We start from the raw sequence: 144,179 nt of genomic DNA, 5'->3' as shown, positions 1-144,179 counted from the left end.
AAATATTGTTGCTACGTATTTGTCGCCTATAACCCGCTCCATCACTGACTAGAGAGAGGGATATTAAAGGATTAGTTTGAAAAATGACAATTCTGTCATCATATACTCACACTCAAATTGTTCCAAACCTGCATGAATTTCTTTCTTCTGCTGAACACAAAAAAATATATTTTGAAGAATGTCAGTAACCAAACAGTTGATGAGCCCCATTGACTTCCATAGTATTTTTTCCCCCCAACTGTTTGGTAACTCATATTATTCACAATATCTTCTCTTGTGCTCAGCAGAAGAAAAACATTTCTACAGTTTGGAACAACTTGAGGGTGAGTAAATGATGACAGATTTTTCATTTTTGGGTGAACTATCCCTTTAACGTAGGCATGAAACAGAAGTTGTGATAGTCTTTTCTTACCTATTGTGACGTATGTCTGAGTGAAATGTCTTCTTGAACAAGAAAAAATGTAGTGTGGGACTTTTTGTCCATCAGGAGTTGATTGTTGAATCATTGTGGTTTGCTATTGGTCGATCTCATTTGAGTGACGGGATGTCCCACCCTGATGCCAGTAAAACACATAATCAGAGAAAATAGGTGTGTTGGACATAGGCTACGTCTGGATGTAACTGATCGGAGAGAGTTGCGGAGTGCAGGAAACGGAGAAAACGGAGACGTGAAGTCGGACACTTTCTGCTTCCCGTAGTGACCGCTCACGTGGTGTTTGCATACTTTACAACAGCTGAAGTGAAATAAATGCAATATTTGTCTAATACACAGACGTTTCAGATACGTTCCTGTTTAATACTTGATGACCTACTGCTAAATACAGCATATGTTTGAACAAGAATAAAGTTCAACATAAGCCTATACTATTTAAATACCAAAGTAGTGGGGTCTACGTTTTTCATCAGTTTTATTTTGATAAACATGACACGATATAACACCGTGATTAGGCCTACATGAAAAGCGCTTTTACTGTTATAAAAAACAGATTTGTGAATATTAGTGGAACTGAAGGTGTAAGAATAAACACGAAACAAGCGTGATCATTGTCATGTTTTTCTAAAGTTTTTATAACTGCTAAGAGGAGGATTCCGAGTGAAGAATCCTCAAATAACCTGTTAAACAACTGCTGTTTTCAACACATGTGAAGAGAGACCACATTACCACTGATTTTTAGGACTGAGATGAAAGAAGGGGCCTGAAGCCCCCTAATTAGCGTCTACCACTGCCTATGTATTTTTTATGTGCCTATAAAGGCGTCAAATGAGGACATAGTTAGCAACTTAGTATCAAAAACAGCAAATTGCCATGTGAGCATTTGATTGGCAGGTTCTGTGATAAACTGTCCTTAAATGCTGGGCTCAGACCAATGCAAAGGTCATTATGTGATATGCATCTGTCACAACCGCTGCCATTCCCTTGAAAACAAGAACATCAGAGATTAATTATCAAATAGCCAGAGCTTTAATGAGGAGAACAAAAAGGTCACTGAAGCTCCATAACACATGCAAAATGGGGCATTGCTAAGCTGGGCTCCCTTGAATATGACATCTTAGACAATTAGGCAATCCGACAGGGACGGACATGTTAAGGGAAAAGCTATGAACACTTACATCAGAGAGCCTGCCCTCCTGTAGAGGCAGAGAAGAGTGAAGTGGTCACAGATGCATGTGTTTACCTCTGAAAAGCCTCTACAATGTAGAGTGCTGATATAATTTGAAATGAGTCATAGCTGAGCCTGAGACTGATAGGGTGAAATAACAAGCCTAGCCAAACGCATTCGAGATTTACTTAAAGTCAGCATTGAATGTAAAATGACCAGTCACAGTTTGCTTTTTGCCGTGACATTTAGGATCAAGTAAATATATATAAATATACAGAAGTCAACATTTGAAGTGGATCAAAACCATTCATCAAAGTTATACATGAATTTTGAAAAATACCCATTCTTTTATAGGACAACTTTGATTAACTTTTTTGATCCACTTCAAATGTTGATATATATATAAGAATAGAAGGTAGAAGAATAAAGTTCCAATGAAGTTTAATACTCAAAATCCACATGCAAACAGGCATTAGCAAAACACCACTAAATGTGACAAAGAGAGAAGACAGGGGTACAACTATATAGCGAACTAAACAAGGTAATTAATAGAACTAATAATGGTGTGACCATGGTAACTAAAGAGTGGCGGGAAATCAAACAAAGACAGACATGAACTGAAGAAATACAAACTAAAAGTCCTTCAACTGAATAAAACGGAACATAATGGTGACACATAGCTCACAGTAAGGCTGTCTTTAAAGGTTTATGTTTTCAATTTCCCTATGGAGAAAATGAATGGGATTTTTACTTCCAGAACCTGACTGTTGCGCTCTATTATAATACCAACACACCAAACGCTCATATTTCACCATTTTAAAAATGGACATTTCATAGATTTTCATTCTTCTGTTTGGTGTTCATAAAGTAGAGATGATCATTTGCTCTTATTAAGGCTGTAGTTAAATCTCTTGCTACAACATACAAAACAGTTGTTTCTCAGATATCTCTAAGTGCTGTTAGACAGCGAGAAGTGTGAGAAGAGCAGGACCCATTGGTCCAGTTATCTCTAACAAGCCTTTGGAGAAATGCCAGACATCAAACATGTGCTCTAAGTCATTACATGCGTGGGTGAAATGCATCATGCCTTGAATAAAATGCAGTGTATGCAGACTATAGCCTGTTTATTTTTGTTTATTTATTACCATTTTGAATTCAGTGAATTTATAATTTCAGTGGTTCTGTAAAGGTGAATCTCAGAATCTGTCCAGAACATGTCAGAAACGTAAGGTGTTTCACCACAAAATGTAAAGAAAGAAATTATATTTTAATAAAGATTATTTTAGGATTATTATTGTACATCATGAATTATTTGTTGTAAAACATTTCATTTTGGCTCATTTAGATTTAGAATAATGGCAAGGGAAAATAAATGAAAAAATAACATGTTTCAATGCATGGCAATGAGAATTATGGGGGGAAATGTGTCATGAAAATAATGTCACAATGCAAATAATCTTGATGGTCCTAAAATAAGCCCAATTTTCTTTATGCAAATATTATTTAAAGGTACAATTTTGGTCCTCTAGCGGTTATAAAACAAAACTGCATGCATTTTGTGGCAGAACGTTGTTTTGGTTGTGCTTCGGCTTCGAATGAATTGACACAGTGCTTCCTTGAAAATAAATTCCAGCACAGCGCTACAATAATGAAATGACCCTTCACAATATACAATGCTTAAAATGAACTCTGTTAGAGAGCTACATATGGCAATTTATCTGTTTAATAAAACACTTTACTCATATACTTGACAGGTGACGTATGTAGGCCTACACAATTTCCTACGAAAACCATCCAGACAGGTCTAAAATGTACACACTTATAGGCTTACAGTGAATCAGGATAAGTCAAAACACATTTTGGAAGAAGGATTGATGATGTATTGACTCATTATACTCATCATATTTATTTAATTTTGATGCTAATGTTTTGTTCCCCAAAGCATTTTTGTTAATAAAGATAAATATAATAGGTTTCAAATAGTGAGTGTATATATTCTAGGAAATTGAAAATGAAGACTTAGTTTGCTTATGGGAGCAACTCAACATCTCTGATTAGTTCTGGATCTCAGCCAGATAAACAGACGTCTCTGAGGACTCACCTCAACTCGACAAACAAATCTCCCTCTCTTTCATACATTTAAGCTCACAATTCATAACTCTGCATCTGTACAACCTGCATTATTATGTAAATCTATCTTCACATTTTTATGTGCCTGTCTGTGTTGTTCACTGTAGGACCACATGTTCTGGGTATCTGACGTGGTGAGGCATGACACCAGCTGGTTTTACAAATGTGTTAGCCTCCCTGGCTTACAACGCTAGCTCATTAGCTAGAATCAGATGTTGTTCTGCAGGGCAAGAACAAATGTCATCAGGGTATTCTGCACTGAAAGACTGAACAAGCACCTTGGCTCTGTCTCAGTTCACATACAATTATACAACATACTATGTTGTAGCTAGAGCTGGGAACTGGACTAAATGGCCTCCACTGCTAGAAGAAATTTCTGGGTCATATTTCACCCTAAAATCAGCTTAAAATGAGAGAAAAGTACTTATGACATTATTTTCATTATGATTGAGTACATTCCTGTGCACACACACATTAATAATTATATTTAATCATTTTTTTTATTAAAATCTTAATTTAAATAAATGATATTCAGTATATCAATTACTATAACTGTACTTTGCAATTTAAATAATCATATCATACTTTCTGCAGTACAGTAATTATAGTGATATGATACTTTTCCATATTTCAGGGGTACTCATTTATCATAAAAATGTCACTGTGTATTACATACAATATATTCACAGTGTTATAGGCCTATTAGACAACTTGTATTTAGAAAATCATATTTCATGTCTTCTTCCACCTCAGAAACATCGCTAGGATACGGAACATGTTATGTGTTTCTGAAGCAGAAAAGCTAGTTCATGCATTTATGATCTCTAGACTGGATTACTGTAATGCATTACTAGCTGTTCTCCTACTTCCTCAATAAACAAGCTACAATTAGTCCAAAATGCAGCTGCTCTCACCAGTTATGATCAAGAAAATATGATCATATAACACCCATTTTATCATCTCTACACTGGTTACCTATTAAGTTCCATATCAATTACAAAGTATTGCTACTGACCTATAAGGGCCTAAATGGTTTAGTTCCTGTGTATTTAACTGATCTATCTCCCTACAATCCATCATGCTCTTTAAGGTCACAAAACTCTAGGCTTCTGGTAGTACCTAGGATATCTAAGTCCAGGGAGAGCGTTTTCACATTTGGCTCTAGAATAGCCTTCCTGATAATGTTTGGGGCTCAGACTCACTCTCCCATTTTAAATCTCTTTAGCCATGCATTCACATTATGCATCTCATAACCTTGTACTCCAGTTATATCAGATGCATTGCACAATTATCATTTGCTTGAAATGTTATGAACAGCTGCTATGCAAATAATTTTAGATTTCTCCTTTTCTGATTCTCCTGATATGCACATACCGAGGTAACTAGAGATTACACCAGCCACAGTTTGGATCCAAACTAAACCTGTTATGAAGACTTCAGATGACCTAACACCTGTGAAGAGACGTCTCCAACTCCTGTGAGGACTTCAGGTGACACCAACTCTGAATTAACTGCCAAATTTTCTATGTATCATTGTGATCACAACTTGTAATGATTTTTTTCTGCCTAAAATGAATACATGATGTTAGCTAAATGCATGATTTGTATTATCTTGTAGAATATTGACATTAATTTGACACAGTCACCTCTGATCACAGACCACTCTAATTTGTAATATAGAAACATGCATTTTCTGTATATGTATTGTGAAATGCACTATATTTATAAATGTATAAACATAAATATATGAAATGTATAAACATAAATATATGAAATGTTTATATGGGATATGAGATTTGCATAAATGAATGAATGAATGAATGAATGAATGAATGAATATAATTGACAAAAATAAACAACAATCAGCCTACTCAATATATAATATTCTGTCTGAAATAAGCAAACAAATAAATAAATACATTTCTTAATTTGAAAAATAATTTGATTTTAAAAGGTATAATTTTGCCATTATAATTAGTAGTTCCTCCTGTCTCATTATGCAAAAAATAATATACCTGAAATGGTTGTTGTTGTTGTTGTTTTACCTTTCAGTCGGAGCAAAATACACAGGTAGAGAGGTCAACTTCCTGGCATAATCCCGTTTCTCCCCAGACTGTTGTTGTCCAGCAGCTCGATCTATACCGGGTAATGATGTGTCTTATAGCATTGTGGGTCAGAGGGTGGATTGCAGATTTCCTGAGGGGATGAAAAGAGAACTTGAACTTTAAAAAGAGCTGTGAGACTTTAGAATGCTACAAAAAGTTAAGTCTATGCAAAAAGTACTTACTAAAGGTTTAAGGTACACCCGCATTAGGCTACTTCTGTATCTGCATATTGAGCTGAGATACGAGAAAGTGCTTTATCATTCAAAAATGCAGCCTTCTGGTTCTGGTTCATAAAAAAGATGTGTACCGAGGTCAATATATGTGTGCTAACAGTAAGTGCATTGATCTTGGACAGTGCTTATGAACTGAAGGGTGGTCTCCTTCCCAAAAGGGACTTTGTAAGCAGTTTGATTGAGGTCCACCTGGTGGTAAGGCCTCTGGAGGTCACCTTACTCAACCCTACGCTGCAGGAAGCCAAACAGGTTCTGACAGGCATTTAGCGGCGGATAGGATTGCTGAGATGAATGCCACTCTTCCATTTGTCCAACGACCCCTGTGGAGACCGAGCCGTGTATCCATCAACCAGCTCAAGGAAAGGTGAAAGAGCAAAAGAGAAGACAACTGATGAACTGCTCTTCAGAATCCAATAATTAAGTTGTTGTCAGCTGTAAATACCCTGAGGGAAATAAAAACGGGCTGTTGCATGGGAGGAAAAAGGAGGATAAAGGGACCTTGTGGAAAGAGAAGTGCTGATGGAGTGAGCTGGCCTGAAACAGGTAAAGGAGAGATGGCACGTGTGGAAGGATTGTTTTAGGGAGGAAGTCAGGCGTGGCCAGCAAGATAATGAGAAGATCAGATAATTAAAAGTGATGACAGAGAGCCTGAATTTGACTGTCCTATGTGAATTTCAATATGAATAGTGGTGCGGATGGACGGACAGACGGACAGATAGATAGACAGAGAGAGGCAGACAGACAGACAGACAGACAGACAGACAGACAGACAGACAGACAGACAGACAGACAGACAGACAGACAGACAGACAGACAGACAGATAGATAGATAGATAGATAGATAGATAGATAGAGAGATAGATAGATAGATAGATAGATAGATAGATATAATCTAGTTTAGAACAACTTTGTAGTACATAATAGTACATATAAACATACATATCAATTTAAAACAAAGAATTCATTAAGATGTTCATTTTTATTATGACAAAGAAATGTTTTTTTGCAGGTCTACTTCATCAAAATATTAAGATTACCTGAAGAAAGTTAACAATTATGTTCAGATTGGCAGGTGAGTTGGAACCAGGTGCAAGTCGAATGTCTGTGACGGACAAAGTTGTCCTCTGGCTAGAGTGCATTAAATTCACAGCCAGTAGTAATCAAACATGACATCTGATCATTAAATTCGTCCTACAAAGTTGGCTAGAGCTGAAGTATAATAATGAGAGGGGAAGTTTTATAGAAATAGGTTTTATAGCCTCGAAAGAGCACATAGTTCAAGAGTAATATGTTATAGTCGGTGGTTAATTTCTCACTGCAAAACGAGCTAACACCATCTTCTTAAAACGATAGTTCACCCAAAATGTATAAATAAATAAATAATTATGCTTTATTTTGATGGTTCCCTTCATGGTTCAGACATTCTGTTGACAATAAGAATTTCTGTGGTCGTGGTTCCGTACTGACAAGCCAATTAAAATGCAACATGAAATGGTAAGTAACATGGTGTAACCATGGTGTAACATAAGTAACATAACAATAAGTCATGGTGCTAAAACTTAAAACTATTTACCTCGAGCTCCAAGTTGGTGTCTTTACCCTAGCCATGACAGTGTCCATATTCTCCTCTTTTTTCAGCCAAATTAAAAACCACAATTGTGATTCATCTTGCTCTATTTGTTTACCACTGGCACTTTCTGATGACGTTTTATTCTTCTATACTAACTTGTGTCATAGCCTAAGATTTAATAGGTGTCATCATCGTACAGTCTACTACATACATAACATGTCGTTCCCAAGTTTATTAGATCCATGTTGTACGTGTGATTTGTAATGATCTTATAGAATTACCAAAATAGGATTGTCTGTGGCAGGCTTTAGTTGACGTGTAGGTGCATTGTTACTTATAATAATAATAATAAGCATGTCTAAAAAGGGCCATCAAAATAAAGTATTATCAAAAAACAAAACAAAAAAAACTGTCAGTTTACTCACCGTCATGCTGTTCAAAATCCGTATAACTTTCTCTAGTTCTTTCTCTAGAAAATTAAAAAAAAAAAATAAATAAAATAAAATAAAATAAAATAAAACTGGACAGTACATTTGTTACAGGTTTGAAACAGCATGATGATGAGTAAATGATGCAGAATTTCTACTTTTGGGTGAACTAACCTTTTACGTTTATGACCAACCGAAACAGTTCTCAACTGGATTATGACAACTGCAACAGAGACTAACTTTGAAATAGTACAGATGCTTTGCACCTTCTGCATGTCAGTTTCATGCAAAACTCAAACAAGTGAGCCCTGGAGCGACCTCTATAATTATCAACCTCCACAGCTGAGAAAATTGCAGGATTTGCGATTCTCTATGATTCTCTTGAAGGTGAATCCTTGAAGTTTTTATCCAAGCAAGGTGTCATCCTTTTCCCCAAACAGAGGACAGAAGATGATCATAGATAATTGCAGTCACGTGGGATAAATACAGTACAACATTTTTTGCTGCACTCCAGGTCCACATCATGTGATCTGATCTTCCCCAGCCCACACAGGAAGTAATGCGTTTCCATGCAGATAATTGCAAGGTGCTAATAAAATAATTGCTGATGAACTACCATTTAAATTGGTGCTGGTGTCTATGTGTGTGTGACGAAGAGGAAACTACCTGCTGTTTTCCGCATGGAAGTTTTATTGTTGAAGAATAGGGTGTAAGAAAAGGCTGTAGCCGTGACAGTGCAATCTCTAGGGTCTGCTGTAATGATGGCCGCTGACATAGATTCATGCTTATCATTACTCTGTGCGGTTTACAATAACACCTTGGCCGGCTTGTGAGTGTCAGCGGAGAAACGGTATTAAGAAAAATGCCTAGCATTACATTTTAGCCTGCAGTGAAAAAATGCCTATCCATCTCTCATTCTGGGTGGCTAACTGATGGATGTCAGACTATTGCAATAACACACGCAGCCTGGCAAATTTTCAGAACACTCCTCACCTTGTTGGACAGGGTCTTGCGTTTGTCTGTGCGAGACTAAAGACTGCCTAACCTTGGTCACATGTATTAAGACAATCTTGTCTTTTACACCAGATGTTCTCAACTGCTGGGTCATGGCCCCAAAAATGGGTTGGAGGTTGCAGGACAGAGAGGAAAAAAAAAGTTGAATGTAGATAACAGAATACAACTAACCATATAATCATACCAAACAAATAGGCTTGTCAATTTTTAGTCAGAAAAACGCCTTTTGCTGTTGTTGTTGGCATCAATGGCTGTGGATCCAATAGCATCAAACTGATATTTCACTGCAAATACATCCCTCAGGTGGTAGAAACTTGCAGAATATAGAGAGACAACAAAATGGACAGATTGCTTGACATCCCTTCAACCCGAAAAACGACGTCAAACCAACGTAAAGTAAAAGAAACTTAGACTGCATTAAAAATGGGTTCAAAAATGGTTTGTGTTGGCCACAGTGTGTTTTAAGTGATTAGTACAGAAGCACTAAGAGATCATGCTGTCTTGTTTTATGGTACGTTTACATGACAACGGAGCGGTATCCTAAAAATGGAAAGGTTTTTCCTTCGCTTTCAGATGACAACGTTGTCAAAACTCTGATCACAAGGACTAAAAACTATATATTATGCTGCCAGGCCAGTAGTGGGCGATGTGACTTTGTAAGGAAACACTACACGCCTATAGACGGAACACATAATATATGTATGCGCTTTCACAAATTCCCATTTTTGTAGTTTACACTGAGACGATAACAGTATCGTTTTCAAAAACTTGCACTTTGAAACCCGTTTTCCAAAAGTTTGCATTTTCAGGCACCCAAAACGCTGTTGTCATGTAAATGAACGGTTAAAAAGTTTCCTGTTTTTAGTTGAAAACGGTGTTGTGTTAAAGGTCCCTTAGCGTGATCAGGAGAAAAGTGACAAAACAAAAGTTGTGTTCTCAAGATCTCAACCTAAAAGCTGCTTTCTTGGTTACTGTCTGGCTGGAACAAGAGATTCTAATGAAATAGATGTACTGTTAGCAAGCGAAAAATTGGATTTTGCTTTTTAACCAGGGACTCAATCAAGCTGATATACGGTCATGTCTTTCTGTGATGGAGCACTTCCTAATCAATGTCTGACACTTGAGAATGAGCCTAGCTTTATCATCATATGAACTAGTGACCCTCACCTCAACATGGACAGACTATTTAGCACCCAAACTCTGGAACAGTCTTCCTAGCCTTGTTCAGAAAGCAGACACACTCTGTCAGTTTAAATCTAGACTAAAAAAAACACACCTCTTTAACCTGGCATACACATAGAGCATTATCAATTTCTGTTATTCAAATCAGTGATTGCTAGGCTGCATAAATTAGGTCAACCGGAACCAGAAACACTTCCTATAACACCCAATGTACTAGTTACATTGTACAAAGAATAGCATATGGTGATATTAGTTAGTCACTATCTCATCTTTATACCAAGGTTACCGCTTTATAGATGGTTACATGCTTTATAGATTAATTGAACTAAGTGAATAATTGAATAATTGAACTTTTGTTGAGTAGAGATCATGATGTCAAGACAAATCATGCACAAGAAAACAAGAAAAATTCCAGTCTCATACTCAATACACACTTCTGTATTGAAGCTTGTTTTTGCCACAGAATAAATAAAAATATAAAAGATAATTGCAACATTTTATCTCGCAATTCTGTTTTTTTTTTAATTTTATTTTTTTTTATTGCGTGCCCCAAGAGCAGGATCTCTACCAAGGGGGACCGAGAAAGTGTATATATATATATGTAACATCAAGGGATATTAAATGTGACAACAACTGCCTAGAGATTCACTTTTAGTTCCTCTTTGCATATTTGTCTGGACAGTGGGCACATAAAAAAAAATCTCTATTTGCTACCCCTCATTTCCCTTTATAGACCTTAATGGGTCTGTGAGCCACATTAATCCACCATTGATGCCTTAAAGAAAAAAAAGAAGGAAAAAAAAAACATTTTCCACCAGATATGTCTCTCTATCTCTTAAATTTAGACATTTTTCCCTTTCTCCATCAAAAGACACAGTCCATAAACTAGCTAACATCTGTGCTGCAGTTAAATTATCACCTGCAAGACTAACCAGGAGGTGGTTTCAAACTTGACTTTCTGTCCGACTAAAGAGCATATTGACACAGATGCGGTGGTCAAATATACACAGTGATGCTATTTTGGTGACAGTTTCATTAGCTCATGACAGTCCCATCAACACCTCCGTTAGCACATTCAACACATGTGGGGATTCTGTATGGCCAAGTCCCCGATGCGTGTAGAAATGACGAGCATATGTTAAAACGGCCAAATTAAGCATCTGTTTGGAAATTACTGAAGTGCAGCGACAGTAATGAATACATCTCATATGCAGAGGCGAATCCACAACCCAAACTTGGGGCCTGACAAATGGATGTGGTGATTAAATTCACTGACTTGATTGGGGAAACACAGGACATCTGTGATGGTAGAAAACATTAGCAGCTTAGAGTCGGCTCTTTGCAATCAGGGTGGAGAGCGAGCACGTATTTTACATATCTTTTCAATCAAAAGCAATCAGTACTGTTAACAGCAATTAACCTGTTAAGAAACCTGCTTACCTGCATCTCATGCAAATCTACATTGGACATGTGAACAGCGGGACTGTTCAAATTTCTGAATTGTAGAATTATTTCCCTGAGTGTGAATTGGCCAAAGCACACAGGAAGATTAATTGGAATTTGAAAAGAAATTCAAAATAAGTAATGCATTCTGGGAAATGAAGTCTGTCTCTATCTTTGGTCACTGTGATTTTGCCAAGTAAGATATTTTTCCCTTGATCAACATATTTTGTTGAAACTGGAACAACATTTCTGACCAAAAATGTAGTCCTAAACATATCCCTACCCCTAAACTTACTTAACCCTATATCTTATCCCTAAAATCAGAGGGAAATGATGGTTAATAATACTGATGTAGAAGCACCTAACCCTGGTTGTAAACCTAAACTTGACATAAACTGTAAACTTGTCCCTCAAATCTGATTGGAATGTTGTTCCAGGATCAACAAAGATGTTGATCAGGAACATGTCTTACTTGGCAAAATCAAGGTGAATGAATGAATGAATGAATGAATGAATGAATGAATGAATGAATGAATGAATCCATCCATCCATCCAGAAAAGTTTAAACATTTTCCAGAACTTTTAAACAACTCTTTTTCAAGCCAGATTTTTCACTGCATTTAAATTAATTTGAATTTTACTTTCTTTCAAACTGAAATTGTAATTCTGAAAAAAATCTGTTTGCTTCCTCAACTCAAATTCAGAAACTGAATTGGAATTTAAAAGGAATTTTTTGGCATAAAAACTGTCACTGTTTTAGAGGTTTCATGAAAGAAAGTCTTTCATCTGCGGAGCACAAAAGAAGAAGTTTTAAAGAAATGTAATGTGTTGCTCCTTTTCCCACACAATTACAATGTAAGGCATTAACCATGTTTTTTAAAAGTGTATAACCACGTTTCTTTCTTTGTTTCCGTCGAATTTTCGTGAGGGTGTTGTGGCGAATTTCGACCCCCTGCAAAATGATTACCCCCCTCATTGAAGTCAGTACCTGATTGCCTAATCCTAATCCTAACCCCACCCCTAATCCTAAACCTACCAATGCTAAGGGGGTAATAATTTGGCAGGTCGAAATTTGGCACAACAAGGGCAATCAATCAAAAAACTTGTGAACTTCCTTGGGTTAGAGTTGAGTTACTTTATCTTAGCCTTTAAATGAACAAACTCTCATCTGCATCACCTCTGGGTAAATGGACCTGAATAAACTGAGGCAGGAGTGATTGATTTATTAGTCTGATCTTGAGCACCTTGGTTCAGGGACAGTTAATGTTTAATGAGGTGGTTTAGACCAATGGCCTAACCTAGATTTAAAGTTCACGCTTGATTGATTCCATTACTCATGATTACCTGTGAAGAGACCACCCAAGTAGGTCAATAATACCTGGAGAAAGTTCTCTGTTAGCATTCCGTCATCTCAGTTGTACTTAATGGTGCAGGACCCTGGAGGTACGTGAAAATATATAAAATACAAAGTATAATATATAATTGTATACAATTGTGTATATGATATCTATGTCTTGTTTGTTGCTTGCAAAAAAAAAAAAAAAAAAAAACTGTCAATGCATAGCATGCATATATGATAAAAGATGCTATTTGCAGCCAGAATGTGTAGTGAAGTTAATACATCTATCAGCAGGATCTTACTGGATGGTGCAAACCAGCAAAACCAAGACCCTGTGAGACAACCTGGAGCAAAACAACACCATTTTTCAAGCCATAACAGTTTTCTATTGCCATTTTGAATGGGAGGAACTGAGCTGTGTTTGATCCACAGCCATGTGAACCCCTCTGAGAGTTGATTGTTTGTTCTGTGCTATAACAAGCTAAAAGGAGAATTGAGCCTTGTTGTTTTATTCAGGGATATATTTGGGTCAGTGGAACATGAGTCCAGACGCTGCTGAGATGGTAGATCCAGCAGTTCTCAGCCAATCTATGATATCATCTCATGATTTCAGATGTGAGTATGGGACATATTGCACAATTAGCAATGAAATCAATTAAAAAAAAGGTCAAATATAATGAAAAGTTATCGACACTGACAAAGAGGGTCAAAGAGAGTGGCTGTCTTGTATGCCACATGAATCAAACATGCACTCTTCTCACCACTGATGCATGAGAGCACAGTTCGGATATCAGATGCATGCGCACGTCCTTCAATAGCGGATATTATAGCATCTCACCACCACACTGTGATATCACTGATGACATGGTTGATAGACATGAGGGCACAGGTTAATGACCTTTGGAACCATGCCATATTGCCTGCCCATTTCTTATGCAACCAAGTGCTGAGGACATGGTACGTCCCCTTCACCACGATTAGGCCGGAGTTAAGAGGCGTTACTTTACACAGACTATTAATGAATAATAGGCTGGAGATTTCGTTACGTTGCCACACGACCTCCTGTTACGGGTATGTTTAAACATTCCATTCAGGCATACATTAACGCTCAGCTGGATGACCAGTCTGACAGGTGTTGATCAGATAAAAAGCAAACAATGCTATTTAATAAATAAATTATGCCAGGACAAGACAAACATTATACGCTAACTGTAAAATGATTCCAGTGTAGTTGAACTTAGATGTGTTTGGTGACATTATTTATAAATTCCACATACTGTAGAATTAACAGAATGCCAGTGGATTATTTACTGACTGTGTAAAGTATTGTGTAATTCTTAGGGATAGGGGTTTGCTCAAAAGTGAATTTTCCTTTGGTACCCTTAAAACCCACAACACACATTCACCAAACCTAAAATGCACACAGCGGACTTTTCCCTCGACAGACGCACGTCGGTAAATTAGGGAATGAACTTGCGCTCCCGGGGGTGGTGCAGCGAAAAGAGGAGGTGTGTTTCGACGCAAACGTTCCCTGATGATATTTTGCAGGTTTAGAAAACAATTTTTCAGCAGTTTTCATTTTTGCAAATCATACATTATTACAAGGACAAATATTAACACACGAGGGAAATCATTGTTGTGTCCATGAAGATGTGAAAAAATAGACATGAATCTAGCTTACACATTTACCCAAATTATCATACTCCTGTTTAACCGAAGCTAATTTGGGTGGGTTTCTCCCATCCCCAATGTCACTTCTTTGTCTTTTACGGCCCTGACGAGAACGTCGGTCTCCTCGGCTGTGAACCGCTCCTGGTGTGAGTCTGGCAAATCCGCCGTTATAATAGCAATCCGCCATGGAACAAGCGCGCCTGCTCTTAAAGGGAATGTGAGATGTCGCTCTGATTGGTTTATTTCACGTTACGCCCAAACCACACCTATGAATAATGAAGCTACTTCAGACCAACCCATATTAGATTTGCGTCGGGCGTGAGAGTCATTTATCCCGCCGGTATAATAGCAACAGTGCCCAAGACCCGCCCACAAAGTTACTTGCGTTTCGCGTTTGCGTTTCAGATCGTTAAAATAGGGCCCTCTATATTAAATTGACTCTACTCTACTAAAAAAGGCATATGCATGTTGTGGTATATTGGTGTAACTGTGTTAAACGTATTACGTACTTTCACCGTAGTGTTGTATCAGTGTCAGACTGAGGAAGTTAGAAAACAGTAAAGACATAAACGTTATACCTTCATGTCTCTCTCTTCTTTTTCCTGTATAAGTATGCATACTGTATATAAATCTATATAAATGTGTACACACACACACAAACACACACACACACACACACACACATATAATATATATAAATATAATAATACACACACACACACACACACACACACACACATATATTATTTATATATGTTTAATATATGTTAGTATGATTAATTGCGATTAATTGATTTGACAGCACTAAAATAAACAAATAAATAATCTTTTTGTTTTGTTTTAAGTTGCAATGAAAGCGAGGCTGCAGGAATAGACTTACCGTGTCTGGCATCCGCTGTAAAAAGCTGTAGAAAGCTCCTAGATAACTTATAACTGACATTTATTGTAAAGATATTTTTTTCTGTGTTTCGTCAGAACAATCCTAAAATACATTAAATAACAGTACAACCCACTGAAGAGATGCATTTCTATCCCTCACAGTTTCTCTTTCACTTGCATTAAAAATCAAAGATGGCCCAGTAATTAACCTAGCAACCACCTATACCAGCAAGGCAATAGAAACTTCCAGAACACCTAGCATCCACTTAGCAATGGCATAGCAGCTAAAACACTTTGGCAACACCATAGAAACCACCCAGAACACCCTAACATTGTTGCAGTTTTGGATGGGGAAAAAAAATACATATTCAGGAAATTTTAATTTTGTGTACTATTATTATCACTTATACTGTACATACGCATGAAGACAAAATTTAACTGAATCGCATGACTAAAATGGCACTAATGCTCTTTGAAACATGCTAATTAGGTTTTACAGCGCACTGAGAATCACTATAACATAATACAGTTTAAGGGTTCTTATCACATTTCAGCTTAAACTGACTACAGTAACATGGTGTGATCTGATTAGACTAACGCAGAATGAGTTAATCCATCACAATCAGACCGAATCCCAGCCACGTCCCGAATGTGGACCCCTGAGCCCTTCAGTCATCACACGGATCGTTTTCTGCGATACATTTCAACCCAAAACCTGATTCCTGTTGGCCACTGAAATATTCAGTCCAGCCGGTATGTCTGTGACCCATAGATTCTTATCCTTTCACCGTTATACTGGCATGACGAGGCTTTCGATGAATATTTTATTTGGCACAGAGTGAATGGGCAACCAAGAAATGACTTAAAGGTAACACTGAGTGGTCAATGAGCGTTACACCTTCCGTAGTGTCATCTCCACGTTTCTCAGCTTTCCATTGATAGCTCAAGTGCTATAATCTGAGCTACCAAAACATGTCTGATACATCTGAGAGAACAGAAAACCTCTCCTTAAATGAACGTGAACAGAATTACACATTTATTTAAGCAATAGATGGTCTATATTGCATGAACGCCCTTCAGCCATGATTATATTCACAAATGACTGCCTCAATTGCTATTATAAAACAGTCTAGGGACATTGCAATCAATATAATGGAGGCACATGTTTCTCTCTTGAGAGACTTTAAGCCAATAATCATTTTCTTTAAACACAGTGTGCGAAAAAAATAATCGTAAATGGCCATGTACTGTATAATGGCAGCTCTACCAACTGGTTGGATAGAATTAGAGTATAATACTAGAGTAAAGTATATAGAGTAAAGTATATAATATAGAGTAAATACTAGACCGAAACAGCAAAAAATAACAATAATTCTGGCCAAAATAAATTTCAAATATAGTCTTTGTAAACAGGAAATTAAGGTAATTTGGAACTTAAGGAATTTACTTTTCATATTTTACATATGTACGTATGTATGTACATATATCACAACCCAGCTGTTACTATATTGTGTATTTTAGCAGAAAAGGTAAACGCTGAATCAGCATCCAGGAATTGCTTTGACCCTTGAGAAAAATGCTACATTTGTGCGTTTAAACTGTGCACTTTTGTACAAACTTCACAGTGAAAAGATCGAAGCATGCACTCGTGATTCAGCACCCAATGCTCACGCGGGTAAACGATGCTCCTCATTACACTTGGCAAATAAAAGGTACACATGCCGCCTTTTGCCTTCAAATGACAGCTTGGCAGAGGAACAAAGAAGGGGAGGAAAAGGAAAAAAATGAAAGAAAACTAGGTTAAGAAAAACCCTGATTTTGTAATCCTGCACACCTCATCTGTTACCATATGACGCACTGACGGCACAGTGCATTGGAATACTGTTTGTGTACATATGTGTATGTGTAATTACTAGAATGCATTATTAGTATTGCTTATATACTTAGAATTAGGGGGTGGTTTAACTTTAAATTGATAACCAATAATGCTATTGCCGATATTACCTTAGTAGTCTAGAGTGTAAAATAGCTGTTTGTGACTGTAAAAGGTCTACAATGTTTTAAAGATCAAAGTGCACGACAAATGGAGTTATTGTCCTCTAAAAGAAAGAGTTGATTCCGATCTGCCTGAAACAAGTCGTCAGTAACTCCAGTCGTACTTCCTGAACCTACATAGGTTTGTAACAAATTTGCATAATTTCATCCTATGGTCTTCATTGGCTGCCCGCGAACAACATCTACTTTGACCCTCAAACACTGTAGTTGTAGCTGAGGCTGGAAGATTTTGGTTTGTGTTGCGGGCATGTTGAGAAGACACTGTTTGCTGAACTGCGAAAGGACTCAGGCTCAAAATGATACAGTAAAACCGACACCATCGTTACTGTTCTTATCACTGTGTACTGAGAAAGCCTCCGGAGCTGAAATTCAGATATAGTAATGGACAATGCTAGCCTGACGTTGTCATACTCAGATTCTAGTCAGAAAATGAGTCTGATACTGCTCCATTGGGCTGTGATTATGTGGCGTGTTTCAACCGAACCAGGAAAGAAAATGCCTCTGCACTCAATTGGATAGACCTACAACCAATCAGAGCAATGGAGAAACCACAATGAACGCAGGGTTTTCATTGTGCCCCAGCTTCTTAGCGACCATAGGGGCCATCTGATAAATTAATAGGGGTGGGGGAAAAAATCGATTCTTAGATGAATCGCGATTCGGGACGTGGACGATTCTGAATCGATTCACAAATGTCAAAAATCGATTTTCTAAAAAAAAAAAAAATTCTTATAACGTAACATTGACGGAACGCAAAAGGCGGAACTCTGAAGCTGACGTGCACGTGCGCGGACAGTCTGTGGCGTGCACATAACAGAGACGCGCACATAACGGACGCATGATGGCTGAGCGCCAAATGTGCAATGCCAGTCACAACACAAAAAGTTACATTTTGACTGTAAGTTACTCTCTGCAGATGTTCATTCACTTTCTTTGTATAAGCTGTTTTTGATTGTGGTATACAGCAAACATTTTAAGTCATAACTCTTTATTATTTAGTTGTGTACTATAAGTCAAGAGCGACTTTGTATGTTACTAATTATTCAGAATATGAATAAGTCCACAAGCATTATACGTTATGATAGCTTGGTACATAATTCTATATTTTTGAACGAAAACTGTTTGTGAATTTGCTACAGCAAAATGTTTTTTTTTTGTATGAAGGATTATATTGCTCATTGGAAATAACAAGAGGATGTTGGTTAGAAGTCTATTATTAAATGCTGCTACTATGCTAGAGATTCAGAATATGTTGAAGTTTGTATTAATTTACTACAAGTATGCTGCTAGTACAAGCACACATTTATTTTCCTGTTAGTTCTCAGCAATGTTGGGACATATGCTGGCAAATGTAACCTTACAGTTGACTTGCCAAATCACTTCCATTTGTTTTATTAATAAAATTAATATAGGAAGTATTGGAAGTAAGTTCGTTATGGGTCATCATAAATACTTTGCTTTAAAAGTACCAAGTAAAAACATTTTTTCAATGTTTTTGATAAAAGGCACTTCCCTGAGAATTGAACTTAATAAATGTGAAAAAGACACTTTAATGTCTGTCATTATGTTTGTCATTCTGTATAGCAAAGCAGATGAGAGTAGATCATGATCAGAAACCTGATTAGAAATCATTATGAATAAAATCGAATTGTTTTGAATCGAAAATCTTTTTGAATCGAAAATCGATTTTGAATCGAATCGTGGCCTCAAGAATCGGAATCGAATCGAATCGTGAGATGGTAAAAGATTCCCACCCCTATAAATTAAACGTAGGAAGGACGGCGAAAACAATGAAGGACGACACACACTGTAAGTTGTAGACCAATCACAAAAGACTGCGTCATCTGACCAATCAGAGCAGAGTAGGCTCGCAGAAAGGAGGGGTTTAGAGAGACCAAATCTTCGAACGAACCGTTTCAGACCCTTTGAGAAATGAGGTGATATGAAATGTATATTATGAGAAAATGAAAGTTGTTTTTGAACTTGGATGCATGTAAACCTACTGTAGAAGACCTCCAAAAGAAAATTAGGAGCCTTTAAAATAACATAATAGGGGCACTTTAATTATTAAACTTTTGTGCATAACTCACTCTTTACTCGACCTTCAAATTGCTAGCATGTAATACATTGCTTGACTGAACTTACGATTTTCACCTGGCTGATTGCAAAAACTTTAGTTAAATGTTTGTGGCGCAAATATACTCATGCAAACGGCATGTATTTTGAGACACATGTTAATCTTAAAAGACATTATATTTTCATCCTAAAGAATGTGCTAATTATAGTAAGAAAACAACATTTATTTTGTGTGTGAATTATGTAGTTTAGTACACACTGCGTCTATAGTATTGCATTATAACTCCACTTCCACTGTCCTTTTCCGGTCCAGTTGGCATCCCTATCTTTCTATCCTCTCCCCTTATGTTGTATGGAGATGATGGATCAGCCTCCACACCTGGATAACCCTGCTCTCCTCTCCTCCCTGCAGCCCTGCTGTCTCTCCCTTCCCATCAGCCATTCCCTTTCATCTGCCTCTTCTCATGACTCACGTATGAAGAACACTGGTCAGTAAAAGAGTTTTTTTTTTTTTTTTTTTTTTGCTGAACTATCATCTCAGTGTTCAGCCCTGTAACCTCACTGGAAGTGCAGAGAGATGATCCAAGCACGGGGAGGTTGGGAGAATTACACTGTGTGTACTGGAAAAAACAATTACTATTGTAATTGCTGTAATCAATAATATCTTGGTTAGATTTTTTTTTTCTCTCTCCCTCATGCAAACAAATGCAGACAAACTTGAGTGTTTCTTCAGCTACAGTTGATTTTATACATTTTTGTTTTTGTCAATTATCTTTTTGTCATATGATGGTCACTTTAAAATTGTCTAGGAAACTTTTTGTCATGCTTCCATAATTTATTTTTGAAAAATCTTGTTTATGGACCTAGACCTTTTTAGAATAGACCATCTTAGAATATATCTATTCCTCTTTCCATTTCTAAATCTTTCTATATCTGGTCTTCTTTTAGACTAGTGGAAAGAAAACATCCAAAACACACATTTGAGTGTTTATTATTTTACTGCACATTATCTGTGTTTGTGTATTTAAATTATAATATCTTTAAAGGTGGTTTTCTCAAAATGAGTCAGAAATCCCCACTTCAGTGTCACAGTTTTATTCTATATTTTGAACGTTTTTACATAGGGGTTTGTTTGTTCATGTATCATTCACCTGATATAAAAAAAATGACAGATTATTTTTTTCTGGCCATTGATGGTATTTTCTGATTCATTGAGGGATAAAAAGACATATTCAGAACCATAATATGTCAAAACGAACAAAACAAAAATAAACAATAATTTTAAATCTGCGGCTTCATCCAATGTTCAGATTTGAACACTCACTTTAACGTTAAAAAACAACGTCTGTTGCAGGGCTCCAGACTGCGACCAAATGGTCGCATTTTGCGACCAAAATTTGAGAGTGTGCGACTGAATTTTACACCCAGTCGCACATGTGCGACCAGTAATTTATTTTTTTATTTTTTCACGTTAAACGTGGAAGGGGCGCGTCAATGAATCTGGAATGTGTGGCAGGCCAATGAGTGTGAGAAGAATAGGGAATGGCCACTGTAACTGGCTAATGTGTGGAGGGGGAGGGTCCTAGAGATAATCGAGCGCGCGTAAACGTCCGTGGGAAGGAGACGGAGACAAATATCAATGTCACGGACAGACAGGATGATGATGATTCAGAGTCAGAGGTTTGTAAGGTGATAAAGGCCTGAACCCACTATTTTCGGGAAGACTGGCTACGAGAATTCAGCTGGTTGAGGTACTGTAAGGAGATGAACTCCATGAGCTGCGAATGTGGCAGTCGCTACCCCAGAACTGCGGGGAAAACGAAGTTTGCAGACAGTGCAGGCACTTCGCAGTTTAAACACTCAATCTCAGCCTCAAGCTTAGAGTATGCCGTGACATGTTAATAAATAAAAACAAAATGAAAGTGGAAAAAACTGCGCTACTCAGCACTCATTCTGCTTCACAGACCGTTTAATAGTTCGACCCAATAATAGACAGCGCAGAGCTCCTCTCGCCAGTCGCGGGCCGATCGCGATCACGCGAAACAGTTACATCGTGGAGATCCAGTGAAGAAATCCATTGAGTTCGCGACAGAATTAATAACATTGCTGCGAGATCCAGTGAGAAACATTCAGATTTGACGCAGAATTCTCTGTTATAAACCATATCAGATCAAACAGCGCTGACGTGGAAACCAGGAGAAACATGTGCAATGAGCGAACAAGTTATTGAAGGCTTTAGGTCCACAGATTAGCAACAATCACCTTGGATTTACTGTAGTAACACTAACTGTAACTATGGTATACTGTGGTTATAACAGTAGCCTACACATATTTTTCCAGCACTTCAAAACTATATTATCATATTTAAATGTTATTTTTAATAATGTGTTGACCAAACATTTTTTGTTCATCCTTTAAAGACCTATTTATAAAACTAAAAGTTTCAAGAAGTAGGGAAACTCACACTTATTTAAAAAAAAAAAAAAGATAAAGATTAAATTCCTATTGTAAACATAGCTGCAGAGGACGCTTACTGGCTATTTTCACTCCCTAATATATATTTTGTCACTCATTTTGCTTTTGAATTAATATTAAGACATTATGAATGATAATAATAAAAGTTAACTTTATCTATACACCTCAAATTAAGCTCAGTGCTTTGTCATCCCACAGTGCTACCAAATACTTTCTGTAGAACTTAGTGCCACTGCCCTCAAATGTTAGTCTGGAGCCCTGTGAACTTAAAATAAAACTGCACATTGTAATTTCTGTACGTTAAGGCTATTTATTATCAAAGCATTTGTCAGTAATACAGTTATTTTGGGGGAAAATGTGAATAATTGCATTGCAAGGTGATTTAAGGTGTGCCCCTAAATTTTCTGCTTGCGCTCCTAAAATTTTAAGTCAGGGGCTACAGCGCTCCTAATAAAAAAAGTTAGTCTGGAGCCCTGTGTTGTATAGGTTTTTGATGAATTCCAGAAAAGTGAGCAAACATCTGTAAAATTGCCCTTACAGTGGGCGATTATTAAAACATTCATCATGCACGTCCCCACAGGTTTCAGCAATAAATAAGAATTCACCCTCACAATGCACTCATTTACCACCCAGCCTGTCTGAATAGGCACACAGATTTAAGTAGATGGTAGGAAAATGAGACTATTGTTTTGAAGACATAAGTGCATAGTTCGAATTACAGGGGGTACTGGGGGGTACTATACCCCCCAATGAAGACCAAGTACCCCCCAAAGGGACAGAAATATCAGTTTTGGGGGGGTCAGATATATTTTCTGATATTGTGAAAAAATGTAATTACAGTTACAATACAAGTCAACTCACTGTAGGATAGTTTTAATGTACAGCGATTTCAGACACCCCTATTGTGGACCGTACCATTTTTAACCACCGTGGCGCTAGAAGCAACGGAGATAGAGAACGACTTCAACTTCTCACGCAAGTGTCAGTTGAATGACAAAACGCTAGTTTCATAAAGTATCATTCTTTTCAACATTCCTTATTTCTATATACAGAAATATTTAAAATAATCTAATACAGTTATAATTTTCAATGTAAATTATTTAATTTTATTGGTAACAGCCTAGTGTCTAATTATTTTAATTGAATATATTTATCAAATATAAGAATTTGAAATGAAAGATGGAGCATTCATTTAATAAAATTAGGGGAAAATGCCCTTTATATAAAGGTACAGAAAATTATTCTGAGTGTTTTCAAACAGTGACGTAATGAAACATTGACAATTTAAGTTTGAAGGGAGTAAAGCCTCTGTTTAGGCTATTAAGGAAATGTAATTTTGCCAAAAGAAGAACTTTTATTTTAAATAAATGTTCATTTTAAATCAGCCTACTTCAGTGTGATATGTTACCATATTATCATGCTTAACACTAAGAATTTGAATAATTGTAATGTGATGATCAGATGCAGATATCTAAATCAAAGAATATAGACGGTTTGCGGGCGGATTATTTATTTTTAATAGTGGATTCGGGTGACTCAAAGTGCACCAGATTAATTAATTTATCTTTAAAATGTACAAAATTTTCTCCCGGGGGGGCATGCCCCCGGACCCCCCTAGAGATACCAAGCTCCTCCAACAAAAAAAAAAATGTGGGAAACATATTAGGCTATATATGATGATCTACAAAAAATACACAGTTAATTATCTTATTTTAGACCATGTTTACACCTATAAAACATGTATATGTGTGTTGCATAACACATGTTACACTTGGCGATCACGGTAGAGATTGATATGGTAGTAGTGGACCATGATGGTCATAGAAGAAGTGAAGGAGCAGTACCCCCCAATTATGGTGGGGTAATTCGCACTCTGCATAAGTGGCATACTGGCAACAACAATATATTTTATTCTAGAGATCAAAACAACTTAACAATCATTTAAATTGCAACATTAGCTACAGAAGAGAAAATAAACCTTATGCAATTGCAGATGCAGAGCTAAAAAGAAATCTGTTCCTCGTTACATGAATACTCAGAGGCTTAAAGGTGGATCTCATTTTGCGTCTCAAAGACTGTGAGACAGGACGAGCATATTAAGATACTTAGTGTGCATATTCTATTCTGTGCTATTCTCTTCTCAATATTAGTTACATATATTTTCACTGCTGTCTCTGAACAAAACTTGTCTAATTCATTGTTTTTCAAGGTCCACTGAGATCTATTAAAATTTCACTTTGCGCCTCCAGCTCTAACAATGGTAAAATATTAAAATCAGTTTTGAGAAAAAATTGTTTTTATCACACCCTTATTTCACAGTCAGAGCTGCAGGAAAATAACAAATAATAACCACAGCAAATAAAATAAGATGTTAATGAGGTTTGTTCGTTTGAGGTGAATTCCTGTTGTGTTTGTCATCAGTCCACACATAACTAAGTTAAACAGATCAACCAGCATATCTGATTTGTATGATGAGGCTTTTGGTTGCTATGAATATTCCATATGTATTCTACTCCACAAGGACATCCAGGTTGTTCTGCCCCTCTGCATTTTTTTTCCTATTTTTACATTAAATGTATAATGAAGCCTGATCCACTCACTTGTGTACGTGTGCTCGGGCGTGTGTACATAAGACTTCATATTTAAGCGTCCACTGTATCTGCTAATGAGAGGCGCGACAGGGAACATCCTGATTTTCTCACATATTCAGCCTCCTATCTCTGCTGAGACAGCAAGGCCTGGCCCCAGGGGTCCAGAGAGAGAGAGAAAGAGAGAGAGAGCATGAGAAAGGTGAAAGGAAATGAGGACGAGAGGAAAGGAAGTAGAGAAAAGCAAAGAGGTGAGATGAAACATATAAAGGAAATGTTTTGGAAACAATGCATGTCCTCATTACATACTGAGTCTTGTTATATAAAATAAACACATGTCTCTTTATGTAAAAGGTAACGTTAAGTGTATTTCCCATAAGAGTTTTGGAAGAGTGGAAAAATACATTAGATTAATCTGGATTTGCCTTTAAATCATCATATTTAAAGGGATGGTTCGGAGTAATTTCAACCTAGGGTCCTTTGCATCATGACCTCGAGCCAACCCCCCCCCCCCCCTTTTTTTTCCCTTGGTCGAACTGAACATTATTAAAGTTAGAGCTTAGAGAAATCAGCTGGATGGCTTAGTGCAGGCGCTAATGGATCCTATGATGTATCTGGTAAATTACCCCACTAATAATGCCCAGAATGGTACCAAACTTCTACTGTAGTACAAATAGGTTCTGTACTCATAAAAGTATAATTATATAAGTATAATATATATAATTTAATAAAATGCAATAACATTAATACATATATAAAATATTACTACAAAATATAAGCAATTATATTAAATATATTATTATTATTATATAACTTAATAATATTTAATGACATTAATTTTCTACATATAATTTTCTACAAAAAATATTATTACTAAATAATTATTATTAAGTAATAATAATCAATTAAGTATACTGTACATTAAACATTAAAAAAAATATACAAATTATAATTTGGTAAGCAGTACTGTGAGGTTTGGTATTGAATATCTGTCAAGTCAGGTTCACAAGTTACACAAGCTTGAGTTGAAATGTTATAGGCCTACGCAGAGCAGCAGACTTCTGACTGGGGATTTTCTTTCTTTGTCTCAATGGATGGACTGCAGTGCAGCAACTGAACACTCATAGTGCAGGTGAAGAGAGACAACACAATGGCCAATGCTGTTTAAATAGTGTTCACTAACTCGAACTGAAGCTGAGCTGAGTCAGAGATCCCATTTAAACACAGACAAGCTCTTACTCTGGGAGTTAAAGTGACCATGAAGTATTGACCAAGGTTGTCTCTTTTATGTCTTTTTCGCCCTTCTTATCAGTCTTTATTATATGTCTGCACATCTCTCTCCATTTAACTTTCTTTAAGCAATCACCTAGCAACCACCTAGAAACAGCCTTGCAACCGCATAGCAACACCCAGACAACCGCCTATTGTGAGTTTACTCTCTCTCCACCTCCTTTGCTCTCTCTCTCTTCACTTTCTCCTGCAAGTAATGTCTTCACATTAGAGGTAATGCCTCATGGCCGCTGGATGGACAATTTCATTTTCGATGCCCAGATGCTTCTCTTTTGCCCCCTCTGTCAAGGTGGATAAATCCATACCGCAATGAGCCCACTTGATTGCTTTAGTCCACAGAACACTTACAGTATTTTCATGGATGCACGAGTCAGACACAGCCTGAACAGCTTGCGAATGAGAGTTTGACTTCACAAGGAGAGTACTGGCCCTCAACTGACCTTCAGTTTCGTCTGAAGTAAAGTCATAAATCATTAGCAAACCAGAACTAGCAGAGGACAAGGGTGCATAAACAAGATCACAGACCAATCTGAATTCACATTAAAGTGGATGTATGGAACCAAACAAACAGCACGTTTATTCAGATTGTCTTTTAGTGTTATCTTTTTCCTTGCTTACAAAAAATACTGTAGCCTACTAAAATTCAGTTATTTTACATCACAGTACAATGTAAATTACATGCAGTTTACATTTGAACGACCTCAACCAGATAATACTTAGTTAAGTCATAAATATGTATTAAACATTTTGAAAATGTTACCTAACATTTTCAAAATACCTAATATTTTAGCAAAAAAAAAAAAAAAAAAAAAAAAAAAAAAACGGCAACATTTGTGGAGTGTGTTAAAATACAACTAAAGCCTCATCGAATTAATAGCTGTTTTATTATTATTGGTCTTACCTGTGCACAGAGAAACAAGCGCAGCCATCTTTCGAGTTTTGTCTTTGAACTTCCGTTTTTGCGGTAGCTCTGTATATTTCGATGGCATGGCTGTCGAAGAGTAATTCGATGGTAAAGTGGATTTACTTAGTGTAGACAGAGTTAACGAAAGTTATCATGAGCATAGTAATGTTTGAATCCGATGTCATAACGAATATCAATAGACTGGGGAGCAGTTCATTCATAAATCTGTTAAATCTTACTTTCGTGCTGTTGATACAAACCGGAAGACAAACAAAACGAGCGCAGCGCTGAAAAGGGGCGGGGCTACATAAGGTCTAGCTCAGTCTCAACCTTTTTTGGGCCAGCGCCCCCTATCCAATATTCAAATCCCTGAACGCCCCCCACCCCCAAACTAATGAGCGACCAGGAACGAGTGAGAGTTAACAGATGAAATAAGTGCAAAATTGTCTTTTATTAATACAATTGAACTATGTACTCCACATGCGATTCATTGAAAAAACAAGCTAAACTACATTGGTGTAGCAATAGCAGTGTGTCTCACAGGAGTTTTTTTAGATCAGTGCTGGGTGGACCTCGGGCCTTCTAGGGGGGTTGGGGGGCATGCCCCCCCGTAAGAAAATTTTGTGCATTTTAATGTTAAATTCATCAATCTGGTGCACTTTGAGAGTTAAAAATTAAAAGCTCCAACCCATATTCAGTGTGCAAATTAAACAAAGAAAAAATTCAAACCTCTTTTAGTTGTGTCTACATTACACTACTACATAATAATAGTTATAATATTAATCCCATGACAGTAATAGCCATATATTGTAAAACAAATGCACTGAAAAATAAAGGACAGTCATTAAAGTGGTAATGTTTGCACTTAGGTTTTATTACACATTTAGGAGAGTATTGCAAGAAGCTGCTTACATTAACCTTATTAATAAATAAATACAATCATGATTTTTCATGAAAAAATATGTTAGAATTGTAGGCCTAAAATACCTTGGTATCAGCTTGTTTTCATAAATGGTATAATTAATACAATAACAATTAATTTGGTTTTGTGATTAATTTGTGTTCATAATCAGTAAAAAAAAAATCTTCTAACAAGATTAAACACATATGAACAATTAAATTATTATTCTATTATTAATTATTTTTATATCTTGAAACTACCCAAGCAGCGTTTCGCGCTCGGATGTGACGGCAGAATGAATACATTACCAAAATGTGATTGCAGAATATATTTAAATTATCCATCAAATTGTCATTTTCTCCTTACTGTCTTGCAAGTTAACAATAATGGCTGACCAGAAAATTACTTAGTGAACAAAGAAAACATTTTGGCATTAGGGATTGGAATTAATGCCTAAAAATGTAAAAGTTTAATTAATTTTAAAATTCGTCGCCAGAGTGAATGGGAACATGATTTATTGAAAATATTTGAAAAAATATAAGTGTTTCTTAAATCAATACTTTTTAATGGCTTGCCAACTTTCCATTCCTCCGCTGCGTGATTCTAGGCACCACCGGATTGTTGTCAGCGTGAAACCCATTTTTGAGCACGTAATTGCTGATTCTTGTCAGCGCTGGATTCTAGTCAGTGCTTGAGCGCTGGTCTGTGACTGGAAAAATAATAGAGTCGTTGCAAAAGTAACGATAGGCTATATGTCGCTTTAAACTGGAAGATTTTAGAATTAGAATAAGAAATTTTAAATAAGAAATAATGTCAAGTCGTTAAAATACAACTCGTCAAAACTCCGCGAATCACAACAAGCGCGCGGTGGTGAGAACACTCATTCATTCACACTCAACACATCATATTTTTGACATTATTGATACTGCTTTCAATCATAATGCAATAGAAATGAACACAAAAAACCTGTCTGTGCCTACCTACAACACTGACGGTGGACTTGAGTAGAGCGGCTGCGGACGAATGTTTTTTTGTTTTTTTGAGCTCTGCTGAGATATTCTTTCACCTGCACCATAGATGCGCGTGCACACCACACACAATATGATATCACACTCTGCGCATATGTTTTACAACATCATTTAACAAAAACATAGTCCTAACACTTTTTAAATAGCCCACTTAAAGTGTTTATTACAACTAAATTACTAAATGCTTAAAATGAATAAAAGTAAATGAACAAAAATTTGCGTTACATATTTAAACTCGTGAACGCCCCCCATTAACACCTGAACGCCCCCCTTTCAAAAATCTTGCTTCCAACGCCCCCCGTTGTTCTCTGAATGCCCCCTGGGGGGGGGTACCGCCCCCGTTGAGAACCACCAGTCTAGCTACTTCAAAGATGTGTCAAAAACATAGTTGCAAAGACATAGTAGCCTACCAGTTAATTAGTTTATAAAATGTTTCTACAATCTTTAAAAAAATTATGTAGGCCTATTTATTTGATATATCTTAAAAAAAGAAAAGAAAACTGCAGTAGGCCTATTAAAAGAATAGTTCACACAAAAATAAATATTTGGAATAGGCTATGGATCACCTTTATGATGTTTTCAAAATTTTCCTAATTTTGGATTTACTTTCACTGGTGGTCAGGCAGTGGCCAGGCAATTCTTGTAAAATAAAATAAGATAAAATAAAATAAAATTTCACAGTAAAAAAAAAAAAATCACAGTTTGGGCTTTGTGAGAAGGCAGATATTCGGGTTTTGGAGTGACATGAGGGTGAATAAATAATGATAAAGCTATCCCTTTAAGTATATGCTATAGGATAAAACTGTCATTATAACACTTTCACAGCTTTTAAACAAGATTTTAACAATGTAATTGTGCTACTTTCTTGCAAAGGTGAGACAATGATGTTCAAAAAGGTGGTTCTCATTTATCCAATGTTTTAGATGTCAAAGAGAGACGACTGACAACAATCTATCTTTCCTCAAGGAGCTTTTTTGTCCTATAAGGGCGAACTATCAGGGGACAGCACAGAGGGAGAGAGATGTCATAAACTTTAAGAGAGCTCAACAATAATTGCCTTAATCCAGATAACAGATTCTTATTCAGTGCAGTTAAGGTGAAACCACCCTGACAAGCCCCCAAAACACTGAACGTGAACTAGCACAAGGTCGAATGGAAACTAAAACAGGAAAGTCTTCCGTTTCCTGTTCGTTTTCAGCTGCTCTGACATGGCAAGACAGAATCAGAGTAATAGTACTTTATTTCCCCTGAGGCCATAATGCAGACACAACGGCCCATGATACAAGACATATCTGAGATAGGATCACAGTTAAAGAATATGAGAGAGAAAATGTTGCTGATATTCAGAACAACAGAAAGAGCTCTATATGTGTATGGCGTAATCACAACCTCACCTAATGCTTACCTAATGCTAAAAATTATTATATTTTCAAAGTGCTTCGCCAATCACAGACTTTTATCTTATTGAATTATATATTGCAGAATTCATCATTATATATTTTATACCACCTATGAAATGCATTGCAATGTGTGTGTATATGAATGAAACATTTTGAAACACAATGCTTTGTTTTGTTTGGTGGAAGTCTATATGCGTTGTGTGAATAGCTGGTGTAAAAAGCACGTAATGTTTCACATCAAAATATCGAATGAGTGACTGTAACCAAATCGACGCACATGAGAACATTAGCCCCACAGGATGCTAAGCAATTCAGCTTCCCACATCTGTGCCAAATTCAGCTTTATTAATTAGCCTCAGAGCATCAAATCACATTTTCTGATATAAAAAACATACAGCACTGATCTGAAATGACCTTCACTTGTCTCATCTGTTGCAGTTTCGTCCAGCGAGACCTTTGCACATGCCAGAGTTTCTCCCCACACACGTGATCCAACGCTTAAGCTCTGTGGTCAGTCTCTGAGAGTTATTACCTTGTGTTCCAAAATTACGCAACGCATCGCCCCAAAACTAAAGTTACACAAGCATTCTGGACTGCCCCGTAAGGGAACAGTTGGTATGCCAACTAATCCAGGCAAAACTCTGGCTGAAAGCAAAACGGAGGCAATAAAAGGAATGTCAGCTTTAATTTGGTTAACTTATATAATGACCTCACTGCCAAATGTGCTATGCTGGATAGTCTTCATATGAATGATGCCCATTTGCAGGAAGTTCCCTGTACACAGATTTTCCAGCGGTGAATCATCATTTTTGCTGTAATAATAGTCCACAACCATCTGTGCCCAGGAAACAAGGCTTAAGTTTTTAAATCAGTAATATTATAAAGCATAAACCAATGCCATCAGTTTATGCTTTATACTGATTTAAAATCTTTCTAATTATCAAAGAATTTGGAAAAACTGTATCGTGGTGTGAACAAAACCATTAAGCAGCATGACTGTTTGATTGATATTAATAAGAAATGTTTCTTGAGCACCAAATCAGTTTATAAAAATGATTTTTGAAGGATCATGTGACTAACGCATTACAAGCAACACGAGTTACATAATCAGATTACTTTTTCAAGTAACTAGTAGCAGTAAGTAACACGTTATTTTAAACGTACAACAAAATATAAATAACAACAAAAAATAATTAAATATGGTTAAAGGACATTTACATTTGCCAAAAATAGATTTTTTTTGCCTTAAATAAATCAAACAAGCAAGCCCAGAGAAAAGGTAACGCAAAATAACGTAACGCAACACGTTACTTTCCATAAAAAGTAACTAAGTAATGCAATTAGTTACTTTTTAGGGAGTAACGCAATCTTTTAATGCATTACGTTTGACTGTATGTGACAGTGAGTCTGGAGTAATAACTGATGAAAATCAGCTTTACCATTACAAGAATAGAAATACATTAAAATTTTAAAGAGGTGTCGACTGACACCTGTGGCCAAAAAACGGAACTGCTCTTCCTTTCTGCTCGCTCTCGTACGTGCACACTTCACAAGTCATACGCTGCAAAGAAGTCAACATTGTTTACAGAGGTAAGAACAGTGAAATACATATATTGTTTGAGAAACTAAGTTTGTTTGCTGACTAACGGTGGTGGCAGAGTGATCTGAAACGTTTAACATGAACACGCTTGACGTCACATCCGCAGACAGCGCGCGAAAAATCGGACCCGACAGAAAATAGGAAAATAGGATACGGATAGGTGCACCCACTGTGAGCTGACAAGGTGTCAGGAGATGTTGCATGTAGGCACTTTAAGTCGTAATAATATTTCATTTTTTCTTTCTTTCTTGAATTTATGATCAAATAAATGCAGCCTTGGATGAGCATAAGAGATTTCTTACAAAAACATTTTTAAAAATCTAACCGACCCCAAACCTTTGAACGTTGTATAAAGCTTTCAAAACCTTTTAAATGACAGCGCTAGCAATCCACCACTGTTTTGTTGTTATAATATGGTAAACAAGCAGTTAATGAGATGCCGAAATTGCCTCCGTTTTCAGAATCTACCATAGCTTCTGATTTTGGCGAGTTCAAAATCATTATGTATGAAATGGGAAAATGTGGTGTTTTAAGCCTCACATCATAGCAGGATGGCAGGGTAGCAGGTGGGCTTGGTCTGGTTTCATCAATTCACCAGTTTTAACTGATGAGCATTGTTATATTTCCACAACTGGCACACAGTTCTCTGAATCTCTAAATCAGATATATGCAACTGGGAGCAGCTTGTAAGAATGAAACCAATTGGATGAGCTGACACTGAAAGACAAATTTTAAATACTACACATTTAAATATTGTGTTTTATGCATTAAATGCACTGAGGGCCATTTATTAAACGATAATGTTTGCAGGGTCCATAAAGTAGACTTTTTCACATTTCTCACAAATGGTATCAGATCACTCACAAGAAAAGCTTTATTTTGGGAAAACTATCAGTTCAGGGCCAATGCTTCCAGTGTTATTAGGGAGCGGTTCTCTCATGGTTGAAAGAATCAGATGAGAGCAGGTTTTAAAGACCCAGAAAGATTAGTTAGCCATATCTCAAGCTGTTTTATGATTCAAAATGTCCCTATACTGGCAGTGGATTTAACCTGAAACCAGGTCGATAGTCTTGAATTTAAAATATAAATGTGAAATATTGCCATATAGGGCTGGCAATATAAGGTAGGTTTTTCATGTGATAAATGCGTCAGCCAGTAACCAGTCACCGGTCACTTACATTTAATATTTTCTGTCAGCGCTAGATATATGAATATTGCTGGCTCTTGTATGACAAATGCTTGTGATGTTCTTCATTTATAAGTGGCTTTAGATAAAAGCGTCTGCTAAATGATAAAATGTAATGATTGGGTTGCTATTCGCTCTGGAATTTCCTATGGGCCTTTACAATGACTTCGAATGGCCCATCCAATCAGAACTGCCAGCCCAGTCAGAACTGTTTTATAATATACATTATATAATATGTTATACTGTTTACAGACTTTTGATTTTAAACGGTTACATAATGTGAAGTTGGTTTTGGACTGATGCCAGACTTTTGTTCAAATAATAATTCTTTGGATTGTGGCCATCAAGTAAAAAGAGAAAAGAGCCAAATGAGATGAAGTACCATTCAGTTGTAATTATTTCACCTGATTGTTAAAATAAATAAATAAGTAAATAAATTAATAAATTAATTCAAAACACGAATAAGTGAATTAATATATATATATATATATATTTTGATACCTATATCAAAATACCAATAATAGAGTCTACCATTACGATAATACAAAATATATGTATAAATTCTTTAAAAATTATACTCGATTTTGTCATTCCATAAACCCCTATGGCATATGAGATTTTATAGATCGTCTCTTAACCACAGAGATGTTAGTCTTTCATAACATAATTGCCATTTCAATTCACCTCATAATAAAACATGCCCTTCCCAAATGCTTTACATAACCCCGATTTGCATCTACAACATCATGTTCAAATTGTATTCCTTTGGCACCCTTTCAGTGTGGAAGCATATCCGCGCATGCAGCGCAGTGGAGAGAAACGGGACGCGGTTCCGCGCTCAATCCCGACAGTAGATGGCAGCAGCCCAAGAAAGCTGATCCTGTCGGGTTCACCACGACTCTGCCTCTCAGTTGTGCAGCAGCACTCACACTGGAGGCAGCGGTGGTTTGAGGGACGTCCAATGAAACAGAAGAGCCGCCAGCTGCTCCTTTCGACTTTTACGCGTAGCCTGTCCTCCGCACCCGGAGACAGCACGTTCTGAAACCGCCATGGAAGACAAATCCAATTCGTTTTCGAGCAACAAAGAGGAGAAAGTGGATGGGAATAATGTGTTCCAGAGGCAAGACTCGATCTTGAAGAACAGCATGGGGAGCCAGAACATGAAAGACCACGCCAACTCAGTGGGTGGCAAGGGGGACCGGGAAGAAGCCATGGTCGGTTTTGACGATATAGACGCCGCGTCCAGGCAATCCGGGTTTATGCAGCGGCAATTTGGAGCCATGATGCAGCCCGGGGTGAATAAGTTCTCCTTGCGGATGTTCGGGAGTCAGAAAGCCGTGGAGAAAGAGCAGGAGAGAGTGCAGACGGCTGGATATTGGATCATTCACCCCTATAGTGATTTTAGGTAAGGAGTGTGGAAAGTCACCTTCCCACGCACACTCAGGTCAATGTAAAATGGGCTCTGCGTGCGCCGCGCGGCGCGTTTGCAGTCATTTTGCATGGCGTTTCGGGGAACCGGAACGCATGCAATGTCCTTGGCATGAGTAGGGGTGAATGTCATCTCGGTGAATAAATGGCACGGCAGTCATCATGGGACGTCTCCGACCTGCCATCATTGGGCATTCTGCTGTTGTATAAGACGTGTGCTGGTGCGCGCAGGGAATGATGCACCACTCTTTGGCATTGTAAACACATAGCTGTTAGTGTCTGCCGTGAGGAGGAACGATGGTGGCTGCGAGATCACGTCTTGTTTAAGGCATAAACGCGGATTATTCTATTGTTTTATCTCGTGACACTGTATGATCCCGTGTGGCTGTCACCAGCCCATGCCAATTTTAGAGCTGCACAGTTGATCTAAAGCAGTTTAACGCTAATCGCGTTAGTCAGGTGAAAGGTGTGGATTTTCAAACAGTGCCCCCCAGAAGAATGCTTCATGCACAACTTGACTAGCTTATATACTTCTAATGAGACTACTACGGACAAATAATTTGCAGTTATCACATAATTCCTGTCAAATAGCCTCTTAGGAATGGAATTATTACATCATTTCATTTGGTTGTGCACCAATTGGAGTCGGTTATTTGAAGGTTTAAAGTCTTCAGTTAGAATCTAACCTCAATAAATCAATAGGGATATATATATATATATATATATATATATATATATATATATATATATATATATATATATATATATATATATATATGAGGCTTTGATGAACTCTAAGTCATCATGTGGCTGTCAGTTGTACCACCTGACTGATAATCTGTACATTTTTACAGTAACAACCTGATAGCTCAAATATGGTATACAGTATATAATATATAACATCAGTTATAAAAATCAGTTATACAGTCAGCAAAATACATTGTCATGTTTTTACAGTAAAGTTATGTCAAGCAAAGCTGCCAGTATTTTTTTTACCATAATTGTGTAGACCGACAGACAGATAGATAGATAGATAGATAGATAGAAAGGTAGATAGATAGATAGATTGATAGATAGATAGATAGATAGATAGATAGATAGATAGATAGATAGATAGATAGATAGATAGATAGATAGATAGAAAACAATAACATGTCTGATCATTAGTTTCAACTTCCCATCTGCCCGTTACGCTCTCCATGGTGCTGAAAACAGCTCCACGCTCTCCATGAATGCGGAAAACTTTATCCCTTACAGGGTCATTAGCTCGACTCCCACCTGCCTCACTGTTTTATTTATTCCATGTGCTTCATGTACTTTGCTTTGGCATATCATGTGTAACGTGTAAAAACATAACAACTCAGAAGTCGCTCTCCCAAGGCACTATAACTACCAAAAGCAGGGTCATTCCTAATATGCAGTTCATTTTCAAATCAACATTATATAAGTCTTAACATACAGAATCAAATATTATTATAATTATTATAATAGCCAGTATGCATATTACTTACAATTTCATAATTAAGTAAACAGGGATGAATTTTAAATCATAACCCCAGTTTGAACAAATGCCATGTCTATTACATGAAAACTAGGCTATTTATTAAGGAATTCTCAAGGTGTTTCTTTATTTTTTCTTTATCTAAACAAATGTTTCAAACAAATCTTGTTTTCAATATCACTTTCCATCTTGTTAGTCTTTTGTAACACCCCTTTAACTGACAAAAGCGATGACATCATCATCCAGTAAGTGACGTAATTGGTTTGTCTTACTCTAAAACATTTAATCCTGTTTAATAAAAGAACAGAAGTTGCTGATTGCTGATACAAAAAGATGATGATTTGTATATATCCTAATAAATTGCCAGTTTTTCATGGCATGGCAAAAATGGCGATATCTACTCACTATAACTTCTAGTCTGTTGTAACCTAGAAATATTTTGGAATAATTTAAGTTACAACACAATCATATCCATCACTTTTTCAAGGTACAGAGGTTAGTCATTACTGCACAACAGGACTGAGCCATCAAAACTTCTGGAAGTAAATTTCCACTGCTGCTTCTACTTGACATTTAGCTGATGTTTTTATGCAATGCGGCTCTCAGTGCACTTATTACAGGAAGCAACTCATGCTCCGCTCAAGAACACAATGGGGATAGTTCATGGATTTAATCCCACAACCTTTCAGGTCTTTAACCTCTAGGGCCCTAGGTTATGCCACCCCTGAAACCGATCAGAATGGTTTGTGTAAAGCCCTCCAACATCACAGCAGGGATGAGAGAAGGTGAGATCGGATTAGATGTCCAACACACATTGAACGAGATTAACATCGCTCTTAACCCTGTGATGTAACGTGATTGACCTTTCTGCCATAATGTACAAAGGACGTGGCTGCTTAGCAATCATAGGGGTGTCCAAACTTATGCACCCTGTATTTTAAGGAAGAACATTTATTTATTTACGATACATTATTCATTCGCAAAGAAAATTGGTGTCCTTAAAGGTTGGATTTTTCCTAATTTTTTTAATTAAGGCATTAAGTTCAATTTCCAAAAGATGATTTTTTATTCCTCTTTTTAGTCAACTTTAGCATGGGTGTCTAAACTTATGCATAGCACTGTAAATAATAATATTTGCTATAGATCGACATAATATCTTGTTTTAGTATAAAAAAAAAATTCCCCACTTTTCAGCACTGCAGGGCTGAATTTTTGTAAAGCTGCTTTAAAACAATGTGAATTGAGCGCTATACTAATAATTTTGACACTTGATATAGACCTAAGTATATATAGGCTATATATCGTGGCCACGAATAAAGAATTCATTCCCCAGATTTAGCAGCACGTAGGCTATATTACACGGCGGTCTGTCTGAAGGGATTGTTTATTTTACAGTAACTTCATCTAACTTATTAAGTCATATTAACTGTTTAACTCAAATTAAGTTAATCAAAACATCATCCAATTGATTATTGAAATCGCCATGGTTATCACTTCATATTTCTGTAGTAGGCCAAACTCATGCCTCAAGCGTCCACGCCAATAAGATTGCTGTATTATAAACCAATGAAATTGGGGGTGGGCGGAGCGACACATGTAGCCCCGCCTTACACATTAAGGCGGGGCTACATGTGTCGCTCCGCCCACCCCCAATTTCATTGGTTTATAATACAGCAATCTTATTGGCCCCGCCCCAATCGTCCAGACTGCACTCTGGGGTTACTCGAATGAAGTGATTACAAGCAGGTTGAGTTAAGGACCTATTATTAGCTTGCACCATCTAGAGTTTCATGACAGAACTTTGTATTTTTGCTAACTGAAATGAAGCTGAAATAAACGTATTTTGTCATTCACAGACAAAGCAATAGGAAATCGTTTACTTACTATTTGTGATCCAACACAGCTGACTGCTTCATCTTTTAACAAAAGATTCTTTGCAAACTCTCCATTACAGTGTGCCTAATTTACAAAACAATTTGCTTTCAAAAGCTCTGAACAAATATACAATCCTCAGACACAATCCAGGACGCCATTAAAAAAAACAATCACTTGTTCCTGACGCTGGTATCCTTCTGAAGTCTTTACAGAGACTCAAACGAGCTGTTTAAACTGGATGTGTCAAAGAGAACATTCCTTTATGCTTCTATTTACTCCTCCAATTGTCTTCTTGTCAGCAAATTCAAGCTTGTGGAGTAAAGTGGACACACATCTGTATGCTGTATCAGTTTAGACAGCATCAATGATTATAATGGGTTTTATTTGCTTTTGACGTGACCTTCATATCCAGTGTAGGCAAGTGTCATCCGTTAAGCAACTGAACTCCAGTGGGCGGGGCTTATAGTGCGATGATGTAAAACTATTGATTGCTTTTGCTCTGGAGGCAGGCATATGCAAATTAATTTGCCCGTGTGATATCACAAGCTATAGGCTGAGGAGGACATTTTAAGCTAAACTTGCAGGATGTTTTAATGGTACAAAGACCTGTTATATGTCAAAAGAACAAGGCAAATTTGATTTCTCATGTAATGACCCCTTATTTTAGCTTGAGCACCATGTTTTTAGAATGTCGTGTCATGTGCAAGACGCTGCAAAAGACACAAGACGTGAGCGCTACAGTTAAAGGCGTCCATCTTGCGTGTTTACCTTGAAAAACAATGAAAAAATAGTGCAGTGGAATGGAAAAACATGTTCTGTGTGAATGGCCCTTTAGATGGCCATGCTTCAGTTCTGCAGGTGGTACACACAATATTGAGCCTTTGATCGCACTTGCCAAATAGGCTTTACATCAAAGAAAGAACCATAAAAGGAGAAAACAGGTGAGAAAGAGAAAACAAGATATGGAGAAGGAGACGGTGGACAGAAAGCAAATAGGAGGATGACTGTCGTTATTGCTTTTAATGGACGAAAGCCTGAACCGTGCGATACTGGCTACACTTGGCAGGCTTCGGTATTGTCTGCTCATTTACAATGGCTTTCCTTTCTCACCCACACAAGGAACTGCTGTTTTTGTATGCTTTTTTCAGTTAATGTTGTGAAATTTGGAAATTCTTTCCTAAATTTCTTGCAATAACATCACAGCTATGAGCTGAAAATGTTGGAACCAGAAACATCACATGAGTGACAACAGCATTCACGTGTGCTGTTTTGGTTCTGAAGCATCAGGGAAACTCAATATCCCAGTGTGGTTCTTTAAAGATTAATAGGAGGTTAGTAAGATTCATTAGTCATTGTTTTCAGAAAAGGGCTCATGCTTGACTTGATGTGGACCGAGCCCTTTTGTCATCGGCTTTCGTCACGCGTGACTCAGTCGTGTGTTTCTTTTATCGGTCCTCCATATTGCATGTCATCTGCCTCTTGCTTTCCCTGTTTGACCAGCCTATTGCTGTGCACACAATTCTTCACAGGGAGAAGGAAAATCTACATTCTAAAACCCGACAAGTTAACTCAACTCAAACCGATAGAGTTGAACCGATATTGATGACTCAATATATAAAAGTTCACAATACTCATATGTATTTATTTTTAAACTTAAATGGTTTGCCGCAATCAGTTTCCTCAATCGGTGTGAGTTGAGTTAACTTGTTGGGTTTTACAACGTGACTGACGTCACCTTTCCAGAATTCCTTCACCTTTTTTTCTTTTCTTTTTCTTACTTTTTTAGTGGCAGGATTTATCAGGTAACAGATGAGCCTGAGTCAAATCTCTGGCTTATAAATTAATCACACAGGTTGTGGAAAAGCAGGATTTGTATGTGAGCAGATTCCTTCTCCCTATCAAACGGCCTCTGATTTCTAAACCCAGATTAACCTCTATTTTTAGGGGCATGCAAGTTTGTCTTGCATTATTGATGCTTTTTGCTGTTGCTTTTTGGAGGCTTGTCTCAAAGACGTGTCCCAAAGTCTAATGAAGGTCTTTGTGGTTGTGTGTCTCACTTTCTTTTTCAAATTGATGCCCCTTGGTAATCTCGAAATAGCCTGAGTCTGTTTCTTTTTTTCTCAGATGCAATGCTAAAAAATGCCCAATTTATGAATGCAGTGACTGCAGATCTCTGCAAACAGGCCATAGCAGGTTAAGAGCAATCTGTCTCTCATGTCCGGCCCCCAAAAATAACAATATATATATAATATATTTAATATATATTAAAAATAGTCACTATTTACTCACCCTCGTTGTTCCAAACCTGTATGACTTTTATTTTCTTCTTTTACATCTTGCACTTTATAACATGTCCTCTGAAATTCCCTTTTTTCATGCAACATATAAAGCTATATATATTTATTTTATATATACAGTAGTATTATATATACAGTATATAATGCAAAAATTATATACATAAAATTTTTGCATTGTATGTGTCTGACATAAGCAGATGAATGATTCAACGCATTCTAGGGCATCATATACTGACGCTTTTGACATTTCGTCTACATTGAACGCACATGGCACCCTTTAGCGTCAATATGAGACGCACAGAGCTTTGTTCGGTTAGGGGTAGGTTTAGGTCTGGGGTAGGGTTAGGGTTAGACCGCCAGGAGGCGCCTTCTGGCCCATATCTATCTGCGTCTCATATTGATGCTAAAGGGTACCATGTGCGTTCGATGTAGACGAATGTCAAAAGTGTCAGTACTCTATATGACGCCTTGGGATGAGAACGGGCTGAATGATTCATGAGCGAATCATTTACTAGAGTCAAATCTTTTCAATGGTCGATTCAGATAATAAAACCAGTTTGAGTGATTCATTGATGATTCAGAATTTCCAACTGATTCGGTTCTTGAGTTCAACTCAGTGACTCAATGATGCAGTTGTGCCGGACAACAGTTCACTGCAGAGGGAGATTATCAGTGAAAAACACCTTAAATGTCTTCTCGCACAAAGCTATCGTATAACTTCAGAAGACTTGGAATCTAGTGCGCAAGTTGAGAGCTTGACAGCCTCATTCACATTCATTATGAAGGTTTCTGGAATGACCTGAGAATTAATACAATACATGACAGAATTTTAAATTTCTTTTTTCATTATTTCTTTAAAGAACGATATTTCACACTGGGGTAAAGTTGCAGCAGCTGCAGAGAGATAGAAAAGCGCATTTGAGCATATACAACCGTTGTGTGGAGGTCACGTCCTCTATGCTTGTCTTTAGTATTCTCCAGTAGGACAGATGGTCACATGGCAACCATCCCACCTCTGACAATGCAGCCTGTCTGTCAGTCGGTTGTCAAGGCTACAGTTACAAAAGCAAAACGGCTTATCAAAACCCTCTCAATACGAGTACTCGATATACCTCTGCATATACTCCACATGCATTTCATCCACAATCCTGGCTATACTGCAACCAACAGCATAAGCAATCAAAAATACATTCTTTCACCTATTTAGAGCCCCCAAAAATAAAAATAACCTAAGTGGATATTATTAACCAAAGATGCCTGTTTGGACCGAAGCACAGACAATTATTTGATATAGAATCAGTAGATATTTATAAAGCAAGGCCGAGAGCTTTTCTCATTCGCTCAGATCCATTACAGCCAAGTGCGTCGGCCACATCGGAGGCACCAGCCAGGGGTTTTTAGCATGAGATAGGATTCTTGAAAGCATCTATTTTAGTTCATGGATGTATGCCGTTATCAGCGGCCAGGACATTTTGTGTGGTTCTCTAGGCCAGCCCGGCGCCCGTCAAAATACGTCTGGCTTTGGTCTTTACAAGACACAGTAGCTACATTAATGCAATTACAGCATGTGTGTGTGTATACGCTGACCTCTGAACATTGCAAGCATTGCAAAAAATCTGGGCAACACTTTACTTAAAGCCTTTACGTATAATGCATTGTATAACCAAAGAAAAAATGCATTATAAGTAGTGCTGGGCAACGATTAATCGCGATTAATCGCATCCAGAATAAATGTTTGTGTTTACATATTATATGTGTGTGTACTGTGTATAATTATTTTGTATATATACACATATATTTACACACAGTATATATATTTAAGAAATATTTGCTGTATATATTTAATAAATATATACAGTATGTACATGCAAATGTTTCTAAAATATTTATACATAATTTATATTATATATAAATATAAATATTTTATATATAAATACCACATTTTCTTAAATATATACAGTACAAGCATATGTGTGTATTCATATATACAAAATAATTATACACAGTACACACACATATATTATGTAAACACAATTTTGGATGTGATTAATCGCGATTAATCGTTGCCCGGCACTAATTATAATATTCACAGATTCCTTGTTACATCTGAAATTGGTTGTTTGTCGTATTTTAATGCATTATACTTTCTAAAGGTGTATAACTGTGGTTACAATTATTCATGAGACCGCATATAATGCATTATAAGGAGCATTACAAGGCAGAAGTAATGCATTAAAAATACTTTTATAATGCATTATGAAAAAAAGCTTTAGGGAAAATGTGTTAGCAAAACCTCTTCTATTGTTTGCTGGACTCCGATCAGAGTGTGTTCAAAGAGCTGACTCATGTCTGCTCACGGCAGACAATAGAAACTGGCTATTTTTCACTTTGTGCCGAGGAAGATTTCTTCACATTAGGTGGCACGAGTAATACCGCCAACATAGCAATGCTTGCTAATTACTTCACTTGTGTTTGGTTTGGCTTGTTGTCAAACATTAGATTTGCACTTCCGAACAACAATGGAAGTCTTTAACCTGAGCTAAATAGACATCTAGACGCACAACTTGAATTTATCGACTGGATATTTTATGTGCATTGCAGAGTCTGTAGCCATTTCAGGGACATGTCTGGTCTGCCAAGGCAGACAAACGCTGCAAGACATGAAAATGGAGGCTGACTGATGTTTCGTTATTTATCAGAAGCATCTTCTTGACCAGTAGATATCAAAACAGCCCATGGGAGAGTGTCCTGTCAGGAAGGACAGGGTGATTATGACAGCATTATCAGTAAGAGGGAATTTGCATCAAGGATGATGATTCAATTGAATGAATAAATATAAATAAATTAAATAAGAATATTTTTTTTTTCAAACAAAGAATAGATATGCTTACTTGGAATCAATTAAATAAGCAGTCAGTCCAAATGCTGTTGTTTTGTCCTTTAATTCTTTGCATGTCTATTTAACACAGGGTGTCTTGTTACATAACATTGAAGATTTGAAATCATAATGCGATTTTTCTCGCTGTACGAGCTGTGAGCTTCATCTTCTGCCAAGCAACTGAAAATCTCTCGCATGAGTTTAATGCTCTGGTGAAGAGAGAAAAAGAAGGAAATATCAAGAATATTACGAATGACATTTTATAAAAAAAAAATCGTTCTATTCAATATGTACTGCAAACCTTTACATTATTTTTGAAAAGGGTTCTTCAATGGCCAATGCTGATAATTGATAATGCCAGTATATTTACATTTCGGATGTCCATACACTGCTGTTTTTAAATGTTTTCAATGGAAGTCTCTTATGATTAAAGTTGCGTTTATTTGATGAAAAATACAATACTATTGTGAAATAATATTACAATTTAAAAAAACCTGTGCTCTATTTTAAATAAATTTTAAAATTTAATTTAATTTTCTAAACTTACAGTCACTATTTTTATCAAATTATTGCTCCGTCGACGAATAAAAGTAGCAGTTTCTTTAAAAAAATAATAAAAAAATCGAATCTATGCCAAAATGGCGTGTGTGTGTGTGTGGCCATGTGGGGAAATTTTTTGGTCCCCATGAGGAAAACAGCTTATAAATCATAGCCTACTAAGTGATGTTTTTTGAAAATGTAAAAAGGCAAAAAGTTTTCAGTGATGGGTTGGTTTAGGGTCAGGGTTAGTGTTAGGGGATAGAATATACAGTTTGTACATTAAAAAAATCATTATGTCTATGGAAAGTCTCCATAAACCATGCGTGTGCGTGCATGCGTTTGTGTGTATGAGTTTTACAGTATAGCAGCTGTATAAAATAAATAATTTTATTTTTAAAATTATGAAAACAATTTGTGCATTTCCCATTATCAAAAGGTCTGTTTGTAGACTTTTAGATAAAAAGTAAGATTTCATGCTTCTTGCCAATAATCTAAAATGGCTAAATATCAGCCAATTTTGCCTAACCGAAATATCAGTCTGCTGGTTCAAACTCCTTATGGAACAATCTATGAACTATCCCAATTGTGCACTTGATTAAGACATTTAACCTCAGGTTTCTCCAAGGAGATTGTCCTTGTAAGAAGTGCATTAAATAACTAGTCAGCAAGTGGGCATTTTTTTTAGCTAGCTAGCAATACGCATTAATAAAGTACACATGGTATTATTGGTGGGCCCAGCAGGCAGTTGGTGGTACTGCATCAACAAACACCTTCAAAACTGCCCCCGCGATTCCATTCACCCCATGGCGGCTTCATTCACATGTTTTCAAAACACAGGCTAATTCCTGAGGGTGCATGTGCTGCTGGCTCAGCAATTACACCCTGTACCTTTAATTAGCTTACTGCGTATTGTACAAGCAAAGCAGAATCTCACACACAGACGGTTGTAAACACACAACACTCACATAAGAAAGGGAAACCCTCTCATGTTACAATCACCGTCTTTCATTTTCGGTCCTGTGGCTCTTTGCCTCCTCATCCAGAGAGCAAAGCGCGATCTGTGCTGCGCTGTCACAGTGCGGCAATCCAGCAGGAAGTGTTGGCTGTGATATCAAAAGCGACAGGGAAATGAGCTGTAGTGCATCGTGTGCGGACTGCAGGCTGAAGTCTGTTAGGCAGAACCCACAGAAATATCACAAATATCTGAGGGCTGTCGGAGTGAGGGCATTCCAGCGGAAAAGAGCGGGGATTTAATCTGGCTAGTCCTGCTACATCATCTTCTTGCTGAAAAAGGCTAGCGTTTTTCTGCTATTGGGAATAGAGTCAGGATGGGAGGGAACGCAAGTGCTTTTGAAGGGGTTGTAAAGTCAATTCATGGGTAAAGCTTTGATAGATCTGGTAATGGAAAAGGTTAAGCCATACGTTTGACTAAAAATTCAGTCATATCTGCTGTAGAAAACAGCAAATGTTGTGTTTTTGATGCTCATCTTCAGAAGGGGATGCTGATGTATCCAAATCAGGAAATTTAGGAAATTCATGCCGTCTAAGCTGGAGGGTTGTGCGCCATTGAGAACTGAAAAGAGAATGCCTTTTAAAATCCAGTTTGAATTGAGGTAGCAAAAATAATGTAGAATTGCAATTTGAATTTGAGTGGGTAGAGAGGCAAAGTTCATAAAGAAAATAAATGATGTAAAACGCTTAAAGTGTGAAGATTTATAGGCCTTGTCGATATTTTGATATGCCAGCAAACCTTTGGGGTCTGTAAGATTTGTGTAATGTTTCAGAAAGAAGGATCACCAAGGTTGCATTTATTTGATGGAAAAATACTGTTTCACACTCAAAACAGTAATCATTACTCACATGATCCTTCAGAAATCATTCTAATATGCTGATTGCTGCTCAAGAAACATTTCTTATTAGTATCAATGTTGAAAATGGTTGGGCTGCAAAAAGTATTAATTCTCACTGACCCCAAGCTTTTGAATGGTAGTGTATATGTGTATCTCATCATATTTAATAAATGTATTTTTGTGTACCAGGGTAGAAAATTTCACAGAATGCATTTTACTGTGTTGAATTGCAGTTCAGTAAATTCTTCTTACTGTCATTCTGATTCACATTCCAATTCAACTTCCTATGGGGTGTGGCCAAATCATCTCAAATTCACATTCATGAATTGAAAGGGAATCAATTGTTCAATTCTGAATGTCGCACAACCCTGCTAAGCTGGGAGAGAAACGGTTTTGCCTTCAACTGGTCCCACATTAACACGTCACTTTTTATCTCCCCCGCAGGTTCTACTGGGACTTGATAATGCTCATCATGATGATGGGGAATCTAATTATCATTCCTGTGGGAATTACCTTCTTTTCCGAGCAAACCACCACCACCTGGCTCGTGTTCAACGTGGCCTCGGACACCATCTTCCTGGTGGACCTGGTCATGAACTTCCGAACGGGAATTGTGAACGAGGAGAGCTCGGAGATCATCCTGGACCCAAAGGTCATTAAGATGAACTACCTGAAGAGTTGGTTCGTGGTAGACTTCCTGTCCTCCATCCCGGTGGATTATATCTTTCTAATAGTGGAGAAAGGCTTCGATTCAGAGGTCTACAAGACTGCCCGAGCGCTGCGTATCGTACGCTTCACCAAAATCCTCAGCTTGCTCCGTCTTCTCAGGCTTTCGCGCCTCATCAGATACATCCACCAGTGGGAGGAGGTGAGGGGACAGTGTGTGCATGAGTGTGTGTGTGTGTGAACGAACTATGATGCAGATGGCCTTTAGTAACATGTCTTGAATTTGTTAGCTTCCCGTATGAACAAGAAGAGATGTTAGTTGACGTTGTGCACATTTAAGTGTGTCAAGCAATCGACCCAAGGTGCTTTGAGCTCAGATGTTGTTCTGCAGCATGAGACCTCTGACACACGCTCTTTAGACGTGGAGAGACTTATTTGGGGGTTAAGGTAATCATATCTGCTGCTTAGCCCTTGGCGACACCTCAAGAGCCGCACTGGGGAGCGAGAGCGGGAAGAGGAACCGACCTCTTCAACGCTGCATGAGCAGCTGAGAAAAACTATTAACTGCCTCGGTATTTATGCTAGAGCACTTCACTCCCACCACTGTCTGAGACACCCCAAGTTAAAATACAAAGCATTAATCTTTACATGACGCATGCGGTTTGCGAGCCCTCCCCAAACGGACCAGTTTCACAAGAGCGTTGTTTCACTTTAAGGTCAATTCTGTCAGAAAAAACACTGCATTTTTCTGCTTCCCACCTGCTATTATCTCTAACCAATTGTACAGTAAATTACAGCTTATTTTATGAAAGTTAACCCAACTCAGACAACCCTTTTTTGCCATTGAAGATTTGTTGCATGATAAAAAAACATCATATTGAAACCATCATATAAGGTTAGTTTCAAGGAGGTTTGGTGAGCTGCTAAGGAGAAGAAAGATATCTCTCTTTGTTTTGGTTCCCTGTGTGTTATTAAACTCTTAAAGCCGGTTCATCTTCCTCTTCAGCTGGCAGACGCCCAAGCCAGGGCAAGCAGAGTCGACGCTTTCTGATCTTACCTAATTGAAATACAGATGTACCCTCTCAGGAAGAGTAAAACAAACAGTAATCACGGTTGATTCATTACTATTGTGTTCTGCTGCCCATCTACCGTTGTATTAGCCAAGACAGGGACTCCATTGACATTACGTAGACAAAATGCTCTACAAAGTAGAAGAACATCCAGTGCCAAAAACACCTAGTGCTAAAAACATGGCCTTAAACTTACCATCATGAAGGTTGTTGTGTGGGATGCCCAAATTGCTGCTATGCGGTTTCTAAGATGTTCTGAGTGGTTGTTAGCTTGTTGCTATGCAGTTTCTAGCATGTTTTGGGTAGGCTATTTCAGTGTTAGTCTATGGGATTTATCCAACCCAGGCACATTGGGGATCTGCAAAATTTTATTACATTGATTCTTGCCCGATTTGCGACACTTTCAAAGTAAAATGTAGAGTAAGTGGCGCTAAAAGCGTCATATGTTTGGACCTCTAACCTCTAAAATTACATTTTAAAGTAGCAATCCAGAACCACAGGCTTAACCTGGCCAGAGGCTTTACCAAGCACTTATTTACGGCATCCCCAGAAGCATCCACATTATACACACAATTTACCCTCTCTCATGCTGCTCTGATGCATTCTGGGAAATGACTATCAGCCCTGTCTCACTCTCTCTTTCTTTCTGACCTCTCACTGCCATGCTGTTTCTTTATTGCAAGGCAAGTTGCTACTTGCATATTTATATCTACTGTGTATATATATTGCACATCACATGCATTATTGCATAGTATTTCCACAGTCAGACAGACATAAACCTCCCCCACCCTCTTCCATTCCCTTCTCAGAGAGATGTTTTGATTGTTGGGGAGGAGCGAGTGTTTATTCCCGACCTCAGGTTGCTCTGCTGGCACATGCTCCGAATCCGGGGTTCGCTATCTCTGTCTCAATCCTGTCGTGAGCAGGTCTGTGCGCTATATACCACACCGTAGACGCCATGTTGAATAAAGTCACGCTACCCTGATCCGCTCAAACACAGCTGTGACGTGAGTTAGCGCGTGGATCACGATGCTGCAGTGTGAGATGGTGCAGAGTCTAAAAGGGCTTCAGTGAAACCTGGTGTGTGAATCAAGAGGCCGACGCAGAGCAGACGTGATGTTCGGTAGAGCCTGATAGGTTAAGAGAAAACGTAGATTATATTAGGTTGCTCATGCACATGCAATCTTGCATATGCAATCTTTCTCATGCTTATATGCACATGTCTCTGCATATCTCCTGTTTCTGGTTTGCCTCCCTCTCTATCTCCATTTTCTTCCTATTATCTAGCAGTGTTTCTTTTTGTTTTCTCTTAACCCTGCAGTATAACACTGTCTTTCCCTTTTACTTCCTGTCTTTACTCCCCTGTGTCTGTTTTTCTCTTTCTCTCTCTGTTGCTCTCTCTATTGAGACACCTAAATAGAGGGGGAGGGGGGTTTCAAGTAGAATAGTGCACATACATTCTATGGAGCAAACCTTATTATTTCTGTGTAAATCTATTCATGCTTAAATTGTTGCTTTGAATTGAATGGGAAAATGAACATAATGGTTTTAAGTACAAGATCATGTTTCCCGAATAAGGTCTAATTGACCAGAATTCCTTACATTCCTTGCTACGGTATTATTTTCCATGGTTTCTAACACGCAGAACCTGATTTCACCAAGATTTCACATCTTTGTTGATCCTGGAACAACATTTTAATCAACCAATCAGATTTGAGGGACAAGTTTACAGTTTATGTCAAGTTCAGGCTTACAACCAGGGTTAGGTGCTTCTACATCAGTGTTATTCACCCTTCATTTCCTTCTGATTTTAGGGATAACGTATGGGTAGGGTTAGGTTTAGGGGTCGGGATATGATTAGGGTTACATTTTCGAACAGGAATGTTGTTTCAGGATCAACAAAATATGTTTGCGTCTAACACTTCAAAATCCGGATGTGCTTCTAACACAAGAACGGCAGGTTATTATAGCACAGCTAGGTTCAACAATATATAGAGTAGATATAGCAATATATGTGCCAGGCCAAATATTTTGAGAATATCACATCATACATCAGTCAGACCTTTTAATATTTTAGTAAATACACTACCGTTCAAAGGTGAGATTTTTAAATGTTTTTGAAAGAAGTCTCTTATGCTCACCAAGACTGCATTTATTTGATAAAAATACAGTAAAAACATTAATATTGTGAAATATTATTACAATTTAAAATAACTGTTTTCTATTTGAATATATTTTAAAATGTAGTTTATTCCTGTGATGCAAAGTTGCATCATTACTCCAGTCTTCAGTGTCACATGATCCTTCAGAAATCATTCTGAAATGTTGATTTGCTGCTCAAGCAATTGAAAACAGTTGCTAAATATTTTTATTTGAAATTCAAATATTTTATTACATTATAAATGTCTTTACTGTCAGTACATTTAATTGAATATGAATTTCTTTAAAAAATAATTCTTACTGACCCCAAATGTAATGTAATGTGTAATGTGTAAATTAGGTTTCTCTCTGTGTGTGTGTGTGTGTGTGTGTGTGTGTGTGTGTGTGTGTGTGTGTAGGAGTTATTTGTATAAATTGCATCACTCACGCAAGAGTGCTTTCCCACCCAAATATCATCACAGATGTGATTCTGCTGTAGGTAGGCCTTATCACAATCACTTTCATATTTCAGAAAGACACGATTTTAAGTGTGATGTTTTAATACAGCAGTTTAACTGAACCAATAACAACAATAGAAATCTCCTTAAAGTAATGAATCCACTGAGATAAAACTACATGTTAAAGAAACACCTCTTTTGGGGATCATCATTCTTGCTTTATATTCTGTTCCTGGAATGCTCTTAAAAGCTTATCTAATGCTAAATGGAATGGGACAGAGAGGAACAAGCGGAGAAAGAATGGAAAGAATAAGAAAATCGGAGGGATTGGACATTCAGCGGGTTTTTGGGAAAAGAGAGGCAAAATCAACAGACCAATTGACAAGTGAGCACTCGAATCCCCAAGTCAATGAGTGTCACATCTGTCCATTTGCTCTCACACCAGCTTTTTGTCAGCTCTGTGGAGGCCTGATGGTGTGTGTGTGTGTGTGTGTGTGTGTGTGTGTGTGTGTCAGTGTAGAACCTACAACAAAACACAGCTGTTCCCTTTCAGTGCCCAGAGCAGGTAACTTCACCAGCTAAAATGCATTCATCTTTAAACTCTTGAAAACGTACAAACGATTTCTTTGCTCTTCTGGAATAAAAGTATGAAAGGCAGATTCAGCATCAGAGTACAGAACAGGCAACTTCAACTTGTAACAATTGCAAATAACTTTTAAAATATACGTTTTTATTGCAACGTTGTGACAATGCAACTTTATCTTATTTTAAACTTCATCTCACAATTAAACTTCTTTATTTTTTTACTCTGAGGCAGAAACAGACAAAGGCTGTGTTCAGAAATGAACTGTGTACTCTCCAGGATGCACTATATTCTACTATTTTTTTTTAAAGTTGTAAATAATGAAGTTGTAAATAACAATCTTGTAAATAATTCCCTAAAATGGGAATTTTGTTATTTGCATTTTTAATTCAAATTTGTATAAAAATGTCTTAACTGTTGGCAGCCAGAACAAACATTTTAGGGAAAATTGGTAATATGCTACTGTATAATTTCTGTATAATGTGGAATTTCTTATTTGAATTACTTACAATAATTTTGGAAGCTTGATGTATATATTATTTTAATTGTATATATATATATATATATATATATATATATATATATATATATATATATATATATATATATATATATATATATATTCTGAACATTTCCATACTCGGTTCATAATACAGTCCCCTCAACTTACAAATGCAAATTACTCATTCAGAAGTCATTATGGTTATGATGTCATAACCATAACCCTATGACAAATGACTTGTGACATTTGCATATCAATGCATATTCAGTATTTACAAGCTTGGCCCATCCTGATAAACGACAGTGTTACGTTTGCCAGAATAAAGAGGCTTGCCAAGCATAACAGGGTTTTTTACATATAGAAGTCTTAAAGGTACAGTAGCAAAAACAGCATGTGGAAAGAGGGTTAAAAATATAAAGAAAAAAATTACAACCGTTTTGGAGTCAGAAATCTTAAATAACATTTTGAGGTTCCAGATGCCATAGAAGAACCGTTTTGGGATCCCTAAAGAACCTTTCAGTGAACAGTTCTTAAAAGAACCATTATTTCTTAGTGTAAATAATATTTTAATAATCTAAAGAACCTTTTTCCAGTATGAAAACCTTTTGTACAGTGGAAAGGTTCCATGAATCTTTAAGGTTTTTTCCGTTTTGACAAAGAACCTTTATTTATAAAAGTGTACTTAAAAAGTATCCCATAAAGAGCTGCATTTCTTTTAATGGGGGTTGCACATAAACCACATCATCCGTCCGTGGAAACAAAACAGGTCAAATTCATCAGAAGATTGCGAACGTCAGTCAGATGATGCTGTCTCTTTAAGCATGTCTCAACCTGAGAGATATTCAAGCAGGATGATTCATCAGTGAGCAAGTAAATTGATCTAAAAGGGGAAAATCAGACCCACATACTGTGTTCATTCAGGGAAGAAGGAGCACAGTAGGGGGGCAGAGACGTACTAATGACGCCAATGTTAGTAAACTAGTCTGGAGACGAGGTCATTCAACAAGCCCCAATTTCACCAGCAGGTTTTTCTTTTTAGGACAGAGAGGATCCTGGGGGATATTGTGCAGGTCTCAGCTTGGGCTGTGCCCTTGAAGAAAGGTAGGCAATTTTCGGAAAGGCTAGCAATAGAGAGCTGGCTTTGAAAGCATAAGATCCCTTCCTCCCTTTAGAGCTTCTCTAAAGCCACGCCTCCTCCAAAACACATAAACACACACTGCAGGAAGCAAATAAAAGCGTTACGAGAGATGGTGTTAAACTAATGTCTCAAAGCACGTAACATTACAATAATAATGAGCATAACTTAAAGAGCTCTGACCTGTACCACCTGACTGCTGCAGTTTCATTTTGGCGTTGATAGTGTTGATATTGAATTTGTCTTTGACAAATGACATTAGTTATGGCATAAGATTTTTGTTTCGGTTCAGGAGGAACTGTAAAAGGTGGCTTCTGTTTTGTTTGTGGCGCTCGGTGACTGACGTCTGTCTAACTTTGCGTAGCATGGTGACACGTGATGTCTACGCGAGCAGGTGCGCGGAGGTATGAAAATACATATGTTGACAGGCGGGTGGGACATCGTATCACTGCATTCGGACCGAATTCAATGATTGGACGAACATTTTATGGTCCTACGCCTTCCATGGAAAATATATATATAAATACATTTAGACCACTTAACTTAGTGATTGCCATCAGGATATGAAGAGATTATCAGCCAGCATAACAAAAAATGTTTCGGGAACAAATACCTACCCTGCCTTTAAGGATTCAAAGATTAGTTTGCAAACAGTAAACATATTGTAAACTGTAAACAGACATATTTAAATCTATTTATAAAATTAATGTTTAATGCATATTTAAATGTAACAATAACATAAATAACTTTTTAAAATAAATACATAGACATGTTTAATTCATGTTTAAAATATTAAATGTAACATTAATAACTTAATCATAATTAACAATAAAAACAATAGAAATAAACAAATACATTTTAAATGATTATTATTTGAATAAAATAAATGCAAAAAATAAAAATAATAATTTCATTTTAATTTGTAAATGAAACATTTTAAACTGTAGAAATGTTTTGTTTTTGTCTTCTAAACTCCCCCCAAAATAATTTAGACTCTTCTCTCAGTTTATATAAATATATTAGATTTGTATTCAACACTGAATTTACAACACTTTAATTCTGAATTTAATTTATTTAAAAGTATGTTTGTCTGGTGTCTGTCTAGGTGCTTGGCACCTCAGAAACACAGTGCATTCAAATGTCACATTCATCGGGTCAATACTGTCCTTTCTAAACAAAAGGTCACCAAATCCCAGAGTAAATGTTGCTCCTGAAAAGCAGCTACATCACTTTGGTCGAGAAAAATGGGATGGTTCCCGTGTTGTTCTCAGGTTAGTCAGACTGTTTTGTCGTCCACCTGTGTGTTTGTGTACCTGTGTCTGTTTCTGATGACTCATCCTTTCTCCACATACGCCCCACAGGTGCCAGGAGGCTATGCTAGGTGAGAGAGTTAATGCTAGGTGAGGGAAGGTGAGGATATTGCGTGTTTGCCTCCTCAGCGAGGTTTTGCGTCTGTGCCAGGGATTAGAAACCGAAGCACAAATAGCTCAGTCACAGCTTTAAGATGCAAGAGCATGAAGGCTTCTACCACCAGTCGTTCCCTGATTCCAGATGACTCATGCTATGCTATAGTTATTCCTCAGATTTGGCAAGATATCATGCCAAATCTTTTCATATTTGGTTGTGATGAGGGCAAATAGAACAACCTACTCTGTAAAAATGCTTTGGTTAAAAAACTGTTAGTCGGCATGAAATGGAAGTTGCGATACTCTTTTCTTGCCTATTGTGACATCTAGGGCCCTATTTTAACGATCTGAAACGCAAGTATCAAGCGCGAAACGCAAGTAACTTTGCGGGTGGGTCTTGGGCGCTGTTGCTATTATACCGGCGGGATAAATGACTCTTGCGCCCGACGCAAATCTAAAATGGGTTGGTCTGAAGTAGCTTCATTATTCATAGGTGTGGTTTGGGCGTAACATGAAATAAACCAATCAGAGCGACATCTCACATTCCCTTGCGCTTGTTCTATAGCGGATTCCTATTATAACGGCGGATTTGCCAGATGCACGCCAGGAGCGGTTCACAGCCGAGGAGACCGACGTTCTCGTCAGGGCCGTAAAACACAGAGAAGTGACATTGGGGATGGGAGAAACACACCCAAATTAGCTTCAGTTAAACAGGCGTATGATAATTTGGGTAAATGTGTAAGCTAGATTTATGGCTATTTTTCACATCTTCATGGACACCACAATGATTTCCCTCATGTGTTAATATTTTTCCTTTTTGCGCCGAAACACGCCTCCTCTTTGCACTGAACCGCCCTCAGGAGCGCAAGTTCATTCCCAAGTTTACCAGCATGCGTCTGTGGAGGGAAAAGTCCGCTGTGCGCGGGTGCAAAATAGGAATGATACATGCGTCGGTGTACAAAGGCAATTGCGTTGGGTGCAAGATAGGGCCCATACTGTATCAGAGTAAAATGGCTTCTCGAACAAGAAAAATGTTAGGCGAGACTTGATATTGTCAATTGGGAATTAATTGGATGGTTGTGGTTCGCTATTGGTGGATCTCATGTGAGTGACAGGTTGCCCCGTCCTCGCGCCAGTAAACACGTCATCAGAGAAGAGATGTGATGTCACTGCGGGGGAAGTGGATTAAAGATTAAAAGACAGTACATTAATAAAAAAAATAGTGAAATATTCCATAAATAATAAGAATGCTCCCCTTACAGTGAAAAACTGTAACTATACTACAATATCTAACAGGATATTTCATGTAATTTTATAGTAAAATACTGTTAACTGTACAGTTTTTGATCATTTACAGTTAATTTACGTAAATTGACATCCCCAGAATTCCCTGTGCGTGACACTTCAGATTATATTATTATTTACTGTAAATCATTGTTTAAAGTACGTTTTTTTTTGTTATCAGTTATGTACATTTTGTGTTACATGTTGATATACAGTATTATATCAGTTAATGAAATATACATTATTCGACTGTAAATTTAATTTCAGCCTGTAAAACCTAAAATGTTGCTACCATATTTTTTACAGTAAAGTTCTGGCAACTACAACTGTCAATTTGACAGATTTCACAGTGCGGGAACTGCTAAAGCCTTGTTTTTTTTGTCTGCTGTTTTATGATTTTGTTAGTGTTTGACTGTGCATTGTATGTTGAAATCAAAATGGAAAGTTATACCTGACTCATTTTATTTATGTAATCTGATGCATTTCCATTCCTATTTATAGATAATTACATCCAAAAAGCAAAAAGAGGGTATGTCTAAAAATGGCATCCAATGAGTCAAGGTGAGATTTCAGATATGCAAATGGAAGGTTAAAGTGGCTCTCCTAATTGCCTAAACTAAAGCATTGTTTTTGTAGATGGTTGCTTACACAAGCCTCTTGAGCCACTGAATATCCTCATCACCCTGCGTGTGTACGTTCCTCAGCAGGCTAAAAGCTCTCATCATGCGGAGAGTATATGTGACTGGCTGTTTGGACATGACTGATCTCTTTTAACAGGAAGTCTGCTTTAATGGTTTGAAAGTCCAACACAGCCCTGAGAATCAAATCAATATTGTCTGTAGATGAGATTCATTCTGAAACAACAATGTACACTTGTGTTAACCTGGTATAGATCAAATATGATAGGATTTTGAGTATAATAAGATTATATAAATCTTGAAAGGAAATGTCCGGGTCATATCTTCAAGTCAAGGATTATTAGCTGCAAAATATAACATTTCTAAAAAAATGTAGCATTAATATAAAGAGGCCTAAAGATATTATATATATTTAAATATACAATAAGCACATTTTAGCATTGTATTTATTTATAATAGTAGTATTTTCCTGATTTTTTAAATTATTTTATGATGAATTATGACAGACATTTCTTCATAGTTTTCATAATATTGAGCTGTTTATATTTTATTACATTTTTTATGATTTTGAGGTGAAAACAACATATTTCTTCACTTTTCATGATATTAACCTACATCCAAAATCGCAATTGTGCACAATCCACACAATTAATAATCTTTAGAACAATTTTTATATATTTATTTTTTTACAGATTGTCTTGTTATACATTTTAGCATGTCCTTTGAGGTCACATGTTCCCTCCAGGGCAGTTTAGGCAGGTCTTAAACCTCTTAGAGTTAAATTGCTACTAAATATTTCCTCTTCAAATCCTGCTAATCAGGATTATGTGCAGATAAGTAATCATAACTTGAGAAGATAAATTCCAAGGACCATGTTTTTTTTTTTGTCCCGTTCACTTTTTTTCTTGCTCTTTAAACTCATGTGTCTTTGCTTAATTAGATTTCTCAAGCGGCTCCCTTTGTCCGGGCATGCTAATGCAATTACTCCCCTCTTCCTCTCAATTAACAATTAATCTTTGCCCAAAACCGGCCCACACTGTACTGTACGGAAGAGCAGGCAAACAGAGGCACTGCAGCTCGCAGGAGGATAAACAAGGACTAGTCGTCCCTTCGCTAGTTGCCTGTAGGCACCATCCGCCCATCGCCCCAAAGGAGAACAGGGGATGCTGGGAAAACCATACACAGAGTGATGCTAAATCAATCTCTTACCCGAAGCAAGTTATTACACACACTGCTTCATTCTCCAGTGAATTTAAAGCAACTCTGGCAGATTAAAACAATTTGCACAAACATGGTTTTGGCCTCTGTGTTCCACGTCTCACGCTCTGTCTCTTTCGGTCTCTTTGCCCGTCTGTCCTCTGTCATGTGTGTGTTTGTGCACACATGTATATCTGATAGCGCCTGACAGACACGCTATAATTACACAGATGCTTATGCTTCATGGTCTTACACACTGCGGATCAGCGTAGATGTTAATGCACAGCTTAGATGTACGATAACATCCGTTCATTAAGTGTTACACATGCAGTGATCATGATGTTTCATAACCTGCATTTAGTTTTGCTGCACACCCAATGATTGGATAAGATCAGAGCATCATTGGGAAACTGCTTAAAACACATACAATATTTTTATAATTATTATATTAAGTAGGCCTACATAAATAAACAGGAAAAATGCCCAATATTAAAAATAAAATGTCTCACTACATTTTATACTGTGTGGTAACACTATAGTTTAGGGTCCAATTCTCACTATTATGTTGCTTATTAGCATGCATATTACTGTTTGTTAGTACTTATAAAGCACATATTAGTGCCTTATTCTGCATGATCAGATTCTACATCCCTTAATCCTACCCTATACATACATTTAACAACTACCTTACTATTAATAAACAGAAATTAGAAATTATATATATATTTCATTGGAAAATGTATTGCATGCTCTAATGATAAATACAAGGAAAGACCACAGCAGTCTTTTGTGTGTGTGTGTGATGGCATTGGTCAAATCCCCATCAGCGGCAGATGTGGAATCTGATCCAATAAATCATTAACTCCTTGGCAATGAGGTTGCTCGCTTATTTTCACCTGAGGTATTTTTGTGAAGATGCTCCTATTCTAGAACCAATTATTAAAGAATATCCACTGCTTCTCCTTGCACGTGCGCCAGTCGGCGTGCCAGAGGGGATAGACTTGGACACTTCCATTTTAGGGAACTCAACTATTTCTCACACCACTGCTTTTTAACACAACTTGAGATTTGACAGTGTTCCGTGACATTTAAAAAGCACCAACTGGGGTTCTTTCCAATGAAGGAACAGCCTGCTGGGGCTTTAGGTCTTTAGTTATACTTCACTACCTCAAAGTACTTTCCCACTTGGTAAGAAACATATGGCACAGAAATGCTGACTCACGCAAAAGCCCACTTTTTCCAAGCACTGCCTCCTGTAGACCAAAGCAGAAACTGCAGCAGTAAAAGTTCAGTAAGGGGACTGCATTGTTTATGACAAGTGCAGGACATTGTGTGACTAATGCAGATGTATTTGAGCACATGGATTCTTCATTGCTAAAGCAGATTTTAAAAAAAGTGTTTTTTATTTTTAAGCTGTGACTGTCAGCAAGCTTTTAATATACACAGAGCAGCATTAACGCACGTTGACGTTCCATCTGAAAGACCACTCTGGATAATGAAGGAGGAACGTGGACTATTTAAAACTGATAATTCCACAGATTAGCCTAATCTGTAGCTGTGGCTGTGTGTACACTAGACATGGACTGGTCGGCGGACATCCAGTAAATCCTGCTGCAACAAACCTGCACACTAGGGAACCATGTGAAATGATAACCCATTTTAATTCCATAATGTGGCATACATATATATATATATATATATATAAAGAAATTAAACCTTTATATTTAGCAAGTATGCATTAAATTGATCAAAAATGACAGTAAAGACATTTATAATATTACAAAACCATTTCAAATAAATGCTATTCATTAAAGAATCCTGAAAAGTATGATGGTTCCCACAAAAGGATCAAGATAAATACAATTATTCAGCTTTGCCATCACAGGAATAAATTACATTTTGAAATATATCAAAATAGAAAATAGTTATTTTTAAGTTGTAACAACATTCCACAATATTAATGATTTTTTCTGTATTTTTGTATATTTAACAACAAAAAATGTAGAGGAATTAGTCAGGAATTGACTGAATCATAAATGGGCATTTCCTACCAATCAATCATGGATGACTCCTCCCTTCCTGAAACACGCCCAACACTCATTGGTTAAAACTTTTGCAGACTAGATGATGTCAGGAAAGGAAAGTCATTTTGGATTGGAGCTAATTTTGATGATTATATATATATATATATATATATATATATATATATATATATATATATATATATATATATATATATATATATATATATATACACACACACATATATATATATATATATATATATATATACACACACTTTTGAATGATATACACTGATGAATCATGTACATATACCAGATATGTGTATTAATTAAAAACGGTCAATAATAATTTTATTTTAAAGCTTTAAGTACATAAATTTAACCATACCTAGCCACTAAATCAAACACCCTCTAACCAAAGAAAACAAACTTGAACATAGCGATTCATAGGCAGTTGACTACATTTTCTGATTGGCTAAAATTTGTTCAAATTCTTTATAGAGCTGTCACAAAGAGAAATGTGTTTTCTCTGGATTGCCTATTTCAGTGATTTACGTCAGGTACATTTTATGTTTGATATTCCCCTCAAAATAGCTAAAAAGCAATAAAAGAGATACATTAACAAATGCATGTTTTATTGGGTCTCAGATTTTAGATGAGTGATGTCACAGCGCAAAAGTTCATTATAAAGTTTTGGTGAGCTAATGGCTTGTTGCCAAGTTAATGTACTGAGACGTGTCTTTTGATGTGAAGGAATGAGTTACATTTTCCTCATCTGTATATTCTCACGGGGAGCATCCAATTACCAATATTTACTGTTGCTGAAAGGAATCTTTGTTTTTTAAAAGTTGGTTATTTATCCCACTAATATTAATGTGCAAACCGTGCTAATGTGCTAAAGTCCATGAAGCGTGCTGCTGACAAGCTAACATAAGTTTGGTCTATAACTGAACCCAAATTGGAGTAATCCTTTTAGAATTAAACGGTTCTTCGCATTAGTAGTGTGATTAGGTAGAGTCGGGCCAAAACAAAATGACATTCTGCCGGAAAACAGCGCTAACGTTCCTTCTATTGTACATCATGAGACATTTTTTACAATCGTCATTGAAAATCCACTCAAATCCTGAAGATGTCAGAATGCTGAATGAGGTTTTATACGACAGTGTATTTGCATACCTTAAGTGCTGAAGCTAAATCATCACACGTTCATTTCAAATGTGATGCTACTGGTGATGATAATGGGTTGGTGATGATGACATTGGCAGTAGAAAAGAAGCCCAAGGGCAAATAATTCTTATGCATGTTTATGAAAAGCCCAAGCTTAGTATCACTGCTGTATTTTTGCACTGAGACCAAGAGCTGTTAAGTAATGCAGAAAGACATGTGACAGAGAGAGCGACACTAAAAACAGGACAGATGCTCTTCAGAGAAAGAGGGTAGAAAATTCAAATCCCCCTTTAAGAAGTCTTTGCGTTGTTACCCTCTCAGGAGAAATTAAGCCTCTTTATTCGCCCTCTTTCATGTTTGTGCATTTCTCTTTCATGGCTCAACTGTGCGTGCGTGTCGTCCAGACATGAAATTACAGATCTTGGGAATTTGTAATAATCATTTGCCGCTTCATTCCGTTTCCACTGTGAGACGATTAGCTTAATAAGCAGACACCATAAACATGAAAAACAAGTTCAATTCCGATAACGATTCTTTTAGTATGAACCACATTCTGAACCACACTCTCTACCAACGGGTATAATACTTTTTGGAATTTATTTATTTATAAAAAGCAAAGTACCCAAATTAAAATCAAATTAAGAACTGCTCCTACTGATTTAGTGAGTTAAATAACATGAGTTCACGACTGATTCATGGATCATTTGTGATTGTTTTGTTATAAAGAACCGGCTCTTAAGTGTTATTCAGTCGTTCACAGTGTCTCACACTTAAAAATAAAGGTTCTTTATTGGCATCTATGGGAACTTTCCATTGCAAAAAAGGGTCTTTATAGTGGAAAAGGGTTCTTTAGATTTTTTGTATATTCTTCCCACTAAACAAACACTGAAAGGTTCTTTGGGGAACCAAAAATCGTTCTTCTAACTGCAAAACCCCCCTTTTGGAAACTTTATTTTTAAGACCGTAGACCAATAAGATAAAATCCAAAGGAAGACTTCTGCTTAAGTTTTCTTCTTCTCATCTTTCTCTCAGAGAAAAAAGGCCACGGGAATCTCACATGCATCTTTAGAGTTTCAGAACCGATCTCAAGGTCTCAAACTGTACTCAGGTCCACTGAATTCTCCATTCAAAAGTCAGACACCTCAATAAGAACTCAAATATTTCTCATCAAATTCTTGCAAAGCCGGCTCAGAATTCTGTAACCTCACCACTGCGGATCCTCTTCAATGATCTTTCTGCGTTATTCTCGCTCTCTATCATGTCCTAATCCGTCCAGACTGCAGTCTCAGTACATGAGCGTTGCCAAGTTGCTGCCAAGTCTCTCTTTCCACCCTCTTTTTCTCTCTCTCTGTTCCCATCGCTCTATATTTCATTTACTCATTTAGCAGATGACCTTCAACAGTGAACAGACGAACACTGGACTACTTCCTAATGAACTGTCATTCTCTTCAGAACGTACTAACCCTGTAGCCACTGCTGCATCTCCTTCTTTCATCTGCGCTCTCTCTCTCTCTCTCTGACTGCTAGCCTTCCTCTCTCGCCCCACCTTTGGCACACATCGAGCTCATCCAGTATGAACCTGGATCTGTTTAAGCTCCACTCTTTCCCTGTATAGATCTTCAGTTGTGTTTAGTCTGGAAGTGAGATAGGGATGAATGGACTTCATTCCTTCCTCCCACTTCTGTTTCCTCCACACAACAGACTTTCTCCTTCACACTACATTGGCTCTAAGCTAGTTATGACTACTAGAGTGAATGATTTGTTTAACCATTTTGAGCAAATAAAGGCTATCCAACCATCCATCCATCCATCCAATCAGCATATTAGAATTGAAGGATCATGGGACACTAAAGACTGGAGTAATGGCTGCTGAAAATTCAGCGTTGCAATCACAGGAATGAAATCAATTTTAAAATACATTCAAAAGAAATCAGTTTTTGTAAATATTACTGTTTTTACTTTATATTTGATCAAATAAATACAGATATATGCTTGATGAGCATAAGAGAATGTCACTTACCTCTGTGAAAAAGAATATTAAGCGGGACATCATGTAGAGCCGAAATTAATTGGATGGAAACATCTGACGGTACAGTATTACTGGTTAATGTAATTTATCTGTATGCACCTTCAGATGTTTTCTGAAAGAATATATTTACAAAATGAGTGCATAATTGCCACCATCATTTTTACCAGATTGTATAATTTATGTTTCCAGCCACACATGTCTGCATGTTTGAAATTCTGGAGATAAAGATGTCACATGAGATCAAGAATCATTTTAAACATGGAAGTGGGAACAGTGCTGGCCCAAAGACACCAGAGAGAAAGAGAGCGAGAGATGTCAGCCATTTTTAAATCAATGTGCTTTTAGGCTCTCTGCTGGTATTACACTGAGCCCAATCTGTCATCGGAACAGTACAGTGTGTGTGTGTGTGTGTGTGTGTGTGTGTGTGTGTGTGTGTGTGTGTGTGTGTGTGTGAGTGAGATATCTGCATGCATTTCTCTGTGTGCGTGTGTGTGTGTGTGTGTGTGTGCATGCAGCACAGTACTCTCACTGGAATGAATAAGCCAGCATGACTAAATATGGTCATTTAGATTAAAGAAAGTGTTAGAGGTTAATGAAGTAGCTTCTTCCTTTTAAAATTCTGAATGGATTAGTTAGTTGTAAAACTACACTGACCGGCCATCCCAAAGATCTGACTAATCAAAATTTCAGCCTCATGTTTTTATTTTTTTATGTTTCCATTTTTCATCCTGCATTGATAGTTGCTGTGATTTGTTTGGACTGTGTTGGAAACCTTTGAGCCTGGATGCTCTCCGTCAATTGTGCTGCACGAATGAAAAAAAAAAGTTTCTTGATCACAGACTTGATTATACAAGATCAGACAGCTCTGGCAGTCTCAGATGCTTTTTTTAGCTATGAGGACAGTCGAACCCCCCCAAACATAAGAACAGAGCGGAGCAACATTTTTAGTCTCTAACAGAAGTCTGTTTGAGATAGAGACATCACTGAAACATTTGACTGTCACTCAGATCTCACGGTCGTCACATTATTGCTATCACCAAAATGTCACTATAGATGGTGGTCCTGATACATTTCAATTTGTATAAGCCTCTAAAAGTTTATTTGACAGCAATATCTTACTGACAGGTTTATCTAACATGTTTTATGACATACAGGTTGTACTAAACCAGAATAGATGTGTCAAAAAAGGGGGCAGATAAAGTATGTGCATGACCTATTGAATGCACCAGTGTTTTATTTACTAATTATTAAATGGACATCTCAAACATTTGTATTTGTGACAAATATTAAATAATGTAGTCACAATATTGAAATAAAGCATATAAATCCATGTAGCCTATAAATTTACACAGCGTAATCCACCATTCACATAGTTTTTGTTGAATTTTTTGTACACTACTGTTTAAAAGTTTAGGTCAGTAAGATGTTTTTTAAAGAAATTCATATTTTTATTCTGCAAGGATGCTTTCTGTTTAAAATAAATGCTGTTTTTTTAACTTCCTATTCATCAAAGAATCCTGAGAAAAAATGTCTCACGGTTTCTACAAAAATGTGAAGCAGCACAACATTTTTCAACATTGATAATAACATTGAGTAATCAAAAAGTCACTTCTAAGTGGCTGCTTCCTCCTTTAAAACAACATCCTGTAGCTAACCTGTATTTATCTCATGTTTTAAAATGTCCGATGATATAAATAATTTACCATATGTACTTGCTGAAATGTCAAACCTGTAAGATGATCGTGCCAGGTCATCATTTTACATCAAACATCGCACACTGTTATATTTGCCTGAAGGAAATGTTTTACAGGATCTAGGTGACACCCTCCCCGTGTGCTGAAGGGAATGAATTTCCCATTACGACCCACATGAGGATGTTCATTTGTGTGAATGATCACAGACTTGCTGAGCGATGTTGTCTGGGATCAGGAGTTTGGCATTTGAATCATGGGAGATCAACTATCTGACACAACCATTAACTGTGGCCTTGATCAATAATTTAACTCTGGTAATTTAGGCTCTATAATTAGGGATAGTGGATGATGTCTTGGCTGCTTTCTAGGTTGTGGCTATCGTAGTGATGTTGCCAGATGGAAATAACAGGCAATAACTGTCTCTTTCTGAGTCTCTCCATCTAATATGGGCACCTCAGAGTCAAACACACTTGATTCAAGGTGTATTCCCTGAAATCAAGTACACAAAGTACATTTATATTGTTTTAAAGATATTTTACAGGTAAACAAGACAAAAAAACTGATTAAGGCTTGACAATTCTGTTTTGAGATTTGGGGCTAATTTCAGATGAGTGGAAAGTAGGGCTGTCACGGTAACAAGTAGTTTACTCTTTGTTTGTTATAATGAAAGGATTCTGCGCATTCTGACTAACTTACTGACTAGCACCTCTGATTGGCCATTGCGTTCATGCGCTCAACAGATATGATTTTACATTTGTAAATACACGCTGTAAATAGAAACCTTTGATGCTCAAGAGTGAGCTCAAACAAACATGAATGAGAGAGTTTGAAAGTAGCATCTATCAGGTACTGAACATACCCGGTACTACCGGTACTGGTACCGTAAATTTTTTTTAAGTACCGACTGGTACTGGTACAGTACATTTGACAACCCTACACGTGCAAAATACACTTTAAAGTATTTGTTTTATTGCACTTTATCTATTAGCGTCTGCAGACTTCAATTACAATAAATGTATTAAAGGCTGTTTTCTTAATAGAAATCCCCACTAAATTAAACTTCACAGTTTTATTCCGATCTATATTCTAAAGTTTTTTTTATTGAGGGTTTTGTTCATCATTGACCTGATGATATTTTAATCCTTAAAACATGGTGATTTTTCTTTTTCTTTTTTTTTTCCTGTGGCTGTTGACAGTATTTTCTAGTTTACAATAGATCAATGGAGTGATAAAAAGATATATAAAAAATCCCTTTTGTACAAACCTTTGACTCAACAAAATGAAACAAGGGTTTTATCCGATTTTCAGATTTCTGTTCTAGGAGTGTATGCAAATTAGTTCATATTTAGTTAGGTAAGGCCTTATTTGCATATTTAAACTTATGCAAAAACATGTTTGCAATTGTGCAATTTTTTTTTTTGCAAGCATGGTAATATCTTACCATATTCACCAGGGGTGTTTCACCTTAAAAATGATCGGTCAACCAGCACTATTAGCATGTTAACATATGTTCCTTTATCGTTATTTTCTGTATGCGATGCCCATGTGACTATATTTTTCCTTGATTTAAGAAAGACTGCTAATCAATGTAAACATTGGCAAATAAATAAATCGTCCACTGTATTATGGCTATATTAGACTTGTACTATATGAAAGAATTGAATCGATCCAGCTTTCCCGTAGCTGCATTTTTAATAGCTCTTATTGTTCATGTTGAAGATGTACAGAATGATACATCAATGAAAACGGGAAGCTTGAACAAGATCTACCTAGTTTAATGTTACACGTATAACAAATTAACTGAGCAGAGGCCAGATATTTGATATAAATATATCAAAAATGAAAGCTGTGCACAGAATTTAGGCCTCTAGGTCATAGAAAACAGATTTATTTTTAAAATGTGAAGTTTGATATCATCGTTGCTTGCTGCTAATGAGTGTACACAGTCTGGGGTGGCTGGGTTATCCGGGGCCCTGATGCAGGCTGTTGCTGTGGGCTCACTTTAAATCAAGTTCCAGGGTGGATGCCCCCCATTTTGATGTTCCCCCTCGATTGAAATCATGGGGCCAGAATCGTCACCTCCTTTCGCCCCGCTAGCGTCGGCCCTGTAAGTGGTAAATGGAGTAAAGCTATTTTAACAGAAGCTAGCAGTTTGTGTTGTTGTTTTGTCCCATGTTCTTGTGTTACATCCAAGAATCGATTGCCTCTACCCTCAGACCATAAGTAAGGTCTGTTTGGCATTGAAATATGAGGACTTGGGCATGATAGGTTTCAGTGTTTGTTTTAGAAACCTTCCACACAAGGCTGGTTTTAAAATAACATACAATGTAAGCTGCTAATGTAACATGGGCCTCGTGTCTCATGTTATTATTGATAGGTTTGTAAAGTATCTGTTTTAGTTCTCTCCTTTGAAAGTCACCATAAAAAAGTTTGCGTGTATATACAAACTTTTATGTTTGATGCGATTAATCAAGATTTAGTGTAGGGGTTTTGAATTGTATGAATGACATTATCTACTTACTTTTTATTAGTGTTTTGAACCATTTTGACGGATAGACGAGATGGGAAGAAGAAGCCAGGGTGAATTAAGAGAGCTGCTCTGTGCCTTGTTCAGGCCTCAGTGTGCCACAGCTCAGATTAAAAGAGCAGAGGAGTTGAGGTTATCACGCTTCTGAGACTAAAATAGACCCTCTGCAGCCCAGACCGGCCCAGCCCAGACCGAGATGTGCAGGGAGGATGCGCCACTTAGGGCAAGTAAAGATGGAGAGATCAGGCAGCAAAAATCGTTCATCATTTCTGTTCCACATCAGCACTCATTCCAGCCCAGCACGTGTTTTTACACCCTTCACGAGAGTCCACGTTCCTCCACAGTACTGAAACAAACCAATGAAGAGAAGGGAAAAATCAGAAAGAAACTTGACTTTTACATCTGAAGAAGATATCTGAACAAATGCGAGCAGTGCTTGAACACACAAAAGTCAATGCTGATTCATGTTTTTACAGCTGCTGAGGTGTTTTGGTTGGTTGCTAGGGCATTGCTACAGTATGTGGTTGCTAGAGTGTTCTGATTAGTTGCTAGGGCATTGCTGTGGTGTTCTGGTTGCTAGAGCATTGCTACATGGTTTCTTAGGTGTGATTGGTGGCTCAAGAGTATTGCTATGCTGTTGCTAGGGAGTTCAGGGTGGTTGTTAGGGCATTGCTATATGGTTGCTAGGTTATATCAGTTGGTTACATTGCTAGACCATAGCTATGCAGATCCTAGGGTGGCCGAAGTAGTTGCTAGGGCATTGCTACATGGTTTCTTAGATGTTGGTTGTCCTAGCGCATTAAGGTCCTTTCACACTGGACGAATAATTCGCGCGATGGTTTTATTTTTTGAACAGCTGTTTGTGTAATGAGCGCTTCCACACCGAATGCGAATGTGCTGCGGCGAAAAAACGACTTATTTTTTCGCTTCTATGTCGTTTTTTTTTTCTTTTGCGGCGACAGAAAAGGCTTCAGCCAATCGCATACTACAAGGACAATGATTGTGTGGCGTAGCATTGCCAACCAACTCGGTTATCACGACTGTGAGTATGTTGTGTGATAGTTTTCGTCGTTGTATAGTCCTGTGCTGTGTTGGCTAGAAGGCTAAACTACATTTGGGATAGAAAGCTAATCGTCAAAGATAGAGATAGAGACCGTGTTTACGCAGCTCGTGTGATGGGTTTTGACGCAAACTATTCGCACACGAACTATTCGCTTTTTCGTTACGCATCCGGTGTGAAAGGGCCTTTACTATGCAGTTGCTAGGGAGTTTAGGGTGGTTACCATGGTGTTCTGGTTGCTAGGGCACTGGTACACTGTTTCTTACGTGTTCTGGTTGGTTCTATGGCATTATTATGCAGTTGCTAGGGAGTTTAGGGTGGATGCTAAGGTATTGCTATGCGGTTGCTAGGGTGGTCCACATGGGTGCTAGGGCATTCTGGTTGGTTGCTGTGGTGTCCTGGTTGCTAATTATTAACACCACCAATGATTGTTTCGAAACAAGTTAGATACTACATATGTTGTGACGTCTTGTTTTTATTCTGGTTATATAATTCAAAAGAACAAAACAAACAGAAGATCTTTTTCAAAAGGCCATAAATCATCACAAACATGCTGTGGCTTACAGGAAAACCCACTAATGGATAAAAGATTAAAGAATGATATCTGTTCCATGTGAAAAGATTTTATACGATAAAGATATTTTATCCAATTCCAAGTAACAAACATCAGAATGTCACAACATTAATAAGGCGAGCTTGAAATGCACGACAGATGGACAGACACGTGAGGGAACACGTTTGTTGCCTGTTCCATTCTTAACCGAGTGGGGAAGCCAGATTATGGCGAAAAACAATGTTTACAAGTAGGCTTACTAAATATCCCATTTCTTATCAAAGAGAATAAACCGCTCTGCCCTCTTCCCCTCACGCTCATCTGATCCATTAAAATTCAGCAGGATGTCCCAGATTTCAGCACACTGAATAATGATGCTCTGACAACTCCTGAACTTTTGCAGACCTTTTCTGTGTTTCCGAAGAAAGAAAATGCATTTATTCTGTTGGTGAAAAATGCTGCAGCGAGATGACCTTTCGATCAGCTGCCTTTCTCTTCACGAAGCTTTTGAACTTCAGTAATCGAAGTGTCAGATGTTTTGTACTCTGAGGTAAAACATAGCCGGCAGGGTTGAGATGCCAAGTCCTTTACACACACACACGGCAGCGACTGAAGGAATGTTTTCATTGATTGTTACTTTGGCTTGAATTAATAATGTCTCTAGTCACTGAATAACATCAGGGACTCATCAGAGAAAACTGCCTCCTAGTTGTAAAGTCTGGACTGTTACATGGCATTTCTACTATAGGTCTGAGCTTAGTAAACACTACATTGTGTGTTTGTGTATGTGCATGCATCATAAAACTGTGTTTTTTAGAGTTACATTCCTCTTAAAGAGACAGCCCCCCCCCCATTTATATATATATAAAAAAAAAATCTGTAAAATAATGCTTCTAGTGAATTTAGGCAACAAAATATTCTAATTTACAGTATAAAAATGGATATTCATTTTGAGATTACATTTAACAGTGTACAGTAAATTAGGGTTTTGAGCATTAGATAATATAAATGTCAAAATAGGACATTTTAATATCAAAATACAACATTAAATATCCATTATCTGATGATATACACAGTATATCCAAAATCAACTGATGTAATACATAAACAAATCTGTTATGGTAGGAAGATATTGTGCATCCCTACAATTTCACTTTATTCATACCTCACATTTTCCTCTACTTCTTGTGCGTTTTTTTTTTTATTAAAAAAATAATAATTATTCACAATTTAGCACATATTACACACATACCCCCCCCCCCCCCCAAAAAAAAAAAAAACACACACACCAAACAATGAAGACAATACCGCTAAATATATCGACAAGACCTTCTTGTGCGGTTTTAATGTTCTTTTATTCAGTGCTTTTCACTCCATCTATCACTATTCCCCCTCCCCACAATAAATCCCTCATCTTTCCTTTTTCCGTATTTCTCACACATATTTCACTGACAGCATAGGCCACCCATTGGTTCTCTTCTCTGTAAGACTGTCAGGTCGGTGTGAGTAGGACATGAAAGTGCTAAATGGCTCCGTGATGGGCTGAATCAGAAGGTTTAATGACAGCCGGTGAGGCTGCGCTCAAAGTTCTAGCCCATTCTCTGTCACCCCATGGGGGTCCGGTTCACAAGCCCTCACGGAGCGCAGGCAGTTTGCCAGGCACACTGTAAAAAGCCGTCTTCCTCTAGAACAGTAAGAACCCCTCAAAGCAAACGCAGTGAGTCACATTTCCTCTTCTGCGCAAAGCCCTTCCACTTCATTTAGCTTGTTAGATTGTGTAAAGATTCTCACACAAGATGCATCTTAAATCAGTAAGCAAAATATGGCTGCATAAAGCCGAACACATCAACATAATGTTATACCACTAATATGGTTCTTACTGTATTTCAAGATTTCCACTGCTAATTAAAGATATATATATATATACACCTGTATGTATATTGCAAACTACTTCTGAATACATTTTGGGGCCTCAGTATTTAGAAACGACACCAGATTTTTTCGGGGAATAACAAAGGAAGGACATACCTGCAGCTATTTTCTTCCTTTGTCATTGTAATGAGTCAAGTCGTGGATTTTAATCCCAGCAAATCAGTCCCTGTTAATCCTTGATAACCTTTTAATAGAGGTTATACACATACACAATGTCCAGTTAGAGTAACAGAAGCTATGTCAGCATAAGAAATGTTCAAATGATGAAGTACGCTTTTATGCATGAAGTGTCTCTAAACAGAGATGTTATGAAGATACAGCTAATTCTGTTAGAATGAGTTTGCTTACTGTGAACTGACTAATATACTCTTTAATGAGGATTAGAGATTCACATACGCAAATCTGATTGAGACAATCGGAATGTCTCTTTATCATCTACAAATCTCTCTCTATCTCTCCTTGTCCTGTGATATTTATATAGCAACACAGGGTCACTGGAAACAACGTGCCTGGGGCAGCATTTCCGCAAAATGATTACGTTGCTCGTTTTGCAACGCTGCCAAAGTGTCTTTTATCATGACTTGTGTTTCACTGGATTTGTACCCGAGCGCTTTGTTCATGTTCATGTGCAGTGCTGTACCAGGTGAGCTACAGAGCAAGCTTATACGTCATGAATAAACCACACAAAAATAAGACTTTAATCAATAATCTGCCCCAATTTGTGTGAAAAAGAACACATGTTGTTGTTTTACTGCCATTAGTGCTAATTTCAGTTCAGCAAAGCTAATGTAGTTTTGATCATAATTATGATCACTCTTTTCACAATTCCCTCCTTTTTCCACTGTGTTGTGTTTTCAGTTAGGTTTAGGTGACGAATAGCACCCAGGCAGCTGTCAAGGTCACTCTGCATCCATCCAGCAGCCTACTATGTAACATTAGCAATGCTAATAGGCTAACGTGTGTCTTCCTGTTAATCTTTTCTTTTTATTTATTTATAACTTTTCCTGTCTTTTTTTGGTCTTAAAGCAGCCGTTAAACCCTTAGATGTTGTTAGCTTATATTTGTGTGTGTGTGTCTGTGTGTGTGTGTGAGAGAGAGTGTCTATTTGAATTTTGTGTCAGTATATTCGTGGTTAGCTCTGCGCTCGTTTGAATATGCACATTACAACATGAGTTTGACTGTAGAGTGCATACTATACAAACAAATATGCTCTATGTAAATTTACAAATGCTTGACTAATGCACTGCATGCGTAAGTGCATGATCTTGTACACCTGCAGTATATACTTATAGTCAATACTCAAGTTAGCATCATATATCTGTTCCATTAAATGTGATGCTTTTTAGGTAGCTAACTATAAACTTGCCAACATTAACTTTAACTAACTTATCAGCAAGATTTTCTTCAAAATTTTGATCTGTCTGTAGTTGACCATAGAAGACGACTGTTCTTCACCCCTTATGGCAATACTAATAATGCAGTGCATACTGGGACTAAATTATGACACATTTTAACACAAATATGACATTTCTGTCTGTCATCTTACATGGAAATGACTACTGACCTTGTCACATTGCATTCTGGGATTGAGCCATACTGTGTTGTCTCTATATCTCAATAAAACTGCACCTATAACAAAAACATTAAAATTACTAGTTAAATTGGTAAATTTTTGCACATATTTGGTACTTAGAAAGTGTTCATTTTGGACCCTGGATGTGTACCTTTGAGTGCGATTCTTCATGTATGTTAGTACAGATATAGTCTGCGATGATATGTGTTTTAGCGGTGTGTGAGTGTACTAAGCATGCGTGTGTGTGAGATAGTGCAGGAATGGTGATGGGTCAGGGCGCTGTGAAACATCAGGCCTCACAGCCGTTGGCTAATTTTAGCCCTTGTGCACTGTACACCGCTACAGTATCTCTCGCACGGGCAGATTAATAGAGTTACAGAAGCCTCTACTGTATCACTGCTGTTGCCCGAGCCATTCCCAGAGACAGCGGTGGGAGGAGAGAAAGAAAGAGTGTGGAGATACAGAAGGAGATCGAGAAGACGAATAGAGAGGAAAACAAGAGAAAGTGTGGAGCTTGAGCAGCGGTTCCTACAGAATTCTGGTTTAACAGTTCATCAGGTTTGCATAGGAATAAATGGGAGATTGATGTGATTAACGAGATTTTCAGTAAAACGTGCAACACAGTCTTTTTGGAAAAACATGCGCCTGGCGACATTTCTGTCGTTTCTTGCGTGTTTCACGATACTTTCAAACTGAAACGTCTAGTGAGTGGCACAAAAAGTACATTCAGTTTTATTCAAAACAAATGACCAATTCAGCATATTCAGTATATATTTCATCAGTATGGAAATGAAATGGTGAGTGGCTGGCGCTAAAAGATTAATGCTCTCATTTGAAAATAAAGTGCCACATAAACTAAACCATCCTCTAAACGTAACCATGTATTAGTTTAATATGATTTGTATGTATAGGTTTTGAAGTTTTTCTGAAATGTTAGTAGAGGCATGTTTTCAATCAGCCTAGGTTGAAAATGTGTTCATAAACTGATTGGATTTAACATGCATTTACCTTAAAGCAAATGCAGATTCTTTTTACTGGTTCTAGTTTAATCCACAGAATGAACCTCTCAAAATTACTATGTTGTATCGCTATTATAAGTAGTGATCGACCGATATATCGGTCGGCCGATAAATCGGGCCGATATTTGCGGGTTTGACGTGTATCGGCATCGGCCGATACGCGGCTGCTGTGTTCGCCGATAGTTTTTTCCCGGCATTATTTACAGACAGGCGTCCGCGCGCAGGCAGCTCTGTGTTGCTGGAGACGCTGCAGTTCACGTGCAGCCCATGCACTGCCCCTCCCACACTAGCAGAGTGCTGGAAAGCCTCTTCAAGACAACGGCAAGTTTGAAACTTTCAAAGCATCTTTTAACTGTTTGACTTAGCTGAAATATTGCCATACACTTTTACACCATAAAAGTGGAAACACGTTGCTCTATATGTGCGTGCAACTAAGCAAGTTTGTGGGTCCAAATGGAAAACGCGAATGCCTATAAAAATGCTTGTCATTGTATTTAGGGAGCTGCAAATAGCTAAGTTTGAGGCTATCCATATGCATACGGCAGCTGTTACGAACACTGGTCATAGGATTAAATAATGCCGACGTTGTTCTGTGATATTTGTGGGAGTTTTATTCAGCGACCACCTGGCTGAGGTTTGGACGTGTGCTCATAAAAGAAGCGTCGCGGTTGCGACACGCATGCGATGCAGCGCGCTCGTTTGTCCAGGCGCTCCTATGCCGTGTTGAGATGAAAACAAATACATTTTTTAGGGCCTGTTCACATATCGCGTCTTTTGCGCGCTCAAGTTCATTAATTCAAATGTATGCGCGCTCATAATGGAAGCGACGCGCTTGTTTTTTCCAAGCGCGTCCGCGCCGCATCGAGATAAAAACATCTCAACTTTTCAGAATGCCGCAAGCGTGGTGGAATAATACGACAGCATCGAATACTCGGCCGAACAGCTGATCATAGCTGGACAGGGCGGGTTTTTATTTCTCATCTCCAGAAATATATGTAGTCGTAAAGGGCAGGAAATAAATTAATCCTTCCTCCATGTCATCATGGAGAGCGCAGTTCATGGCTGCATAGCAAAGACAGTTTATTATGCTGCTTGCTTGTTGCTACTGTGTGCAATAGTGTAATTATTTTATTCATGCTTAAATATTTATTTCAGAATTTACTTAAAGAATTTGAATTATGCTTAAATATTTATTTTCAGTAATTTTAGCACTGAAGTATTTTTTACTTGTTCTACCTCACGTTTTTAATATTTGTCAAATATTGTTTTTTTTTTTTAAGTTCAATAAATGTTCCTTTTTTAAATTGAGACTTGTAACATTTGTTATCATCATTGTGTCATTTTTATGATTTAAATTGAGTGAGCAAATGCAGTATCGGCTCCAAATATCGGCCCAAGAAAATCGGCAGCCCGTATCGGTCATCGGCTAATGCTGATGAAAAAAAATCGGTATCGGCATCGGCACTAAAAAATCCATATCGGTCGATCTCTAATTATAAGTGACCCAACAACATTTGACCTTTTTTGGGGGGATAATGTATTTAAGTATTTGTATTTTTTTTGTAGTATGAAAATTGACCATAGTTAGTTACCAATCAATGGTTACCATAGTAAACATACTGTACATAAGAGAAACATATATAAAGAAGACAAAAGGGAAAAAAACAATACTTGCATATACAAAGTTATGTCATGAAACCCTGGATGTCACAGGCTGAGAGGTCCTTAACTCAATCTGTATGCAATCACATCATTCTCTGTAGGGCACAGCTGATTGGTTCCTGCTGTATCAGTAGCCAATGAGCTCACTGCTCAATCTTAAAATGCTAGTTCAGCATTTGCTGTAGCAGTTGCAGCACTTTCAGAAACCCTCCTTCTTCCCCAGCTCCACCTGTATAGATCGTATGCTATATTGTACAGCAGCAGCATGTTTTACTTGTGTGTTGTTTATGTATCGGCAGTAGCAATAACCAACAGCAGCAGCAGTGTAGCAGATCTATTCCGCCAAGACCAAACATCAACATTGCCATATCCATTACCATGCCAAACACACTGAGAGTTGTCATCACAGAAATGCATTAATTTGGTTGCATTCCTCTGGGAGACCTTTGCCTTAGGATACACTGCTCTCAGAAGCCTGATCATACTTCCCATGAGGCACTAGGGCACAGTGGAACACGACTTACAAACCCACTGAGGTTTATACATCCGGGACAGATAACACCATTATGGAGGATGCAACTGATACACAATCAAATCACTAACTAGAGGAATCTGCCTCCAAACACCACAAACCAAGAGGAGAACAGAAAGATAAACAGACTAGTTTGAGAAGGAGAGCGAGCTGGAGAATAATTGATATTAAGTAAGTGTAGAGCGCCCAAGGCTTGCTCTGGCATTCACCGATCTCTCTGCTTGACTCCATTGCCTACTTATTACCATTGTAAACTATTTTTCTTTCTTTTTTATGTCTATTCCTCCTACTCCATTTGGTTTGTTCATCTGCTCCTCTACAGCTGCTCGTTTGAAAGAAACATCAATCTCACTTTACATTTATAAGTATGAGTAAATACTGAGTAGCTATTCAAATTCGAAAACTGTGTCATCAGGAGACATGTGACCTAAAAAAGGGGTTTTGAGACTGGAAGCTGGGGGGTCCATGGAAAAGTTTATAAAATAAAATTGTGCAAAAAAACTTTACTTTTTGAATATATAATTTAATAATTGAATACTTAAATAAATTGATTCAAATAATTAAATGTAAAAGATTAAACACCCCTGTTTTAAAATTATTTGTTTAATTGTTTATGATTGTTTTATGAAATAGACTGTAAGGCAAGACTCACTATTACTATTTTTCACACTTCGGGCTATAGATTTGAACAAAATCCAAACACCAAGTATAATACCTCAAATCAAGCAGCTTGTAGACAGTGTACTTCAGACGTATGATTTTCACCTGGCGGACGGTAATGAGACTGCAGAATGTCTGGACTCTGGACTGGCTCATGTGTTCGATCCGTGTCCGTGGCAGTGCCTGGTAGGGGTTATCTGATGCTGGTGGTCTGATCTTTTAAGTGCTGTGTGCCCTTCCACCAGTAACCTTGAGCATTAATTGAGTGTTGTTGGTTCGCATTCCCATAGTGCTTTGCTTCTACACAACGCTGTTGTTTGTTATAGAGATCAAAGCGGAAACCTGAAGGAAAAAATATAACACACATTATTTTTATGTAAACTCCAAAATAATGTCTTTAAGCTATTATTATTTTATATGGCGAAATTGCTAATACAATTGAGCTAACTCTTTTATCCAAAGTGACTTACAGGAAAACAATCGCGGAAATGGTCCCTTTGGAGAAACCTGGGGTTAATTGCTTTGTTCAAGGGTAGAATGGGGATAAAATGCAATTAGGATCTCAGTAGCTCTCATGTTGGTGAATCACCTCCAACCACCCTACGACTCAAACTCGGACATTTAGCCTAGAAATACAACATTTTAACTGTTAAGTCATGAAGAATACATGACAATGTGAATGCAGACACATCTATCTCCAAAATGTGTCAGAAATCAATTCATAAGCCAACAAGTATGGATTCCACAAGGCAACCATACTACAGTTGCTACTACAGACATTAACATAAACAGCTTCCTTCTACAGCTAGTTTTCCCTTTCAGGTCAAAAAATGGCATGGCAGAGCAATAGTTTGAGGATAATCTTGTAGAGAAAGATAGTTAAAGTTAGCTACAGAACATTGTCAGCATGTCTATAGCGAGCTACTTGAATAACAACACATTTGCTTTAAAATTACCACTTGTTACTGGACTTGTTACCACTATAGAGCAATGCAAGGGTGCATGTTAAATATGTTTAACCGTGCCGCACACTTGCAGTGCATTGGCTAAACATAGTGTCTTCTTTGCATACTTGTGTAAGGTTTTTAGTTATACTCCTCACCAGAAGAATATTGCTTCAAGATTGGATTGATTCATTGGCTTTGAGGGCCTTTTCCATGTCAGCACTTCCTGATATTGTTTGTCAGTCCCATGAGGTGTATTTACATGACCCGGAAAACCAATATAGATACAATGCTAGTCATATGTATATAAGATTTCCACAGGCCAATTTGAAGGTTAATGTGTTTTGACAATATTCTTGATCCCACAGCTCAATGACTATTACAGCTTTAAATTAGGAGGTGCCACTGGATTTGACTCTTAGACATAAGACTTTAAAAAAAAAATTAAAGTATATAATGTCTGTGTCACTTAATTCACCAAATTGGGATAAGGGTTTCAAACAGTTCAAACCACTCCCTTCTGCCATTGGTTAAAAAAAAGAGAGACAGCCCCGCCCCAAACTCACACCATTGACTGAGGCACTGTTGCTATGTTGCTATGACACACTTTAAAGGCATGGAGCTACATTCACAACACATTTAACTTCCATAATGTAATGTATTTTAGAGTAAAAAAGCAGGAAATGATGTAGGGCAGGCTTTTTCTCCACCCTCATGGCATTGGGTACATGACTATAAGGTATAGAAAGTAATTATATTTTGATTAAACCATTGACAATTAGACCAGGGACATTTGAGAAAGTAAATATGGTTAATTTGGATGTTTTCTTGAGTATGAAGATATATGGACATATGAGTTCAAATATCAGTTCTCATTAGTAAAATGTATTTGTGACGAAAGAAATTCAACACCCTCTGTATTTCATAAAGAAATGCTTCTGTATCACATTACAAGCATCAAACTATAATAGAAATCTGCCAAGACAGTTTGCCAGTCTGTTCTGTTAACACATAATGACGCCTCAGCTTCTTTGCGGTAACTCAAAAATAGTGTGAGAGACTACAAAAGGTCACCACATCTTACTGTGGGTTTTGTGGAGCATAAAATGAACTTAACCCATCACCGCAGCGTGCAGGCCCATACCATAAGCGGCCATTAAAACGACATCAAATTCACACCTTAGTAATTCCAGCCGTATGTGGAGAGCAAGAGCAATTTCATAGACATAGATAACAATTACTTTCAGCTTCAAATCCTACCTTAATTTGGCAGGGGAAATCTCCACCGCAACACAGGGTTTATCATGCAAAACCAGTTAACACTGAAGCTGGAAAAAACATAAGTAGAGATCTTTTTTGAGGTGGTAAGTATTGAGTTTCTCCGGCCAGGGCTGTATAATGAAATAACTGTCCCGGATAGAAAAGAAACTGAGAGATGTGTGGAGTTAATGGGCTTTTCATGCAAATGAGGGATGGCTGAATTAGTGAGGGTGCCCACGGATGCATTCAGGAGAGAAGATCGGCTTTGTTCTGAGCCAGGGCTGTTGAAACCTTTTATCCCATGCCGTTCGCTAACGATGGACGATTGCACTACTAAGCTATAACATGAGCTTGTTTGATTAACCAAGAGAATCGGTCTCTTTATTCATGTTGGATGGGAGGTTATGTTTAAAAGTTTCATCCTGAATTGCAATGTCAGAATATTTCATAGCAGTGAAGTGGCATGCTCTTAAAAAGTCAATATGAAATCAGCATAGGCTCATTGAAATAGTTCCATATATAATCGCCATTTTTCCAAAAACTTACCTAAACATACAATTCACTGTAGTTTCCAGCTGAAATGAACTCTAGTGCCAGTAAAACACCAACAAAATACATGGTATAGCATTGCACTTGTTACCTACAACAAACCAACATAAAACGTTGCCAGATTCATGTTCATCTGTTTCAGATCAAACTAAATTCACCTTTAATGCTACTCGCTGGACATTTCACTGGACATGAAAGTGTTGCGAAAAGTGCAAGGGGCAACATAATATAATTTCGCAGAAAATCACAGAAGGCACATTTTTCCAATTAACCTGGGTTGATTAAAATGATCTCTTAGTACTTTTTAAATATGCATCCCATATACATCAGTGCATGTTATTGCAAACAGAAAAAAAAGTTTATATTTGTACTGTAATCTTTTACAAAAAGAATACTTTCTTTTGTCTGACATCTCCAATTCCTCTTATTTTCCAACCCCTAAATTGACCTGTCATACAGAGACCACTTCCTAATTCATTCAATTCGCAGTAAATAAGATCAAGTCCTGCCATGCATTTTTACTCCTTGAAAATCCTGTTTCACCCAGAAAAATGTCACATTACGGGAGTAAAATGCAATTATCTGGTTGTGAATTGTCTGAGAAGTTGTGTTAGTCTAAGTTTAAAAAAGAGGCAATGTGAGTTATATAACAACCACGATCTCTTTCGGTCGACTACACAGAATAAGCAGCAAAACAAAACAAGAATATATGTGTATCTCTTTCACACGCACACATACACTTCCCCTATCCATTTCTCTGCATTATTTCACTCTGTTTAAAACTGCCACCCGCTTGCATCTTGCCAAGCCTGAATTGATTTTTTCGGCATTCAAAGCCTTTCACCCCTCTGAGTCTCTGTTGTGCCAGCACACAATGTAGTTTGCATATGACTAATCATCTGCCGTGTTTATATGTAATCTCATATCATTTCAGACCACGTCCCCTGTTTTGTATCTTCCTCTCTCGCCTCCTGGCTGTATCGCTCTTGTGAAACTCAAACCAAATCTACCTTTGCTCAAAACACATGCAAATATCCCAGACGTTCACTGAGAAAGAAAGGGACTCTTGCAATCGTGTGTAAGCGTACCTAAAGTGCATGTTGGCGGTGTTCTCAGTGGTTCTCAACTGGTGGGTCGTGACCAAAACAAGCATCAGGTCTATTACAACAATGCTATGCAAATAATAAAATGCAAATTACCATGAAATTGTCCATACTTAGCAAAAATAAGTATGCTTTTTAAGGTGAGAAGGATCACTCTTTTTATGTACTGTGTTTTAAATATTCGGCCCAGTGTTTGTTCCAATCTGGTAAATCCCTCTCCTGATGTTGTTTATCGGTTTACAAAACCAAGCTGATTTACCATAAAAATGTAGCATCATGATGCACCCTGAAACCCTGAAGCAAAACCAATTGAGAACCGCTGCGGAATATAGAACAGCCCTTTTTTACTGCAGTTTTATTGATGCAGAGATATTAAGTATCAGACCTTTTAGTAGGCGAAGATGAGATGGATAACAAATCTTCTTTTGTGTTGACTGTTGTCTGGGTTCAAACATAATTGTTTTGAATCCTCCAGGGCAGTGACTTGTCGATTCGGAGATGATGCTGTGCTCCCGTGATGCTCTATTCTCACTGCATTATTAGCAATATAAATCTACAAAGAGGTGAAAAGGCATGACATTCTCAGCCCTGTCTACATAGTAATGCAGAAACATCACACGGGTTATTAAGAAGTGTAAGGGAGAGTATAGAGCAGGAAACAGGCTACTTTGAAGGCTTATTTAGCAGCATTTCAGTCTTACTTAGGCCACGTTCAAACAGCAACAGAATATGGTTGTCAGTCCTGTATTAGAGTCCTTAATACAACCGCAATACTCTAGCTCCGGTCAGTTATTGAAGATCATCTGACGGAAGAACTTTCGGCCTAATTGGACTCTTGTCGTATCAAAAGTGATAAAACTTTTCAGTTTTATGGATGTCGCCATATTGGATATGACTTTGGTCACTGTCGGTATGGTTATACCGGTAGGGAATAGGGGCTTGACTCCAGTTGCACGTTCATTCATACAGACAGAGACAGTAGCCTATTCGAGACGCTACGATAAGTTGCTATTTGAACAGGATGTTTCGAGACTCACATCTGTAAGGAAATGTGGTTGTCAAGTCTGACTGTGTGAACGAGTTGTTATAGACAAAATTAAATTTACCAAATTTACTTTCTTAAGAAATGTTCCTGATTTAGGCTATTGTACAAGATTCATCATTGCATGTTATTCATACAAAGAAAAACTTTTCATAATATTTCAACTCTGAAATGACTGTTGTAAATCCCATGGCCCTGTGGGGAAAATATAAAAATACATAGGCTACTACAATTCAAAAGTTTGGGGTTGGATTTTTTTTAATATATATTTTAGAAAGAACTCTCTTATGCTTATCAAGGCTGCTAGCCTGGCTAACGTCAGACCAAGTCTCATTCGAGACTTGGTCTGGAAACCACATATTCATTTTCTCGTATTTGAGGCGTGGTTTACGAATGCCCAGAGCCGTTTATTGGGTGCTATGAATGTCTATCAAATGCGCCTGTACGTAGCTCATAGCCAATCGTTTCAGTTATACCAGATGACGTATGTAGAGTGACAGAAATTCGACGAGGAAGAACACGTTGGGTCAGAGATTTATTTGTACACGATGGTGTTCAGCGAATATTGCCTTTTGTTAAAGATAAACATGAGGGTAGAAGGTAACTTCGCGTCTGATGCCATGTTGAATCCATAGATATAAACAAACTGCTTCGGTGTAGTCATCGTCTTGCTACTCCCTCCCCGTTCTGTGATTGGTTCCCTTTTTCAGGGGAAAATCTGGTCCATGGTGTCCAGGCTGCCTAGCAATCGGTAAAATCGGTATGGAATAAAAAAAAAGGCTGCATTTATTTGATAAAAAAAATCAAATCTGTAATATTGGTAAGAATAATTACAATTTTCTATTTAATTATATTTTAAATATAATTCATTTGATAACAAAGCTGAATTTTTAGCAGCCATTACTCCACTCTTCAGTGTCACATGACATCCTGTTTTATCAATATGCAAAATAGTGATTGTGTTACTCAACAAAACACCATCCTGTCCAAAAGCTAATTCTTTAATGAAACCACTGACCTTGTTCTCCTTGTGTTCCTCCTCCAGATTTTTCATATGACGTATGACCTGGCGAGTGCTGTGGTAAGAATCTTTAATCTGATTGGCATGATGTTGTTGCTGTGTCACTGGGACGGATGCCTGCAGTTCCTGGTGCCCCTCCTGCAAGACTTCCCTCCTGATTGCTGGGTGTCCTTAAACGGTATGGTTGTAAGTATTCAAAACTTTTCATTACTCTTTCAGAACTATTTTGTCATTTTTATTTTGGACCAAATACTGGATCAGGTCAAAATGATCATTTGATCAGAGGATAAGACACGATTTAGTGAAAGTGTTCTCTAAATGTTTAACTGCTCTTCATTAAGAAACTTGGTAATGACAGTAAATACATGTTGCATTCACATAGTGTCAGAATTACCGTAATTACGAGATGACATGTGAAATGTTCACATGACGGGACTTGCTCGTTTCTGTGGCAACTCTCACGGATCCAAGGGTGGCTTTGTTGGTTATGACAGCAAAATACTTAATCGTGACATAAATTCACCTCCTGCGAAATACAGAAGAACAAAGAAAGCACCTGGTTACACTGGTAATATTAAAATGGCATACTATGGTCGTTGGCAAACTAGTCTCTGTTGTCCATCTGCTGATTCTCTGATGCATACAAAACTGAAAAGCACTAATCAATTAATCATTTTTGAGGCACATAGTAACAAATAAACTAGATATTTCACAAACAGAACTATATACACTATGTACACATTAATACCTCTACTCAGCAAGGATGCATTAAATATATCAAAAGCGACAGTAAAGAGATTTATAATACAAAAGATTTCGGTTTCAAATAAATGCTGTTCTTTTGAACTTTCTATTCAATCAAAGAATCTTCCAGCAATGTTTCATGGTTTCCACAAAATTATTAAGCAGCACAACTGTTTTAAACATTTCTTAATAATAAGAAATGTTTATTGAGCAGCAAATCAGCATATTAGAATTATTTCTGAAGAATCATGTGACACTGAAGTCAGAAAACAATTCAGCTTTGCTATCACAGGAATAAATTATATTTTAATAATAGGCTAATGCTTAAAAATAATTTTTACAATATAACTTTTTTTACTGTATTTTTAATCAAACAAATGCAGCCTTGGTGAGAATAAGACTTCTTCTAATATCAAGTGCTTAGTTCATTTAGATAAACAAACATTCTGAACACAAAGTTTACACAAACTAGGGTGGATTGCTCGACATGTTGACAGACAGTCTCTTCCTGTCTAAAGGCCTCGATATACTTCAAGTGAAATCGAAGAACGAACTGGTGTGACGTCATTTCGAACAAAATCAGGCCAAAACGAAATTCATTTTGCGTTTGATTCGGAAGTTCGAAACAGCTTGCCAAAGCTGGTAAAAACCTTCGAACTACCATTGGTCCGTGGCGATGATGTAATAGGTAGGAGGCTCCACCTTCTTTGACGTGGAAATTTTCTCTGGTTCATTTCTTCTGTTCAGTACCTCGAGGTCGGACGTCCTCGAGTAAAAAGATGAACAGACTGGATATAGCTAAAAATTAAGTTGTAATTCTAATTAAAAGAGACACTTTTTCATGTTTAATAAAAAAATTCATGGTTTATAAATCAACTTGACGTGACTTTACTGAAGTGCCGAATTTCAGAGCTCGCGCAAACATCCATATTGCGATGGTCAGATGCTTTCTTAACTACTGTTTTTTCACCGCTGTCATTTTTGTTGTGTTTATTTTGTTATTGAAAGGAAAGCATGCAGCAATAACATTTATCTAAACGCCCCTCTAAGCGGCTTACGTGGCATCAGGATGTTTGCTAACAGTATACCGCCACTCACGTATTTCAAACCTCTTTTCACCCCAAAACGAAGAACGAAAATGAACTTCGCCGTGAGTATATCAGATGCCTTAAGTGGGAGATTCTTGGCCAGAATAAGCTGTAATGTGCAATGGCAAAATCTTAAGACATATTTACCTAGCTAGCCATTAATGTTAAAGCCGCTGACATTTTGGTGCTTTTACATGACGACACAACAGTCAAATTGGAAAATTTTGTTTTTACCCAAGTCATCAACGGACGTCTGAAACAACTAACACAACACGATAACATCAGTTAATCAGAATAATGTGTTCTAAATGAAACAACCCTGAGCATATGAATATTTGGACTTGCACGTCCCATTGCTGTTAAAATCCGAGACACTGGGCAGAACATTTTATACTTGACCTTTATCAAACGAGAGCTGTTCAACTAATCAGGACAGATGGCTCGCTGTAGTTTTTCACCACACATCATGTTGGTGCTAAACGGATGTTAAAATGCCAAGACTGTTTTTTTTCTTCTCCCAGCTTTACGAATGAGTTCAACTCATATTCCAGGTCAAATAGCAGTGCTGCTAAAAGCATTAGGCTTTTTTTAGTAAGTCAGATTTCTCTGATTCCCACTAACAAAGATTATGCATTCACTTTGAAAGTGTGCGCAGAAATCAGCAGACGGCATGTGCAAATCTCTTTGCATATTCTTCTGAGCCTGTTAGCTTGGCATCACAATAGATAGCAGGCTTGGGTGATGGTGGTGCTCGGGTGATATGGCTGTTCGTGGTTACGCAACCATATCCCCCCTCAAGTGCTACAGGGCTCAATCTAACTTTGAGGGGCTCTGTGTGATACTGTGGGGCCCTCGGCTCTGGAGGGCCTTAACGGGAATCATTGATATTTGTGTTTTGAAATGTTGTGAAACCTCTGGCTATATTGAATGTGACATTCTGACATATTAAAGTTAAAGGCTCAGCCATGTCTGCTTTCTCTTAGAAACTTTTTACGTCAAACGCACTACTTGCCTCTTCAACCCAGACGAAATAGATGGAAAGTATGCATACGATAACACACACGAAAACAAGTCCTTTGTTATAGCTCTTATGCTTACAGGAAGTGACATAACTGTGCTACAAATATGTACTTTTTAAAAGAAAAAAACTAAGCAAATTTCTCTCATTTTTGCACTCTGAGCTAAAGAAGAGGTCAAACACTCATGGCGTTTGTACTGCTGTTGGATGCGATAGGAGGTTGAAATTCCCCCTTGTGGCTCTGATTTAAAATACTAGCCTCAGGTTCCTGGTTTGCTTTTTCAGACAGAGAATAGGAATGCACACACACACACACACACACACACACACACACACACACACACACACACACACACACACACACACACACACACACACACACACACACACACACTCTATTTCAAAACCTAATGAACTGCCTATCTAGACAGCATTTTAAGAGACCATATGAAGCCTGTTCCAAAAAGAAGATAAGTAAGATACATTCTTTTAGCTAGATTTGGTGTGCATCCTTCAGTTAAGTCTATCGCAGAATGCATTGCAGTGGACTCACCTTCTGGGAAGTTCCCACCTTTAATGACCTCCTATGACCTAGAAGTCATAAATGTGCATGCAAGTAAAAAAAAAGGCTTCAGCAAAAACTGGTAGAAGTTGTATCACTAAAGCAAATGATCCGCATTAGGTGTTTAAGTGATGCTTATCTCTGTTTTATCCATCTTGCGTAGCCACAGAAATTGATGTGTAATGTAATTTTATCACAAAAAACTGGCTTCATAAACCAACTAAATGGCTAGAATTTTATGGCAAGCTTACAGATATTCTTTATCAACAAAACACAGAAGGACCTATATATCAGAATGACGTACAGAACCATTCAAGAATTTCATATAATGCTCAACAAAGCATGGATTCATTTGATCAAAAATACAGTGAAAACCAGTATTAACCAATTGCAGAACCGCAGAACCATATGTCATAGCAGTGTGAGGATGACAGAGCAAGCCTACAGTCTAAAGCCGGAAGTGGGCGGGGTAAAAGCATCTAAGGGGTGGAGATGGGTAGGTTTAGGGGTGGGTTTAGGGATCAGGGGGTGGAGATGGGTAGGTTTAGGGGTGGGTTTATGGATCAGGGGGTGGAGATGGGTAGGTTTAGGGGTGGGTTTAGGGATCAGGGGGTGGAGATGGGTAGGTTTAGGGGTGGGTTTATGGATTAGGGGGTGGAGATGGGTAGGTTTAGGGGTGGGTTTATGGATTAGGGGGTGGAGATGGGTAGGTTTAGGGATCAGGGGGTGGAGATGGGTAGGTTTAGGGGTGGGTTTATGGATCAGGGGGTGGAGATGGGTAGGTTTAGGGGTCAGGGGGTGGAGATGGGTAGGTTTAGGGGTGGGTTTATGGATCAGGGGGTGGAGATGGGTAGGTTTAGGGGTGGGTTTATGGATTAGGGGGTGGAGATGGGTAGGTTTAGGGGTGGGTTTAGCGATCAGGGGGTGGAGATGGGTAGGTTTAGGGGTGGGTTTAGGGATCAGGGGGTGGAGATGGGTAGGTTTAGGGGTGGGTTTATGGATCAGGGGGTGGAGATGGGTAGGTTTAGGGGTGGGTTTAGCGATCAGGGGGTGGAGATGGGTAGGTTTAGGGGTGGGTTTAGGGGTCAGGGGGTGGAGATGGGTAGGTTTAGGGGTGGGTTTAGGGGTCAGGGGGTGGAGATGGGTAGGTTTAGGGGTGGGTTTAGGGGTCAGGGGGTGGAGATGGTATATGTGGAGGAGGTTTAGGTATGGTATATGTAAGGTGGATATGTATGGTATGCGGTTCCGGCATCAGACTGTTAGGCTGGCGCTGTCGTCCTCACACTGCTATGACGTATGGTTCTGCGGTTCTGCAGTCAGACCTATCTTGTGAAAACAGTAGTATTCTAAAATATTATTGCAATTTAAAATACATGCTTTCTATTTTAATACATTTTAAAATATAATTTATTCCTGTGATGGAGTCAGCAGCCATTACTCCAGTCTTCAGTGTCACATTATTAATGTACTTATTAAACTTATTAACTGCAATTAAATACAGTTGTGCTGCTGAATTTTTGTGGAAACCATGATACATTTTTTTTTCAGGATTCTTTGATGAATAGAAAGTTCAAAAGAAGAGCATTTATTTGAAATAGATTGTTTTTGCAAGTCTTTATTCTTACTTTTGATATATTAAATCCTTGCTGAATAAAAGTTAATTTCTTTACCAAAAAAAAAAATGAAGCAAATTCTATAAATCAACATTTACAATTAAAATATTCCAATTTCTGTGTCGCCAAATAGAGAATAATGACAGCGAAAGCTGTTTTCAAAATATAATCTTGCAAATACAATCATTCCGACATAACTTGAAGCCATACATCGTCTCTTCTCCAAGGCCATTGCGGATTCAGCAATCAAACATGCACATCCACCACGACTAATAATATTGTAAAACAGTCAATTTTACTAAGATTCATTCTCTTAAAATGAGCTTTTGTTATTGAGTCATCAATTTTGCAGGTTTTTTGATGCGACGTTTCCTCAGCGATGGGGTTTCTAAACTGATAGAGATGCACCACCTCCTCCTTTCTGTAAATTATATCAAGACTGCATCATTATTTTCCATCTGTCTCATTCCCCTGGGCTTTGTTCAGATAAATGCCACAACTAGAAATTCATAACAGAAACAAACAGAAAATCAAAAGGCAAGGGAAGCGTTTTGTTTTACTTTTCTGTACCATAAGACTCATCAAATTTTTTGTACCTTCTTAGTCTAGGTGCATTATCCTCTCTCTCTCTCTCTCTCTCTCTGTCTCTCTCTCTCTCTCTCTCTCTCTGAGTGACTTTGTGTAACTTTGAATCAATGACCTCCCTGTTTACCTCTGCACCACTTTCTCCTCCCCCCAAAAAATCAATGCAGATGAAAAATGAGCAAAGATTCCCGGTGCTGTCTTTTCCCTGTGCACGGATGGGGGTCCCAGAGGGAGGCGGTGGCCCTGCTGCTCAGTAATTCAGGGTTTAGACGGGCGAAGAGAAGAAGAGGATATAATGCCCTGGCGGGGGAGTGCTAATTGGGACATTGAGTCTGAGTAGACAGGAGGCGACACTGACTGTGTTACCGGCCAGGCTGTCGGGTTAATTTAGCCATCAGAGAAGTTAGCGTTGCAGGACTGTCTGGGGATCTCGACATGCCTCCCTTAGCAGGATCCAAACTAAGTGACTGTAACTTTAAACCGCTGTATAACTCACTTATTTGAAAGAGATAGTACAAGATGGGCCTCATTCCAGACTTGTTGCATAATTTCAGGGTTGCCAACTCTCACGCATTTCAGGCTCTGTCTTACGCTCTCACGCTGCCTCACAGCAAATGAAAAAAGCCAACGTGCCACACAGACCGTTTGGCGTATGACATCAAGAATCGCAAGAGCGATTCGAAAGCCACCGAAGATGTTCTGGTAGCATTGTGAAATGTAGTATTTGTGCACACATTTGAGTTTGAGTTGTTAATTTTAAACTATAATAATATGAACAGCTGACACGTACGTTTACCGCAGTAGTTGAGATTTTTTTTCCTTGAGAAAAATTAACTTTTAGCTACTGTTCCCATTTATTTATTCAAATTAATCGGGAATTTAATCAAGATCCAAATCATATTGCAAGCTTATGAATCGAAATTGTGACTAAAAACACCAATGAATCACTATAGTGTCACCAAATAGAGGATTTAAAAGATTAATTTTCAGGACATATCCATCATTACTGTGGATGTCTGTAATGTTTATTGTCATTTATTGCAGGAAAAATTAATGTCATGCATTATAGAACAATATTACATGAATTTGAAAATCTTTTATCTAGTTGAACAAGTATTAAATCATGTATTAGGAAAGCTTCTAACCTACTTTTCAATACTAAAAAAGAGCCTCAAAAACTCAGTGGCCTCAAAACAGCAAGCATGGTCCCTGTGAGAAGTTGTAAAGTGCATCTTTCCATCGGTCACTGTCCACTCGATACTCTTGGTATCGATACTACAGGCGTGCCGTGGACCACAGAGAGAAGAGTCACAGGCTTTAACCACCCGGCCAATTCACACGGGATTACTTTTACCTGTGGTTATTTCATCTAAACATTTTATAGACGGTAAACGACACTATGAAAGTTTACCTTTAGGAAAGTTAGAATGTGCAGACCATTAAAAAGTCTGAAAAATGACTGATGTAGCCATTTTAAGTTAAAGTGAAATCAGTTAAAATCACAAGGAATTGTATCTAATTTTTAGAGGATTTTTATGAATCCTTAAGCATTCATAGGAATTATCCTAACAGTTTACAAAAAGTGAAATAAATACATTATTTACACATTATAATTAATTGAAATATTTATTTGAACGTAGTCAAAATTGTATAATTAAAAAATTTAAATGATTAAAAAAAAATTATGGTAATCATTTTAAATACCTTTAAATCTTCTGTATGTTGCGGACCTCCTGTTAAAGGGATAGTTCACCTAAAAATTTAAATTGTCATCATTTACTCACCCTCATGTTGTTCCAAACCTGTATAAATTTCTTTGGTTTGCACACAAAAGAAGATATCTTGAAGAATGTTGGTAACCAAACAGATCTCGGGCCCAATTGACTACCATAGTAGGAAAAATAAATACTATGGTAGTCAATGGGGCCTGAGATCTGCTTGGCTACAAATTTTCTTCCAAATATCCTTAATGTTAAGCAAAACAAAGACACAGGTTTGGAACAATTTGAGAGTGAGTAAACGATGACATCATTTTTCCTTCTGGGTGAACTATCCCGTTACTGTTTGAGAGTATGCCTGTCTAATAGTACAATAATTATTTTGTTCAAATGAGCAAAACAAATTGCTTTCCAAAATTTGCATTTAAGTAATTGATGCTCATGATGAGGACATTCAAAGCTAATTTATTCCAAGTAACATTTCCTCCCATAGAGTATAATGAATGATTATATAAACAAATTATAATATGATTAGAGTTTATTTACTTGAGCTTTCACTATGTACTTACAAAGGATGTGAAAGGGTGATTATGAACCGGCGGCAGCAGCCAAACCAGCAGAGGTTTTGCGGGAAACACTGTCCATAAATCACGTTTCTAACACGAGCGCTCTGCGGAACCACACTGCAGAGAGGAAACATCAATAACTATAATTGTTTCCCACATAATAAATAATAAATGAGTTTTTAATCATACGATGTGTTGCAGGCAAAGTTCCTATGTACATGTGATCATGCATTTTGCATTACTGTCCGCACTACTTCAGCCACACATTAATGAGATGCTTCATTTGATCTTCTGTACATAAAATAATCCACATCATCCCTCTGCCTCTGGATGCCTATAATAAATAATTTGAATACAATTCAGGCAGTTCTATTTCTCTGAGATGTTCTCAATGTGATCTACATCTCTCCCAGCAGACGCTGTGTGCTGCCATCTGATTGGTTCACGCTTCAATAGCTGGATAGTAACCGGACTTGTGTGGGTGAGAGAGAGAGAAAGAGAGAGAGAGAGAGAACATAAAAAACATTTCCTACATGCCTTTAGACAACACTCACCTCATGTAAAGACAAAAGATTGGTGTAGTAGTGACACTAAAAGCCCGCTGGCCTCTCCAAGCGAATTTTAATTAGGTCTGGTTTTGTATTATTAATCTTCCGTTTTATTGGCTGTGGCCGTATTTTTCTCGTTTAAACCATTACTTCAAATGCCATTCTTAACTGTAAGGGCATTCTGTATGTTACCGTTGCACAAAATTATGACTATTGCCTCTGCTATAAATAACCTGATGCAAAACAACACACACCCCAAAGGGCTTTCTGCGTGTCTGTGGATTGGATGGTTTGTTTAGGTGTGAAAGGTGACGTAACAGAGCTGGTTTATGGCCAGGTTTATCTGTTTGAGTAACAGGCAACTGGTGCTTCACTGTAATCATCAGACCTAGTAACACCCCGTAAAAGCCCCCACAGACTTGAATAGAGTGCACCGGTCCAGTTCGGGAACTAAGTATCTCATTTACTTTCCCCATAGAGAAATAGATTTTTAGCAATAATGTGTAAACCTTTCAAGACAGACTTACCACAGCTCACAAATAAGTCACTTTCAAATCAAGCAACTTTCTCTTTTGGTCAAAGCGACAAATCAATGTAACCAGCATGGACCAGTTGCGAAATCAGAATGGAGAAATCTTTCGCCCTCATTCGAATTTCGAGTCGTGTCGTGTGGATTCCTATTGAAATGCCTGGATTTCGGCCGCAAAGATGCACTAAACAATGATAAATGTGATCACACCTTAAGACAGTCACTTATTTTGGTCCTGAATGAAGCAGTGTATTGAGTGAATCTGTTGAGCAAATGATTCAGTGACTCTTAAAGGGGACCTATTATGCCCCTTTTCACAAGATGTAAAATAATTCTCTGATGTCCCCAGAGTGTGTATGTGAAGTTTTAGCTCAAAATACCCAACAGAATTTTATTTACAACACGTTTAAATCATCAATTTTTGGGTCTGTGAAAAACGCACTGTTTAGTGCTTCTCCTTTAAATGCTAATGAGCTGCTGGTTCACGGCACAGGGGGCGGAGCCTAAGCAGCCGCAAATCCCGCGATCAGAGCTAGAACGGGGGAAGATGATAATAATAAAACAGACAGTCACAGTAATGGTGTTCATTTCGACCATAAAAATGCCTACAGAGTCAGAGAATATATGCTGTATGGAGTTGGAAAAGGTATAGTTTAGTTTAATTACGATTATAACCTATTTGGCATTGCTTGTATACACTATTAATGCAAGCCTGCTGTAGGACTCCGTCTGACGATCTGAATTGTCTGAAAATGATGACAAAATATACTGATGAGTTTAATAAAGTTTACTGTATGTCACACAAAAGATGAAGCATCAGTTTTTCTTCAGAAGATCGCTGTTAGAGCTGAGTAAACAGTATAAGAAGTGCATAAGTAACTTACATAAATTTCTGTAGAGTTGAGGGAGCATTTTCTTTGAAAACAAAATGAATCCACCTCGTCTTCAGTGGCTGGCAGATTTCAAGAGTAAATAGAGAGAGTTATGTGAATGAATACATCCAGCTACAACACCTTCAGCGCTTGGGAGATGCTTCGACGCTTCTCGTGAGTGCATTGCTGCAGCAATTGCTGATGTGTAAACTCGCAGCGAACTCGATCAGGGCGGGTCTAAGTTATAACGGTATGTCAGTCAACACTCGTGGGCGGGGCCTGTGGCTTTAGTGATGTCACTAAAGCCACATTCTGAAAACGGGTCGTTTGGAGAGACTGCTTTTGATTTATGGAGATTAAAAAAAAAGGAGTGAGTGGATTTTTATCACTGTAGGGTGGTTGTGTACACACACTGCCAACGCACATTTATGTCCAAACACCATACAAAAGTGAATTTTGCATAATAGGTCCCCTTTAAAAAAAAAACCTGCTTGTTGCTAACCTGCAGAAAGAAGTGTTGCGCAAATAATGTCCTGTAGTTTCAGATTCAAGTATTTCCTTAGCAATTAATTTTTTTTGTTGACAAACTTGTATTCTGATTCATCTTGGAGCCTACGGAGAAAATAAATGAAAAAAAGACTGCTATAAAAAGTGAACAGTCACTATTGCTTTCAGCCACACAGAAACAGATTCAGAAAAACATATATACTGTATATCTACACATTGATATTCTGTTCTGTATGCACAAGCACGCTGAAGGAAACTCATCTGACCCATCTAAAGAGAACAAGACTCTATAATATGCATTAAATCCAGTAATGTCATGCAGCCCACAACTTCCTTAAGCCCTTTATCTTCTGCATATGGCTCTTGATCTTCTGTAATGCTGAACTAAGAATAATATCATTACTGTACTCTCTAAATGACCCCTGTTTTCTGGAAACACTTTGAAACTTCTGGCCAGTTAAAGCGATAAGGTGGAGGGAAGCAAAAATATGGATGCGTGTGTCCTTTTTGTAAGTGTGTGTGTGTGTTTTAGGAAAAGAATCTCATTTGAATTTTTATTGCACAGTAGCTCATCAGAGGAGAAAAGCCCAGTAGAACAAAGGTGATTTCCAGCTTATTTATAATAAGAAGCGCTACTACCTGACTCATTATCTTCCTGCTTAAACTTTTCACCCACAACAATGCATGGCGTAATACACTGTAAGATCCAACGGTATCCTCTTGTATTCTCAGTCAAGTTTTTGCCCTAAATGCATGTAAAAGGCCTCATGTCTATTGGGAAAAAAAGAGGTGACTTTGCTGGTAGGCTTGGATAGAGGGCGCTGTTTTTCTACTTGCCTTTTTATGGTTCTAGTGAAGATAAAAGCAAAGCTATGTTCGGAATAGCATACTACTTGCTATTTCTACAGTATGTACACTGTGCACAGTTATGCAAATTGTGTGTAATCAATATCTTGAAATGCTACAACTAAGCAACTTGAGCACACTGCATAAAATACCATATCCCACAATACAATATCAGCTGTTATATAAAATATGCGCTGTGTACGAATATGACTACTTCCATACGATACAATGCGTTCGAATTTAATAGTAGTCATAAATCAGTGGGCGAAAAGTACCCTGATGACCTATTACTTCCGGGCGAGATTCTGAAATGCACATTCGATTGACACTTTACAATCCCATGAGGCCACAGGAGAGGATTTATGAATGGTAGAAGTGATGTAACGTCACATGGTAATGACAACATTGAAAATGTAAATATAGAACATAGTTTTTAATGGTTGCAAAGTAAGTTTCAAACCAAATGTAGTACCTACTATATACAGTATGTGATTTTGGACGCAACATTCCTTTTTGAGTCATTATTTGATCTGAGGTTTTTTACACAAAAATTGGATATGCAAAATACCTGCTGTAATATCCAACTTTGCTGGAAATGAAATATGCAACTTAATCATGTGACAACACTGTTGCATACTACTTTGTTTCAATGGTATATGCATTCTGTGAGTAATATGCTAGTATTCCATTACGAACAAAGACTGCAATTCCCAAGGCAATTTTAATGAGACTATCATAACAAGGAGTCATTTTGCGAGAGATTATGAGAGTAGATAACATTGCAAAAAGCCAAATTAGAAGGAGTAGGTCATCACTAATCCTCTCAGGTTAATACAAAGTAAATAGTCCTGAATAAAATGAAAAACTTAGCTTTGTCTTTCTGGCATATACTCAAGGCACAAAGGCAGACCAGAATTTGACAAGCCAGATGTTTGGACACCTTTTTCTTAAGCACGATTACGATTAAACTGTTTTGAGAGTTTATCAACTCCCTGACTGGATTATAGTAACAGAAAATGTGATTTGGTCGGTAAACAATAGAATTATTTTGGCTTGGACTTTCTGGATAGGATATACAGTATTATTGGTTTATGTTAAGCTCCATCAACAGTATCTGTGTCGATTACAGCAATTAACAGTTTACCCGTACATCGACTTGAAAAAAAAAAAAAACAGCAAAAAATGCTTTGACTGAAATATATAGCATTTCAAAACATAAATCTTTTTCTCTATACATTTACATTTTCACTGCATGATGATTGTCAACTGAGAAAGAGTTAAAACTATTTTCTGTGGTAATTGACCACCTGATGCTGTTGATCAAGCCTAACTTTATTTAATATCTTTAACTCTGATTTCGATCAGTTTTGTTGCATCTCCTGAGATGTGCCACATCAATAGTTGACGCTTTTATTGAATAAAGTCTCCTTGTTATAGTAATTAATTACCAGATGTAATAGATAATACAGGGATTTGTTTGGGAGCCTGTAAAAGATTGCTTTCAATTCTCAAGGGGCCTGTTGAGACGAATGCTTGGCCTTTCGTTTTATCTCACGTGTCACTTTAGATAGCTCAGCTGACATCCATCAGGAGAAACACTGAGGGAAGAGGAGAGAAAAGGTGAGAGATGAAGAAAAACAGATAGAAAGACGGGTAGAGGGAGATAGACAGATAAGCAGAAGCAGAAACCAGAAGATAAAAAAAGAGCAAGAGCTGCTTGCTGACAACGAGCCCAGGAAACAATTCATTGAACGGACACACAAGCATCACAGTTTTCACAAATTAGAGATTGTGGTCTTGTACTAAACAAAACTCACTTTCCCTATTGTAAAAGAAAATGCATAAATAAATACATGCATAGTCAGATCAAATAGAGATAAAAAAAAATAGTTTTAATTAGAAACGCAGACGTGCAGTGCTACAGTATGACAGGAGATCTTTAGCAAATTTATTTTCAGTAAAGTAAAAATATTTTTTTGTTTTATTTAAATCATTATCATTACATTTTACCTGCAGATTTCTAGCACTACTAATACCATGATAAGCTCTATTCAATGACTTTTCAATATGCAAATGAAATTTAAAAAAAATAAAAGGAAATGGGTAACACTTTACAATATGTTTTTGTTAACATTAGTTAACTGCATTTGTTACCAATATTAATATGACATGGCAAACTAACAATGAACAATACTTATAAAATGCTTATTAATCTTTGTTAATGTTAATTTTAGCATTTACTAATGTATCATTAAAATCAAGAGTTGTATCTGTTAATATTATTTAATGGACCTGAGCTGACAAGAACTAACAATGAACAGAAATACTGCAACAAATGAACTAGACGTGCCACACGCCTGGTGGTTAAAACTATGGAAGCTTGTTTCCGCCACAAAATAAAACATTTTAAAAGATAATTGCGACCTTTTTATCTCACAATTGCGAGTCTACATCTCGCAATTCTGACTTTATTTCTCAGAATTGCGAGATATAAAGTCAGAATTGCGTGAAATAAAGTCGCAATTGCGTGTTATAAAGTCAGAATTGCGAGATATAAAGTCAGAATTGCGTGAAATAAAGTCGCAATTGCGTCTTATAAAGTCGCAATTGCGTGTTATAAAGTCAGAATTGCGTGAAATAAATTCGCAATTGCATCTTATAAAGTCGCAATTGCGTGTTATAAAGTCAGAATTGCGTGAAATAAAGTCGCAATTGCGTCTTATAAAGTCAGAATTCTGACTTTTTTTCTCGCAATTGCGACTTTATATCACGCAATTCTGACTTTTTATCTCACAATTGCGAGTTTACATCTCGCAATTCTGACTTTATTTCTCAGAATTGTGAGATATAAACTCACAATTGTGATATAAAGTCCAATTCTAAGGGAAAAATGTCAGAATTGCGTGATATAAAGTTGCAATTGCGAGAAAAAAGTCAGAATTCTGACTTTATAAGACGCAATTGCGACTTTTTTCATGCAATTCTGACTTTATAACGCGCAATTGCGTTTTTTTTTTTACCTCAGAATAGTTTATATCTCACAATTCTGACTTTATAACATGCAATTGCGACTTTATATCATGCAATTCTGACTTTATATCTCCCAATTGCGACTTTATTTCTTAGAATTGCGACTTTATTTCTCAGAATTGTGACTTTAATTCTCAGAATTGCGACTTTATATCTCGCAATTGCGACTTTATTTCTCAGAATTGCGGCTTTATATTTCACAATATCTTCTGACTTGATATATTGCAATTGTGAGGAAAAAAAGTCAGAATTGTGAGATAAAAAGTCGCAATTATTATTATTTATTTATTATTCAGTGGCGGAAACAAGCTTCCATATAAAACAGTGTAAATGCAACAAAATAAAAACACCAAACCAATTGCAAATGTTTAATTGAAAGTGTAATCTGATAAATGTAATTAACAGATCATCCAATACCATTCAATATGAAGTGGCTACAATATGAGTTACTTTATTAAATTGTAGGGCTTGTTTTGTGGAGATACTGGTTATTCAGGGCAATAAGATTATACAAATGTGTCATTAAAAATGTCAACAACTGTATAAAAAACAAAAACAAAAAAGAAACATATTGACACTGGTTCGCAGGTTTACCTATATTAGCAGTGAACCCTTAGTGGTGAACCACTGTAAAGTTGAAACGTTCCGAACCATTATGACGTAACAAAGCCTTGTTTCCTCAAATTGTTTCACAGTTTGATACACGCTCCGTGTTTGGAATACGCCCATCATTAGTTCCGTCACTGGTCCACACTTTCCTTGTTTAAATAAACATTTGGAAGGTTAATAAAATGACAATGCATGTTCAGATGCAAACGCCTCCTCAGGTGGAGGTGCTTTATACGAGCCTCTTATTACCCTTTTCTGACACTCTCGGCCTGGTAACGTAGCGTGTGATTAGCTGGAATGGCTGAATTGGATTGAATTTCAATTACTGCATGTCTGGTCACGTCTGAGAGAGTCACAGCTGGGTGAGGGGAGCGGCCCGCTCGTTCAGTATCACAGGACGGCCACGGCTCTGATATGCTGGAGAAAGAACTTCAGATGTTTGAGACAGTAGTTTGACGTCTATTGTTAAACAGATTAATGGATTTTCCACACGAAGACATGAACAAATTTGTGAAAGGAGAATGTGTAAATGTGTCAACAATGCTGGAGACACTAGCTAAACATAGCAGCACTGTCTTTGCTACATTTTTCAGTAGCGTCAATAAATAGTGTAGCTTTTCCATTAATGGGCTATTTTGTTTCAAATGAATGTGTAGCATGACAAAACACTGTACTGTGCACGCGGCTATATATATATAGCTAATCAGGAAAAGTTGTTTATATCCCCGTGTAACATTTTAACACCACTATACCATGGTAAAATCACAGTAACATACTGCTTCTCTTAGCTTATTTCTATTTAATATTTCTAATTAATATAGCTAAGTTTATAGCTAAGTCTAATTAATACAGCTAAGCGTATTGTAAATAGCTAATGCAGCTAGCTACTTTGTTAGTAAATCGTTATAAGCTACACTACGTGATAACATAACTTGACTGTTGTTTACGATTTAAAATATGAAATTAGCTTCCCAACAGTCAGTGTGTGTGTGTGTGTGTGTGTAAAACCATGTGAATGTACACACGTTTTAGTGGCGTATGTTGGATTATTCACGTGTGCACACACGAGTGTCTCGTGTGACTATTATGAGGATTAGCTGAGCAATATGATCTGAGCAAGACACACACAAACACCTGATGTGTAGTTCCTTTTGCTCACTGTTTCCCTCTGAGATAGGCTACTTTACGTTGTGCTGTCTGTGACACCTTCTGTAACACACACACTACAACATACAACAGAGATTATCAGCCAATCAACACATTTCCCAAGTGGGCTCTTCTAATCATCAGCAGACCACTTAAGGATTCACAGCTATCAAATACGCCGGTATAGAGTGTTAGTTAAAACAGTGTCTCAGTGTGGAGGTTGAGAGGTTGTAGGCATTCATGGAGTGAGTCTGATTGGGACGGATCCCTTCTCTTGAGCGCCTGGTCATCAGAAACTGCACCGGGAAGCTCCTTTGGGTTTTACACACATAATCACAAGAATAAAATAGAGAAAACATACATTTACAAACCAGATTTGTGTAATCATTTAATTATTTTCAGGTGTTAGAAAACATGACTTACTATTTACAAAAATCTGGTAATATTAATTGAAATATGTTTTAGATTTACAGCCTAATATGCTTTCATTCTTTTTAATCACTAATTTTTGTAAGGACTCTGGCAGACAATAAAACAGAAAAAAATATCCCATAGACTTAAGCGGGAGCTATGCCATATGATCTAAGGATTAGACAAGAATAAAACTCGGTTTTGACTTGTGCTAATATGCAACCACGCATAAACCCCTATCAACCACCTAGCATTGTTCTATTAACCACTCAGAACATCCTTGGAACCACATAGCAAAAACTCAGAACATCCTAGCAACCACATAGCAACACCCTAGCAATGCTGTAGCAACCACCACCCAGAACACCCTATCAACCACCTAGCAAAAACTCAGAACATTCTAGCAACGACATAGAAACACCCTAGCAAAACTACCCAGAAACCCCTATCAACCACCTAGCATTGGCCTATTAACCACCCAGAACATCCTAGGAACCACATAGTAACACCCTAGCAAAATTACCCAGAAACCCTTATCAACCACCTAGCAACACATTAGCAATGCCCTAGCAACAACTCAGAACACACTAGCAAGTAGGGCTGAACGATATATCGTTATCGTATCTATATCGAGATATGAACTTTCAAGATATTAATATCGAAAAACCAACGATATAGACGATATAGATTTCCCCTCTCCGCGCTCGCCCTGCATACAACTCTGGCAGTCACAACAAACATCAGTTTTACGAGTGCCCTTGAATGCACCGCTAAAGCCAGCGCGCGCACACTACTGGGGGGGGGGGCGGCGGCGTTTCCATGGTGACGCGTCATTGCTTGTCACGTGACACACCGCAACAGCGCTGAATGAATGATGATCTGCTTTTATGTCATTTTTCCTTTTTTATTCAGAATATTCACAAATGTGTTAGCTATGGCATGAAATATCTGATATTCCGATTGTCAAATATATGCAAGTGGAAGTATATTGTTGTTTAAACACCTTTATAACGATCGCGTTAGTTGAGCTGTATGCGCGATGGGTGCCGCCGTGTTAGTTTGTGCCGCAGACGCAGTTCAGAGAATCGGATCTGTTGGATTTACAACCTCTATGTTTACAACACGTGAATTCATCCACTTCTCCCGAAATACTGAAAAGTAAGTGGCTGGTGAACTGGGGAATAGAGTAAACATTGAAGTTACTTACACAATGTGTATCTGATATGAATAAAACGTGTCGAATTATAATGGAAAGGATTATTATTACCTCTTCCATAGACATCAGTGTGTATTTTACAAACTCTAAATGTATTGTTTTTTTAGTACTTACGTAGTCATATCGTATTGTATCGATATCGAGATATCTGGCATGAAAATCGAGATATGAAATTTTGTCCATATCGTTCAGCCCTACTAGCAAGCACATAACAACACCCTAGCAATGCTATAGCAACCACCACCCAGAACACCCTATCACACACCTAGCAACCACTCAGAACATCATAGCAACACCCTAGCAAAACTACCCAGAGGCACCTAGCAACCACCTAACATTTAAGCAACACCCTAGCAACAACTCACAACACCCTAGCAACCACATAGCAACACCCTAGCATTGCTGTAGCAACCACCTCCCAGAACACCCTATCAACCACCTAGCAACCATTTGGAATATCATTGCAATGACATGCTTGCAACCCAACCTAGCAATGCCCTAGCAACCACCAAGAAAACCCTAGCAATGCTGTAGCAACCACCCAGACCACTATAACAACCCCATAGACAACACACCAGAAAACACGTTAGTAACAAACAAGCCCTAGCAACCACAGACTTTTTTTTCAGCAAATGTATTATGATGTAAATTGACAACAGTTCCTGATGTGATTCATGCAGCGCAAAATGCTATAGGGAATATCTAATATGATGCCATCCCCCCACCCCCCCCAATGATGCCATCATTTTTCCACCAGTCTTCAAAAGAAATAAGTAAGCGTCATGGCGTTAAAAGGTGATTCAGTATGGAGCTAATACACCCATAGACAGAGAAGGCACATCAGGAGTATTTTATTCGAGTTCTCCTGACACATGCAGGCAAACACTCTCAGCAGAACTAGCGTGTGTGATACGTCCCGGCTTGCGTTTGAGAGCCCCGTGGGTTGGCAAGCAGCGGTGCGCAGGTTTAAGAGCAGTTCAACAAGCTTTGTCGGCTTCCTCAGCACTTTTTCCCTCTTCTAAAAGAGCAGGAAGAGATTTAAGCAGTCAGCAATTCCATTCCAGACTCCATCCATGAACACAGAACTGTCACATCCCTCTGAGTTTTCACATAAGCACAAGGAGCTGAGGCCATCGGGAAATTATATGTGTATTGTTTTAGTCAGTGTTCTCAGCAAACACACCAACTAATGTCTGCGAGTAATGCTGACAGCGGCCAGTGACAGAGCAAACTGAAAATAGCTTCTGGACATAAAATAAGTCAGAGAAGCAAATTTATCAGACGTAAACAGAGCATTGTTAAATTTGGTATGACCTCCCTCCCAACAATATCCAGTGCTGATTCAACAAGGATTTTAAACAGAATATTTTTTTTTAAATGAAATAAGAAATAGATGATTATAAATATATATACATATATATGCACATATATATATATATATATATGAAGAGTTCAGATGCAAAAGCCTCTAAGTGCCATCTAACATTTTCTTCTAGAATGATCATTTTTATCAAGCTCGTATATTTAAGTTCAGTAATTTCACTTAAATGGCAATGCAAATTACCTATTAGTTGTCATTTAAGTGAAATTACTGAACTTAAATATACAAGCTTGATAAAAATGATCATTCTAGAAGAAAATTTCAGATGGCACTTAGAGGCTTTTGCATCTGAACTCTTCTCTGAAGTCTTATATATACTGTATATATATATAATCATCTATTTCTAATTTAATTTTTAAAAAATAGTGTAAAATCATGATATATATTTTTGAGACATATATTTTAACATGCATTCTCAGCTTTCATAAAATGCTAGTTTACAGTTATTATATTATATTAAATTATATAAAAGATGTCAAAAAGACAAAAAAAAAACTTTTTTCCCTTTAGCATCTTGTTTTCATGAGCTGCTGTATTGATTCTGAGCAGGGTCAGTCACTCTGCAGTACATCTGCAGTACAGTTTGTCTCTTTCTATTCGCACAGTTCTCAATTAAAATCAGCTGCGCTAATAGCCTGTGAGAGGACTGAAAGTGTCCTTCCTCTTTCCTCTCGTCCGGCATCAGGGATCCACAGAGCCGTACATCAACTGACGGCAGCTAATGGAAGTAATCCGAGTTGATTAGCAGACACCAAAGCCATCACTTGTTTTCACACCCCATTGCAAATGACACAGAGACAAAAAAAAAAAAGGTGTATAGCAGGGGTCTTTTGTCAAAGGGTGATAAAACAGAGACCAAAACCAAAATTTGCAAAATGGCAATTTATATTATTTAAAAATATATATATAATAATAATAATAACACATATATATATATGTGTGTGTGGTATTATCATTAGTATTTATTTTAGGCTACTAGGCTATATATGGATGGATGGATTACAACAAGAACAGTGAATACAAAGAGAGAGAGAGAAAGAGGAAGGAGAGATGCATGGAGAGAGATAGTTTGCCATGCATGAAGGTTAAGTTGGCAGGACACTCTATGGAGATTTACTGATACTAGCACAGTATTTTTTTTTTTTTGCCTGCAAGCCCGCATGTTAAATTCACTCCACCTGCTTCTCTATCACTGACTGTCTTTCCTTCTTGTGTCATCTTCTCATGTCTGTCTCTTTCGCTCTCTTAGAACGACTCCTGGGGAAAGCAGTACTCTTACGCCCTATTTAAGGCCATGAGTCACATGTTGTGTATCGGGTACGGAGCCAGGGCGCCCGTCAGCATGTCAGACCTTTGGATCACCATGCTCAGCATGATTGTGGGTGCCACCTGTTACGCCATGTTTGTGGGCCACGCCACAGCCCTCATCCAGTCTCTGGACTCGTCCCGACGACAGTACCAAGAGAAGGTAAGCGCAACCTCATCCGTTTCATTCACCTAGCTGCTTTGTTTGCAGGTATTCACGCGTTATTTTGATATTTACACCACCGTGACTTCACTGGACGGGCATGTGATCTTACAGCACCATGATAGCGTAGCAATCTGTGTCATCATCATGTATCACATTATGAGCTCATTAATCATTCAAGAATGACTTCAATATTGATCTGACGTCAAAGAAATTCTATCTCTGCTACATAGGTAGAAGGCTGCATGTGTCAGACAACATGTACAGGTTCAGGGCTGGCAAAAATGTGTCACTTTGTATCACTGCAACTCTATATATTACAAAATGATGATGATGATGATGATGATGATGATACTATTTATTATTATTATTATTATTATATTTTTAATAATATTATTAAAATAATCCCAAATTGATTATTATTAATTACTAATTAATATTATTTATTATTAAAACATATGAATATGATTTATTATGATTATAAGTAATTCTTCTTAATAATAATAATAATAATAATAATACTTTTTGAATAATCCAGAATTGATTATTATTAATCACCGATTCATATGATGTATTATTAAAACATATTGATTATGATGTATTATGATTATTTAAAAAAGAAAGGTAATTCATTTATTCTTCTTAATAATAATAATAATAATAATAGTAAAAATTATATTTTTGAACAATCAAGAAAGTTAAATATTATTAATACATGTTCTTGATTATTCAAAATATTGATTAAGTATTATTAAGATGATGTTATTATTATTATGGTTAAGAATAATTAATTGTCTCAATTATTAAATATTAAAATAATTATTAATAATAATAATAATAATAATTAAATATTAGTAATTAGTAATTCATACTTTTGATTATTCTAAAATATTCTGATTATAATTAAGTGACGTTATTATTAAGTTTAATCATTTATTATGTTAACTATTTAAAAACAATCAATTTAATTATTATAATTATTCTCACAAATAAAGTCTGGCATAATTGCAATTAACTGCAATTTAGATCAGTAAAACGGTATATTATAAAATTATATATATATATATATATATATATATATATATATATATATATATATATATATATATATATATATATATATATATAATAATTTTACTATATTTATTTATTTATTTATTTTAACAGCTGATTCTACAGTACAGCAACAAGACGTTACTCAGTTTGCAAACAAACACCTCTTAAAAACATGTTCTTTCCACACGTCCTGCTCTTTATTCTTTACACAGACATCTACAGCGGTGTGTAATTCTCACCTGCACAGGTTTTTGGACGAGTGCGATCGCTGCTTGACACTGTTCTGCTGTTCTCTGACCTCGGTTGTACAGTCTTATGCACTGTGATACTCAAGTCATCAACTCAGAGATGCCACCGCGTATTGATTCCACTTCCTCTAAACAGCATGCAGCTTCCTCCCTGAGATACCATGAGAAGAGGGATTGTCAGATTATCCCTCATTCTAGCGTTCTGTCTTTTAGTGCTTGTTGTACCGGTAGTGAATCATTATATCCTCATGCTTTCAAAGAGGATTTATCCCAAGTGAAAGACAAAACACTCTCTCTGGGCCAAAGCATGTGCGAGAGGAGCCAGAGCTGCTTTGTCCCATGGGGGGGAGGGGCTTTCTCATCTGGGACCTCAACGAGCCAGGTTAATCTCACTACGTCATGCCAACATGAGCCATCAGCTTCACCATTTAATACCATTACAGAGGATGAATGGAAAGACGATATGGGAATGGAGAGAATGGGATTGTGCTCCAGGGAGATGGCACAGACTAAATGAAAAATAATTATGTTGAATAGGCAACACTGTCAGAGAAAGATTGTACCTTTAGGGGTGTTACAGCTTGTTAAAAAAAAATAATACAAATTGTAAACTTATCTATTAGTACCTTTTGAGGTTACTGACCCACTGTAGATGTTTCATGAGAAAAAGTTTCCAGTAACTTCACTTACAGTATAGAAGTTTAACTCAAACATTTCTCCTCAAATTCTTCCAATACCAAGATCTGAGCTGTATACTATCCACGTTCAAAAGTTTGGGGTCTGTAACTGTTTTTTTTAATTATTTTTTTTGGAATGAAAGCAATACTTTTATTTAGCAAAGATGCATTTAATTGATCAAAAGTGACAACATTTTTGTATTTTGTTATTTCAAAATGCTAAAATCTTAAGAAGCAACTGTTTTCAACATTGCTAATAATAAGAAATGTTTATTGAGCACCAAATCAGCATATTAAAATGATTTCTGAAGGATCATGTGACACTGAAGACTGAAGTAATGATGCTGAAAATTCAGCTTTGCATCACAGGAATAAATTACACTTGCATACATTTATTTGGTCACAAATACAGGAAAAAAACACCAATATTGTGAAAAATTATTACAATTTAAAATAGAAAACTGTTATTTTAAATTGTAATAATATTTCACAATATTGGTGTTTTTTTCCTGTATTTTTGACCAAATAAATGCATTCTTGGAGAGCATAAGAGATTTCTTTCAGGAATGTTAAAAAATGTATATCAAATAATTCCTCATTTGTGTCTATTTCTATTTCTCCTAAATAATTTAACACCTGAGACAAAGTTGATACTTTAAAGAGACACAACTGAAACTCAATGAAGTCACCTGATCTCATTTATATGCAGGCACAATGTCTGTTTGTCTTCAAAAAGAAATTCATTCATTTAAGCATTTGGATCAAAAGTTTAAATTTCTTTATCATGTGCACTATAAGCTGCCTTAGGAAATAAACTGTGTGCTAAATGTCGTCAATATACATCCCAACATAGGATCCAACTACCACCCAGAGACGATGACATGCTCAGTTTCACTCTAGCTCATTTGTGGCCGCTGTTTAAAATATCATCTAGGAGTTTTCTTGCATTTATAAAGTTGCATTTTCTCATTACAGCCAGCCCTTACATCTTATTGATGGACAAAGCCATTTAGCAGAAACCTTTTAGTGGAACAAAGTGTGGGATTTCCAAGCTAATGAGATTCCTTTACTCTGGAAAACAGGGTGCTGCACACATCCATGGGCCATGTGTACCATCAATTTCCCTGTCATGGCTGCTGTGCATGGGCTTATCTGAGTTGCACACGGAGCTGGTGTCACCTTCACTGCGACAATGACACAGCGGTCTGAAACAGACAATAGGCTTCTATGAATTTTGCATCTCTGCCTGTCCCAGCACGGACTCTTATCTTCAATTTAAATGATTTTTTGACCTTGCCGTGGCCGTGTAGCGTTTGACACAAAGAGCAGTGTTACACACTTCACTTAGAATCGCAATGTCACCGCTGTGGTTTAATCCTGCCATAATGCCAATTAAAATCTGGCTCCATTGCAAATGGATATTAGATACAGCTCTCCTGCCCAGAGATCTGCAAAATACATTCATATCGAACTGGCTTCTCAGTGGTCACTATATATAAACAGCAGAGGTCAAATGACAAAGCCAATGTCACTGGCCTATCCAGCCGAGAACAACAGCAGCGCTGGTCACCAGCATACAGCAGGACTTATTTTGGATACTGGTGTGCTAGTGTCCCAACCAGGCTGTTTAACTAACTTAACAGCGAAAGCACAGCACGCTAATTAAAGTAGCATCGCTAAAAACATTAGAAATGTATAAAATAATAAAACTTTTTTTTTATACATATATATGAAAAAATCTACATACTACCATGACTTATCCCTGCACCAAGACAATACTAACAAGCATAAATCAACCTGGATAACTACTAGGATGTTTAACTTTCAAAACCTAGTGAACTGCCTTGCTGTACACCGTCTATTAGCATTGTCAAAAGTAGCGATATTCAAGTCTATACTTAAATTTGAAAAACTTAAACCTACCAGCCTTTCTGTAGTATTGGCAGTTCCGGTAGTACCGGGTCAATCCGGTACCCGTTGATAGCCGGCTGCTTTTCCCTGAAAGTTCGAGTTGTAATAGTTTGCAAGAACACGATTATAAACAGTTTTCACACAGTCAGTGAGCTTGCGCTGAAGTGATATCAGCTTCATTAGCTATGTTTCCATCCAAAGTTGCGAATTTACCTTATGCACAAAATTAGAATATTGCATAAAACACTAGAGAATAAAGCACCGTTTCCATCCAGTCAGTCGAAGAGAACAAAATCGTCACTTCCTCATAAACACTTTGACGACAGGGCATTTCAGAGTGACCAAAACAGCGTTTCAGATGCTGTGCAACGATACTGTGTTTCTTAAGATATAAGATATATAAGATACATATGTTACAAATTTGTATTAATTTTTTTAATGCATTGATTAACTAACATTTTTTGAAGGCTACATGCTAATGTTTTAATGTATAATTTACTTGTAATCAATCATTAATAGCATTAAAAATGAACTAATTTAATTTGTTTAATATATTGAATTTTTAAATTGTTATTGTTAAAATTGTTAAAAAATATATCAAATAAATCAGTTACAATAGTTTTTGCTATGGTACCAAAATTGTTACAGAGAACCAAGAAACTTGCCTGGGATTGTTACGGACTACTGACATTTTGGTAATTTGAGTAGAAACTACTGTTTACTATTAAATACAAAATGGGTTGAAATAAAACTCATATTTGACTCATATGACTCTCACAATCTGATTTTTTTCACTGAGGTTTTAGCAATGCATTCTGGGATGACCATTTCCAGAAAGGTATGCAATACTGCCTCACAGTTTGGCCAAAATAATAATAAAAAACCCACTAATGAATACATTAGAAATAATAATAATAAATACAAATAAATAAAGTTATTATTTCAAATAAATAAATCGGGGCATATGCTGTTATCAGTCGTTTTATAACAGAATTTTCTGGCTCAGCTCTTGCACTGTCTGACTCATTTAGATTCTATCCGTTGTTCCATTTGCAAAGACAAGCATAAGAACACCGAATAATGGAAGATAACCACGCTCCCATAGCCTTATCTCTCATCAGTCCACTCATCTGTGGCTGTGCAGTAGAAGATCTCCTATGATCAGTAGATCAAACCAGCACATGGATGAGATCAGACCCATGAGGAACCACGACACGTGGTTGTGTGCTGAGCAGGGAGCTTCGTATGAGTGGAAGAGTTCTTTCAAAGTGCAAGATCAAAGACGATCAGCAGGAGAGCGTTTCGGCGAGAAGTTACTTTCATGTGAGGTCAATGTTCACCTGATGTTATTTTTGAGTCCAGTTTAGGAATAAACCCAGCCATTATTTCCTGGCATTTACATAGCATTCCACAGCAGGAGAGCGAGGCGAGGATATTCTATTAAAAACGGCAAAGAATCCTTTGTCAGATCAGCAGGCTTGTTATGAAGTGCTTCACACATACAGGCTGTTGTGTGATTGAATGCAAAGGTTAAACAGGTGGGTTGTTTGTTGGATGCTAAAGCCAGGTGCACACCTGTTTTGCTGTCCTTTCTTGTGATTGTTGCTTGTCAGATTCTACAATTTGTCCCAGTAAGATATTGAAAGTCAAGGCAGAATGTGACATCAACGGCCTTTTATGTCAGTTTGTGTGATATATATATAGTAGGGCTTTGGTCATGATTGACAGCATTGACTATAGTTAATTCACAGCACTGATGTTGGCATTGTTTTGTTTAGCGATAAAGGAAATTTATTTACAGCAAGCTCAAGGTCATTTTGATTGTATGATCATGACATGAAGGTAATGCTAAATAATTGGATTGTTATCGCACAAGTAAACCTGAACATGCACGATTAAGATGTAATATATGATAGGAAACATAAATATTGTATTATTGCTAATTAATTTAGAGCTAATATAATATAAACTTTAGCTAATATAAACGTTGTCGATTGCAATTACTGTCTGGCAAAATTGAGGCCAAAATCAGAAAGTTTGTGGGCATGCATACAGATGATCTATTTTGTATGTTTGTTACTTCAACAAAATCCAAAATATAGATTCTAATTGTCAAAGGGACAGAATAATAAAAGGCATTATGACCTCAAATCATCTTGCCTTTTCTCATCTTCCCTTCATGCAAATTAGGATATCTGTATTATCATCCCCATCGCATGAGCGCGCCACAGTCTATCCTCCTGAGCAGGTACCTTTGCAATTTGGTGGATCAAAGCACCTTTTTTTTTTTTTTTTTTTGCTGGAGAGAGAGTGAAGGGCAGTCTCAAGCACCTGAGACGCAGGAGAGATGCAGACAGGCTGGGCGGATTGTTTCTGACATCTAATATAACCCTGCCAGAGCCCAGCACACATTTAATGTGATGACCGCTTCTGCAAGAAGAAATGGGGGGAAAAGAGAGAAAGTGGTGATAAACCTAATCTTGACAAAGCATTTCTGTTCCCACGCTGATAATAAACCCGAACGTGAATTAGCCTTCTGTGCTCTTGCCCAAACGTAGTAGAGAGTAAAAATCAGAACTAGCCTAGTGTTTAACACAAAGGAAAGGAATGAAAGGAAAGGAAAAGGTAATGAAAAGGGAGAAAGAGCAGAAAGAAGAGCAAAGTAAATGGAAAATGAAAGGTAATGGAAATGACAGAAAAAAAGAAAACCTGTACAGAAAAGGGAAAGAAATGATGGGGAAAGGAAAAGTGCTAAGCTTCTGACAACTCTTTCAGTCTTTGTTTTAAAAGCATTAATAGTTTGCAAGAACGTGAAGAGGCTGTGAAAGCGGACTAATGAGTAGATGAGTTTACTTGTTCGACATGATGACATCTAATGTTCCCAACAATCTCTGTAGTCCCATTTAGCCACTTACTGTATTAGCAACCACCCTTTACAAGACGAGTAAAAGCTTTTAAGAAAAAAAAAGAGAGTTTTATATCGTAGAATAAAATGTGAAAATATCTTGAGCTTGTGTTCACCACAGACCCGATTTCAAGCATTTTAACAAAAATCCATTCAAAAAACCCATTGACCTCAGAATGATGGAACCGGAAGTGCCCAGGTTTGGCCTACAAAAAAACATCATGTCTGCAGCAATCTATACGCCATAGTTTGTTCAGTGTGAGCTCTGCACACTCATGAATCACTTCGTTATAACCAACTAAGTACAAAATTTTAGGGAAAGGAAAAGGACAGAACAGGAAGTGGGGAAGGAAGGAAGGAAGGAAGGAAGGAAGGAAGGAAGGAAGGAAGGAAGGAAGGAAGGAAGGAAGGAAGGAAGGTGAAAGAAAATTAGGAAATGGAAAGAAAAGAAAAAGGACAGAACAGGAAGGGGAGAAGGAAAATGGCTGGAAGATGAAATTAAACAAAATGAAAAGGGCAAAAAATAGGAAAAAGGAGGGGATATGAAAAGGAAAACAACAGGACAAGAAAAGGAAAAGGAAACGCGACATGACAGCAAATGAAAAGGAATTAAATTAAACTAAAAAAAGATTGCAAGGTAAATATAAAGGACAGGAAAAGGAAAAGGCCAAAACAGGAAGAAAATAAGGGAGGATAGAAAGAAAGGGAAAGGATAGATTAATGAAAAGGAAAAAAGAAAAGGATAGGAAAAGGACAGAACAGGAGGGACAGAAAAAAGGAAGGCTGGAAGATGAAAAGAAATAGGAAATGAAAAGGTCAGGAAATTGAGAGAAAAAGGGACCAAAAAATGGAAAAGGAAGGAAGGATAAAAAATAATAATGAATAATAATGAATATATATAAAAAATAATAAATAGAAGTTAATATAAAGGACAGGAAAAGTAAGGACAAGAAGGGAAGGAAAGAAAGGTAATGAAAAGGAAGAAAAAATGGATAAGAAAATAAAAAAGGGGGAAGGGGGAAAGGGGACATGGCGGGAAAAAGGAAGAAATCGGGGTGGGGGGGTGGGGTGGGGGCATTTCTGCAGAAAGTGTTGAAGGCCTTTTTGAAGCGGATATATAAATATGCCATTGACAATAAGAGGACTCCAGCTGTCATTCACACAGACGGCTGAAACATTTTAGCATTACCTCTGTGGGAATCACGAAGTGCATGTAAGCAAGCTTTATGAAATCCCCTCAGGATGATATGAGTTTATCTACTCTGGCAGTACCAAACCATATTCCTGCTTTAAGCCAAATGCCTAAAACAGCTTGACTTCTCTGTGCCTTCTCACCACCTCAAGACTACTCCTTCAAAAGCCTCTACGCCCCACCGTTCCCCACACGACCAACCAAAAAGTTCCCCATCTTTGTGAGCTTGGCATAAATCAATGCACTGCAAACACAAACAGGCCTTATCATGCTCTGACAGATGCGCTGTAATCAATGTAGAACAAGAAGTGACATTTTTGTTTTCGCCTTCATTTGCGTCTCTACCCGCTGTCTTAGCGCAGCGCCACTGGCCTGCAGTGTGTGAGACGATGTTTATTCACAGGTGCTGTCGTCATCGGGCTGTGACAATCCGTTAAACCAAACAGGCTGATCCCCTGATTCTGCTTGCTGAATATGTGTGTGTATGTGTGTAAGCAGACTCTGATTAAAATGGACGAGTTTCCAGAGTTTCGGAAGTTTTGGTCCCTCTTTTTTCAAAGTTTGGATGTCTGTTTGTGAATGTCTTAGAGAGAAAATGGAAGGTGGTAAGCTGGTGTCCATGCTTATCAACCAGCTGTTTTTTACATTTTAAACTTTCTTTTATGTGTAATGTTGAAAAATACAAAGCACAATTTCACTCCGAAGGTAGTTATTGTCTAAATCAGTAAACACGGGTTTTGAACTCCGCCCTGATTTTAGTCTTGAGTTTTCTACAGGGAACGAACATGTCACAATATTCCTCATTTAAATAATTCCCACCTAAGGTATAAGCAAATAAATATAATAAAAAGGCAGAGACCTTAGTAGTGTGTTGAAACTTGCGGTGAAACGGCGTGTCATTCTCGAAACGCGCTTGACGTGGTTGACCAATCACAACGCTCTGGTCCAGCGACCAATCAGAGCACATTTCAGAAAGAGGGGCTTCGTAGAAACAGGAACTAAACTGAGCGTTACTGACAGACTGGAAAGAAAGGTGCTGCAATAATGTAAAATGTGTTTTTCGAGCATGAAAACCTATTCTAGTAGACCCCAAAAACAAATCAAGACTTTAAAAAGGGAATGATAGTAATAAAAAAATATATAATAGAGAATGTCTTGTTTAATTTTAAGTTTGAAATACAATTTAGCCATGTACACTGTAAAAGAATTAAAATAGTACTATCACCTTGGATGTTTAAGTAATTTCAACTTAAATTACATTAAACTAACTTGAAAATGAGTTGAATATTATATAACAAAGTTATATAACTTATTAAATTTTGATGAGTTAAAGCAATGCAAAAACATGTTGTCATAACATATTGATCATATACTTTTTTACAGTGTACATATAAATACAGTATGTGCTAAAACCTGTTCTTAACTTATCTCAAGTTATTACGGTAAGTCTACAATGATGATTCATACTGGTGTTTGTGTACTCATGCACACTATGTGTGTGCGGATAAATACATGGATAATATCTCCGTAAGGAAGCCCATATCAGCGTGTCTGCTTTTGCCCTGATGCCTAGTGACTCAGTGCATCTCTAGAGGAGAAGGTCATGGCACTCACACTGCCACCGACTGACTGACCACAGGTCACAGTTACTCATATTCTGAATATCCAGCGCTGGCTCAGACTCTCCAGCTTAGAAAACACTTTAGCGAAGGCAGAATGCGTCACAGCGGCGTGGCGGTGGCGAAGGCTGTCCCAATTCTTCGAATGCGGTCTACTAATGCGTCCTTCGTTTCACGGGGCTTTGAAGGTGTGGCCTTTGAAGTCTGCAGCCTCTGAATTGGGACACAGCTTATGTGTGGGAGTGGGAATTAAATAAGATTTAATTGTGTCTGAACCATTTACAGTATTTTCACATTGTTTTAGCATCTGATTCTACTGCCTGAATTATGCAAATAATGACACTGCGTTAACTAGTACAGGCAAATAGCTTGGAGTTGTGGTGAATAAGGCATATATTATAAGCCTAATTTACATAGAAATAATCCACAATGGGTTTCCCCATGCTGCCTTGTGCGCAGCGCGGTTTTATCAAGCGGCAACCTCCCCGTCTCTCTCTTGAAACCAACACGGAAGTGAGTTAAACTGTAATTCGTTGACTGGCCGCTTGAGGCTGTTGTCAGAAGTGAGTCAAATCTGTATCTCCCCAATGTTAAAATGCCAAATTTTACAGCAGAAAAAAACGTGTTTAAAGCCTGGTGTCTGTATGTGGATTTGGTCTATACAGCTAATTTTGCCCTTCATAACAACTGTGAGGGGGGTGAATTATTTTATAACTCGTCCGTTTAGTTGATTAATATTTAAATTTAAGGGTGTGGCCAAGCCACTTGAGTGACAGATGGATTGCCGCTGTCAGTACTAGCCGTTTGTCTGCTGTTACTAGCCGTCACTTCACCTCAGCAATGTTAGCTGCTGAACTTGCCATCTCTGCAGTGTTTGTGCTTTTTTTCGGGATTATTATTTCATACAATTTAATACTTGGGTAACGTTACAAAGCCCACGTCTTTGGATTCCGTCGTTATCGTTCGAGAGAACAACCAGCGCTGTATTTCAGTTGTTTTCCTCTGTAAACATGCACTAATGGATGTCTGACAATTTCGTTGCTTTTTGGGGTTTTCAAATTTAAAACGTCAATAAATGCTCGTTCGTTCTGCTCCCATGGAACAGATGGATTATAATATGCTTATGTAGGTTACCGTCAGATGAAATCATGCAGGCGTCGGCGCTTTCTCCGTCCGTGAATGAGCGCGGATTTTCTAGCGCATTTACTTGCACTTCAAAGGCAATATATCTATGGTTTAACGGTTAAACCATAACCCATTTGAGAGACGGCCAACATCAGAATTTAAAATGGACTGAATAAGCTCTCTACGAACTTGAGCGATGCCGCGCTGACGGACCATGAAAGAGTGACGGACATGTATGCACATAAATCACTGTCACACACAAACACTCTCGAAGTAATACACAGTCTCACTTGTAGCCATGTCTTTTAACTATTATAATATTTCGAAGGGCAAAAATAGGAACTTTTAATTGGCTTTACATCATCAGCTAACTCGATCACGTCGAGCTAGGTGATTTCAGATAGCCAGGCTCCTCAGCTCCACTCACGCCCCGCCTGTTTGTCCATTTTCTGTTATCCGGGAGTGACGCAAGGCCAAGATGGCGACGGCCGGCTCCGCCCACTTTAGGCTTCAAAAATGCACTTCAGAAACCTACGGGTGACGTCACGGACACTACGTCCATATTTTTTTACAGTCTATGGATTTTATTCACGCTGCTAGGCAGCCTGGACACCATGGACTAGATTTTCCCCTCAAAAAGGGAACCAATCACAGAACCGGGAGGGCGCAGCAAGATGATGACGACGTCTATGCGACACACCAAAGCAGTTTGTTTATATCTATGAATCCAACATGGCATCAGACGCGAAGTTGCCTTTCGATGCAGCCTTAGATAGTGTTCTAAGTAGTTTAGAACGCAAGTTTATTCCGTCTTCTTCCTCGTTGAATTTCTGTCGCTCTACATATGTCATCTGGTATAATTGAAACGATTGGCTATGAGCTACGTACAGGCGCATTTGATAGACATTCTAGCGCCCAATAAACGGTTCAGGGCATTCGTAAACCACGCCTCAAATACGAGAAAATGAACATGTGGTTCCCAGACCACGGCTCAATGAGACGAGGTCTGACGTTAGCCAGGCTACCACAATGACTGGATGCACCAATTTTAAAATTCTGACTGAGACCAAGAAGCTGAGAATTATTTATCAAGTAATGGCCAATAACAAATAAATGGCACACTGTAAAAACAAACTGTAGTTTTACGGACTTTTACTGTTTTATTTTACAGATTTTTCATGTATTTTTGAAATGTGGTAAAAAACCCAGTCAAATTACAGAAATAGACTGCAAATGTACATTTCCTGTGTAAAATGACATGAAAAACATGTAAATGTCATGTAAATTTCTGTAATTTTACGATTACATGATTTTTTTTACATTAAAATACTATTTTGTCTAAATAAAAATAAATAGAAATTCAGTTGTTTAAATGTCACAAGTGAATTTAGGCATCAAAATATTATAATGCAGTTTTAAAAAGAGATATTAATTTTGAGATTTTTGATAAAGATCACATTTTACAGTGTTTTTTTTTTCACGCAGTGTTCTTACTGTTAACTAAAACAAACTATTGTTTTCGGTAATTGAAATAAAGCTGAAGTGAAATAAAATATAAATATAAGGAATAAACTTTAAAAACTTAAATGAAAATTTGAAATGCTGCCTTGAAAACTAACTAGAAAAATAATAAGTTTAAGCAGAAGTACATAATTTAACATAATAAATTACTAAAATGTAAAGTGAAATTCAAATCAAAACTATAAAACTAAAAGCTAATTCAAAATATTAATGCTATATATAAAATACAAACTATAATATTTTTATAAAACATGTTTACAAAACACTTTTAAAGATGACAGCATTGTGCTCATTTTCTCTTATGTCTGTGTTATTTTTATAACCAAATATAAAAATAGGGACAAGTTAGCACAATTAAGTATCCAAAAATACTTGGATACTTAATTGCTTAAATACTCGAGGCACAAAACTATTTCATCACACTCGTTTTCATCAGATTCGTTAAACTGGATCGTGAGTAAAATGCAGGTTTTTGCGCTGAAACACACTGTTTGCAGGTGTGTGTGCACTAGTACCCCGTCCGCACATACAACCAGTCGATGCACCGTGAATTCCTTTATATATCAGACACAAAGTCTCCTCAGAGACATATGGTCAAGCTAAAAGCTACCTGTAGGGTACTGTCTTATAGCATCCCACAGCCTGAAGACATCAGCTCTTAAATTCTCAAGGCCTCTGTCTAAAAGACACGGATAAAGACTTCCCGTCGAGACGCTAAGTAGCCGTGGGTCTAGCCGTGTCCCCGCTGCAGATGCAGTGGAGCGAGAGACGGGGAGGTTTTGGAACATTAGCCTAATTGCTTGGTGCTTGAATTGTCCTAGTCATTCAAAGCCATTTCACCCACACCGATGAAAGATTATGCGGTCTACCATCAGAATACGGTGTCTTGTGCTGCATAATAATATAGCCTGTTAGTCTAACAGTTTCTTAATGAATCTCACTTCACACTAAGGTAAAAGTAAATTCATAGAGAGACAACAGATAAAATAGCCTGTATAGGAATAGTGCATGCATTGATTAATCATGAACAGGAGAGCTGTTATAAATATGCAAGTCAGTCAATGTAACAGTTTAAAATAGATTGTTCTCGGATGGATATTGACTGTCTTGGAAGGCTATCGTTTCCTGTGACGGTATGGAGTGGGTAGCCTGTGTCGGTACAGAATGCATGCATAATTGAATTTATGTGTAACCAGAGACAGGTGAAAGGGAGCAGGTGTTGGGATTCGACATTCCTGCTCTGATGTCATCAGCTGAGTTGGCAGACAGGAAGTGTTGTCACCACCTGCCCACAGCCAATGACCCAGCACAATTTTCTGTGCGTGCGAATGTGTTTACACAGGGTTTATCTAAATGGCTCATCATTAAATCCTGCATGAATTAAAAAACATCATTTCACCAAACGCCTACACGGAGGGACATTTTATTGCTCAGAGGCTGCTCTTTCATAGCTCAGGTAAATGTTGTTTCATTTAAAGTTTCCTAATAATTTTATCCCCTAAAACTCATATTTAAAAGTTTTTTCCTGTGTAAAAAAAAAATGTCTTCATGCCTTAAAATAGCTTGAATGTAACTCTACACCCTTGCCACATTTAGTATACGCGGTTCTATGAATATGCAAATTAGCCCCGCCTCCACTCTCTCACACCAGCTCAGAGATCCACACTTTGATGTGATTGGTTACAAGGTAGTTTGTGGGGTAAGAAATTTCAAATCACGTTTTTGAGACGGTCTTTGATTCACTGCAGTTTTAAGGAGAAAATACTCAGTAATGGTATTGACGATGATGAATTTACACATGGTTTGTCTTAAAGTGTATTAAAAACACCACATAGACATATAAACAACATTAAAAACTTGATTTTCACCACAGGGGGACTTTAAGTACCAATTCCTTGGGGGACATAAAAATAGAAACAATTGAGATAATAATAGCCAGGATAATGTGGCTTTGGAAGAATTTGATGAGAAATGTCAGCATTGAAATCTCTGACTTTTGATTGCAAATTTGAGAACATGAACACAATGAAATATAAAAATGTAAACCAGTGACATTTCTAGTTCACATGCTACTCTAAATTATATTTACAACAGTTCAAAAGTTCAAAAGGATTGGTAAGGTTTTTAAAGGGGTGGTTAATTATGATTTCACTTCTCTAAGTTTAGTTAGTGTGTAATGTTGCTGTTTGAATATATATATTCCTGTTTCTGTATTGTGACATTCATTGTGAATATAAAATTAACTTGGTGATTGATTTAAAAAAAAAAAAAAAAAAAAACTTCACACCAATTCAGATCTAAATATATTGAGATTCATTTTAAATATAAAGGTACAAGTCTCGACTACTTGCTTCTTTTTTTATATACTAAAAACTCTCTCTCTCTTTCTCTCTCTCACAGTACAAGCAAGTGGAGCAGTACATGTCCTTCCACAAGCTGCCAGCTGACATGCGGCAGAAAATCCACGATTACTATGAACATCGCTACCAGGGCAAGATCTTCGACGAGGACAGCATCCTTAACGAGCTCAACGACCCACTCAAAGAGGTGAGACACCAAGAGGTCACAGTAGTGCTGACCCAGGGTCAGAGCCAATGCAGCTGCGGGTACATCTGAACCTAAGCATAAGTGCTGATCTAGGATTATCTCCTTGTCTGGACGCATAATCCTTTTCATTCGGATATAAAAGGAAACATCTTATCTTAGTTTTTGGATACCACAGGTCTTTCAAATTATTTCAATGCCACATAAAGTTCTTTAAGCCTAGCAGATTACCTCATCAGTCATTAGTAGTTTATATTAGGTTGACTGCTGTTGTAGGTCATCCAGATATCCTACTGTATGCATACTGAAAATGGGAATTTCTGAAAAATTACCCAGAATGCAAACAGCAGACAGACAGACTGAATGAGTGTCTTTTATGACACAGCAAAGCGAGAGATAATACTGACGGCTTCATCCCCAAAACACCTCAACTCTGTGGCAGCTCCCTCCCTCCCTCCCTCCCTCCTCGATCTCTCTCTTTCTTTCCCTCAGTTGGTCAGGGCTGCTATTTTTACATGCACCGCCTTGTGACAAACCAGCTTTAAATAGATAAAGTCTCCAGCTTGTCTCCCTAGTGGAGGTAAAGGGTTGGACGTGGCTATCAAACTCATTATTCCTCCTGTGTGATTGCGGTCAGAACCTTTTCCTGACGCTTTTCCGACTACGCCACGATTTAAAGCGCAGTGCAAATTTATCCTTCACACATAAGCCACAGCAAACAAACACTTCCTTCACCCCGGCAACATGGAGACGAGAAAGACTGAACATTATGTGCATCAGGCTTTCAGCTATTGGCTGAAGAGAGCTTGACACTGACTGTACAGGTACCATACAATAAGATCACTGCAATGCAGTGGGAAGAGAGACTATAGAGGCTTGTGATCGTCGCAGAGGAGTGCTGAGCAAAACTTAAAAAATAAATAAAAAAATCAAGCTTTGAAATATGTATTTTAAAAAAGATATTTTGCTCTTATATATTGCCCAGCCCTACTAAATAATATATTAAATATGCACAATATGTTTCTATGATTTTGCTGACAATATACAATCAAGCAACTTTTAGTTTAACATCATTTCAGATGTAAATAATGAGATGCATATTAAATATTGTCAGAAGGCCAAAACATTAAAATAAATAAATAAAAAAGTTATTTAACCAAAACACAAAAAAGGGTCATAAATGCATTAAACTTTTAAAAACTTTACACCATCTTGAAATATTAAGATGCATTTCAAATATTGTCAGAAAGCAAAACATTAAGATAAAATAAAATAAATGAATACTTTTTTTGTTTAGATTTGAACTTTCTGGGTCGTTTTACCAAAAAAAAAATAATAATAAAATAAAATTGTGTCTTTCTGTTTTGTCCCATAAGAAATTGTGAATATAAAATTAGGCAACACTGTGATTAAAAAAATAATTAAAAAAAACGTTACACCATTTTAGATATAAATATTGAGATACATTTTAAATATTGTCAGAAAGCAAAAAAATAAATAAAATAATAATAATAATAAATATAAATAATATAAGATAAGATAAAGCAAAATCTCATAATACAATACAATTTATAATACAACTTTCTGGGTCATTTTACAAAAAAAGAAGTCATAAATGCATTTTTAATATTATATATATATATATATATATATATATATATATATATATATATATATATATATAGTCAACTGTCTTGTTTCTGTTTTGTCCCACAGGAAATTGTGCATATAAAAATATCCTTTCAGATATAAATATTGAGATACATTTAGACTATATATAAAAAAGCAAAAACATAAGATACTAAAGAAAAAAATTAAGTAAGTTTTGGTTATATTACACCTTTTCGTGATTTTTTACAAAAAAAATTTCTTGTAAGCTTTTTTTTCCACCTTTTGATGTCTGTTGATTGTGTTTTCTCTCTGTTTTGCTCTATAGGAAATTGTGAACTTCAACTGTCGTAAGTTGGTGGCCACTATGCCCCTGTTTGCAAACGCAGACCCTAACTTTGTGACGGGAATGCTGAGTAAACTAAAGTTTGAGGTCTTCCAGCCCAACGATTACATTATTCGTGAGGGAACCGTTGGTAAAAAGATGTACTTCATACAGCATGGAGTGGCCAGCGTCATTACCAAATTCAACAAAGAGCTGAAACTCACCGACGGATCCTACTTTGGAGGTCAGTTGAAATCCCACAAACAGATGGCACAAACTTGTAAACAACTTACAGTCTTGCTGAACTCCACACAAGGTGCTGAATAAGCTACACAAGTCAAAGACATCCGTCTGGTGCATGTTTACAAAAATCATTGCAAACAGCCACAGGGTTTAGGACAAAACTGCAGCACAACCAAATAAAAATACTAACCTTAACACTTATGAACACAATGCAAATGATGTGCAATGCAAATTCATGTTGTACTGATGGACCAAAGTAAAACGGAGATGATGAGATGAGATGTAGAAACCACAAGCTTCTAAATACAGTTCCCTACAGTTTTATAATTCAGAGATTATGTCACAAATGACCTTGATGTCACATGTTCTTCAGTGTTACCTTAGCTGTACGAGTGTGGGAACAAAAATTGAAATGAAATAATTTTTCCTCACGATTCATGAAGGTTGTGCCTGCTCTACCATGGGTACACTGTGATGCCAGCCACCTGCTCCAGTTGAAAACCATCTGCTACGGGTATTTTGGCCCATAGCAGGAATGCTGCTGGCATATACGCGCGTGTGTGTGTGTGTGTACACGGGGCCGTACGTGTGTCAAAGCTGCTGGCGGTGTCAGAAAATCTCTTCCTCCTCACTGCTTTCTGATAGAAACCTCATACACATTGACCTTGGTCCTAAATTGAACGGAGATCGTTCAAAAACGTGGACAACCCAACTTATACAATTATTAATGAGTGGCATTAAGTCAAACTGCGTCCAGTGTAGTTGTCGACCGGCGTTGGTTTTTCAGTGACCAATGCTGATACAGAACTCTGAAAAAAAAAAGCTGATATGCTGTGAGATACATAGTAATACAATTTATTGACTAATTAAAAATTGCTCAAATAAAAAACTGCCTTTAATATTATATAATAAAATAATTGTATTTATTTGTATTTATTATTATTATTATATTAATAATTATTAGTAATAATACATACAAATGGAAAAAAATAAAAACGAGTATGTATTATTATTATGAATAATAATAATAATAATAAATACTATTTATTATTATTATTATTATTATAGCAATACAAATAAGAACAGATTGTTGTATTATTATCATTATTATTATATAAAAAAATACACATTATTATTGTTTTTTTATTCAATAATAATAATAACGAAATAAAATGTAATACTACAACTTATAATAATAATAATATAAATAAACATTTGTATCTATTATTAATATTAATATGTATTATGAATTAATACAAATAAAAAAACGTTTAATATTATTAAAATAAAAGCAAAATGATAATAAAAATAATAATAGACAAATTATTATTATTGTATTATATTGTATATATTTTTCATTTATTATTAATAATAATCAATTATTTCTTATAAATAATAAGAAATAAAATGTAATAATAATAAACGTTTGTATCTATTATTTATAATATTATAAAAACAAAATGGAACAGTAAATACAAATTATCATTATTATTATTATTATTATTAATTACAGTATTATTATTATTACATTATTAGTGTCATCACTAAAATAAAAACTGTCCAGGTGAAATTAGAATAGCAGGTATTTGAGTCAATAAAGGCAAAATCTTGGTACTGATTTTATTTTTTTTAAAGACATGCAGTGGTTTAAAGCATCCGTGTGTGTAAAGTGAAGTTCTGGCAGTGTGCCGTGAGGTGAGGGCCAGTTAAGGTGAGGCGTTTGATCATGATAAATCAGGCAAACCCCATTTGTTAGCTCACAACTGGGATACATGCCAAACCGACGGACATCCGAAGCTCTGAGGTCAAGCGTCATTTCCATTTGCAGGGGCAAGTTGATTGGATGCTCTTTCGTGAGGGTGAGAGAGACACCTTCACACATTTGCTAGCTTATAGGCGCTAACTTGTTCAGGCACTCATCCTCTCTTGGCAGTCAGCCACAGACGTGCATAGTAAAACAATTACTACCGGAATCCCAAATTTCATTACGTTTCATCATTTTGTAGCTTTAGAACTCTCTTCATCTATCTTGACTTTTCGGTCGCTGTTATTCGGCTGTGAAAATGTACATTACATTGACATTTGAGGCTAAGCAACCAATTAGAAATAGAATGGCAAGTGCAAAGTACTTTTGCCACCATCACCTTTATACTGCACCACATGATGCCAGAGAGATGGCACATTTCCATTAAAATACTCCGACGCCTTGTTCCCACTCCCAGCTGGAGAGTGTTGTTAGCACGTCCCGCAGGCTACACAGACTTTTTTCCACAGCATTTTTTCCTGTCCAGGACAAAATAGCTAAAAATCTGTCATTTTGAAGCATGGCGTGTACAGTCCTACATTTACAGTCAGCAAATATATTCAAAGAATCAATATAGTCATATGTTATTTACTCCAGCTCTAGCTGACAGAAATTGCATATAAACGTATACCAACTCATGCATGTCTTAAGTTGAAAGACAGGGCCATTTGCAAATCTTCTCTAAGCACTGAAGACACCCCCCCCCCCCCCCTCCCCCTCGGGGAAGATTAAGCCAAATTGTGTACAAGATTACACTGTCATTGATGACTCCGGGTCTAAGGTTCATTAAAAATCTCTCTGTGAGAGACTGTGTGCACTGTATTAAATGAAAACAAGCTTACTTCTAGATGATGAGATTTTGTTTGTATAATAATATAAATAACAATAGTTTATTTATTTATTGTGATAGTAAATAATATATATATATTATATAAATACTATAATATTAATAAATTAGAAATATTATTATTATTACTATGAAAACATAATAATAATATTATATTTGATTTTGATTGTTTGTATAATAAAAATAACAATATTTTTATGCTTTGTTTATGGATGTACTGTTTGAATATAATTGATTAATACATATATTCATAAATACTATAAAATTAATATAGGCTATATCAATTTCTATTATTATTATTATGCAAACAAGTATTATATTATTATTATGTTTGCTTTTGTTTATGTGTATGTATAATGAAATAAATAACAATAGTTTATTGTTTGTACAACAATAATAATAATAGTGATTAATAAATAAATAAATACTATAAAATATATGCTATATATTCATAAATATGTATTATTATAATTGTTAGTGTTTTTGGTTATTGTTATTATTATTATTATACAAACAAATTATTATTATTGTTATGTTTGATTGTTTGTTTGTATAATACAATGCGGCCATGCGCATATTACTTTCGCATTCAAATTTAAAAGTGATTTAAAAGTAAGGTGCAAAAGAGGAGGAAACTCCAAAACTCTGTTGGGGAAATTTCCACACCGGCACATCCCTAAGCTAAATGCTAAATTCATTTGCCACATGACCTACATATGAAAAGTGTTGCAGATAGCATCAGGTAAAGGTTATAGAGTCTCTAAAGTGTATAAAAAGCACTGCCCACCACATATTACACTGAATACATCATGTGAATTCACACCCTCATGCTATGTTTATATGCTAACCTTTTCTTTTATTCAAGGTTAGCTCTTCTGCTAATCCAAGTAGCCTTGCTCAGCTGGCTCCCTTGTCCAGCTAGTGACCTCCATTATATAAAATATGTAATATGTTTAATTAATCTATTTCCCACAGAGATCTGCCTTTTGACGAAAGGTCGTCGTACAGCTAGCGTCCGCGCTGACACCTACTGCAGACTTTTCTCGCTGTCTGTGGACCATTTCAACGAAGTCTTGGAGGAATATCCCATGATGCGCCGCGCTTTCGAAACCGTGGCTATCGACCGCTTGGACCGCATCGGTAAGACCGGAAACCCAACCCTCGCCTCCTCTTCTAGCTTAATGCCTGAACCTTGTGTGTGTTTGTTGCGCGTTTGTCCTGTCCTTCATCGCACCTCAATCATCTACCATTGTGTTGCATGACGTGTATATATGCTCCCTTATTTTCTCTTTTTTTCCTTTGTCCAAATGTCTCGTATGGATTATATAGTCATAAACTGTTCAAACTAATAGCAACTAAATGTAATTTGCTAGCCTTAACTGAGTGGTCTGTCGGTAAGAGACAGTGCATGTAACCGTCCTGCCCGGGGCTGGACGCCCTGCTGGTTTTGGTTCAATGTCATCCCCAAATGGACGCATGGAGGGTGGACGGAGGCAAACCCTCACCAGCATGAGCCTCCGTTCCACTCCCCCACCCCGCACACCTGGGTATGAGCACCACCCCGCCCCCTCCCTTGACCCTGGTAGCAGCAGAGCGCCCCCTAGAGGGGGTTTGAGCTGGTGCACTAAAGGGCAAGGGCTTGAATAATTAACTATCAATTAGGACCAGTTCTTCACATGTTAGTGTAGTCCCTGCCCATTTAAAGTGCTTACTTTATTCTATTTACTTATTTTTTTCCTCAAAACACAAAAATGTTTAAAAAATAGAATAATTAAATTTATGGTAAGTTCACATACTTTATAATAAGGATCTTTTTTTTAACATTAGTTTATGCATTGGGCATCATAAACTAACACTGAACAGTGCAGCATTTATTAATTTTGGCTAATGGTAATTTCTACATACCAATACATTTTTAGCATTTAAAGTTGCATAAATTAACATTAAAGTAATTTGAATGACCATTAATTAACAATTGTTAATTAGCTGATAAATACTAGGGGGGAAAAATGTTGTTCATGATACCCAATGCATTAACCAATGTTAATGAAATGAGCTTTATTGTAAAGTGTTACCCGACTTATTTGAGCAGTTCACAAAACATATTGTTCCAAAGCAGCGAATGTTTATTCTCCAAATGTGTTCTTTTTTTGGAAGTTAATTTGTGCATGAATCACGCCAACATTCATTAAATGACAACATTAACATCTAAAATATCACATTTAAAGAAAATCAGCAAAACCTTACACCCACCTCATTTTTCACTACAACACCATGTTTTCTCCATGAAAACATCATAAAAGTAGTTTTGCTACAATAGTCTCAGATTATATATAGTTAATGTACTTTTTTTAAGACCAGTTGGCTTGATGTACTTTAACATTTCCCCGCTAAACACAAATCCATTATCACTCACATTTACTTCATAGAAATACTGAAAAGAAGGATCTTTCTTTCAACCAGTTTCAAAGGAACAATGGAAAATTAAAAAAAGGGATTTTATTCAAGCTGTCTTAAGACAACGCCAGGTTCTGTAACGCTGCATATTTTAGTCTTTGTCTCATTGTTGAGATACAGGCCACCGTCCATCATCAATTTGAATTGTGTGGAATTCAAATGTGAGCTAATGCATTCTGAACATTCGCAGAACATCAGTTTGATGTTTTGCACCATTCAGTGGGTTTGGTATATGACCTTTTTTGGGCTTTTCAATTGAATTCTCTGTCACTAGAGTTTAAAATAGGGTCTTGAGCATGAGCCTTGTTACTTTTCACCCAACATCTTCATGAATCTTTTACTCAATAACAATGTTTTACTAGTTTGTGACAGACCAGATTTGAAGTGAAGCACAAATGCATCTTAAATTCAGTGGTCACATCCAAGTATAGCTCTAAAAATACATATCACAACAATTCTTTTAATAAGGGGTTGATCTGATTATTGAATACACCAGTATTAAAATGTCTTGTTTCTTTCTTTGTGCATCTTTTGATTTCGCAGTTCATAAGATAAAACCAGAAGATAATTTAAGATGTGACCTGAAAACTCAAAGTAAATGTTTCTCCTTTAAGCATATGAAATGGTTATGACGTATACCAATATAGCATGATGCCCAGCATAATTTCAAAACTTGAGTGCATGAAACAAAACGCTAGAAATATTAAACATAATATCCCTTTTTAAGTTCCATTTTATGGTTATCGATCAATTTTAGTACCTGCTTGCCTGCATCCAGAAAATCCTCTTAAAAAAATAGGTTCTAGTGTTATTTTATTTAGTTCAGTTGTTTTAATTTTTATGTTTATTTACTAAATTCTGGCATGATGCGATTGACTTGCCTTGCACTAAAAGTTGGATTGGATTGGTTTGGATCAATATGCCCACACTATTGTGACATGCACGTCACATCTAATCAATAACAGATAAAAATTGATGTGATCAGGCCGATCAAATCAAATCAAAATAAATTAAACGAACCCCCAATTCGACAGTATGCATTGCATTGTCCGAATTCCAAACTAGGATTCTATCTGCACCCATCTCTGTTTGTGGCATAGACGTTTTCACCCTTTAAACGTCAGTCATAACTCGAGATGACCGGTGTAAACGAAGCCAAGACGTGCATTTGTCCTTTCATGTGGAGAACGGGCTTGTACCATATTGTCACTGCAAGTTGCCAGCACTTTTGATTTGACATTAGTCTAACTAAAACAAGGGGTCTTGTCTCATACAAGGGAAAAATACGGACCGTGACATGATTGGTGCTCCATGTACTGTTTTTTGGACTGCAAATGCTTGTCTCGTCCTAAGCAAAAGAATTTGACAAAAAAAGAAATCAACCAGATATGACATGTTGTACAATTGATGTATCTATCTTTATTTAAAAATTATTTGACCAGGAGCCCCTCTTGAGATGAGCTCATCTCGTTTTCAAGAGTGTCCTGGCCGACCAGTAGGCAGCAGGTAAATTCCTCATGACGATCCAGATTTTCCCCCCTCACGTCTGAAATGATCCACAGGCTTAAGGCAGCCAGCATGTGTTCAGTGCACACCAGTGGACCTCAAAACCAAGGTTAAATCAAACGAATAAAAAGCCATTGTAAGTAAAAAACAATTGGTTGCATGTTACTGTTAAAGTCAAGGCAAGTACTTTTTATAGTCTATTCCCTGTCATGTTTGGGCACTTATCATATCTGTCTTTTTAATAACCAATGCATGCATACTATTTGATCAGTTGAAGAAATTCCAAAAAGTGTGCTTCACTTAAGGTTTTCACTTCAAGAAAATAACAGTAATGATAACAACGCTGCTGCTTGTTGTGATGATGCTGCTAAACACAAAAATGCTTCATGCTGTTGTTAATTATTATTTGTCTGTACCTTTAATAGTGGTGGGAAAGATACCTTAAAATTGTAGTTTGCTAAACAAATTTAAAGTAGTTCATTTAAAGTCAAGTCACTTTAAATATTTAGTTCTAAAAAGCAGCTATATATATATATATATATATATATATATATATATATATATATATATATATATATATATATATATATATATATATATATATATATATATATATATATATATATATGAAGAGTTCAGATGCAAAAGCCTCTAAGTGCCATCTGAAATTTTCTTCTAGAATGATCATTTTTATAAACCTTGTATATTTAAGTTAAGTAATTTCACCTAAATTACAATTAATAGGTAATATGCATTGCCATTTAAGTGAAATTATTGAACTTAAATCAACAAACTTGATAAAAATGATCATACTAAGAAAATTTCAGATGGCACTTGGAGGCTTTTGCATCTGAACTCTTCATATACAGACACATATATGATTAGCAACATACAAAAATGTGAAAAAAACTAAGAAAAAGTAAACATTATCGTGTTAATTTAAAAGCTACACTATTATGAAAAATAGATGAACTGATGAAGATGTTACGCTACTGATAAATGTAAAAGATTAGTAGTGTCATCACTAATTTTACGGATCTTTCAAACACAGAGCTCCCACACCTTTTAGACCAATGAATTTCCATGACTTTCAGTTATTTGTGATTACTAGATAAGGATTTATTTTCACTGTTTTGCACTCAAAAAGAGACGAATCAATATTTTAGAGCTGGCCTAACCTATTTATATTTCCAGGTTGACTTTAGGAGCCTCCATTTACAAGACTCCATATACCTAAACTCAGATAACAGTCATATAAAAAGTAGTTTTTTTCTGTTAGCAACAGAAGCTAAAACAGGCAGCTTTGTCCCGGGACTATTTATATCCGTGGTCCAAACGTCACGGCAGCCACCTGGCAAAGTGCTTGAGCTCAATGGTCTGCCACGTTCATGGCTCACTGTGTTCCACTCATTAATTAGAGAATGGGAGGCAGACTTCAGGTTATTAGGCATCTTTACTGACACAGATAGAGAGAAATGAAGCCCAATATCGCCATTCAGCCCCACAAGCGTGCGGCAGAGGGCTAATGTGTCTCAACGGAGGCCGTCAAGCTTAGAGGTGAAACGGAATGTTCCGTTCTACTGAATGTCTTAGAACATTCAATGGGAATTTGTGTTTCTTCGTACAAGCCCCATGTAATAGGTTTTGTTCTTAAAGAGACTGTGGGTTACTGTGAAATCAATGTTAAGGAAATGTTCAGAATGTCTTTTTATCAGTCTTTCTTGCTCACAATCAAATGTTGTGACACTCAAATTATATTTTTTGCCAAACCTCTCCACAGGAAAGAGAGATCTCAATTATGAGACTGAGATGAAATTTTGAGTTTTTCTTAAAACTATCCTAAAAATGTCTCAAACTGTGCTTAGATTTGCAAAAATACCAAAGTCTGCCAACAAATTATTACAATATGAACTAAATATCTGTGACAGATAAGTATTCATAGGTATTTGTGCGTAACATTCACATACATTTTGGTCCAGTTGGATATACAGTGAAACATACAATATAGACATATTGATAGCATCTGAAGCATAACGCTATTAGGCATGCATGCACAGCTTAAGAAACATAATAATGTACATTTTATGATTATATTGAAATGCATTTTCCTAATTTCACAAATTATCAATAGTAGATTGTGGCTACATTTCCAAATTTTCATATTTTGTTACACATTGTTATACATTTTTAAATGTGACTTAAATGTCTAAATACTTTCTGGATAAGTGAATGCCACATTCTTAGGTTTAGGATAACATAAGATTATATAATTTCCCGCAGAAGTCCCTGCAGATTTGGTTGATGGCAAGACCTGGTCAATAAAACATGGCATACCAAATGAAAGTTCCTGCAAGGGTGTCAGAAAACATGTACGCCTTAAAAATATCCAGCGGAACACATTTAAACAGCTCTAAAACATGTTAAACCCCTTAGAGGTCATGATTGATCTGGAAGGACCTTGTCTAGATCCCCTTCTCTGGCCCTTTATAGTCCTGTGAATAACATGTTTTTGATCAACTCCTCATTCACAGAATTCATTATGCCTCCAAACTTCTTTTCAGACATCACGTAAGTCTGTAGACATGCAGTGCGTGTTTATTTAGAAGTAGACCATAGACTCTTCAATGTTCATCTGGATTTATTTCAGTGGCTGCCAGTAGATTACATCATGGCCTTTGCCTTCTGAGATTGAATGCACAAAGGTCATTTTTTCAGGGTGGGTTGCAAACATCAGGGACAATCAGTCACTGTTTTTTCCCCATGCCAAAATACATCACAGGTCTGACTGCCTCTTTACAAAACTCACCCAGCCATGTTTACAGCTGTCGGACTAGTCAATATGCACTGTGAACAAGGAAATTGTGTATATTTGGATATGCAAGGACACGACCGGCCTGTAAAACCTAAAAGACGTCTCCAGGGAGGTTTTCACGTTATTCATGTCCCCTGAATAAGTGTTCCTGTCCAGACCAGACATGTTCATCCTCAGGAGCCCCTTTCTTTCTCCAGTGACATTAGATATCACTCATTTTCTGCTTCCGCTAACAACAAATGACAGTGCTGAAACTTGATTGGTTATTGATTGCTTCCCCCCATGGGAACGGTCTCAAATATAAATATACATATTACAGCAAGTTATTAGGAGACGGTATTTAAATTCCTTCATCCTGACAGTTATTGTTTCATGCTACAACATTATTTTCTTAATAGCAGGTCGTATTGTTCTTACTTTAGTTTAAACCATCATCCATCTGCTGATGGCTTATGTCCACATACTTTTGGCTAAGTAGTGTACGTCTATAAAAGAAAAGTATTATTTTGATATTGCATTAAAGCTACTGTGCCCACTTTAAGCCTTGTTGGTTTATGACGTCTTTTTCCCATTTATTTTTTCTATGGGTTTAAAATAAAATAAAAAATAAAACATAACCTTCAATAAAGACTTAAGACATGATGCAAACCAAACCAAAATAATGTACTGTAACAACATATTTAATGAGGGAATGTACTACAATCCCATTATTTAAGCAGTACGAATTAAAGGGTTAGTTCACCCAAAAATGAAAATTCTGTTCTCACTTTCATGTTGTTCCAAACTTGTAAGGAACACAAAGATATTTTTAAAAAATCTGAGAGATTCCAAATTTTCTGAAGAGACCCGATGACTTTATATGATGAACATCTTGAATTTATGAACAACTTTTATTCACATATAAACATTCATCAACTCTCACATCAGTTGTGGTAAACGGAAGCTCAAGCTTGTTTGCTTGACGTGCGAGAACCAATGAGATTCATTCTCGTGTTATGCAGCACGTTTGAGCTTCTGTAAGAACCAATGAGATTCACTCTCGTGTTACGCAGCACGTTTGAGCTTCTGTAAGAACCAATGAGATTCACTCTCGTGTTACGCAGCACGTTTGAGCTTCTGTAAGAACCAATGAGATTCATTCTCGTGTTACGCAGCACGTTTGAGCTTCTGTAAGAACCAATGAGATTCATTCTCGTGTTACATAGCACGTTTGAGCTTCTGTAAGAACCAATGAGATTCATTCTCGTGTTACGTAGCACGTTTGAGCTTCTGTAAGAACCAATGAGATTCATTCTCGTGTTACGCAGGACGTTTGAGCTTCTGTTAGAACCAATGAGATTCATTCTCGTGTTACGTAGCACGTTTGAGCTTCTGTAAGAACCAATGAGATTCACTCTCGTGTTACGCAGCACGTTTGAGCTTCTGTAAGAACCAATGAGATTCATTCTCGTGTTACGCAGCACGTTTGAGCTTCTGTAAGAACCAATGAGATTCACTCTCGTGTTACGCAGCACGTTTGAGCTTCTGTAAGAACCAATGAGATTCATTCTCGTGTTATGCAGCACGTTTGAGCTTCTGTAAGAACCAATGAGATTCACTCTCGTGTTACGCAGCACGTTTGAGCTTCTGTAAGAACCAATGAGATTCACTCTCGTGTTACGCAGTACGTTTGAGCTTCTGTAAGAACCAATGAGATTCATTCTCGTGTTACGTAGCACGTTTGAGCTTCTGTAAGAACCAATGAGATTCATTCTCGTGTTACGTAGCACGTTTGAGCTTCTGTTAGAACCAATGAGATTCATTCTCGTGTTACGCAGGACGTTTGAGCTTCTGTTAGAACCAATGAGATTCATTCTCGTGTTACGTAGCACGTTTGAGCTTCTGTAAGAACCAATGAGATTCACTCTCGTGTTACGCAGCACGTTTGAGCTTCTGTAAGAACCAATGAGATTCATTCTCGTGTTACACAGCACGTTTGAGCTTCTGTAAGAACCAATGAGATTCACTCTCGTGTTACGCAGTACGTTTGAGCTTCTGTAAGAACCAATGAGATTCATTCTCGTGTTACGTAGCACGTTTGAGCTTCTGTAAGAACCAATGAGATTCATTCTCGTGTTACGTAGCACGTTTGAGCTTCTGTAAGAACCAATGAGATTCATTCTCGTGTTACGCAGGACGTTTGAGCTTCTGTTAGAACCAATGAGATTCATTCTCGTGTTACGCAGCACGTTTGAGCTTCTGTAAGAACCAATGAGATTCACTCTCGTGTTACGCAGCACGTTTGAGCTTCTGTAAGAACCAATGAGATTCATTCTCGTGTTACGCAGCACGTTTGAGCTTCTGTAAGAACCAATGAGATTCATTCTCGTGTTACGTAGCACGTTTGAGCTTCTGTAAGAACCAATGAGATTCATTCTCGTGTTACGTAGCACGTTTGAGCTTCAGTAAGAACCAATGAGATTTATTCTCGTGTTACGCAGGACGTTTGAGCTTCTGTTAGAACCAATGAGATTCATTCTCGTGTTACGCAGGACGTTTGAGCTTCTGTAAGAACCAATGAAATTCATTCTCGTGTTACGTAGCACGTTTGAGCTTCTGTAAGAACCAATGAGATTCATTCTCGTGTTACGTAGCACGTTTGAGCTTCTGTAAGAACCAATGAGATTCATTCTCGTGTTACGTAGCACGTTTGAGCTTCTGTAAGAACCAATGAGATTCATTCTCGTGTTACGCAGGACGTTTGAGCTTCTGTTAGAACCAATGAGATTCATTCTCGTGTTACGTAGCACGTTTGAGCTTCTGTAAGAACCAATGAGATTCATTCTCGTGTTATGCAGCATGTTTGAGCTTCCGCAAGAACCAATGAGATTTGATCTCGCGCGTCAAGCAGGTTTGGTTGAGCTTATTTATGCCCACTGATCGATGTTTAAATGTGAATACAAGCCTAAATTAAATTTTTTTCAATCTGGGTGCTAGTAACATTGACTGGCATTATATGTGGAACTTTTGCAAAGTTTGACGAATATTATTTATGATGCAACACGTATGCAAAATTCTACCCGTTGCAAAACTGTTCGCAACTGCCCCCATAAACAAGCATTTTAGAAAAGAATTCCAAACACAAAAAGGTATAATATTCATTCATTAATGATTAAATTCTGTATATAACAATTCTGCTCCGACAGCTTGATAGTAAAATTGTATATGTCCCACAGCAGCTGGGTCATGAAACTGTACTTTCTTTTTGAATGGTAAAAGCATCCCTCCTGCCTGGTTCACTCTTACAGCTATGGATGAGTGATTGATAGCTTATTGCTTTATGCCTTCTGCTCATAAGAGTCTTACTCAGTCATTTTATGTAACAATAGAGCTCTGCTCAGCTATTGTGTACAAAAAGGCAGGAATAGAAGAGGTTCATGGAAAGATCGATACATTCCTCATTTATGATAGCAGCAAAATAGTGACTAACAGAACTGAATAAATCTAAATCCATTTGGCACAGTGGAGTAAAGTTAAATTCATATTTGGAAACTCTAATAACATTGAACCGTATCTAATCTCACCTTCTAGCATTCTTTACAAACATTAGCTGACCAATCAGTTGATTCTTTCTATTGCTGGTTTCAACTTTATAGAACATGACATCGATATCACAGTAACCCACAAATAGACAACTAATTGCACTGATCAGTGATTCTACTTATATTTTGATGCATCATTTATAGGCTATGGATGACTAAAAATAATAATCATAATAAAAACATCTGTATAAATAAAATTAGAAAATAATTAACTTTTTACTTGCGCTAAATCAATTTTATTTTACTGTTACATTTAACACATTTTTAACTTTTTATTTATTTGTCAGTTTGAATAAGTATTTTATTGATTGTTTTCTTCAAGTGACACTCTAGTCATCCACTGTAGATCACTAGCACGGTTAACTTACTTAGCCTAGCTTTCAGGGTAGACAGCTAATAAAATTTAGCAACTATATAATAGAAGAGACAATAATAGCCATGAACTCATTACAACAACAACAACTAAGTTTATACACATTAATATAAAAAAGACTTATAGGACCATTGGCTTCTGAAGTAAAGGTTATTTTATTCATGTCCTAATTTTACTATAAACTTTGTGTTTGACAGTTTAAGTAGTAGATACCCTGCTGGAAAACAAACAGCTTAGACATACCTACTCAATTTCATCTCCTAGACTGGCCAAACTTGTCCACAATTAAAGTTTTGATGGTTGTGGTCTCTGAAGCTTAGTTCTCAAAACCTCTCTAAAACAAGACCGGCCTGACCAGACTAGGAGAACATACCTTTTACGTAAGCTCTAAAAATGCCTCGAGGCTTGATTTTCAGCAGGGTAACGAAACATATTTTTCGAGTATCTGTGGTGTGCTTGGAGATTGTGATGTTTTAGACTTTGAAATCTGTGTAGTTGCCAAACCATTAAACCAATAGCGAAAAACTAATGTGAATTGAGATTCAATGCATAAGCACCTTAGAAATTGAATCCAAAATCAGTCCTACTTCAAAATCTCTACTTAGGAGTGACTAGCCTCCCCTTTCTACATTTGTGAGACCTTTGTGCTTCTCCTCTAACTGTTCAACACTTTTTGTTTCTTACTCTATTTGGTCTAGTTGTTATCTGCTCAGCCTAAACTAAAGATTGACTATCTTTCGGTTTCACCCTCAACAGGGAAGAAGAACTCACTCCTGCTCCAGAAATTTCAGAAGGATCTGAACGCTGGCGTCTTCAACACTCAGGAGAACGAGCTGCTGAAGCAGATCATCCGGCAGGACCGAGAGATGGTGATGATGGTGGATCGGAAGCAATCGGTCACGGGGATGAACTCCACGCCGATGTCTGGAAACTCCATCATTAACTCTCCCGCTCAGCCACCGTTCACTACAGCGACTGCTATTCTTGGGAACAACCAATTACAGCAGCAGGCCGCCCCACTAAGCTATAGCACCTCCGCCACAATAACCCCATCAGGCCGTGTGCCGCCCTCACAGGGCGTCACGTTTTCAGCGCCAAGCGCTTCTTACGGTAACTTGAGCACCTCTTCCCAGAATCCCCCTACACCCTTGCAGCAACCGGCAGGGGCGATCATGTCCCCTTGTTCGTTCACCACATCCATCTGCAGTCCCCCGGTGCAGACCCCTATAGCTAGCCGAACATTCCAGTACGGATCACCGACGGCCTCTCAACTGTCCCTTGTACAGCAAGCCTTACCCCAGCAGTCCTCGCCCGCCTCCATACCACAACAACCGGCGCAACAACAGCCGCAGCAATCGCAAGGGGCGTCCCCTCAGAGGAGCGATGTCCACAAGAGCACGCAGGCGCTCCAGTCAGGCAGCCTGAGCAAGGACATACGCCACCTCTCTGCCTCACAGCCGTCACTGCCCCACGAGGCCTCATTGGCTGCCCGAGCACACCCCACATCAGGCGAACCACTGGCTTCCATTCAGCCACCCATGGGATCCACGGCAGGCGTCCAGGCCCCAGGCTCCGTGCTGCAAAGCGGCATCCGCACCAACGTCCCACAGAGGGTTGCCCTTTTCCGGCAGATGTCATCGGGCGCCATACCGCCGGTGCGCATGGCGCCTTCTAGTGCCCAGCACAGGGATTCCACGGGCTCCAGGAGAGAGTCGGCAGTCTTAAGCAGTACAGAGACGGAACAAGACAAGATGCGGTTCGCATCGAATTTATGATCCCATTTTACTTTTTTCACATTCATTTTTTTTAAAAGAGATTTTGATTGATTTTTATGGAGAGACAAAAAAAAAATGGGGAAAAGACTTGTATTTTTTTTCTCCAACTTCCTCTGAAAAAAAATAACCTCATAGCTATCCTGTACAGAATTTCCTTGTACTATATTTTAGAAACACTTCCCCTTCAACTTAAGAATGTATATTATACAAATATATATGTGCAAATCCAACTAGAATATTTGGCATTGTCCATATGGGAAAAAAAACCTAAACTCTAGTATAAACGCAAGTCTTCCTCTCTAACATATGTGACTATAACGTGTCTGAAGATGTTCTTTTCTGTTGACGTTTTCCTTACAGTTCAGATTTTTCGTTTTTGGTTACGGGAATGCAATGATGTTTTTTGAATGTGTTTTTTGTTGAATTTTTGTTCTCGACAAGAAGATGACAAAACAAGTCCAGCATTCAGCAGCTTTTGGCATCACTGTGGAAAATGTTTGCGCAAATCGAACCTGGGAAATACTGAAAAGTTTTAAAAGCACATCTACAAACTTTTACCGGCTGGAAAAACAAAACAAGATAATATCAGAAAATGCTCGGCGCACCACATCAAGGTGTAGTTTCGACATCTGCAATACTTCGTGTTGTGCAGTAATTGCGTTGCGTTTCAAGGCAGCCTTTGTGCATTAAAGGGAATAAATGTATTTTTTCTGTTTTTTTTTATTTAAATTTAGTTTAATTTATTATTACGAAGGATGTGTGGTCAAATCGGATGGTTTTTATTTTCTATATCTGATTTCAGAACGAGACAGACATTATGAAATGTCACTTAAAGACTGTACATTTACAATATTTATAAAACTAAAGATTATCACCATTATGCAATAGACTGTGATATGAAGATTACCTATATGTGTGTTGTACATAGTTTTGTAGAACTAGTATTTACAAAAGTAATGTGTGGTGCATTTCTCAAACATGGCAATGTCTTATCTCTGTCAGCCACCTGGGTAATGTCTATATATGCATATATAAATATATATATATATATATATATATATATATATATACATATATATAAATATATATTCAAATGGTAATATGTGACAACAAACATCAGAAACAATCATTAGAGATAAGAAAACCTTAATGCAAATAGTAGCACTATACTGTAGGTAGCACTAAAGACAATATATGTATTCCAAAATATCTTGCTGGTCAAATATAAAGGTATACGAGTGGGGATGGGGGGGGGGGGCATTCATCATCAGCAGCTAAGCTTAATGCAAATGATGTTACATCATCATTTATGTTTTACAATCCATCAAAATGTATTTGATCATTTCCTGGGCTGACGTGACATAAGGAAGCCTCAATTGTACATCAATAGACGCTTTATTTTATTAATAGTTTCACATTTATAGTGTTCTTCTCATGGATCAGTATTATGTACACACTACTTCGTCATAGAACTAGATGTTCTGGTTATGCATTTTCCATTTTTTTCATATTTAACGACTGTGAAAATTTAGTTATGTATTTATTTTCACTGTATGTAATGTTACTAATGCTCTGCTAGTTTTTACAAAAACATCAACCTTTAAGTCTAACCTTTATGCAACATAAAAATCTGTAAACCAATGGCACTGCTGACACAACACCATGATTCAAGTGAGCAGCAGAAACTATTCAGGAGTAATTATGTGAATCCAACAAAGTATCAGAGAGAATAGATGGATAAATATAGATGTTCTAAGAAAGAAAAACAGAAGCTGCTTTGCATTAAGGTTTTTATCTCTCCCGTTCGTCGAATCATTTAGTCCGGGGCTCAAGACTTTGAAATGGCATGTCAGCCGCCCGTATTTGGGAGTAACACATTTAACAAGGGGTAATAAGCAGCTGTGACTTCTATGACCATTTATGAATTTATTCGCAATTCGGTAGTACAAAGCGAAAACTCATCAGACCTGTGCAAAGTCTCCAAGCCCCCTTGCACAATGTTTAAAAGAGGACAATACTCAGAAAAAAAACCCACTTGTGTCAGTACTGTACCAGTGCAAATCCCATTCAGCGACCATAAACGCATGCATTGTCACGAATACTTCAAAAAGAGAAACTATTTAAAAAATGTTGACGTTTAAATGTATTGTGAGATTATGTTTTTTGTTTATTGTCTGCCTAGACGTTCTCTGTGCGTATCAGAAACATTGAATTTTCACGAAAAGGACATTCTTAAGTATTTGTGCCTAAACTATAGCCATGTTTCATCCTGTTCCTTTCATGAGCGTGACTCGTGTGTGTGCGTGCGCTCGCACACGCGTATGTAAACAAGTGTATATGTGTGTGTGTTCAATGTTTTCCAATGAGAACAAAAAGCAATGGGAATGGCCAAAAGTATCGGAGCAAAAAAAAAAAAGGGATCGCAGCGGTCTTTGCTTGGGATATGTGAAAAACCAAGTATATCTATTTGCATTTAAAAGACTAATCAGTATCGACTGGAATCACGATAGATCCTGGGAATGGTTAAATGTGTGTGGAACTTAACTTTATAGCCACTGATGTTGTGTGGAATGAAACTGGCCAAAGTGAATCATTTCAATACAAACTTTCATTGTGAATTGCACTTTCTGTTTAAAGAGAGAGAGATATCTAGAAGCAGAAACATATACTGTACATTAGTTGGTTAACTAAAGGGGTTAAATGCAACAAAAAGTGCTTAACTCCTGCTATGCCATAGTGTATAGAAACTAGTGTACAGATAGGATGGTCAGCGGTACTCTGAGTATCTGCTACTTTTTGATACTGTACTTGCCTTTGGAGGGGAACGCTTCCTGTGTTAGTGTGCTTTTTCCTCTCAGCTTTAAATACTGTTAGAATTCTGGAGTGGAATATGAAGGAGAGACGCTCATACAACAATACACTTTAAAAAAAAAACGAAAAAAAAAAGAGAGAGAGAGAGAATCCTGTCACTTTCTGATGAGGTGTTTAAGAAAACCAGCACGTCTTTGTATGTTTGTTTGTTTTTTATTTATTTTTATCATATATTTGTGTTTATGTGATTGGAAATGAACAATGCAAAAGAACAAGAGGGAAGGAGTGATGTTTTAATAAAGGGAAAAACAACTAAATGTTTGGTTTGCAGCCTCTACGATTCAGGTGAAATCATTTTGTTTGATATGTTCAATGATATGATGCAAATGATGGAAGATTCTAGAACAGGCCTCAAACTCTTAATCTCAGCTGATTTTGTTTTTCCATTATGCTCGTTCATGCACACCAATGCTTGGTTTAAAAAATATATAAAAAAAGAATAAAAAAAAAAAGCAGGTACAAAAATCATTCAAAAACATGAACAATTAGTTACTTGATCCTGAATAAGAGAAAGGTAAATGTATACTTTCTTACACCTATATGCAGACAAACGGTGTTTGTCAAAAAATTATTTTCATTTTCATTTTTTTTTCTTTGTAAATAATAAACCTTTAAAATATAGAGAGAAAATAAAAGAACTATTGCCATTTACCACCAGGCTTCTGTGTGTTTTTGTGACGAGTTGCCATTTGTTAATGTTCAACTTTTTCTACTTCTTTTTAATTATTATAAGTGGTACCATCTACAGAAATGAAATTACTGAGCTGCGCAATTACGTTTCACAACAAGACACTTTACAGTTGTTTACTCTGTTATGAATGGGTTCAGATTCTAATACTGACCTCATGAAAACGAATAACCAATGGCTAAATATTCATTGCTAAAGACTCTGCTATGGTTAAAACCAATGTAGTTACAGGCCAACTTGACCAAAAAATCTGATTTAAGGGGAAAAAAGCCATTGTGACTTAAGGGTGGGCTGTTTTGGATTGAGCCACCTAAGCCTAGCAAACACCTAGCAACAAACAATCACTCAGAACTATATTGCAATGCTCTTGAAACACTTCTCATAACACATAAAAAAGATGAAGAAATTCAGACATTGTTATTAGATGTTCATCACTGAACCAATCAGATGGTTGCTGCTTTACAAACAATTGACAACAACACAGAAGATCTTACTGAATTCTTTTTCTTCCCTTGTACTAGAATCCTCCATTTTGTGTCCAAAAGTTAAATAAATCCATACATGATTATTCTGCAAAAAATCATTGTAAATTCCAGGTCACATGAGGAAAAAGTCACATCCATTTTCTCTATTTTGAGAAAAAAAAAAAAAAAAACATGTCTTAACATAGACTGGAGGTCTAAGGAGGAAATACAGGTGAAAGAATGCCTAGAGGAAGCCTAGTTAAAAGTCCCCTGCACTTCCTGTTGTCTTTTTTGTGTTGTTTTAAAATAGCTTAAAAAAAAGAAGTAATTTTATTGACATTAAACTAAATGTCAAATGAAACGATTTGAATATGTATCAGACATATGATGAACTCTTTGACTGACAGTTTCTTAGTGTAAAGGTCATCTTGCTTTGGCCTTCTCTTTCTGTAGAAGTAGGCTGTAGAGATAAAAAGCGAGTGTGTGAAATATAAATTTGGGGGGAGGAACTGAGAGGGAATGTCAGTGACTCCTGTGGTAATATGAAAAATCATCTCTTTGGGATGGTCAGCATTTCCATTCATTACCCTCCGCTGCAGTTATCAGTCATGAAGTATTCATACATTCTGACAGAACTCTCCCACAGTTGGTTCTGATTAACAGGACACCTTACGCACAGTTTGGATTCATAATTCACACTTAACAATAGGGATTATAATACTTCTAAATGCTTAATAAGTCTGAGATAGAATGAAACATTTGCATCTCTTCATATGCAAATCCTCTTTAGAGTTTGATTTAATAACCCAAACTGGGTTATTAATCAGGAATTCATAATACAAACATGTAAAAGTATATTCATCACATGAAATTGCATACCGTAGGTATTTGGTTTGAAACTTACTTCACGACTGTTTAAACTAAATCCTACTAAATCCTCTTAAACGAACTATATCCGCCATGTTGTTATTGTCATGTGACCTACGGTGTCAGTTGCGTCGCTTCACTTCCATTCATAAATCCTCTCCCGTGGCCTCATGGGATACTAAAGTGTCCATTGAATGCACGTTTCATAATCTCGCCGGAAGTAGTAGATCATCTGGGTACTTTTCGTCTTTTTAATTTACTTTTTAATTCGCGTTTTTTTATTACTATGTATTCAGACAATGTTGGGTTACAGTTTTTCGCAGTAGGGAAGTATTCGATTTCAGACACAGTGCTTATTTTAGAGTATAAAGCGTTGAAAGGTATTTATTTTACCCATGTCCCACATTCAATCTTTAAATATGAAATTATTTAAATTACTATTAATATAAATGGATATTATGATAATTCCATTTTAAAATGATGATCACAATCAATCATTTTGCCTCAATAACGTTTTCAAAAGTTTAAAAGTGTAGGCTACTTTTTTATCAAGTCCACAAAAACATTACAACACGTGATGATGTACAGTAGTTATAAAAAATAAGAAAAGAAAAAAAACACAATATGATGTAGTGATGTAATAATAATATATATATATATATATATATATATTTTTTTTTTTTTTATTTTTTTTATTGTGACCATTTCCGATCGAGCTGTAATCTTGTCTAATTATGCAAAATGTGTGGAAATATTTAATTGTATTTCAGACACATAACATGCTAGTACTAGCTTTCACAGGGGTATCATTCGTGTTTATACTGTAGCAAGTTAGCGACAGAGCAGGAAAGTTATGTCATATTCTGAGTTAGGCTAAGTTTTGAAACAAGCCATTAGCATCACTAATTAACATCTAAATTTAACTAATCAATCCACATCACGCTAATTCTGTTTGAGTACACCTCATCATGATAACGGTTCACAAATGATTTCAAACAAACTCAATGGATGTGTATGAATGTGAATTTACACACACACACACACACACACACACAGAGAAACACTGAGATCAGCAAAGCAGTGACGACATTTCATTTCAAATCAAAAACACCATAACGTGACTTCCCAGAAGTATTATCACTAATCCTTTCAATGAATATAATGAATCAGACTGAAAGTAACACATCTCTACACACCAAATATTTTCATTTCCCAAGCAAGATTTCCAAATCCAATGGCTGACAGGAGCCAGAAGTTTTATTCAAAATCTAATTCACATATTACTTCACAGAGGAGATGAAACGGCAACACAAAACCAGCCGGGCGAAAGACCCTTGACATAAGCCAAATCCGTCCATTCAGAATTCCAAATGGCTCTTAATGGAATTCATGCAAAGCTGAATACAGATGAATCCATTAAAGAGGACCATGACATGGAGATGAGCAGGATAATGAAGTGCATTCACATGCTTACAAAAGCACACACACACACAGAGCAGTTTTAAAGTTCAGATTATGGTCAGAGCAAAAGATGTTTTAAGGATAAGGGTAAAGGTCTAACAAAATTCAAAAATGGTGAAGATGACAGCTTTTATAAATCCATAAACGTGATTTCCCAGAATAACACATTAAATCTGAACATATTTAGGTCTTTATCTTTAGCAGCATTAGCTGTACTGCATCCCATCTATGTCAATAACGGAGGAAAGAAATTCCTACGGATTTGGAACAACATGAGCGTGAGTCAATTATGTCAGAATCTTCATTTTTAGGGTGAACTAACCCTATAAACTGTGACAAATAGCGCATATTATAATACTACTTCAATTTTATTTATTTTTAAACGTGACTTAATGCTGTTGTTAAAACCTGTATCATTCATCTGAATCTCATCCGTTCAGGCAACCCAACCTTCAAAACATCAGCAAAATCAGGAAGGTTTCACATGACACCATTTAGATAGAATTTCTTTCAATTGTGCCAATCCAGCAGATTTTTTTTATATTCCAAAAGTAATTTAAGAAAACAAGATGTGGGTTTGGAAAAGGTCAAAATAACTGGGCATCTCTTTATAAGTAGGCCTATATACCAAGTCAGTTCAAGTTATTATTATTGTAGCCTGCATATTATATGTATTTTTATGAATTAAAACATGAAATAAAGTTTACTTTAACAAACATCCATTATTGTGAACAATTCAATGGTTCATGATGTTACAAAGGCTAAAATAAATTCATTTATTTATATTAAAGGTATAGGCCTAGAAGATTGTTTTGGTTAGTGTTTCGGCTCTGGGTGACAGTATGGAAGAATATGACACAATAGATAATGCTTTACAATAAGCTATGTTAAGAGTTACATAGATATGGCAATTTATCTGTTCAATAAAATACTTTACTCACCTGACAAGTAATAAAAACACCACGACCGTCGCTTTTACATTTCAAATCCCTCAGTTCTCGCCATCTCCGAAAAGCCAAGCCAGTGATGATTCTCGTTTCATTACAAGATACTTAGCATGTCACATTCTCTCTTTTTTTTCATGTCACATTCTCTCCTCTGTTGAGCGTTTTATAATTTATTTTTATTGGTGATTCCCCGGAGGTTGGAGAGGCGTACACGGAACTTTTAAATAGTTAGTCAGGGTCAAGCAGGTTGTGTTTCCGCTTATTTTCTCTCGCTGCCAGAAGACAGTCTCCCGCTGATTTGAGGAAAGTTTTGATAAGATTTCATAAAGATTCTGGACAAAGAGTGTTTTGTCACAATATGCAAGTACATTTTTTCATCATACGTTTTTTTTTTTTTTTTTTCGGTGTCTGAGTTCGGTGTGTACGCCACCAAATCTAACTTTAGCCTATATTACCTTAATCACTTGTTGGCTAAATAAAACATAGCACCATTTTGAAAAATATCAGCAGTTCCTTGCAACTGTTAGCTAGGCTTAAATGTTTTTTACACAGCGGGGTTAGTTGTAGCACAGTGTAGGCTACAACTAAGCCGTCAAGTGTATAACGATAATGAAATGAAAACAGGGAGCCACACAACTTTTCAGGTTTGAGTTGTTATTTATATATTTTTTTAATTTTATGAAATATAGCCTGTTTTTCATGCAATAAACCCTTTAAAATGTGATTTTGAGCTGATGATTGGATCTCAAACTTTACAGATAAAATAGTACGAATTGTGTGTGGCTAAAGCCGGTCGCACACCGGACGCGCAGCTCAGCGCCGCGCAGCGCAGCGCCACGTCTTTTAAATTCGAACACATTATTCTCTATGGCCCTCATTTATCAATCTTGCGTAGAAACGGGCGTATATATTGGCGTAAGATTATGCTTACACTCTTCTCATCGCCTGATTTATGAAGCTATGCGTACCTTTGAAATTCTGGTGTACGCAATACCTGCCCTTGATAAATGCCGCGGCTGAAATCGATCGTCATTAGAATAACACGCCCCTATATATTCAAGTCTCCGCTTCCCCCACGCCCTCATTTTACGCCATGGACACACGGAAGACGGCAAAGAAGAGAAACTTCTTTGAGAAAGAGAAAGCGAAACCAGGGAAGTGGAAAGAAACAAAATTGATTTCTAGATTTTTATTATTAATGACGCTTATTGTTATTTAGAAGAAGAATGTCGTTATTATTATTATTTGTATTATTATTATTATTATTATTATTATTTAAAATAAGAAGAATGGCATTTTTATTATTTTGTCAGTCTGAATTATTTTTTTGGGCCTTTCATTACTAAACCCAGTCCGTGCACATCTGCCGGGCCTAACCCTGGCCTAACCATCGTTTCAAAGAATAGTACAACGGCGAGCGCGTCGAGTATAAACGCCTCGTCCGTTTGGGGAGGTGCGCGCGCATTCTGCGGAGACTCGCGCTTCGGAGCCAGGCGAAAGTATAAACAAGGCTTGAATCGTCAGGTAAAGCGCACAGGCTCGCAATGGAAGGAATACATATGCCTACAATTCAAATGCTTTGGTAAATTCACACAACATTTTAGTCCATGTTGCACAAAAATAAACACTGAAGTTTATAATTACTATGTTGTTGTTTTTTTTACAGTGGGTCATAATATATTATATCTTTTAGTTTGTCAATGCGTTTTGTGGTGTTAGGAATTGTTTTTCTGCGCATTCCCGCACTCAAAACGTGCGTACACCACCTCCTGAGCTGGCGTAGGATTTGAGCGTGCCGTACGCCAACGTCCATATTGATAAATCTCAAAGTCACCGTGGTTTTGGGTGTACGCCAGGTGTACGCTGGAAATTTGGTGTACGCACTTTTGATAAATGAGGGCCTATGAGAGTACACACACCGGCGGCGTCTGTCCGCGGCGCCCAGCAACGGCTCAGGACCGTGTTCAAAACCCTGCCGCGCCACACAGCGCCATTTACATAGTTTTATATTAAATTTACATTTATGTGTCTCAAATCGTAGTTAATGTATATACGGACTTAACCCCGTGCTGCAATATACATTTAGTTTTATATTTATTTACAGAAATCAGAAAATTGCTGATGCTAACGGATTTTCAGGTGACAGTTGTCCTAGACGTGGCGCGGCGCGGCGCTGAGCTGCGCGTCCGGTGTGCGGCCCGCTTTAGGCTACCATGGTGATTCAGGGTAAGACAAAACACATTTTAAAAGAAGAATTGATTATGCGTTGACTCATTATTTACATTTCGTAGGAATAAGCCTATTAAAACTTTAAATATTTAAAAGTGCAGGCCTACCTTTAAATATATATTTTTTGATGTTGTTATTCCTCACAAGCAAAATCAACATGTTTGTCATTTAGCTACTCAAAGCGTTCCACTAAACAGGTAACGTTAACGTTAAAATGGTTTGCGAAAGTTTCACACGCATACACACAGATTAATTATATTCAGAATATTAATATTTATTGGAATGCTAACGTATATCTCATCTGAATTTGTGTAAATAACCGTTGGCAGAAAGTGAATTAGCATTAGGCCCCCCTCACTCCAGATAAATACAAGCCCTTGATTTATTGGTTTCCAGCGCAGCTGAAGGTTACCTTTGTGTAATGGAGGATGCCGCTCAGTAATCTTGTGTCAGGTGACTTCTGTAATTGCATTATTTCATAATGGCTTTGTATCGTAGATAACAGGCTTTGATAACTGAAGTGAATTAAAAAAAGATTCATATCTCCAGATGTATGGGGTTATTTATCGGAATTTCATTTTGGCACTGTCAAGACCTTGAGATCAATTTATGCAGTTCCATCCAGCCAATCACATTATTAAAGTATATTGAATAACAAAGGTCGCTGGGGAAATTGTTTGGGGTTAAAATATTAAGCATGATAAAAAAAAATAATAAAAAAAATAGCCTAAACACGTAAATTTTATTATATATTTATTTATTTAATTGCAATTTTGAAATAGAATTTCATCTATAGGCAATTTCATTACAGTGAATAGAAGTTACGTTAGTTAGAAGTAGCAAAAATGCTTCATGACAAAATAAAGAACAAATACGACAATATTATCAATAGACAAAATTAAAAAAGTATTAATATATTAAATATATTAAGTAGAAAACATAAAACACTATTCCATGCATGTTCTCAATGACAACTGCATGCTCGAAAATAATATGATATTTTTGAAATATAAAAATTTGAAAATTCTATTTAGAGGAGTTTTAGATGGAGTTTTAACAATTAGCAGTTGCATTATATACATACATTCAAAACAATAAATGGAAACAACGATTAGAATCAACAAAATAAGAGCATCACAGTGCAAGATTGATACCTTTAGTGAAAAATTA

At 37.1% G+C, this 144,179-nt stretch overlaps 1 protein-coding gene across 1 annotated transcript; it reads left to right on the top strand.

The window, feature by feature from the left end:
- Positions 1–34,147: 34,147 nt before the first annotated feature.
- hcn1 (hyperpolarization activated cyclic nucleotide-gated potassium channel 1) lies at positions 34,148–134,352 on the top strand (the record flags this gene model as incomplete). Its single annotated transcript, XM_081390703.1, has 8 exons — positions 34,148–34,503; positions 45,912–46,335; positions 80,921–81,082; positions 101,135–101,353; positions 116,008–116,154; positions 118,088–118,328; positions 121,954–122,118; positions 132,464–134,352. 8 exons carry the CDS (start codon positions 34,148–34,150, stop codon positions 133,480–133,482), a joined length of 2,733 nt encoding a protein of 910 aa, XP_081246829.1. The 3' UTR covers positions 133,483–134,352.
- Between the last annotated feature and the right edge of the window lie 9,827 nt (positions 134,353–144,179).

The sequence above is a fragment of the Scardinius erythrophthalmus genome (genome assembly GCF_964197995.2).
Source record: "Scardinius erythrophthalmus genome assembly, chromosome: 17".
Lineage (NCBI taxonomy): Eukaryota > Metazoa > Chordata > Actinopteri > Cypriniformes > Leuciscidae > Scardinius > Scardinius erythrophthalmus.
Note: the sequence above shows the minus strand (reverse complement) of the source record. Positions and strands in the feature narration are given on the sequence as shown.